This window comes from Neltuma alba, unplaced genomic scaffold (genome assembly GCF_004799145.2).
Source record: "Neltuma alba isolate B1F8T4 unplaced genomic scaffold, ASM479914v2 tig00011524_pilon, whole genome shotgun sequence".
NCBI classification, from domain to species: Eukaryota; Viridiplantae; Streptophyta; class Magnoliopsida; order Fabales; family Fabaceae; genus Neltuma; species Neltuma alba.
The window spans coordinates 22,029-131,527 of record NW_021636190.1 but is presented as its reverse complement, the minus strand read 5'-3'; the positions used below and the strand labels follow the sequence as shown (position 1 = coordinate 131,527).

At 34.6% G+C, this 109,499-nt stretch overlaps 13 protein-coding genes across 20 annotated transcripts in view; 6 read left to right on the top strand and 7 right to left on the bottom strand.

The window, feature by feature from the left end:
* The first annotated feature begins 5,441 nt into the window (after positions 1 to 5,441).
* Positions 5,442 to 6,853, top strand: LOC114714693 (probable F-box protein At4g22030). Its single transcript, XM_028899451.1, has one exon. It carries the CDS (start codon positions 5,512 to 5,514, stop codon positions 6,748 to 6,750), a length of 1,239 nt encoding a protein of 412 aa, XP_028755284.1. The 5' UTR covers positions 5,442 to 5,511; the 3' UTR covers positions 6,751 to 6,853.
* A 2,730-nt stretch (positions 6,854 to 9,583) lies between these two features.
* LOC114714636 (uncharacterized) lies at positions 9,584 to 12,298 on the top strand. The gene is made up of 7 exons (XM_028899390.1): positions 9,584 to 9,722; positions 10,043 to 10,309; positions 10,402 to 10,521; positions 10,616 to 10,774; positions 11,154 to 11,326; positions 11,435 to 11,540; positions 11,961 to 12,298. Exons 2-7 carry the CDS (start codon positions 10,064 to 10,066, stop codon positions 11,988 to 11,990), a joined length of 834 nt encoding a protein of 277 aa, XP_028755223.1. The 5' UTR covers positions 9,584 to 9,722; positions 10,043 to 10,063; the 3' UTR covers positions 11,991 to 12,298.
* An 8,170-nt stretch (positions 12,299 to 20,468) lies between these two features.
* LOC114714649 (L-ascorbate oxidase homolog) lies at positions 20,469 to 23,814 on the bottom strand. The gene is made up of 8 exons (XM_028899410.1): positions 23,677 to 23,814; positions 23,378 to 23,487; positions 22,681 to 22,951; positions 22,470 to 22,572; positions 22,036 to 22,381; positions 20,949 to 21,317; positions 20,777 to 20,855; positions 20,469 to 20,684 (listed from the first exon to the last, which is right to left on the bottom strand). Exons 1-8 carry the CDS (start codon positions 23,812 to 23,814, stop codon positions 20,469 to 20,471), a joined length of 1,632 nt encoding a protein of 543 aa, XP_028755243.1.
* A 369-nt stretch (positions 23,815 to 24,183) lies between these two features.
* Positions 24,184 to 30,805, top strand: LOC114714621 (glucan endo-1,3-beta-glucosidase 1-like). 2 transcript variants are annotated; one of them, XM_028899368.1, is made up of 5 exons: positions 24,184 to 24,194; positions 28,008 to 28,257; positions 28,334 to 29,602; positions 30,290 to 30,317; positions 30,407 to 30,805. In XM_028899368.1, exons 2-5 carry the CDS (start codon positions 28,191 to 28,193, stop codon positions 30,573 to 30,575), a joined length of 1,533 nt encoding a protein of 510 aa, XP_028755201.1. In that variant the 5' UTR covers positions 24,184 to 24,194; positions 28,008 to 28,190; the 3' UTR covers positions 30,576 to 30,805. The 2 variants fall into 2 exon arrangements, with proteins under 2 accessions (XP_028755201.1, XP_028755200.1); XM_028899367.1 differs by lacking the exon at positions 24,184 to 24,194 and having other exon boundaries at positions 27,904 to 28,257.
* Positions 30,806 to 33,308: 2,503 nt separating this feature from the next.
* On the bottom strand, positions 33,309 to 36,039 carry LOC114714687 (5'-adenylylsulfate reductase 3, chloroplastic-like). Its single transcript, XM_028899446.1, has 5 exons — positions 35,908 to 36,039; positions 35,643 to 35,798; positions 35,387 to 35,510; positions 34,132 to 34,939; positions 33,309 to 34,016 (listed from the first exon to the last, which is right to left on the bottom strand). The coding sequence occupies exons 1-5, from the start codon at positions 35,990 to 35,992 to the stop codon at positions 33,786 to 33,788; spliced, it is 1,404 nt and encodes a 467-aa protein (XP_028755279.1). The 5' UTR covers positions 35,993 to 36,039; the 3' UTR covers positions 33,309 to 33,785.
* Positions 36,040 to 41,796: 5,757 nt separating this feature from the next.
* Positions 41,797 to 46,416, bottom strand: LOC114714648 (arogenate dehydratase/prephenate dehydratase 1, chloroplastic-like). Its single transcript, XM_028899408.1, has 10 exons — positions 45,959 to 46,416; positions 44,310 to 44,377; positions 44,127 to 44,219; positions 43,835 to 44,035; positions 43,383 to 43,463; positions 43,196 to 43,291; positions 42,206 to 42,283; positions 42,045 to 42,134; positions 41,882 to 41,949; positions 41,797 to 41,809 (listed from the first exon to the last, which is right to left on the bottom strand). The coding sequence occupies exons 1-10, from the start codon at positions 46,239 to 46,241 to the stop codon at positions 41,797 to 41,799; spliced, it is 1,071 nt and encodes a 356-aa protein (XP_028755241.1). The 5' UTR covers positions 46,242 to 46,416.
* An 8,358-nt stretch (positions 46,417 to 54,774) lies between these two features.
* LOC114714637 (ankyrin repeat domain-containing protein 13C-like) lies at positions 54,775 to 58,359 on the top strand. 3 transcript variants are annotated; one of them, XR_003737467.1, is made up of 3 exons: positions 54,775 to 56,253; positions 57,409 to 57,864; positions 58,092 to 58,359. XR_003737467.1 is itself a non-coding variant. In XM_028899391.1 (2 exons), exons 1-2 carry the CDS (start codon positions 54,874 to 54,876, stop codon positions 57,784 to 57,786), a joined length of 1,758 nt encoding a protein of 585 aa, XP_028755224.1. In that variant the 5' UTR covers positions 54,775 to 54,873; the 3' UTR covers positions 57,787 to 58,042. The 3 variants fall into 3 exon arrangements, 1 of the variants encoding a protein (XP_028755224.1); XR_003737466.1 differs by having other exon boundaries at positions 58,031 to 58,359; XM_028899391.1 differs by lacking the exon at positions 58,092 to 58,359 and having other exon boundaries at positions 57,409 to 58,042.
* A 4,471-nt stretch (positions 58,360 to 62,830) lies between these two features.
* LOC114714634 (autophagy-related protein 8C) lies at positions 62,831 to 65,725 on the bottom strand. The gene is made up of 6 exons (XM_028899385.1): positions 65,594 to 65,725; positions 65,399 to 65,461; positions 64,885 to 64,940; positions 64,734 to 64,786; positions 63,245 to 63,363; positions 62,831 to 63,142 (listed from the first exon to the last, which is right to left on the bottom strand). Exons 2-6 carry the CDS (start codon positions 65,433 to 65,435, stop codon positions 63,048 to 63,050), a joined length of 360 nt encoding a protein of 119 aa, XP_028755218.1. The 5' UTR covers positions 65,436 to 65,461; positions 65,594 to 65,725; the 3' UTR covers positions 62,831 to 63,047.
* Positions 65,726 to 76,529: 10,804 nt separating this feature from the next.
* Positions 76,530 to 82,368, bottom strand: LOC114714631 (probable beta-1,3-galactosyltransferase 2). 2 transcript variants are annotated; one of them, XM_028899378.1, is made up of 13 exons: positions 82,298 to 82,368; positions 82,048 to 82,196; positions 81,492 to 81,585; positions 80,884 to 80,945; positions 80,786 to 80,793; positions 80,583 to 80,702; positions 80,379 to 80,439; positions 79,156 to 79,228; positions 78,943 to 79,063; positions 78,160 to 78,247; positions 77,953 to 78,078; positions 77,597 to 77,706; positions 76,530 to 77,146 (listed from the first exon to the last, which is right to left on the bottom strand). In XM_028899378.1, the coding sequence occupies exons 2-13, from the start codon at positions 82,164 to 82,166 to the stop codon at positions 76,998 to 77,000; spliced, it is 1,131 nt and encodes a 376-aa protein (XP_028755211.1). In that variant the 5' UTR covers positions 82,167 to 82,196; positions 82,298 to 82,368; the 3' UTR covers positions 76,530 to 76,997. The 2 variants fall into 2 exon arrangements, with proteins under 2 accessions (XP_028755211.1, XP_028755212.1); XM_028899379.1 differs by having other exon boundaries at positions 82,293 to 82,310.
* A 4,497-nt stretch (positions 82,369 to 86,865) lies between these two features.
* Positions 86,866 to 88,603, bottom strand: LOC114714627 (uncharacterized). Of its 3 annotated transcripts, XM_028899374.1 has the most exons (4): positions 88,477 to 88,603; positions 88,180 to 88,291; positions 88,016 to 88,072; positions 86,866 to 87,616 (listed from the first exon to the last, which is right to left on the bottom strand). In XM_028899374.1, the coding sequence occupies exon 4, from the start codon at positions 87,609 to 87,611 to the stop codon at positions 87,081 to 87,083; it is 531 nt and encodes a 176-aa protein (XP_028755207.1). In that variant the 5' UTR covers positions 87,612 to 87,616; positions 88,016 to 88,072; positions 88,180 to 88,291; positions 88,477 to 88,603; the 3' UTR covers positions 86,866 to 87,080. The 3 variants fall into 3 exon arrangements, with proteins under 3 accessions (XP_028755207.1, XP_028755206.1, XP_028755208.1); XM_028899373.1 differs by having other exon boundaries at positions 88,180 to 88,479; XM_028899375.1 differs by lacking the exon at positions 88,180 to 88,291 and having other exon boundaries at positions 88,292 to 88,479.
* Positions 88,604 to 93,022: 4,419 nt separating this feature from the next.
* LOC114714630 (uncharacterized) lies at positions 93,023 to 94,410 on the top strand. The gene is made up of 2 exons (XM_028899377.1): positions 93,023 to 93,448; positions 94,328 to 94,410. Exons 1-2 carry the CDS (start codon positions 93,106 to 93,108, stop codon positions 94,354 to 94,356), a joined length of 372 nt encoding a protein of 123 aa, XP_028755210.1. The 5' UTR covers positions 93,023 to 93,105; the 3' UTR covers positions 94,357 to 94,410.
* A 1,535-nt stretch (positions 94,411 to 95,945) lies between these two features.
* Positions 95,946 to 104,422, bottom strand: LOC114714647 (uncharacterized). 2 transcript variants are annotated; one of them, XM_028899406.1, is made up of 9 exons: positions 104,285 to 104,422; positions 101,965 to 103,607; positions 101,506 to 101,860; positions 100,808 to 100,892; positions 100,535 to 100,591; positions 99,196 to 99,255; positions 98,877 to 99,098; positions 96,945 to 98,453; positions 95,946 to 96,778 (listed from the first exon to the last, which is right to left on the bottom strand). In XM_028899406.1, the coding sequence occupies exons 2-9, from the start codon at positions 103,499 to 103,501 to the stop codon at positions 96,242 to 96,244; spliced, it is 4,362 nt and encodes a 1,453-aa protein (XP_028755239.1). In that variant the 5' UTR covers positions 103,502 to 103,607; positions 104,285 to 104,422; the 3' UTR covers positions 95,946 to 96,241. The 2 variants fall into 2 exon arrangements, with proteins under 2 accessions (XP_028755239.1, XP_028755240.1); XM_028899407.1 differs by lacking the exon at positions 104,285 to 104,422 and adding an exon at positions 103,891 to 104,198.
* Positions 104,423 to 109,421: 4,999 nt separating this feature from the next.
* The window catches only part of LOC114714628 (transcription factor CPC-like), a 1,640-nt gene continuing 1,562 nt past the window's right edge, over positions 109,422 to 109,499 (top strand). The window contains exon 1 of the mRNA XM_028899376.1: positions 109,422 to 109,499. This exon is cut by the window's right edge and continues 55 nt beyond it. The gene's annotated coding sequence lies outside the window, so the exon portion shown is untranslated.

The window sequence follows — 109,499 nt, the reverse complement described above, 5'->3', positions numbered from 1 at the left end:
ATTCTGTGAGACTTTATAGGAATTTTCTGTTTTTTTTCCTATTTGTTACTTAAAGTTGAGGATATTCCATTTTTTATTATTTATGGTTATTTCAAAATACAATGAAAAATAATTTTGTATTGAAAGATTTTAGAACCAATTTATTTCATTAAAAATTTATATATAACTCAACATTTGAATTTTGAAACTAAATATTTTTAATTTCGAATTCAATTCAATATATTTGATAATATTACAAACTTAGATGATATAGAGATATAAATGAAACCGGATACAGGTTGGGGGACATCATTCCAGCTTGACTATAAGAATGAAAACTACAAATTTGTCATATATGCTCCTAACAAACACGGATTAAAAACCATTATTCTAAAAATATAATTAATGAATGACAGATCTATGATGTTGAGCGTGGGCCACCATATGTTAAGTATGAGATATAAATTAAAGAGCAGACCAAGCAAATCAGGGCTTGGACGTCTATATGGCTGGTACTTGGTACACCATGTGATTTTATTTAATAAAATAAACAATTTTTTGTCATTGGATTTATTCATAAAGTCTTCTCACAAAATGCAAGTAGTTATTATAATAATAATTCGAACCCTATGTACTCGATTTTATGGACCAAGTTATATGAAATTCTCCACGTTTTTTCAGGGCATCTAAAATAAAACAAATTCACGTTAAAGAATTAACAAATATATATATATATATATGAGATATGTTTAGAAATACCCCTACATCACCCATGTCGTTCATATATGATATATGAAAGTGATCATAATTATTCAATATTCCCTTCGAAATGTTAATGTCGTCAGTTTTTTTAAAAAAATAATTTCCACACGGTATCACTCATCACTGTGCATAAAACAACTAATTTGTCTTCCAAATTTTCCTGCCTGTTTAAGATAAGTCAGTTTTTCCTTTTTATTGAAGATGATCGATAATGTTAAGTTTCAAAGATCACAAAACATGTTTTTAACTTTGCTATGCAAAAACCAATAAAAAATCGGTGAAATTGGTGAAATTCATAACCAAAGTCTCTTGCAATAACCCATTTATCACTTCTTTTTTTTTTTGGCCCTTGCTCTTGTGACTAGTTTACTTAAAATTTGTAAAGGCTTAATGAAATTGAAGACTCAGCTTAATAATGAATATTCATATCAAAAGAACATACTCCCTCCGTTCCTTATTATAAGAGACATTTGATGCTTATACCATGTTTCTAAATATAAGAGACACTTAAAAGTTGTCTCTACTTTTTTATGTTGATTTCCTATTTTACCCATATTTATTGTCTCCAACTCACACTCTCTCTCCTTCCCACTTCTCTTTCTTTTAAGAATTTACTATTGTTCTCTCTCATGCTCTCTCTCCTTATTAATGAGGGCATTTTTGGGAAAAAAATTATACTTTTTACACATCAATTGTTCTTAACTAATTTTAACTGTTTTTTTGATCAACGTAATTCGGTTATTCGTCTCTTATAATAAGAAACGGAGGGAGTAATATATAGTAAAAAAAAAAAAGATGATATATATTCCTAATTCAACTAATTAGTCTGATCCGATTTTCTGAGCACTTATCCAATCATATGTTTGTGTGTGTGTGTATGTGTGTGTGATGAATGCAATCATCGTTATATACAACCACTCAATTTTAGGATGAATTCAATCATTTTTTCCCCTTTCATTCATTATTTCTTTTTTCAATTTTTGGGGTTGGGGGGCCGCTTCCTTAGTAAACACTTGAAAAAATGACCAGAAATGGTGACCACAAATCTACAGTTTGTGGGGCCCGCATAAATGCCAGGCGAGAAGATTCCCAGGCGCTTCGAAAGGTTGACTGAGTGGTGGGACGCTGGACGCTGGACGCTGGGACTGGTATAGCTGTCTCAATTCCACACTACTTAAAGAAACATCAGCCATTACGTAATCTGCATATGTGGACTCACTTTCATTAGGAGTATTTGGATTGGATTTTAAAAGTAATTTTACTGCGTATAAAATAAATATATAAAAGAATTTATTTTAATTTATAAAAAAAAATTTCAAGTATCCAAACACCCATCTAGTAACTTATCCTTCTTCTGCTTTATACAGGTATTCCCATATCCCTCGTTTCGACTGTAACGCCATTGGTTTGGATGGAAGTTTTGAGCTTAAGTGCGTGGTCAGCATATTTGTGTGTCTTTAATTGTATTAAATGAAAAAAAAGAAAAGATGTTCGGATACCCTACTTCTCATCACATCCTAGAGAAGCAAGACCGGAGGTACGTAGATGTATTTTTGAGATACCAGTTACAACAAATTATGCTAAAATGAAATTAGTTTTTCTTTTAACTGAGTGAAAAATTATTATGAGCATTCGGGGAAAAAGGTTCGGAGTTGAGTGTTTTTTTTTTTTTTTGGGTCAGAAGTTATGAGCGATTGATACTGTTTGAAATAGAAGATGCATGATTCATGATTGATCATTTGCATATGAAAACAGTCGGTACGTGGATTGCCGCTGGAGGAAGTGCACTGGAATTGATGAAATAGAGAGATTGTGGGTGAGTAGCAGCTTTTAGGTTGTTTGGTTAGGTTTTTTTTAATCAAAAATTGGTTACGGTGGAATGCTCAAATTTTGAGTTTTTGGAGTTGCCAACATAAAAAAAAAATCAGGATAAAAATATTTAAATGGGTTTTATATATCTTGATACAATAATTTGATAATTTTGAGTAATATTTACTTATTTTTTATTTATTGTTTTTATTGAATTTATCAAAGTATATACATATGATATACTATCTCAAGTCTTTAATATAAGATCCAACAAACTAGTTTAAAAATATTATGAAAGCTAGATAAGTTACTTAATTATATCTTATGTTACATGATTTTTTTTTAAAATATAAGTTAGATAAATTAGTTTGGAGAAAAACAATACCCTTCCAGTCATACGAACTTATTTTTTTTATTATTTATTCAAATAAGTTTCAATCTGTAACACTGATTTTTATAAAAGTTGATCTAAATATAAATCATATTATACTAACTGATTTTTATTCTAATTTATGTTTGTAAAAATCAAATGAAATAAAAGCTAGTTTTGCCACATGTAATTGAAACATTGTATAAACATACAAGTTCCTCATTTCATTGATCACCTAGGAGAGATGGAACCGAGATGAAATGGGGTTTATTCATCACTGTCTTCTTGCATGCTTTCATAATTTGTCATATGACCATCTCAATCATTTTTTTTGTCTTTTTTTTTAAGAATTACTATACGATTCTAAAGGAAAAAACAATTGCTAAAAAGTTTTAATAACAAATGAAAAGTTATCATTTATTACATTAAAACTTGTCATTACATTTTACTATGTTATCATTTAGATGTTTTAGTAATTATATTCATTCATAGGAATTTTCTCTTTGCCCCCCTATTTGTTACTTGAAGCTGAAAATATTCCCTTTTTTAATTGATGGTTGTTTCAAAATACAATGACAAATAATTTTGTATTGAAAGATTTTAGCATCAATTTATTTCATTAAAAATTGATATATAACTCAACATTTAAATTTTGAAACTAAGTATTTTTAATTACGAATTCAATTCAATATATTTGATAATTTTACAAACTTAGATAATATAGAGATATAAATGAAATCGGGCGGAGGGTGGGGATGTCATTCTAGCTTGACTATAAGAATGAAAACCACAAATTTGTGTTTGGCCAAAAAAACGAAAACACTACAAATCTGTCCTGTATACTCCTACCAAACACTGACTAAAAACTATTATGCTAAAAATATAATTAATGAATGACAGATCTATGATGTTGAGCGTGGGCCACTATATATTAAATATGAGATATATATTAAAGAGCAGACCCAGTAAATCAGGTCTTGGTCATCTATATGGTAGGTACTGGGTACACTGTGTGATTTTATTTAATAAAATAAAGACTTTTTTGTCATTGGATTTATTCATAAAATCTTCTCACAGAATGCAAATAATTATTAAAGAGACTGGTCACTCTCAATCCGTGGACTTCATTATCAGTGGACTTAAATGAAAAAGTTTAATTAATTAAAAAAGCTACGATAATGAATTCGATGATTGAGCACTGCATGTGATCAAATGGTATCTGTATTTATTGCACAGTTCAATACAGCATTGATCTTTGTACGTCGGAGCCAATCGAAGAAACAGAAATTCTTTAAAACCAATTCACCTTATGTTTAGAATCAATGTTTTAAGAATACAATCCCACGTTTCGGTTAAGACATTGATCCAAAGTTTAATGATTAAATGCTATCCATAATGGGATCGGTTTTAATTAGATTAATATAAATTAAAGAATATGTATGAACAATAAAAATATTTTAGACAATATTTATCTATATCCTTGTCAATAATTGTCATGCATGCTAAGGCTATAGACAAATCACACCGAGTCATATAATTATTTATTAGCTGTTACAAATAATTAAAATCATCAAATATGTTGGGTTAATTATCCAACCAAACTAACATAAGCTCTCGTGACTCATTAAATAAAAGGACCAATCAAGAGATTAAAAAAAAAACAACAAAAAATTGGTTTTGGCTCATTGAATTTTTTTAAAAAAAATAATAAGAAAAAAAAATCTGGTTTCGAGCGATTCTCCGTTGTCTAACTTTTTAATCACTTCTGAGAGGTCCTTGATTTGGTTGGGTTCTGACAACACTAATTAAAATGGTGTTTGAGCATTATTAACACTAGCAATTAGACAGAACTCTAGATAGTTTACAATTACTTGTGTCTGCTTAACTTCATGGTATCAAATCAGAGAAATGTATTGGATGAAGTGCAGACAAATACAGCGAATGCTAGATGGCCAGCTGCAATAATCCATCAAAACAAAACAAAACCCTGGCCTTATTTTCTTTTTCTTTTTTTGGCCAGAAACACTGGCATTTTTTTTTGGCCAAACACAGTCATAATAAATCATAATTAATCACTTGTTGATTCCGGGAACGATTGTTTTAATTGAATTTCATAAATTGGAATGTGTACTTGTATATGATGATAATGCCCATATGCCTTAAATGGTATATTTCCCCATATGATAAAAATCTTGTTAATTTTTAACTGTTTGTTACTAACAGAAAAAATAATTTAAAAAAAGTTATGTATGGCACCCCAGTTATGAATATTAACTGTCATTTTTTTTTACCAGCAATTTTAACTGTTAAAAATACTGAACCTAGTTTGCCTAAATTTACATGGGAGTAAGTGAGGATGCCTTGGACGCGCAATAGAGTCAACGGTAAGAGCCAGTCAATAGTCTATTTTCTAATTCTAATTTTCGTTTGCCAATGAGCCGGTCAATATGGTCCTAATCTGACCCCTTCTCATTCTTCATCAGTTCATCGTCTTCCTTCCCTCTATATATATGACCCAGAAGTGCCCTCCCCATCCATAGAAAACACTAACCACAACCAGGTTCAAGTGCAACAAACCAATCCTGAAATTAATGGCTTCCCTGAACACTTCGTCTTTTCTTTCTTCTTCGAAAAGAGTAGTACCTGTCAACGCCTCCATAAATGTCCCCAAATTCCCAGAAATTCCTTTCTCATCATCATCAAAGCTCCCGAGCAGGATGCTCTTCGAAGAACTCAACGGCTTCTCCCATTCAATACTTCCCTCTCAAAACACCAACCTCACCGTCTCCCAATCTCACGACGACCTGATTAGATCAGAACTCTATGTGATCCTCGAAGCAGTGGCCGATCGAGTAGAGATGCATCACAACATCGGCGAGCAGCGCGACAACTGGAACACCCTCCTCCTCAACTCCATCAACATGATCACCCTCGCTGCGTCCACCATGGCCGGAGTCGCCGGGGTCGCTGCTTCCAACGGAGCAGCTCTTCTCGCTTTTAAGCTCTCCTCCGGCCTCCTCTTCTCCGCCGCCACTGGGATGCTTGTCATAATGAACAAGCTTCAGCCGTCGCAGCTGGCTGAGGAGCAACGTAACGCAACGAGGCTTTTTCGGCAGCTCCAGAACGAGATCGAGACCAAACTCGCGATAGGAAAAGTGAACGAAAAGGATGTCAAGGCCGCAATGGCCAAGGTCCTGGCTCTCGATAAAGCTTACCCACTTCCTCTTTTGGGAGCAATGATCGAAAAATTTCCAAACAAGTTCGAACATGCAACATGGTGGCCTTCTTCATCACCAAAGGGAACCACCTTCCAATCCAAGGAAGCTAAGAATGGATGGAACGAAGGACTAGAGATGGAGTTAAAAGAAGTTATGGAAGTAGTGAAGAAGAAAGACATAGAAGACTACGAGAGACTTGGGAACCTGGTGTTGAAGGTAAACAAGAGTCTGGCAATTGCTGGGCCTTTGCTTACTGGAGTTGCAGCAGTGGGATCTATGTTCATAAGCCCAGAATCATCGTGGTCGGCGATTGTGCCGGCGGTGGCGGGGGCCTTGTCGACGGCCATAAACGGCTTTGAGCACGGTGGCCAAGTGGGGATGGTGGCTGAGATGTACCGGAACTGTGCAGGATTCTTTGAAATGTTGGAAGATTCAGTTCAAGAGGCGATTGAAGAAGATGTGGAGAGAAGAGAGAACGGAGAACTGTTTGAGATGAAGCTGGCTTTGAAATTGGGAAGGAGCTTGTCACAACTTAGAGACCTTGCCAAGAAATCAGCTTATTCTCGGGTAGAAGGAGCTGACGTCGATGAATTCGCCAGCAAACTCTTTTAGCCATCAATAATTAATGAATAGTCCCATTCACTATTAGTCCAACATTTTTGTTTATTGATCCTACCCAACGTAGAAATTAATGCAGAGGTTTTATTTTTGTTTAGGGATGTTATGATCTTAAACATCAATCCAATTGCAATTGCAATATATCTATGACTCTGACAAATTTTCCCCCCTGCAACTGATCTTTTAATTTATTTTGTTGACCTTCAAATCCCAATCCTATCTTTTAGGAGTAATACACCATTCGACTCTGAATTTTATCTCTACTAGTTGTAATTGCTTTGAGATTAATTACTTGTACTGTGATGGCATTACGAAATTCAAAGCAAACACATGCTTTTCCACCGACAACATAGCGAGGGAAAATGACATTTCAACTTAAATAAGTAAATAAAAGGCAAAAGTCCTTTTGACAATCGGGGAAACAAAAGAGAGTTATTCGACTAATGCTGTTAAAATACAAATTGTATATCTTATAAAGTTAAGTTTAAATTTTTTTTCTATAACCTTTTTCCAATTTTTAAAAATGTCAGGAGTGTTGAGTTAATTAAAAAAATAATGTATACAAGTTGAAAATATATATTGGAAGAAAAATAATGAATAGAGATGTCAATAAAAGATCAAAGTGTTATTTTTCTTTCTTTCTTAGGCTCAAAGTGAGTTAACCATGGACAATGACCCACAAATGAGGGGGTGGTTGGTATAATTTGTACATTTATATATATGTGTGTGTGAAAACATAAGGATTCTTGTGAGCAAAATCAGGCAAAACCATATGTATTAGTATATGAGTGAATTCAAAATGATAGGCTATGATTGACCAAAGTGTTTGGTTTCACAATTGCTTCTGCCATTACTAAAATTCTACTTCATTCATTTATATACTATTCCCTCATCCATGTGTTGATGCTAGGCCTCCCAAGCTGCAATTTTAGAATGGCAAAATGTTTCAGGGCAGACTTCTTTAGATTCTGACTTTATTCTTTTTTTTTAAAAAAATCATTTTTTTTTCAAGTTTCTTTGGTCAGCACCACTTTTTATTTATCAGGGGTGTGCGCGGGCGCGTAAGAAATTATTCTGGCATTTTAACTGGGCATACAAGTCGGGGACAAAAAGAACCCAACAAATTAGCGTTCTTCCACATAACATATTATTGGCAAAGTTTGACTTTCCTGACAGTTGGTCCACATTGATTTTTCTTTTGCCTTTCTTTACAGTTCCACTCTGATCCTATCATCATCACCATCACTATTTATTTGATTTGTTAACCTTAGGGTTCCAGTTAGATTAACTTTTAGAAACTGAATTTGTACCGAATTCTTTTGAATATGTATTACTCTTCTCATAATTATGTGCTAATTAAATAGTTTTTGTAAATGAATTAGAAATTTGAAAACGAAATAGACAGAAAGGTAGGATTATTAATATCTAATCTTTAATTATTTTGATCGACTTAAGAGATGTTTGGATGAAAAACAAATCATGATTTTAAAATTTTTTTTACGAAATAAATGTATAAAAAAATTTGTTTCGTTTTGTGAAAAAGTATTTTTAGAAATGAATCTTATACAATCCAAATACCTCCTTCATCATGAAGATATGACGTGGGGATACTGTAGACACTCAGGATCTAAAACACTTGTACCTATAGCAAGGCTCACATAAATTGAAACGGAAGAAAGTATAACATATAGACAACATTCCTGTCTCAATTGTTTTCCCCATAGTGTTCAGGTGATTTTTATTCATGTTATTATTAATTACAATTAATTTCAACAAAAGCAAATTTTTCTGTCACTTTAAAATTCGAAGGTATATTTTTTTTCAGAGAATTATACTCTTTTATGAATAATTAACAAATTGTGTGTTTATACTTTATTTCAAGTTCTGTATACATAAATCAACTCGACACATTGTAAAAATGGAAGAATAATCTGTTGGCAAAAAAATAGAAGAATAATCTAATTTAACGAAAACAGTTTTTAAACAAGTCGAGTCGTGCAAGGAAATTCTGCGCTCGTTGGCCAAAAAAAAAAGGGGTCCGGTTCAGAGATTTCAAGTTGAAAAAGTAATTTTTTTTAATATAACTTTTAGAAAAATAAAATTGAATAAAAATTAGATTGGGTAACATAATTTATATTTAGATTGGCTTTTATAAAAATTAATTTGTAAAACAGAAAAGCTGTTTTGATTATGATTAATAAGTAAGTTTAATTTGTAGAATGATCAAAATAGATATGAATTTATAAAAGATAATAACTTCAAATTATTATAACAGGAAAAAGTTAAATTTAATGAATAAAATATATTTAAATTATAAATTACAGTAATGTAAAATTTTTTGAATCAAATAATATTATATAATTAATTGGATGATATATTATGTATAATTTATATAAATATAAAATTAAAAATAATATTATAAATTAAAAATATTATAAAAACTGTTAAAAATTATTTTTAGTTAAAAATATTAAAAATAAATAATTAAAAACTGATTGAGAAGGAAAAAAAAATATATAATGAGAAGCATGATCGTGCTTAAAAAATAGTTTTTGACTTCAAATTGGTCAAAAACTCTTACAAACAACAGCCTCTAAAGTTACAATTCTCTGCTCAAACCGGTCACCAAACAGAACCTCTGTGCTCTTCAGAGCGGTGGGAAGAAAAGCCGGACAAAACGATGTCGTTGTCGTGTTTGGCAGGCGACATGGAACAAGGGTCATTTCTCGCAGTCACAGCCCAGCCAGAGATTTTTATTTCCTGGGAAATTTTCGAATTTTCATATTTCAAAACTTGAAAGCGATCCTGTGTATCCTGCAGCCATTCATATAATTCGTGGTTCAGGTGAATCCCCTTGTCCATAGATTCTCCCTCAATTGCTATTGTTGATTCTTCGCTCTCTTTCAACCTCACTTCCCAATTGGTTTCAATACAATCGCTGGATGAGCTAAGCTGATTCTCAACAGGTATGCCTAATCCCATTTTCTTATCTTTCTCAGGTTTGCACTTGTAACTTTTCAATCATATATAGCTTAGTTTGTGAGCCAAATCATGTCTTTATTGTAAGATACGAACCCACGAACGCAGACCATATTATAGCTGTTTTCTTCATGAATTTCACTCATTTTAATTATAATCTTGATTGCTATCTGTGTGACCAAAAGTAAAAACCAGAATAATTCTTTGTAATGTCTGAGGTTTTGATTGTTTCTATGTCTGCTTATATATACTTCGTTCTACTCTTCTAACTCTGTTCTTCCTAAACCTTTCAAAGTTTATTTTGAAGGCAGCAATATCATGGTCAACCATGTTAACGTTGTACGCTCCCAGAGCTGTTGTAAAGTGCCATTTGTATCAGGATTCAGCGCCTGAGCAACAAGCATATCCATCGAAGACCAATAATGTTAATTTCTTAAATTGTAGCTCTAGTTTTCCTAAACCGTTCGGGAGTCCTCACAGCACTACATCTCATAGTTCTCCATTTTCCCGGAAATGTGATAAGCAGCAAAAGAGCCTTCATATATTGCATCATGTTGCTACACATAAATGGCTGGTGAGCCAGTTCTGTTCTGTGGTCTGTTGCTTGTGTTTAGTCCATAATTTACTCCTGGTGATTGATATGTTTTACCGTGACATTCATTGTAGTGTGGGTTACATGATTCCATCTCATCAGATGATGAGTTCCGGTCATCACGCAATATAGCAATCAGCCTGTTTAGGCGATACAGAACTTTTGTTGATCGTGGGGGAGGTGAAAATCTGAAAGTAAATTTAGAAGCTTACTTGATTTGCTTCCCTTATTCGGTTTTTCATCCTTTCTTTTGGTTTGAAGACCTATTTTCTCTGTTTTCACTCACAGGAGTTCATAGCTGCTGGGGTAAACGCATATGCATTAGGATGCACTGATGAAGGGATAAGAAAGGAACTGAATGATATGAAGGACTCAGGTGTCGAAATTGAAGCAATGCGGAGTTATGGGGGAAGTACAAGTTTGAAATCCAAGATTATCTCAGAGGAAGTAAGTTTTATCTCAGCTTGAATCTAGTTGTACAGCTAATTTGAAGTCATGATTATCACAAATTCTCCTATTCCCCCTTTTCTTAGTATTAGCCTTATGATGTTTTTTAGAGCTTATACAATGCTAATCTAAAGGGGAGGAATTCTGCCTTCCTATTCTCTTCTATCCTGCATAGCCATATGCAGCATTATTATTTTCTGAAAACTGACTCACCTTAATGGTTCAAATGCCTAGCCTCTTTCTGGCTTTTGACTCAAACTATATTTCTTCGCATTCTGGAAGCAAACAGGCTGCCTTGAAGAAACAGCAAGAAGTTAATTTAGTGGACATTATGTGTGCTAGATCTCACCGGTATCACTTTCTTGTTTGTTTGATGCAGCTTAATGAGTGCGTTCTCTGGCTAAGTATTGTATTCATCACCATCTTGTGTACGCCCCAACCCACTATTGTTAGATGGTCATCTACACCTCCAGTGTCAGATGAAGTGAGGCTTCAGTGGAAAGGCTTTTGTGCCCTCATAGCAAATGCATATTTTATGAAAGGAATGGCTTGGTGAGATGCCTTACTTGCTTTATATTAGACTTAGTGAAGATGCTTAAATTTACAAGACAAACCTTCCGTTGGTAAATCATAATATTGCCTGCTATGTGATCATTGAAGGCTTCCTGTAAAGACTCTTCAACTAGAGCAAATGGCTGTCATGGGGCAAGCTGAGAAGCCATCAGTTGTTGCAAGCCGAATGCGATTAGTCTTTAGCACACTCGAGGTTTGCCTTATGCTGCTACATTCTGTGGAAAATGTCTGGATTCATATCACTGTCATATATGTGGGATATGTTTACCGATCAATACGGAATATGTCAAACTCACTTAGGACCAACTTAATCCTCGTGATATTCTTTTACTAGATTGTAAAACTGAAAGGATAAAAGAAAAAGATGATCAGAGAGGATCTGGATATGGTGTATTGTTTAGAGATTAAATTTTTCAAGAATCTAATGATAAATACCTAAAAGACCACAAGTTTTGTCACTCCATGGTTGGTAGCTAGGTTTTTAACTTGACATATTTTCTCACGATTGCGTGGCGTTTGAGGAATAAACTGTCTGTTAATGGATTGTAAGGAGTTAGTTTTGCTATAAATTTTATTACGTATGTTGATTGATATGATGTTGCGGACTGTGCAGGTGGTGAGTCCACAGTGGCCAAGAGTGTAGAGCATAAGATCTAGTTATTTCCTCAAGAATTCGCGCGTTGACTTGAATTCATGTTTGGCAGATGAAGGTCATTAAGAAAGACAATAAAGTCGAGCATGTGGGGCTCAAAATATACTGTATAGTATAGTCACTCATGGTGAAACGTTAAAAGAAGGGGAAAATGAACTTGTGTTGAGAAGGTGTTGGTATGTTTGAATGTGGCACAATCAAGCAGCATTGTTGCCTGGTTGTGTGGAAGAATATTTCATTGTACATTAGCACTTATTATATATATTATATGGCATACATGATACGTTTTAAGTCTGGTATTTGCAGGATTTGACCGTGAGGAGGATAACTGTAAAAGGGTATGATATGAGATAGATAAACAACTCAAATGGTGTTCATTTTAACAACCATATCAATCAAATTTGATGGTTAGAGCTTCCGCCCAGGCAAGTCCCTTTCCCCCTTGCTTCCTGTACATCCCTGAAAGATCAAACCCTAGCCGTTGATTCTTACTCCAGTACTACCACCATTGCCATGGCCAAAACCTCCAGCAGCTCCAACCCTACCGCCGCCTTCTCGGCCTCCTCTTCCCCACCTGCTTCATATCCTACTTCATGGCCATGCCCACCAGGCCACCTCTGCCATGCCTCCTAAAGAAACTCACACGGCTTCTCCAGCTTCTATAAGAGCTACTAATGCCATTGTCATGGCCATCAAATCTCCAATCTCCAACGATCTAGGATCAGAACATCTGCATTTCTCCCACAACCGATGCCACTCAGTACAAAATGTAATTGACAATAAGAGATCACTAGCTTAGCTTTGCATAGGTGAGGATAGATATATTAGTCGGCACAATCATTGACTAATTGTCATAGTAAGGACTCACGCACCTTAATTTTTTTTTTTTTTTACCTAATATGTTAATCAAGTTGTTGTATAGATGTAACGATGCAAATGGAAACTTTTATATATCATCTGTATAATTTATTAGGGAAGATGATGGCAAACACTAGTTCGTTAGGCTGAATCCAGTACCATGATTCATTATACACAACCACCCACCCAAATAAAGATACAAAATGATGTATTCATGTGTTAATTAGGAGAAATTTTATTTTTTTTCATACATAACAACCTCATTTAATTTAGATGTGGACGAATTAGTCACAAGGGTCTACATAGATGAAGCAGAGTTTGAAGGGAAATAACAAGGATTGGAATTGAACTCAATTAAGGTTGTAGCCCCTTGATAACCCCTCCGCCATATCCCCCGCCTCCGCCTCCGCCTCCGCTGCCACCTCCACCCCATCCTCCGCCTCCGCCTCCGCCTCCGCCGCCACCTCCACCCCATCCTCCACCTACGGCACCGCCGCCACCTCCACCCCAACCTCCACCTACAGCGCTGCTGCCGCCGCCACCACCCCAACCACCACCATATCCTCCATTTCCAGATCCAAAACCGCCTCCAAAACCAAATCCTCCACCACCACCAACGTAACCGGAAAAGTGGTGAAAGAAGGTCTTGTCTTGGCCAAATCCATAATAAGGCTTGTGATTCCCAAACTTCCTTGCGGAAGTAATGGCAGGAAGGATAAGAAAAGCAAGTAAAAACAGCTTAGAATAAGTAATCATTAGTGACATTAGAGAATTCTATGACGTGTGGGTGATACATATAAGAGACGTAAGTTATATATATAGTTGTTCAGACTTCAGACGGTTGCTTTTGTGGTAAGAAGTTGAAGTGTTATGTGAAGGAAGTAAATTTTGCGGTTGGCACCTGTGATTCATATAGAATCCGCTTTCTGCTTCAAAAGCATTGCCCTTATTGTTAGGACGCTCTTGGTCGGTGAGGTCACCAAAAGATCCTTCCAAGTTCTCACATACCTTAACCACACATATTCCTTTGTCACAAATTATGACTCTGTCAGACCAAAAATCAACCTCCTGTCACCAAATCACATTTATCGACATAAAACCAAGGAATACACGCGATTGTCGCATAGTTAAAGCATGCTTTTTAAATAAAAAAAATCTTAGATTCACTGAAAAAAAATGGATGTATAAATTTGTGTTAAATTAATTTGAAACAAGCTGCTATTTGCTGAAATTTTAAATAATATGATTTTTTTTTTGCTACCAAATAATATGATTTCACACACACACACACAAGACATTAAGACAGCTAGGTAAAATTGATTTTATGATAAATAAAAGGAGAATGATAGTTAAGTCTAAAAATATGGAATTAATGACAATCAGGTCTCCATATATTTATCTGAAAACTGAGTCGCAAATAAAAAGTCAAACCACAATAATAAATGTTATGAGTCTTAATTATAAATATGATATTTTAAGTTTCAAATCTAACTTCAAATTATTGTCGCATGATTTAATCGCTTTGTATTTTGGCAGTGAATCAATGCTAATTTGCTTAAATATTGAAGACTGAAATTATTACTACATAAGTTTGTTGGCATTAAAACAAGGATCACGATCATTTGAAATTCCAACGTCTAAACTCTGACATTGGAACTTAAGGATATCTAGTTATCTACATCCTTAAACAAGCATTCTCACAAGATAACATAACTTTGCACAGATTAAATAAAGCCGTGCCACATGCTACCTTCGGTCCTTAATCTTAATATAAGATCTCGTTTCAATTTTATTTTGATCATAAATATAAGACCTCAATCTATTTTGTTTCTCATATTTATTCATTTTTTTAAAGATAGTCTTTCTAATAATGATAGTTCTAGCTCATAAATTTGATTAGTAAGTATATTTGATGACAGATAAACTTATTTATTATGAATAACTGGTTTAATTTATTTTCTTAATCTACTCAAATTAATTAACTATCTCTTATATTTAGGACCAGAGATAGTACATAGTAAGGGCTCACTAAACCAGCTACGACCTCCAAATTAAATGCCAATTAATTAATATAAAAGTTTTGAACAAAGATGTTATGGTTTGCTATAGAGTGCTCTTTCTCTCTCTCTCCTGGGCACCACATGAGCTGAAGTAATTAACATTAGTAATAACCAACGCTATGTCGTTCTCGAGGCTTTTACATATAATTAAATTTAAAGGTCAAAATAAATTGAACCCTGAAAAGCTTGTGTTGGCATGTGGGCTTGCAGGTTGAGCCAGAGTGAGCTCAAGCGAAACGTCGTCGTTTGCGTGTGGCTGAATTGAACCTTTCGAGCTCCTTGATGACGCCTCACTTGTGTCTTCAAATCTTTCAACTTCGCTTTCAGGCAAAACCTTTTCTGCAGCATCATTCATCAGCTGAAAAACATTAAAAAAAAATCTCATTATATATATAAAGCACGTTGGAGTGAATAATGTTAAATAATTAGATGTGGGAAATTAATTAATTAATTAATTGATATTACATGGGCATGATGAAGGGTCTTGAAGAGATCGTTGAAGACGATGTAGGAGTGAGTCTTCTGTAGCGACACAGTCCCACGATTCCTGGCATATATATCACAGAAAGACAACATGTTGAAAGCTGAAACTCCTTTTCTGGCTAACGGATACAAACCGAAACCGAAGTTTTCAGTTTCATATGTTTCATTTTCTCTGTAACTTTGGTTCATGTTTGAATATCATCAGAGGTATTTAATTAATTTGCCGTTACTCTTTGTTTTCCATACACATGTGCATATGCATCCGTGCGTATATGTACTTGTGCACAGAATGTGCCCACTTTAACCCCTATATATGTGTACGCTTCGTTTTAAGTATATGAATCATTCGTTAAACTCTAACAAAAAAAATTATGTAACTATATGAACCAAAGCCAACAATTTAAAATTACAATTAGGATTAAAATCAAAATTCGATCAAACTATAAAGATAAACAATGATATTAAGCTTTATTTTAATTATCGTGTAGTTCGAGAGAGCTACCACTAACTAATAAGCTGGACAATCTTCGGATTTGACTTAATAATCCTACCTATAGGGCCATATATGCAAGCTAAGTGATTAACATGCGCTCCCACTGTAAATGTGAAATAAACTTAAAAATGAGTCATATATAAATGCTCAAAATTCCAGAGGGCGTGTTCATAACTTAAAAAAACCGTATACATAATGGATTATCACATAGTATATAATACTTTCGGTCCTAATTATAAGATTTTATTTGTAAATTATAAACAAGATCTTATAATTACAACCGGAGGTAGTACTTATATGAAATTTGTGCGAATCATATCAATGTCTCACGTGCAACTGAAAAAAGATATATGTTGGCTCACTGTATCTTTAAAGAGGGACACAAGAGAAAGAAGGTTGCTAATAAACAAGGCCACAGAAATCGTACCAATGTGGTTGGATTATTGGAGGATGCTGATTCATATAATAGTGAGTTGGGTAGCTCTGTTCCAGAATCCTGATGTTGACGGATTCTTCATTCTGTTCGCCGTAGGCTGATGATGAATATAACGCTCCTCCTTCCAAACTTCTCCTCTTTGTTTCTTCCATCACACACACAGATATAAGCTTCGAAATATCATAATCATATAACTATTCTTGAAAATTCTTCCACTAAGGCCTTTTGGTGAACGAATAATAATCATATTCTTATAATTTTGAGAAACTAGGTCGCATAAAAAGATCAATCGGCACCACATTTTCATTGGAAAAATTTGTTAAAGGTAACTGCTTGAAAATTTTATTAGCTAAAGTTGCATAAATTTAAATGGTTGCAATTCTTTTTCAACTATTTGTACAACACACATATATCCTGTTTTTAAAATTTTACATCCAGTTAAACATAGATTGTCCACAGTTGAAGAAAAGTTGCACCATAGAACTTTAGCCAATAAAATTTTTCTCATCTTATTGTTGAGAAAATCATGCGAAAACTAATTAATTAGCTGACGTGGTCATATTGTTGGCTTTTCCCCTTTTCCTCATCTTATTGTCTACATTCCATGTATATCACTAAAAGCATGACATTTCCAACTTCATAACATACACCAACTTATACACATACTACATTCACGCGCGCGTGAGCACGCGTGTGTGTGCATGTGTCACATACTGCATTCACATGCACGCATATACACAAGCACACGTGCACACGCGAGCGTGTATTTGATTTCACGTTGAAAACTTCCAAAATTATCATGACTGCATATACATTGTCACATATTATATTTAGTATAGTGTTTACTTGTTTCAGTTTCAATATAATTGTATGTATTCAATATATAGAAGACTATATATAAAAAAGAAGATGGATACTTATATATACATTGAACTTGTGCCATAAGTAACTGATTGTAATAGATGTATACCTTCCATCTCATGTTTCATGCTCCTATACATCTGCACAGCAGAAAATTTAAGGTATAAACAATGTATTAGTTTGCAACACATAATTTTTTTTATTTAAAAAAAAAGAATCTTATTATTATTTTGCTCTAAGGGGAGAAGGGGGAGAGAATCATTTTCTTTTTTCTCTTTAATTTTATGAGACTTGAACCTGACTTTATTCAAACGTCACAGGTGACGGTGTCACTGGAATAACTTGTCAATAATTTTCAGTGTATATTACCTGAAGGTGGCTCTTAACATGAGAAATAGTCAGTCCCTTCACATTCATCAGATGCAAAACCAACTTTGGAGTTGCCCCTTCAAATTTCATATTCCAAATCAATACCAATTAGTGAACAAATCTGATTAAAAAGTATGGAAATGGGGTGATTCTTATGTTGCTAGGAATCAGCGAAAGGAAGAAAAGAAACAACTTAACTGTGTTCTCCACCAAGCCTCTTAACTGCATGCACAAAACATTCATGAAGCTCCGGCGTCCAGCGAAGGCGAGGCAACCTGGATCGAGCATAGGGCCTAATCGCCGGCGAATTCTGGCTTATTATCTCCGGCGATGAAGCAGCATTATTGGGACCCCAGCCACCAAGTCCCGCCTGAGATGCAACTTCTGAAGCGCTGTTATCAGTGTTAACCACACTGCTAAGAGCAGGAGGAGAAGACGAAGAAATGGAATTGTTCTGAGGAATCTTCTGCGTCTCCATTATTGTTTGCTGGATCTCTTTCTTGTGCTAGGGGAGGATGATAATGGGGTCTTTGTAGAAACAAAAGAGAATAAATACTAATAAGCACGACTCTGGGCCAAAAGGTTTGTCCTTTTGCACAGCTTTTGTTAGCTTTCAATTGGGTCAGTTATAGTCCTTTGGAGTTTCGATGGATATGAGGAAAAAACTTGGGACGCGGAATTCCAGAAACCAGAGGTTTTGTTCAAACATGCTTTCATGATTGGGTGAAAATGAAATCACTAACCTCTCTCACTCTCTCAGTTACTTTGGACATTCCCTTTGGTTCATTTCCTTATTACTTTCTGTCTCTTAAATGTGAATATCATAGTATATTTATTACTCCTATATAATATGGAATTAAGCTCACACTAATCAATGATTCTTCTGCCCAAGGAACGTAACACGTGAGAAGTAGAATATATGTATGATCTACTTTTTTAATATGCAGTCATTTATAAACTGCCTTGTAAGAAAAAGAAAATCTTTTTGTTTTTTTGTTTTTTTAGAATTTAGTCGTCTGCTAGCTGTATTGGGTGATGAGTCACCCACCTTGTTACGAAGGAGAGCCACCTAAAGAGATTTCTGTAACTCCATGTTCTTTTTGAACTAAAGGGATAAATATTGACAAGTAATAATATGAAAAGTGATATCAAATTTACTATCTTTTGGAAAACTTTTATTGGATTAGGTTACAAAGCTACCAGCCCAATAATTATATCTTGACAAAAATATTTTCTTCCACATTGTAATTTAAAAAACATATTTTATTGATAAACAAAATAAGACTTATTTTATAATTTATATTACAAAATAAGTCTTATATTTAGATTTGAAAGAGTAATTATTTTTGTTTGTTAGAACTTTATTGATATTTTCTCTTGAGTTAAAGAGGTGAAATTATCATTAGCATGCTTGGGAAATAAGTCAAGAACTGAAGCCCATGTCCTTGTCAGCGCATATCCATGTAATCTATTTTGAGCATTGGTTAAGAACTTACGCAGGACCTTAAGGATCCTAAAATTGCCAAAGATCGCCGAAATCAAACAACTGTGGCAGCCAAAATTTTGAATCCATTTCTTTTTTGGAAAAATCTTAGGTACGTCATATCATATTGTACGATTTTAAGAGAAAAGTCTAAATCATATCATGACATCAGAAAAAATATTTTATTTGTAAAATAGTACTGCAAAAAGGTGTAATAGAATATATGTTATATAAATATATGTGTGTGTGTATATGCCACGCACTTACTCCACATGTGATACTGATAGCAGGAGGAATTGTGCCTGCGTAAAGTGATTGTGTTATCAATAACGATACTATCATTTTGAAATGTCTGATGACCCTTGCGTCTTGTGATCGATGATTTTAAAAGGGGGAAAAATTATTTTCATGTGGACATATGAAGCATAATTAACTATATTAGTAGGTAATATGTGAAATATATATGGAGCTCATTTATGTAAATTACTTTATATGTATGTCATAATTTTTTTTTCCCAAATGTACGTGAGTTTAAATCCCACTATTAAAATGAGAATTTTGTTTGGAAAAAATCTGCAAATATTTTTGTAAATATTTTTTTAAAATTTGAAGACATGTTTTTAATCTTGAGCAGTTTTAAGAACTTAGAGCAAGAAATTGAAGCTATTTCTGATGATTGGTGTGAGAGAAATAAAAAATTTTCCGTATGCGGCTAGTCACTTTGCTTGGGGTTACTAGACAATTAAGAATTATTTAACAATTTATTTGGCGAACAAGAATATTTAACACTTGAGATTTATCTTAAAAACTACTGCAGTTCCATATAAAAAAAAGAATTAACTTCTCTTTCCGTTGATGTCTTTGATTTTAAAATTGTTTTATCAACAATGCCAAAATCAAAACCGTGCTGGTTATATAACGAAAGTCCAAACAGTTCAAAATATCTCGGGATACCCGTCCAGTCCACACGTTGATCAGCTTCTTTGCAAATTTGATATAATCACTTTGAATTTTGAAGTGAAATAGAAAGAATATACCACTTCTAGTTCTAATTATAAGACATCATTTAGTATATGAGATTCCGTACATTGACAGGTAATAATAAGGAGTGGATCAAGTGAAGTGTTTGATATCCTTCAGCAAAAAACTTGCGACTGGAACAATTACGTATAGCAGTATCACACCATCGGCTACAATTTTCTTAATTCAACCATAATCTGATAAAATAGCAGACATGCTGCATCGTCCAATAAAAAATTGGACTCGAACACACAAATCAATAATAAACTGGCCGGAGCTCAAGCTGAGCTCAATGAGTAACTAATGCTAAATTATAAAGGCCTAATGTCATCCGATTACAACGTAGCGAATCAAAGATTCGAATTCTTAATAAAAGGATAACTAAGTACTGTGCAGCTGTGGTTAATCAAAGTAAAGGCCTAGTGCGTCGACCTCTTGCCCTGCCACAGAGAAGTGCGTTCTTTGGGATGGGATATTCGTCCCTCCATGACTTAGACGATGTGTACACTCTCAGATACAATTGTTGTCCCAGGTACTGCCTCCCCCAATTCTCTGATCTTATGTTCCACATTCCCACGTTGTCCAGTGCCACGTAGATCGCTGTCCATGACCTCGGGTACACCTGATTATTATCATCCAATTCCCTTCTGCTATATCACACGTACACAAATCACATATTAATGGAAATTAATTAAAGCCCCCAACTTTAATTACCTGAGTGGTGCATCTCGCAACAGCGTCTCTCAGATTGTAACCCGCTCTAATCGCAGCTGTCCACTGTCCACTACCGAACCTGTATGTATATTTTCCATATTGCTCATAAAAATGTCAGACATATCGATGCAGATAAATGTACAGAAGGTGAAACATGGAAGGGCCTACGTACCCTACGACGAAGAAGGAATAGCCATCGATGTGCCATGACTGAACGGAGTTTTCCCAGTTCTGGAACACGATCTCTGCGAACTCATGGTAGTTCGCGCCCAAAACTGAAGTTTGAAGGTAGGCGTTCCCGCCGCCGGTTGGGTAGGAGGGGATGCTTCCGACGGAGAAGACGCCGGGGATGTTGAAGTAGTCGGCCAGCTTGAGAGGGGTGTCTGGTTCAACGTATGAGACGCCGTTGACGGCATACCTTTGCTTGCCGTTGATGTGAGGAGCAGAGCTTGCGAAGACGATGGTTCGAGACGGTTTGATCAGTCCATAGTGGTATGAACCCTGGGGGTTTGGTCTCGGCCCACTTGCCGTCAGGTTTTGCCTGGTTCGAGTTCGAGCCCCGCGTCAGAGGGAAGGAGACAAATCAAAGCAGACGGGCAAATTTGTGATGGAACAACATAAATTCCATTTTTATTTATTTTTAAAAATAAAATATTATCTTTATCAATATTAATAATACATATTAAAATACAAAGAGTGTCATAAAAAATCTGACTTTTCTCATGCAATGTTTCTTTCAATTTTTTTTAATATGACTATTTAAGTGGACCATATTCGAGTATTGTTGGTCCTAATTAAAAATAATTCTCTCAAAAATATTTTGAGCATTCATACAGATCCCAAGTTAAGACTTTGTGCTTTATTAGCCAGAGTCAACACCTGTTAGTTAATTATTTAATCCTTCTCCGCAAATATTATTGGGCTCCATGTGATTCCCCTTTGTTTAATTTTTTGCATATCCAAACGAGAATTAGATATTAATAGAAAGGGGTCAGGCTTAGGTAGAGGGCCCAAATACTCATCATCAGTATTTGCCTTTGGATCGAAATCATTAGCAATAGTAATTTAGTATTACATTCAGAAAATTTCTTGTGGATTCGGCTAATCAAATCGTTTTGGGACTAAGAAATTAGTTTCTAAGGGAAATGGCCAATCATGCATATCGTTTCAAAATCACAAAAATCACAAAACAATCCCAAAGAGCATAGGGCTTGAAATATTAGTAAATGCAAAAGTGATTTAAGGAGTTGGGAGAGTACCTGATAGTTCTGGCCTGAGAGAGAGAAGAAGCAATATCCAGGGTTGGTCCTGGAGGAAAAGGACCAGATGCTTTAGTATGTGAATTGCTATAGTGAAGAATGGCTGTATTTTTTAGCACCCTCCTGGTAAATCTGGTAGACACGGCTATGTAATAGTCCCGGGCAGGTTGGTCAGCCGTCACCAGAACTGAGTAGGACTGCCCTAAATGGATGTCAAGTGAAGAATACGTCTGCTGAATTGTATGAGTCCCTTCGACCTCCACGAGTTTCATATTGTGCCCTTGGATTCTCAGGTTTATGGACGTCGTCAACCCCACATTTGATATCCTGAATCTGTATGTCTTCCCTGCACATACCATGTTATAATCACCACCACATGATATATATATATAGAGAGAGAGAGAGAGTCACTTGTGGTTAACACATGAATTTACCTTGCTCAACAGTGAATGTGATTTCATTCCACCCGCGTCCGTTAATGAGCAGACCATCTGGGAAGGGAAGGTGATGGCCATTCGCTAGCATTCTTCTCAGTCTCTGCAATATATATAGCAGAGAGGGACAACGCATAAGTATCAAGTATGAAGCATGGAAGAGGACGAAGAGAGTGATAACGATGCAAAGGTGTGTGTTTGTTTGAATTACATGGTGGTCTCTCTTGAACCAATCTCCAGCGAGTATGGTGAAGTCGCCCGAAGGAGGAGGGAATGGGACAGGAATCCTAGGACGGCTCCAGATTCTGATGCTTCCGAATCCTCCGGCAGCTTTATGCATTTGCAGAGAAGGGAAGTAGAAGAAGCTTCCTATCTGATCTTTAGTTCTCATAATGTATGTGAAGTTCTTCCCTGGTGGGATTGGACAGTTCGTTCCAGAAACACCATCCTGCCAAGATTTCCTCCTGTGCTGCAACCCATTCCTGCACAATTTGCAACCCATATCTCCAGCTTCATTCAACTAAATCATTCACTTCAATGAATCTCTTTAAGTTTGCAAATTTACAACTATAGTTAAAGAGATTTAGCTTTTATATCTGATAGATGATAGTTTCTGCCTACGCTTTTTCTTCTAATAAGCTGCTAATCGAGATTATTGTATTTAATCACCACATCAACCTCCAAAATAATTAAAGAGGTCAACTTATATAAGGCCTCTGAAAATTTACGTATCCGAGGGTAAGTTCACGTGATCAACAAAAAGATGGTATCTCGTGAATATTATCAGCATTTACATTCTATTCCCCGCATCTCACTTTTGCAGAAAGCTCTGTTTCTAGAATGCCAGGGCAGAGGATCAAAAGGAAACAAAGAGAAAAACACAAGGTAAAAATAGGAATGTGATGTACCATGAAATGAGGAATGGTTCTGGGAGGTAGTTGTAGACGCGGATCACCAAGTTATCATTTGTGACCGCATCTAGTTGAGGCCCAGGGAATTGGCCATTAATCAAGATCCCCTGCAAGATTTAAGCCAAAGCAAAGAACATTGAATCCCAAATATTTGAATATTGAACCAAGAACACCTATCAATCTGTTCAGCACACACGAAAGGAAAAATAGTTCCCTTCTCCACAAAAATATAGGAAGTCTTCAGAAAGGTAGAAGAAAGGGAATGAATGAGACAGAACAATAATGCAAGTACATACCCGTTGCTTCACACCCAGAGGGTAAATGTCGCCGTACGTGATCTTCCAAGTGAGGAATCTATAAGGGTCTTCAGAGTTGACGCCATTGACAAGAAACATAGCAAGAATGAGAACTGTAACGACATTGCTAGCTCTCATTCTGATCTCAGACACTTGCCTTCTTGTCAAAGGAATGTCTGTGTGCAAAGAAAGGAGGGAACTTTAGTTGTTTGGGCAAATGGGTATGGAACAGAATGTGTGTAGAGCAAAATATGAAGCCTAATAAAAAGGCCCCGCACTCAGTCAGTCACTCCCAGTCCTATGAAAGGCTAAACCTCTAGAGGGATTATGTACCTTAAAAAACTCGAACTTTTTGTTTTGCTTATGTTGTTTCAGGGAAAGTGCGTAGTGGTTTTGTATGGGAAGAGTTGTCAGTTGGCTCTTCAGGTGAAGGAACAGTCACATGTTAATGTAAGGCGGGAACACAAGTTCAGATCCTGGGCTTGTATTATTAAATTTAACACGATATGTTGAAGCTGGTAATTTCGTCTTTTTGTATATTTTTTTGTAATTGTATAATCTACACGTTTATATCTATGATAAGAAAATTATAATGAATCAAGTTATTTAGAGGACATGAATAACATGATTTTTATTTGCCAAGCCACATCAAGACCACACTAATTAATACTTCCTTTGATTCTTAGCATAAGATTTTTTTTTTTTATTTTGGTTTTAAATATAAGATTTCAATCTACTTTGTTTTTTATATTTATCTATTTTTTTTAAGATAGTCTTTGTAATATACTACTTTCAATCCTAAATATAAGAACTAGTTGACTAATTTGAGTAAATTAATAAAATTAGTTAAGTTAATTATTTGTAATAAATATGTATTGTCTTTTCTAAAATATCATTGCTAATCAACTTTATTAGATAAAATTATCATTATTAAAAATAATATTTTGAAAAAAAGATGAATAAATATAAGAAACAAAATAGATTAAAGTTTTATATTTATAATTAAAAATAAAAATTAAATAAAATTTTATATTAAAAATAAAAGATACTCCTCCGGTCCTTATTATAAGACCCAATTTGATTTTTTATTTGGTCCTAATTATAAGACCCAATCCATTTGTTTCTTATATTTATGTATTTTTTCCAAGATAATCCTTCTAATAATGATAGTTTTAGCCAATATACTTAATTAGTAAGGATATTTTAAGAATGACAACACTTATTTATTATAAATAACCAATTTAACTTACTTCCTTAATCTCCTCAAATAAATCAATTGGGTCTTATAATTAGGACCGGAGGAGTAGTATAATAATTAAATAATCTGGGCAAGGAAGAGCACCTGTGAAAAAGGGCACACGTCTCAATGGTCACGGATCATAGGCTGTCTGGCCGAGGTTGTACCATCTTAGTGTGATCCTATTAAGCGGAGTTGATGAAAATGGTTTTCTTGTTTATTAATGTATATCGAAATTAATGAAGCAGTGTGCGGCTCACGGGCATCTGACATTTTTCACTCATAATTAGTGATAAATTATGGCCATTAACATATAATATATCTTTCAAGTTTCACTTGGTCAGTCGTGTCATTATGACCCCATTAGCGGCACTAATCGTCTTTGTCATTAGGTTCTTGTCTCTTCATGGGGGAAAAAACCCCGGAAAAAACTAATTAATTAGCTCTTTTTATTAATATAATATCCAGGTTTTAAAGTTCTAGTGATCAGAAAGCTTGTCCCAAAGTGTTTTTACTTTTTTTTTTTTAATGATTAGTCAGAAAGCAGTTTAGTTCCACTGTATCAGTTAATATTAATATTAATCAGAGAAGTTTGATTATTTATTTCATATTTTTCATTTACATTTAATTTTTAAAGTGGTCCCTATATAACTTAATTAGATGATTGGGAGAATCATGTTGAACAAGGAAAATATAAGAATATTTAGCCTAAAATGCCTTAAAATACGAAATTATTATGAAAGACCAAATCAATAAAAACACATCCAAAGTGACTCATATACCTTCATTATCACATGCCCATCCCCTCACTGCCTTGCATAGTTATTCTTGCCCATCTCTCATTCCAAAAACCAAAAGTTTTAATGTGGCTACTTACAAGGTCCTTTTTCAATTGATTCTCCTTATTTTCCAGGTGATACGAACTTGCCATTGCTAAGAAACCATTGGGTCTCTTGTAACTCATCCTACTCTTGCACTCTAGTCTTTAATGCAAAAGCCACTTAATTAATTTAAGTAAATTAAAAAGATTTAAGTAAATTACTTAATTCTAATAAATATCACATATTGACATGATCTACCTAAAATATTTATATGTAACATAAAAATTATAAGGTTAAAATGCACCTAATATCTTAAAATATTTTTTCAGATACGTCCATTAAAATATTTTGTGATATATCTAATATTTTAAAATAATTTTACCTATACGCCCAAAACCAACTTTATAAGTAGCCTCCACATACAGTGGAGGAGTAATGTATTACTCTCATTCCATATACAGACGGCTCGTCCCCTCGCCAAATCAGAGGCCACTGGGTCCACACCGTCCAGTGGTTATGGCAAAAGCCTTCTGGGCCTTCTGGGCCGAAATAGTTTGTCTGGATGAGCCATGCTTTGGGCTTGCTGGTAAGGACCCAACTTTTCTTTTCCGAGTATATAGTTATATTATTAACATTAACACCACAAATAATAAACTTTTTCTCTGAGTTTGACTTATTTAATATTCCATTCTTAATATAAGGCTTAATTGAATAATTTAAAAAAAAATAAAAAAACTTAAAAATTACTTAGCTTATGTTGCATTATCTCTTAAAAAATAGTTGTATATATCATTAGATTATATATTAGTTTATAAGTTGAGTAAATTAATTTTAAAGATTGATAAATATAATAATTTAAAGTAATTTATTGAACCTCTTTTAATCTTCTCAAAGTTGTTAACTATATCTTATATTAAGAAATGGATGTGGTATTAATAAATAAAATTGTTACATGCACATACAAGCATATCAAGACTACTTTTGTTATTATGCAGGGGGGTTTCCTTTCTAGCATATCAATATCCACTGATGTGATGCGTTTAGGACAAATAGGACTTAATATAAGTACTTTCATATAAGACGAAATAATTTTTTTTTAAATACTTATTTCATATTTAGTAAATCATGATTTACAAATTGCTTTTAAATACTTAGAATCGTGACTTAAAACAAGCACTGATATTGCTATGCAAGCCAAGCCCAACAGTGTTTTGAGGGGAACATTAGTGTCTTGTTTTTGCTTGTTCTATGCGGCTCACTTGGCAATGTTTTCTCGGTGAAGCCGACGAGGCCTGTTTTCCAGTAGGAGTCCAGAATCAGAGTATCCTCTCCTGATTGAACGGTTTGATTAAATTATTGCCAATGACCAATATGGGAACATGCCGAGGAGGAAGATACTTAGATCTTGGGAAGTTGGGAGTTGACCTTATTCATATCTTTGTGCGTTGACTGCTGATAACTGGGCATAACACTTGAAATACCAGCTAGAGATTGAATTGGAGTGAAAATAAAAGAGCTAAAAAAAAATATAAAAATTCATATGGACAGATGCCAACAGATTGAGATTACAAGTGACATCAAATTGGTCATTTCCTATGAGAGAAAATTCCGTGCTTTTTTTCCCATAAAAATTTCATGCTGTTAGACTATAAGATGATTGACAGTTGCTTGAATTTTTAATTTAAAAAGAGGGACAGACCTTGGGCAGCATAAGAAAAAAGACGTGATTTATGATGAGAAAAGTTTTTTTTTAAAAGAAAAGGTTTGAAATAAGTAGACTTTTTTTCATAACAGAAGGTTGAATGCAGCAAGGAAAGAAGCAACGTCTCTGTGAGGATCTGGGCCAGGCTGGACTGTGGAGGGAGGGTCAAGTGCCATTGGAGCACCTTCTTCAATAAATGAAAAGCCTCTACAGCAATTCATCATCTTTTTTTTAAAAAGTCGACCTTTTTCCGCCCTGTTTCTCCTCCCACTAGTAAAGCCAACCCACCCCCAACCCCACTTTTTTCTCCCTTAATTAACAATTACAATAAATTCGCGTTGTTGCTTTTTTCCCAGTAATAAATATCAACTCAAAATGAAACAGGCATAACTTGTCCTTTTTAAAATTATTGTCGACGGCTTCAAACTGGGGCTAACTCAAACAGCCACACCGCGAGAAACGCGGTTGTCCTGTAGCACACAAGCATGCCGTAAAACTGTTGCCAATTGCGATTAATTTTTTAGTGTCTTCTCCACTCTTCTTCTATCTTCCCACTGTACAGCTTAAAAAGTTCAGTGATCTAAACCACGAAAAAACCCACCTACCAGGTACCTGCATATACTGTCATTCCCATTTTTGTACCCAAAAATATAAAGAAGCAGAAAGGAGAGGGAAGCTTTTTGGAAGATAATGCTTGCATCTGTAGCTGAACCAGAAGCAGAGGATGAGGAGCTCAACCTGAATCTCCTGTTCAATGGCAAACTCTAAGTTTATCTTCTCCTTCTTCTTCCTCCTCCTCCTTGTTGCCATTTCATCTGGAGGTAATTCCCGAGAAATCTTCATCCTTTTCTGTAATTTATCATTCCCTTGTTCTTAATTGCTTTCTGGGTTTCGCAGCTCGCCAAGATAACGTGCCATTTGTGGGTTTTAACATTGGTACTGACGTTTCGAATCTGCTTTCGCCGTCCGACCTCGTCGCCTTTCTTCAACTTCAGAAGATAACCCATGTTCGGCTGTACGATGCCGACCCGGACACCCTCAAAGCTTTGGCTAGAACTAATATTCGGGTCGTTGTCGGCGTACCCAACAACCAGCTCCTCGCAATCGGATCTTCCAACACCACTGCCATCTCCTGGATCAAGCGAAACATCGTCGCTTACTACCCCGCTACTCTCGTCACCGGAATTTCCGTCGGCGACGAGGTCCTGACTACCATACCCTCTTCGGCCCCCATTCTTCTTCCCGCGATTCAGTCCCTCTATGATGCCCTCGTCGCTTCGAATCTCCATAACCAGATCACGATTTCCACCCCTCACGCTGCTTCGATCATTTTGGATCCTTTTCCTCCGTCGCAAGCTTTCTTCAATCAAAGCCTCGTCTCTGTTATCCTTCCTCTGCTTCAGTTTCTTTCCAAGACCGGCTCGCCATTGATGATGAATTTGTACCCTTACTATGTGTTTATGCAGAACAGAAAGGTGGTTCCTCTGGACAATTCATTGTTTAAACCGTTGACGCCATCCAAGGAAATGGTCGACCCCAATACTCTGCTTCACTATACCAATGTTCTAGACGCCATGATTGACGCTGCTTATTTCTCCATGAAGAATTTGAATGTCACAGACGTGGTGGTTTTGGTCACAGAAACAGGGTGGCCTTCAAAGGGTGACTCCAAAGAACCTTACGCTACAAAAGACAACGCAGACACCTACAATTCCAACCTAATCAAGCATGTTTATGATCGCAGTGGGACCCCTTTACACCCAGAAACGACTTCAAGTGTGTATATATACGAATTGTTCAACGAAGATTTGAGGTCTCCACCGTTGTCGGAGGCGAATTGGGGCTTGTTTTACGGTAACACTACGCCGGCTTATCTGCTTCATGTGTCGGGAATTGGGTCTTTTCTGGCGAACGATACGACGAACCAGACATACTGTGTAGCCATGGATGGGGTTGATTCGAAGACATTGCAGGCGGCTCTGGATTGGGCGTGTGGACCTGGAAGAGCAAATTGCTCGGAGATACAACCTGGGGAAGCCTGTTATTATCCAAATAATGTGAAGAATCATGCTTCTTACGCGTTTGATAGCTATTATCAGAATCAAGGCAAGGCTGCTGGGTCCTGTGACTTCAAAGGAGTCGCCATGATCACAACCACTAACCCCGGTAAGTGATTCTTCAAGATCTCAACTTTCTTTGAATTTCGCTATCAAACTTGATCCTCAATCATAATGTCTTGTTAAAATGCTACTTGAGAGCTCATGATGAGTAATGACCCCAATACTTATTGCCAAAATCAGTTGCTCTCGTGGGACGAACATCACACCAATTGAAAGACAACATTGCTTAGTTCTAAAACTGAGCAACAAAATCGAACCTTTTCTAAAACTTGAAATTCATTTTACTTTGTGTTTGGGTTTGAAAAGGGATGTTAGTTAAAAGTTTATAGTAACTACGAAGTTTAATTTCTTCAAGCACCGACAGAATCTTGGAGAGGCACTCAAGTTTTGGTCCTACTATGATGTGAATATGGAAAATAAGAGAAGACTGATAATTGCACTGTCTTGTTGGATTACACTAGCAGAGATTCTTTACTGTGTTTTCTAGATTTCCTTCATTTAGTTGTCAGATTTTATGATATTAAATATTATTCACTTGCTGGCGGTATTGTTTCTTTCTTCCAACCCTGATACAAGTATCATATGCGTATGCCACCTTACATGAGATAATGCGTGAATCATACCAAAATGGGCTCCACAGTTTTCAAATTTCTATGTTTTCCCTTTTGTTGTTACTGATCAAGTAATGTTTTCCCCCCCTTTTTAACTGTTCTTCTGGGGACTACCATTGCAGGTCACGGGAGCTGTCTATTTCCAGGAAGGTGAGAATCAACCATACTAATATAATGAATATGTAAATGAGATAAAATCTGTGTAGAGATTGATTGCTGTGTGATTGTGTATTATGCAGTAAAACTTTGACGAACAAGACAAAGCAAGTGGTGAACTCTACACAGTTGAGCAGTGGAGGAAATAGGTTAAGAAGCTTTAGGAGTATCAGATTAAGTGCTATTAAACAAGGCTTGCACATTTTCTTGGTTTTTGTACTTCCCACTTTCTTCTTATTATTCCTTTTGTAATGTGCCAATCAGAGCGCCAAATAATTCAATTTCTTTTTTAGGGCTAGAGTTATTGAGAGTAATAATTTTTGTAGGCCGAAACATAGATTTTCTTGGGGGGTTGGAGAGTAGGGTCAGTAATATATATGTTTGTTGGGTTTTATTTAATTACCATGTGGATTTCTCTTATAGCATACCATGTAACATGAGACACGGACAATAATACGAAGGGCAGATTAACTTTCGGTTTAGATGTAGTGCTCCTCTGGTTCTTAATTAAAAATTAATTAACTGATTAAAGTAGATTAAGAATTCTAGTTAAATTAGTTAACATGAGACTTGGCTATCTTACACACCAAACATTCTTAATTTTCAAAACTACAACAATAACAATGATATTTATCAAATCTATATGATGACTCACCAGCAAACAAGCCCGTTGCACATACTTCCCACTCTGAACTTTATATTTCTGTAATCATTACATTGCAATAATAAGTAAAGTGATCGAAATGAACGGGTTTGCTTCACCTTAAATCAAATAAAGGTAAAAAGAGAAGATATTGAGATGACCGATCACTTGCTTTATTTCTTAAAAAAACTGTGCTTTTGTGTGTTGGGTAAAAAGAACGGGTGATATGCTGTTGAACCATCAATCCAAAAGAATAAAGCTTTTCCTCCCCTGAAAAGATGCTAAAAAGACATCCTCACGATAATAACCAATTGATATGCTTGGGGGTGTGATATTATTATTTATTAATATAAAATTAAATAAGTCAAACTCAAACAAATTTTTTCATTATTTGTGTTGGGACAATAATAAGTACTTGACCAGGGAAAACATTGGAACATACTTTTTCCCCGTTAATGGGGTGTACTAGTCGGTGATTTAAAAAAAAGAAAAGAAATATTAGTCTTAAGCGCCACACAACTCAAATTATTAAAAAAAGGTGGTTTAAAATTATCAAAATACTCCCATGTTTCATACGCCTCCGGTCCTTATTATAAGACCCAATTTGACTTTTTATTTGGTCCTAATTATAAGACCCAATCCATTTTCTCTCTTATATTTATGTATTTTTTTTCAAGATAATCCTTCTAATAATGATAGTTTTAGCCAATATACTTAATTAGCAAAGATATTTTAGGAATAACAACACTTATTTATTATAAATAACCAACTTAACTTACTTCCTTAATCTCCTCAAATAAGTCAATTGGGTCTTATAATTAGGACCGGAGGAGTATCATTTAATTATAAATGGTTCATGTCATAGAAATATCTAAGAATCAAACACAACCACCCACTCACCCCCCCCAAAAAAGACAAAAAGACCAAAAAAAAAAAAAGGGAAGGATCCCCGTTGCTCTCAACCACCGTAAGGACTAAGGATGATAACTTTTTTTTTTGGGGTTGTGACCATGCAAAAGAATCGTACTTGGTTCCGTATAAAAACCATTGACAATATTCGAAGTTCTTAATAAGTGGGATCATATTCGAACTAGGGTCCAAAACAAAAAAAGAAAGGATCACATTCGAACAAGTTTAGCACTAGCTGAACCGGTGAATCCAATAATTTTTTTAAATAAACCAAAACAACTAGCATTAGCTGAACGCAATGATTTTGTTTTTTTACTAGAAACTGCCAGAACGAGTCTTGGCATGGAACAATAATAGAATTGAGATTCATTGACCAGAACGATGCACGGGGATTAGATTCTTATTTTACAAAAATGGTTAATGTTCAAATATTAAAAAACTATTCACAACAAATATTTCCGATTAGCTTCCTTGCGAGCAAGAAATAAATTCTTTCTCCGTCCCCGATGTTTTTATGTTTGGAAAATGCCGAAGTGATTACCATAACCACGATGTCTCTAACGTTAATATCAAACAATAGGTCCGTTTGCACCGGCGATTAGAAAAGTAGATTTTGAAAAAATAAATTGGGTAAAAATTAAATTGGATAAGCTAAAATGTGATTGGATTGGAGTTCAGAAAACTAGTTTGTAAAAATGAAATTGATAAAAAGTTGTTTGAGTTATGATTGGGTAAAAGTAAGTTTGTTTATAAAATTATCAAAATAGCTATAAGTTTTAATAAATAATAAAACATTATTAAAAAATAATTTTTCCAAATTATTTATAAGCTCATGTTGATCTCATATATTTTCTTTTATTATTTGTTATTTATTATAAGGATATATTTGAAAATAAAAATATATTTCTAGGAGTATATTTAAAAACGAAAGTATATTTTTAACTTATTTATTACTTTCAACTAATTTTAATTGATTTTTTGTTATCTACAAATTAGTTATTTGAGGCTTATAATAAGAAACAAGAGGGTGTTTGGCTCCTTTAAAAAGTGCTTTAAAAAAATACTTTTTCTCAAATCAAGATAAACTCTTTCATATATTTACTTCGTATATTATAAAAGCATTTTTAAAATCATGATTTTAACTCTATCCAAACACCCCCAAATGAAATAATAAATTTCTTATTCTCTCTCTATGTTTCAAAAGTTATAAGTCATAAGCTATAAATTATAAATTGTTAATTTTAGCTTATAATTTATTATAGCTTTTCATACAAAAACCAAATTGTTCAATTGCTAAGCCAAACAGCACAAATTCTTCAATTGGGCTTATGCTTTTTTAAAAAATTCCTTGTTGCCCTCCCAACGCTTGGCCAAACAGGCCGAATATCTAATTAGATAATGCTGTAATTGTCTATTACCATTGGCGTATGAACAGTCATGCAATCAATCCTCAGAATTTTTAACACTCACCTTTCCTCCAGCAAGTTTGCGCATTTTGACGTTACAAAAGGCGGGGGTAAGTAGAGCCGTAGCGGTAATTCAACTTTGCGTCTATACAAAGAAATTTGGTAAACCAACTTCAGTTTGTAAGTTTCCTAGTAGAGCAAGAAGGGAGGGGCGTAACAATGACCGTTTATTTAGAAAGCAGCAATAATCTTCTCTTCACAGGATCCTTGCTACAATCGAACACTGCAAGAAAGAGAACTCCTCTAAAAATATACATAAACAGATAACCCAATTTCTTTCGCTAAATTTGAGTCAAAACTTGCCCTTCCCACATCATCACTAGTCACCAAAAATTCTGAATGGACGATCATGAATGCTATACGAGGTAAACTTGTCCATATACTTTTGCTTGAATTGAAAACCCAAACAATCAACGGTTTATTGATTGCTTGATTTATATTTCATCATCGCAGGGCATTGACGAAGGCCAACAATGAATCAACGTCTCTCTTCTCAGAAGGATATTTAATTGGCCGAGAAGAATGTTTTGGGAAGAACAGTATCGTGGGAAAGCTTCCTAGCTCCAATTGTTGTTTTGCAAAATCCTTGTGCTCTCCATCTGATCTGAACTTACCAACCTTAATCCCTGATCCTTCTAGCTTATCAGCCAAGTCAACATAAGATTCCTCCATGGCCTGTCAAAATTCGGGAAAAAAAACTATCAGATGATGAATGCTTCATTCTAATTTCTAAAACAACCCGTGTAAGATAGATTTTAATATAATGGAATGTTTTGGGAACAAAGTATACCTGGCAGAAGGGGCACCATGGTGCATAAAGCACAACAAGCCATGGCTCTTTTCGGTTCTCCAATTTGACCAGATTCTCAATTCCAGTCCTGCTCAAGTTGACCACACTCTGGGAGTTAAAAATGTCACCCACCGTGGCATTTGCATGGGCAGTGCCATTTTCATTCCCACCATGGTGGGCAGCATCTTCCTGTTTGATATTTCCTTTGTGAAGACCACACTCCTTGGCTTTGGCATCTTCCCACCACCATCTTCCCTCCCTTTCATGTTGCCCAGGTAAAACTGGCCTTGTGCATGGCTCACAACCAATTGAAACGTATCCTTGTGAATGCAATGCATTAACAGGCACATTCATGGTCCTAAGGAAGTTCCATATGTCATGACCTTTCACGTTAGCCACTGGGTTCCACTTTACCAGGCTACCGATTCCACCATCCAGACCTTCAAAAACTGGATCAACCTGAACAACAGGGATCTCGGACCTTGTTCCGGGAGATTGATCTTTCCTCTGCCCAGTGATCCATGCCCTGAGGCCCTTAAGGGCCCTCCTCAAGGGTCTTACTTTCCTCACTCGGCAGCACTCTTGGTGCCCATCCTCATAGAATGAGAAGAGTCCCTTACTTCTTACTAATGCCTGAACCTCAACGGCATCAGGGAACATGTACTCGATATGAATATTATAATGCTTCTCAACTGCATCAAAGAGCCTATAAGTTTCTGGGTTTAGTCTCCCGGTATCCAGACTGAACACCCTAAAGGGGCGACCCGTTAAATGGGCGTACTCAATTAAAGCTACGTCTTCAGCACCACTGCAAAAGCAAAGCTTATCATTACAATCTAGATAAAAGATTGGGAGGTTCTGTAATTACATGGATTTATAAGCATCTGCGGGGTTCAAACAGTAACCACATATTTGTTTGGAAACAGAAGACAAGATATGGATCTTAGGTAGATATGAAACTACTTCATGGAAAAGAGATAACTCATTCACCAAGAAAAAGTTGCGCATTTTTATCTCAATTTTGACTAAGATCAGTTGTTGTCAGTAGAATTTAGATCGCAAAAAAGAATTTTTATTAGCGTGGCTACTTCAACAAGGTAGCAAGTTTTGACTTTAACTGTCATGAAAGATAACGTATAAAGTTAATTTTCAGAAGGAATTGACATGATCAGAGCGCAGAACAAAAAACGACATTATTCATCAAGAGACGGACAATTTTTGGAAAAGTCACACTTGAAAGGATCGTAATAGCTACCTGAAAGCAATAGCTATATCGTTGCCAAATTGTTCCAAGGCCTTATCCATTATCTCAAGAGGGGAAGCATTTTCAAGGTCTGAAGCCAATTGCTCATAATCTAACTCTACTTGCTCATCTACCTCTGCAAATCACGCAGAGAAAATCGTCAGCACATTCAAATTGGTTAAAGCTGGTTTCCACAAGCAATCATCTCCCGTAAAGAATAAAATTTTCATTGAAAATTACGAATAAATTTACACCACAAGACAAGTACCAGGAGCAAAGGTAGCTGCTGCTAGGGGCACAACTGAATCCTTCCGTTGAGGTTCAGCGCATACGGGTTTCACCAGGCCGTGCCTGTGCGACAAATTCACAGCTCCGGATGAAGCATGTGGTTTATCCAAAATATGAAAGGAGCCAAATTGCGAGGCTGAAAATGAAAATTAACGCATTAGAACCCAACATTACGCATCTAACCTATAAAAACTTACAACACTAAGGAGCGATTGATTCCGAAAATGACGAAAAATGATTCAAACCTTTAAGGTCAGAGGAAGAACTGAAACGCGGGAAACTGGAATTAGAAACCGCGGTTGAAGAAGAAGAGGTAACAGCAAGCGCCATGATTAGAGACCTTTGGAATCTAAAGCAACTAATTGCAATTAGTGTTCTTGGCAATGAGCGGCAAGGGCGGGCGTCTATAAAAAGGAGGAGGAGAGCAAACTCGGCCAAGAGGAAATTTGAGGTTCATTGAACCTGGACGCAATTTTGGGATAGATGCTTGCGCTCACGTGGCGATGGGGCATTGGTTGAGAGGAAACCCATGGCTCATGGCTTCCGTCAGGTCAGGTCAGGCGGCGAGGTTTGAGGCTGCAAGAGCCGCTCTCTCGTTTCCCGGATTCTTCTACGGTGCTGCACCCTCCTTTATTAATCAGATGTTGATTGATTGATGATTGATGATAATTTTTTAATGTTAGAGAGAATTATTAAGAATGATTTCTTTTTGGGAATAAGATGAAGAGTTAAATAATATTATACGTGACTACAATTTGAAAAACCCTCCCTCATGTTCTTAACCTGATGAGTGAAGTATTCTATTTTATTTTAAATATAATATTTTAATTTATTTTTTGTTAAATAAAATTTATCATATTTATCATATTTATTATTTTAAACTAATTTATTTAACTTATAAATGGACATAAAATTTAATGTTATATATTATCTTCCATTCTTAATATAAGAGCTATTTTGACTTTTAATTTAGTTTTAAATATAATACATAATCAATTTTGTCTCTTATATATATATTTTTTAAGGTAGCCTTTAGAGTTGTTGCATATGTTAAAAGTTTTGTGGTAGTGCTATCTAATATGTTTGATTAGTAAAGATATTTTAGAAAAGACAATACTTATTTATTATAAATAACTAACTTAACTAACTTTCTTAATCTGTTCAAATTAGTCAGTCAACTCTTATATTAAAGTTTCGAGATAATATTATTTTAGAAATGTTACATTTATTAATCTATTCAAATTAATTAAATAGTTGTAATATTAAAAATTAAATGTTAGTAGTATAACATTACTACATTAGCCAAGAGAGGAGGTAATTTTATGATAACAATAAATGAGAGTTAATTGTTATGTTGGAGATCAAGAGTGACGAGAAATAATGATGGTTTTACCCCGATCCTAAATATAATAGCTAATTGACTAATTTGAATAGATTAAAAAATAAGTTAAATTAGTTGTTTATAATAAATAGGAATCAAATTTATTAACTAAAACTATCATTATTAAAAAAATTATTTTTTTTAAAAAAATTGAGGTATTATATTTAAAATAAAAATAAAAATTAGTATATTAAAAAGTGATGGCAGTATTGGCCAAGTGTGGTTGTGTTGCAATCCATTTCATATATTTTTTTGACTTTCTCCGTCCTTTTTGTTGGAAGCTTATGATCATCTTGTGGTTCAAAGAAGCACGGGTCGCCGACACCGACGGCCTCAAATTCTACGCTTTCCTTATTTCGCGTAATTCAAACTGATAGTTCATTTTTTTGGTGAAAATTGATAGCTAAGTTTTCCTCGTAGAGTAAAATGAATATGTTTTAATATAAACAAGAGTTGGCGATAAATACGTATATTCAAGAACAAAATGGACAGAATTTAAAATGGAAGGAAGACGTGTGATGATCATTGAAAATCACTGGCCAAAAAAATCATTTGAAAATAAATGACAAAATAATTTGGCAAAATGACCTAATTTTGATAAATTTATTATTGAATAATATTTTTCCTAAGCACTGGCGACGGCGGCTGATGGTAAAAGTTTTTTTTTTTAATGCAACGGTAGTTAGATTATTTCAAAAAAGTTAATTTCACAAAAATTTTATAAGCTTTATTAGAATTAGGCTATTTGGCGAGATCATTTTGTCATTTACTCATATATTTTTCTCCCCATCTAGAAGGAGAATAACCGCGAACAAGAATGAGGATAAAGAAAAAGCTTTTTTGTTGTTTTTTTAAATGTAGATAATCTCATTTAAAATATTATTAGATACTAAATATAAGGGTTTTTCATTTAGACAAAAAAGAGTTAACCTTTGGAAAAACCCTCAGGTGAAAAAGTACTAAAAAAAAAAGAAGAAGAAAGAAAAAAACCCTTGAGGAGCCCAAAGGGCGGACAAAGACACTTGCACAAGCGACAAAATTCCTTTTTTTTTGGTGATGAAAGCGACAAAATTCTTAGATCCCCCAAAAACTCAACTCGCGCACAAGAGAACATGCCAGTAACTGCGATTCCATTCTCCCTTGTTGCTTTCAACTTTCCACTTGTTTTCCAAATATGCTATCTCTGGTTTTTAATACGAGATTCTGTTTGATTTTCATTTTGATCATAAATATAAGATTTCAATTTATTTTATTTTTTATATTTATTTATTTATTTTTTAAGGTAGTCCTTCTAATAATTATAATTCTAACCAATATAGTTGATTATTAAAGATATTTAAAAAAAAACAACATATATTTATTATAAATAATTAACTTAACTTCTTTCCTTAATCTCCACAAATTAGTCAATTGGGTTTTATAATTAGGATCGGTAGTATAAAATTCTTCTACTATTATATCTTCACCTGAATATGTTTGATTGGCTTATTCATTATATCATATCAATACCAAATTATTGCCTTTAAGATTCCTAACACATTAACACCTATTAAGTTGTAGGGATATTTTAATTGTTGATATTTACTTACCCCATTCTTAATATCAGAACTAAATAAAAAGTTTATAAATATTAAAAAAATTAGTTAAACTGATTATTTGTAACAAATATATTAAAACTATTCTCTTGAATTATGTGGATCGAAACAGCATCTTGATTGATATTCCCCTTATGCGCACAACCAACAGGTATACTTTACACACACAAAAATATAAATTTAAGATGCAAAGTAAATTGAGATCCTATTGTTTAGAATTAAGGTGAATTCCTTATCCGGCTCCTATATTTAGAATCATAGGTAGTATTAATCTTTTTTCTTGCACCACCGTGACCTTTCGTTTAAAAAAAAAAAATAATTCCTTACATAGTAATTTGAAATTAATAACTTTTGATTTAGCATATAAGATTTACAATAAACAATTACAAATAGTGTGACTTGTTTTCAAGCATCCCCTTCTCAAATTACTAATGTAACAAGAAAAGTGATCAAGATTCAAACGTTAGGAGTTCCAACTAAGCGTTATTTTTTACTACCTCCGGTCATAATTATAAGACCCAGTTGACTTATTTGAGGAGATTAAAGAAGTAAGTTAAGTTAGTTATTTGTAATAAATAAGTGTTGTCATTCCTAAAATATTCTTGCTAATTAAGTGTATTGGCTAGAACTATCATTATTAAAAGGACTATCTTTGAAAAAAATACATAAATATGAGAGAAAAAATGGATTGGAGTCTTATAATTAGAACCAAACAAAAAGTCAAATGGGGTTTTATATTAAAGACCGGAGGTAGTATTAATCGTTACTTGTCATTCCAATAATTGTCTTGGCGCAAAAGTTACAATAATTGTTGGGCGAGAAGAATGGTCATGTACAACTACTAAACTACTCCTCCGGTCCTTAATATAAGACCCATTTAACTAATTTGATTAGATTAAGAAAGTTAGGTAAGTTAGTTAATTATAAGAAAATTGACACATTTTTCCTAAAACACCATAATCATCTTTCTTAATACCCCTCTCTCTCTTTTACTTAATTATAGTTGATGGAGTATCTATAGGGGTAATTTAGAGAAAATTGATAAATATGAGAAATGGGTCTTATATTTAAGACAAAAACCAACTTAAAAATTGAGTCCTATATTAAGGGCCGGAGGAGTACCATAATATTTGGTGGCACAAAAATAAACTATTAAACATTTACCATTACATATTAAATGAATCAGATTCCTTAGAACAAATACGGGTCATAAGAAAAAGAAAGAACCCAATAAGGAGGAATTTAAAAAAAAAAAAAAAGGTTCCCGAGACAAACATTGAGAGCGAAACAACTGTTCCAAAGATTCCATTTTAGTTGATCCCATAAAAAGAAAAATCTGTTTTACACACATCCCTCGGATTCTAAATATAAAACTGTATATAAGAGTTTTATATTTATGACCGAAAAAATACATTGATTGATTATTAGGAGAATCGCAAAAGAAGCTTAAGATTATTAAATCTCAAATTAGGTCTGGTCATAATAACACGTTTTTGAAAAAATTCTTTATTTGGGATTTAGTTTGTGGGTTCTCCCTTGATTATTTGATTAATATAATTAAATGCTGTTATAAAAAAATTACCATGATGAACATTCATGTTGGTCACTTGCGTTTTTTTCTTCTTGTTTCCATTTTTTTTACGCTGAGAGTTAAAATATCAAGTACATGGAAATTAAAATTCCCCGATTGCAACCATTCTTTATTGAAAATATATGTATTATCCTACAAATGAAGTTTGGTTTAGCGACTGAAGCCAAGTTCTTATAGGAATTTAAAAATCTAAATCAATGCTCTAAATTAAAAGCCATATGTATAAACTTTCTACCTTCTCTATCAGCTTTTACGCCTTGTATTACAACTATGATGATGCCCCGAAGACAAAGCAGAAAGCAGCTCCACAAGGGACTATGAAGAAACTGGAAAACTCTGTAAGGGTATTGGTTCCACTTCACTCTGATTCAGAAACATCTGATGGTAATGGCTTTTGCCCAGATCAGTAAAATTTACAGCATATACTTCTTCTACTCCTTGTTCAGGCATTCAGCCTCAATCATACTGTATCCATAGGATAACAACCAAGAACACGAAGAAAACTTGCAAATTCCTGAAATAAAAAAAATACGACCATTTAAGTTACAGATTAAGTTAATATAGTCACATTTCAAGACTGACAGGAACTAATTGCAGTTAAAAGTTACCACTTAAATCATTCAATGATTATGTTTTCTTTTTTACATAGATGGAGCACAAGAATTTAACATAGCAAAAAAGTTACAGCTTTGCAGAGCTTTTTCAGCTGTCATGCTGATTGCTGATTCCTGATTCCTCAGCAACAACTTACCACATGCTTTTGGTTCAAGCATGAAGCAGGAGTTTTAATCTGTCAGTTTCTGTGATTGTGAATCTCTGGTTTAACCATAAACTTCGTCAAATTGAACGCTACAACCTTGGAAGATAAGAGGCAGACAAATTTATTCTCTACGTTATATGTTGGTCAAGGACATCCAGCACTTGCACCATTAATACCCGAAAATGGGAGGACATACAGGAGTAAATATAGATAATTCTTGATCAATTAAAAGTCAAATATCCTCACCCAGGTTTAAGAGGGGTGATAGGATTGCAAAGAGTAGACCACAAAGTAAATTTCATGGACAAGCTGAAAAGTTTTGGCAATTGGAATGGAATGTAGAAAAATGACAAGATTTGACATAAATGATACAAGTCCCTACATGAAACCAAAAATGAATTCTGAGCCTCCAGGATATAAAAGGCTGACCTGTAATTGTCCTAAAGCAAATTGTGCACGAGGTTCTGCCATAGAAGCTTCAAAGTCGATGTAGAAGAGGTAGTCAAAGTACCTGCCACCAAAAAAGTTGAATCATATACCAGAATCATTAGATCATATTCATAAAGTAAGACCAATGCCCAGTCTCTTAACACTTATTTCTTTCATATTTCTGAACCAAGTAGTTAGAAATATAATTTTTCCACCCAAGAGTAAACCCTTGTTATCGTTACAATCTAGTATTTGAGTAAATAAAGTGACCTAATGATCTACAAATCATGAACTCCCTCAAATTCCTTCCATCTCAAGTTATATAGTCCACCTCATCCTCCCATTTTGTCTTCATAAAGGCTGGTCGGTTATGCATCACTAATCACTGCATCTGAACTCAAAATCTAAATACTTAATTCTACTGTCAAAAATCAAAATTATGGGGCAAAAATCTACTACTAACCTGGCTCTCCCTTGATTTGAATCATCAACCACCCTCAATGGACGTTGCAGCTGTGGACGACTCTCTATCTGAAATTACACCAGGAACATGTGTAACTGGAGTGAATGAGCGTTTCAAAACTGAAGCTCAAAATAGGAAAACCAGTTTCTTTTATATGGCTGACCTTTGATAAATTAATGTCCCTCAAAGCAAAAACTGCCAAAGCTTTGAAAAGGACACCGGGACCTTCTTCCAGACTGAAAACAATACTAGTCTGAAGGGGGAAAAGTCATGAATTCATCAGAAGTTCATATAAATGCACATATCAAAAACTAATTCTCTTACCTTATGACGTCTGTCAGTTCCTGGAATTACAGGCTCCCTTGCAAGGATCAGAAAACGTGAAATATTATCATCATCATCCTAGATAGACGGCAAATTGTCAGCACTCAGTTCAATTTTTGACCTCGCTATTACTACACATGCTTTTAATAAAAATTAGGAAAAACACAACTTCTAGTCCTTAAAGTTTTAGCCAATTAGCAATTTAGCCTTTGTGTTTTAATTGGTATTAATCTGATCCCTATGGCAGTATGGCTTCAAAATATCAAATAAATGGTCCTCATGCTTTATAAGTCACAACTCAAAAATATACTTTCCGATTTATGATACATGCCACAATTTGATTATTCTGGTTGAGATATTTAAGTATTCCACAAACAATCAGCAAATTTTATATCAAGATGATTCCGAAATTGAAAAATTCAATGGAGAAAAAGGATCAGCAAAGAAAAAAGGGAGGCAAAATTAAGAAGAAATTGGGCTTGCTTTTCCCTGGTGCTTCAGTTCTTGAGAATATAAGCTTCCATTATGACAGGGAAAAAACGGAAGGATGATTAGGTATTCGCAAAACGGCACCAAAAAAATTGAAATAGAACGTTAAAGTAGTTCCATAATTAAAATGTAAATGCTATGCCAAAGGATGAATGCCATGTTATCAACTTCCTTGCAGAACCCAATCCAATAGTGGGAAAATTATAATGTCTTGTTCATTCCAGATGGGCAAGTGTGATGATAGCTCGTTTTAAGAGATCACAAACAGCATGTAGAAAACAATTAAATAATTAAATGGCATCCAGTTAAATTATAAGCTAGAAACACAAACGATAGTTTTGAATATTTTCCATGAAGAGCCAACTGCCAAATCAAGTTCAAATGATATGGCATCTAATACACTTGTATGCAAAAAAAGCATGTTCTAATGTAAGAAAAGCATCCCTTCAGACCATACATTCTGGGAGCCTGCTCTTCCAAAACCTGTAAATAAAGTCTAACCTGGACATTTTCTGCAAGAATGTTTAGGCCATAAAGTTTGGCAGCTCTGGCACTTGCAATAGCTCCAGTGTCTCTAATTCCATTGGAGGCCACTGTCTGTTCAAGCATCCTAAGTGTTAGGTCATATTGTTCGATAATACGGGTAATTTTTGCTTTCAATGGCCCATAAAAAATTTTGGTATTGTACCCGAGCAGCCCCAGCTGTATCAGGTGAACCAACTTTGATAACATGTAAGTTGTTAAGCATCACCTCGCATTGAGCCAGAGCCTGCATGCCAGGGAAAAAATGCCTAAAAATTGAAATACCTATACTCGAGTATTTTGTTATCAACAGCAAAGGTAATCTCTTTTCACAATAAAATTGGCTGTTTAAAAGTCTGTGAACCATAGACCTTGTTTAGAAATGAAACACTGAGATTGGCAAGTATTTCAATTGAAAAATTACTATCACGCAGAAGAACAATGAAGAAAACCTAATTGATCTAATCCAATAAACTGTACTACTTGATATAGCTGGGATCTTAAAGCATGAAACTAGGTGCCCCTATAGTGTGATCAAAATAGGAAGCATTATGCATGGTCAAGTCCCACTCTATCAAATGGAAAAGAAAGGGGGATATAGTGAAAATAACAGCTAACCTGAGGATGACTCACAACACGTTTGAGCTCCTCCGTTTTCACACCAGGCAAGCCTAAGAGGCAGTGATTAACTTGCAACTGCACCTCTCCAACAATGTGCAGCCTATGGCGAAGAAGCAAATCATAATTACGGTGGATGCTTCCACCAACAGAATTCTCAATGGGTAGAACAGCTTTATCCACTATCCATAACTCAACTGCCTGCAGAAAGGAATATAATATCAATACAACAACAGTGATTAGTGAGGGTATCAATTAGAGAGATAGAGAAATAAGGAACAAGTATGAAAACCTTGAATGCAACTTCAAATTCATCACATGGAACAGTCTCACATTTTGGATATGCCTTCAAAGCTGCATCCTCACTATATGCCCCAGGAAGGCCCTAAATGAAGCATTTGCCAAGTTAGCAATGGTTGCAATAATGACATGGATCTTCTAATTGAAAAGGAATTAGCGAGCATAATATACATACCTGATATGCAACACGCACCTTTGATCCATCACTTGGAGAAGAAGAAACGTCATTAGCTGTCAATGGCTCTGCAAATAGAGTAATTCCATGATCATTCACAAGGTAAGCCACAACAAGGAAATTGTTCAAATCACTTATTGGTAGCACAGCATGTGTATACTGTATTCATTATTATACAATCATTTTGTTACTGTGCATGCATGCATGACTGCATGGTGATTAGTGAATTTAGATAATTAGGGCATAAAACTGTAGACTCACATGATTTCTAAACCTATTCATTTAACTTCAAAAATCAAGCTTGACGAAACCTGGCATAATCCAAATTACATATTACATGGAGAATACAATTGTAGTTAGCCAAAGTATCCCATAATCGATTGGTTGCATGGGCTCAAAGATTATAAAATTGAAATTTGCCACTGTGATCAAATTCATAACTTAAAACAACAATGAGCTGAGTTGATCCTATTGCATCTTGTCAAGAACTTTGACAGCAACTATGAGGAAAATCCAGATAGCATAACCATTATGACTCAGATTACCAAAATGAATCCACAAGCAATGTAAATGGTTAAACATGAACAAAATTTAGTGTTGTGCAACACACTAAATGTTTCGGATAAAGAATTTGTGTTTGGTTGTGGCATGTATCTTTGTCTATCATATACAAGAAGAAAAAATAGCATCACAACAAAGCTTTCTTTTTGGTTTAGTTTTCGCTTCCAAATACTTGATTCAACAGACGATGAAGGAACGTAGCAGAACAACAAAGAATAAGTGGGAGAGAGAGCACAAAGTTCAGAACATGAGGCATTAGGCCCTCCCCCACCCACCCGGTTGGGGAAAAACAAAAACAGATTTTCAATGTTCCTGTCCCTTAAAGTCCCATCTGCATGATTCAGATCTTCTTTTAGTCAGAAGGACTTTTCTTCCATCATCATATGTCAGTTATCAACAGATAAAGAGATGAGGAAAAAGTCATCAGCTGAGAGCATGCAAGAGGGTTGAAAGAAAACTACAATTAGTTATCTACGTGCAACATTATTACTCTTGCATGGGTTTTTGTCAATGATCACCTCAGTTCAAAAGATTATGCTGTTAAAAAAGGTGCAAACGAAGAATACCTCACAATACCTTAGGCTAAAACTCAATGAGGGCAAGCGATGATAGAACCCCCGGTCAGTTGCTCATAAGGCTCTAATACCATATAGTACTTCAATTAAAAGTTCAAATTGTTCGGTGGAGGGCTATAAATAGTTTTACTATAATCAAACAATTTAAACCACAGGAAAGTCCTCGAATATCCTTATAAGAGAATTTAGAGGTTAAAATAAGTTCACTAGCAAAAGGAATCAGTTCAATGCTGGTACCATGCGAGTATCCTATGGGCGAACATATTCATGTGATTAAACATGACATGCTTTGACGTCCTAAGGAATTCCTTCATTCAAGTACAAAATTATATGCAAAACGAAAACTATTTTTCACAATGGTCCCCAAATGTTAATTCCAGATATGCTGGTCAATATTCGCGGCTGTCCATGAAGAACGAGGAATCAGAAAAATCATTCTCTGCACGCCATTAAAGCTTGAAAATTGGAATTGCTAAAGCTCATTGTAGGAAACACCGAACAGATATAACTCACTAGGAAGCAGGTTTAAATCCTTGTGAAACCCCTTGGAGTCATTTTCATGAGCCCCGTCACTGGGCCCAGAAATTTTAACCACCGGCATAGTTGGTTTCTCATCTTCAACAGGAGTCGTAGCTCTCTGAGCTAAAACAGCCAAACAACAGCATTCCCATTTGCGGCATTTCCCAAAGTCACCTCTCAAATTCACAATCTGTCCAGAATTACCCGAATGGGGATTTGCAACACCCAATTGAGGAGCTTGAGAACAACTCCAGATGGAAACACCCTTCAGAGCCATGAGAAAATTCAGCCTGCGAAGCCTTACAACAAGGTCACAGGGAAGTCAGCAAAGTCTAAATCCATAAAAATGTCTGTAGTAGGTGAAGAATTAGTAGGTGAGATTCGGTAATTCTCAGCATGACATTGTCAAGGAATTGGAGAAGCAAGATAATGGTGGCGTTTGGACCCCACTTTAAGTAACGCAAGTCAGGAGGAACAAGTTTCTGGGAATTTGACAATGAGATCGAACATCGTTCCTGGGGATAAAAGAATAGAAATTTATTAGCAGGGGAGAGAAAAAATCAGGCAGATGAACAAAATGTAAGCTAGTCAGCCATACAAGTTTTCTTGAACGAGAAGAATGAAACCGAAGCTGTTTTGTACTTTGGAGTGGGAGAGACAGACACACAAACAGAACGATGGAAGGCACGAGTAATCTGAGTCGTTGAAACTAACTTGGAATGTTACTCCCTCGATCCTTTTATTTTTACAAGATGTTTTGTTGTAATAAGGGATAGAAGTTGGTCAATTTTTCATTTTTCTCCCAACCAGATTCTTTTTGCCCAGTCCTAATCAATTAATGAAGACTTATTTCTAAACTATAGTTAATGTTTTCTACAACTTCCAGGGAGTTAGGGGTAAAATGATTTGACTGTGAAAAATACGATACAATCAGGGGGGGAAAAAGGTTTTAGGAGACTTCTTATAAAATTAAATTAGACAGAAGAGATATTTAATAATAAAAAGTTGTCTTAATCTGCCAAAAAAATAATAGAAAGTTGTTTTAAAAAAATTATACAACATATGTTTTTTGTTATGATTCATACATTGATTATACCCTTCTCTAAGATTTGAATGCACAGCTTATAATTTTAAAAAAGGCATTTAGTGTTTGTTAGGCTACAAAATCTCCACATATATAGTTGTGATTTATGGGGTAGGAATGGTGTGTTATGGTTTAATCTAAATTTTGGCCCAAAAAAAGATATAACTTTCAATATATAAGTTGTTTTAGCAAAATATATACACACACACTTCTATGATCATAGTCACTTCTAACATATATATAAAAAAACTTAAACTTTATTAATTCTATTTTAAAATTTGACAACTTTTCAGTTTTATCCCTATTTAATATATATTATATATCGTATAAACAAAATCAACACTATAATAAATGAAAGGTAAAATTATACATCCATACAAAAAAAATTTTCTTAGTGTCCTATAAATAGAACAAAAAAATATCTTGTCTCTCTGCCCTATAAATAGGACCAGAGAGGTAGTATGTGATTTTCTTTCTCACGAGTAGTATCTGCAACAATTTAAATTATTCAATTGTAGGATCTTTTGAAATACTACCTCCGGTCGTAATATAAAAGTTAGTTGATTAATTTGAATAGATTAAGAAAATAAGTTAAGTTAATTATTTGTAAAAAATAAATATTATTTTTCATAAGATATCTTTGTAAGTCAAATTTATTAGCTAAAATTACTATTATTATAAAAACTATCTTAAGAAAATACTCCTCCGGTCCTTATTATAAGACCCCATTTGACTTTTTATTTGGTCTTAATTATAAGACCCCAATCCATTTTGTCTCTTATATTTATGCATTTTTTTCCAAGATAATCCTTCTAATAATGATAGTTTTAGCCAATATACTTAATTAGCAAGGATATTTTAAGAATGATAACACTTATTTATTATAAATAACCAACTTAACTTACTTACTTAATCTCCTCGAATAAGTCAATTGGGTCTTATAATTAGGACCGGAGGAGTAGATCAATATGAAAGATAAAATGAATTGAGATCTTATATTTAAAATTAAAATAAAAATCAAATAATATTTTATATGAAGGATTAGTATAATACTTTTTTCCCCCTTCTAGAGAGAGAGCACAGGTCCAAGAGTATTAATTTGGACCGCACTAATTTCGGGAAAAACGGCGAGCTATAAATGGGGCTCCTCTGTCCAGCAACTAATAACTTCCTTAGCATGGTACTTATCTGGTATTTTCAGTATATTTGTTTCATACAAATTAAAAAAACTTTAAATTTCATCGGTTCTCATTTAAAATTAGTTAAATATAATAAATAGATTAAAAATATATTTTTATTTTTAAATATACTCCTATAATAAATAAGAAAATTGATGAAAAAGAATGTGTAAAAAAATGTTATAAGAAAGAAATAATTAAGGATAATATTAGAAAAAATATATTAAATATTAAAACAAATCTAAATTAAAACTTATAAAATAAACTACATTTTCTTTTAAACTTGAAGCTTATAAATAGCATCAGAGTATTGCTATAACCCAAGTCACATATTTTTTATTGATAAAATAAAAAATATAACTTATAACTAGCACGAGCTTGACCCTTTTTGAAGCTTTTTAATCCTTAGCTTGAAATTTTTTTCCCCCTTTTCCATGTAATGCATAGATTAGGCAAAATAACTTGCTGGTGATAATCGCACTGAATACCTACTCTGAACAACAACAAAAAATAATAATAATTTCACTGAATAAAATGGGGTTGATTCCATTAAACAAAATTGATTGTTGGAACCATACACCTCAAGTTAAGTTAGAAAAGTTTTTTTTTTAAAAAAAAAAATTAAGTATGGACGAAACCATCTAAATTAGACTACACATGTCACAATGCTAAAGTAGTGTATGACTTATGAGATTCAGTTCCCCAAAAAAATGACAATAACGTGCCGTTCTCCAAATTTGCTAGTGGCGGTAGGTAAGGGATGTGACTCACCATAGAAAAAGAACAGAAATATTATATTCCTCTGTACAAAGTGTAGAAATTAATTAATTAATTTAAATAAATTAAGAATATTATTTAAATTAATTAACATGATATGTTTTTTCTGAAAACTCTAAATATTTTTTTTAATTCTCCCCCTCTTCTTATATTTGATTATTGTTAAGAAAATATCAATAGGATTAATTTAAAAAAATTAATAAATATATAAAATAGATTTTACATACAGGACCAACATCAAGTTTTAATTATGTCCTACATTAAGAACTGAAGGAGTGTAATTATCGGTGGGTGCTTTCTTTGATTAGTCTAATAATATATATTCTATGAAAGTGGGTTAAAATATTAAAATAAATACATTTTTATGTTGATGTAAAATCATATATACACCCAAAAATGCAATGATGTACTAACTTCTAAATAGATTTTAAAAAAAAAATCTACTCTATCAGAGTTGCAAATAAAATTATATGAGAAATACTATACGGCTCTTTTGAAAGGGTGGCTCTTTTCTTTATCCTGTCGTTTTGTTTGTAATCTGCTTCAAATCCTCTCGAGGTTGCTTATATTTGTTTTTTTTATATTAATGCTAAGCAATAGTAATTAATAATGATGGTCTGGAGATGGCGATCTACTTAAAAGTGTTAATGATGGGCCTAATCATGCATTTTATGCAAGGGAATGATGAAAAGTGAATTTTTACAATGGAGGGATTCAAATCAACCCAATGAACCTTTCAATATTAGAAAAGCAAAGAAGTCTAATTCAAGAAATGGACACCTCACTGGTGTCTCTCACATTAGCTTCATGATTTTAGATTGAGGGGTTCAACGAAAATGCCATATTTCCCACATTTGCTATTGGGACGTGACACGGACTTCATTTTATCCCTTTTCATATTAATAATCCTATCTTAAATTTTAATAACTTTTCAACTTTATTTATATTTAATATACACTTTATCAAAGTAAAAGGTTTACACAAAAATAAATGGATGACAAGAGTGTACATTGAAATAAAAATATTTAATTATGTGACTCATAAATATGGAAAAAAATTCTTTTTTTGTCTTATAAATAGGGCTAAAAAAATATAGGATATGATAGTTTGAAAATTACAGTATTATTCAAAACGGGAACGGCAAGTATCATTGTAAGTTTTCGTGTAGATTGGTATAGGATTTATAGCAAAGCTCACCATTTACACGTCGCAAATGATGAGTTGCCAAGATATTTGAAGTTTAAGTGTTCTGCTTTGAGATCATTTAGGATATCTAAACGGACAAAAGAGCGGGTTGAGTGTCTTGTGATGTGCGGCAAACTTAAAATAGTTGAAAGGTTCACCTACATCATCCACTTGGCAATTAAAAAGGGTCAATCACCTCAAAGCCCCTCTGAGAGGAATCAAATTACACTCATTACGTTTTTTTCTAACAAGATAAAATGACCTGTTTTATACAATCAAAACTAAATTACTCCTCCAATTCTAAATATAAAAACTAGACCAGCAGAGACAGGAGCCGAGAATGAAGAAGCATAAACCTTTTTTTAAAATAAAAAAATTTAAATGAAGTGGGTTTCGTTGAGGACCAATGATATGCTTTTAAACATAAAAAGCATTTATAGATTGCCCATCAATAAGATTCATATATTGACAGTGAAATTCAAACTTACGATGCTATAGGTTATAAACTGATTTTTTACTAACTAGACTAACTTTTTTTTTTTGGGTACAAAAATTGGTGTAGAAGTATAAGCTAATTCAACGGATCACTTGGTTATCCCAAAAAAGCAGAAAGAATTCGGAGTTCGTGACCCGCCGAAGCCCAGTATGGCTTGGGCCTCAGTTTTCGCCCATCCATTTGTTGGGCTTCATTTTCTGGGTCTTTTGAGCCCATCCACGAAGAAGCTTGCGTAGGAGACGGGTTTTTACCATGGAGCGACAGAGCCCAGTAACTCTCAAATATCAAAGAGAATCTTCAGCAAGCCCTTTTTTCCAACTAAGATGATTCATTAGAAAACGTATGAATCAGTTAAAATACCAGCTAATGCTCCACTCAAAAGCATAAAGCGAGAGTAAAAGATTCATATCTCCGAACCTGGGGACATTAGCTGTTATAATATCCACAAATGGGCCCCCTGTTAAGTCGTCAAGAAATTATGCCTCCGGTGAATTTATTTTTTCTCAGTTCATAATGTGGCTTCTCTGACGTATAAATAATCCAAGGGCATGGATCTATCTGACCTAAACATACATGTTGGGATGGAATGGTGCGTAGGCTTTTTCAGAAGGACTGTGAATGATTGAGACTGAGACTGAGATTGAGGAGAGTAAAAGAAGCTTCTGGGAGTACCTCAAAAGCAGTATCGATCAAAGTTAAAGAAAAGTTAAAATATGGGAATGTCCCACGTATATTTGTTTGGTCTCCTCCATGGATCTTTCTTACCCTCAACGATACAATTCCATTCAAACAAGTTTGAAGAGAAAGTCACAGTCTCACACCGGCTCTCTTCAAGTAAAGCTATCTGTTTATTTTGCATACCCTCGCTTTAATTTCTCCCCACTCTCCCTGCTTTGTCTTTCTCCTTCATCCTTCCTTCGAAAGCAGATTTCTTGCTCCACCTTTCTTTATACATACCCTCACCAACAAGATGCAGTCAAAATTTAAAAATAAGGAGGATTAAAAGTAAAATGGATTAATTATAGTTTGTCCTCAGTTTGATCTTGATATGTATAGGTTTAAATTATAGGTTTTGGTTTTGCAATAGGCAAAATGGTCCAGATACTCATTAAAATATATGGACTAATATTTTAGAGGGAATGAAATTTGAGAAATAAAAACTTATAACTTGACACAACATGGAACGAAAAGAAAATGAGAATAAATTATGAAGACCAAATATTTATTCACCTAATTATAATATGAAAATGATATGAATTTGGAACCCTGGAGTACATGGGGGAAAAATGGTAAAATTGTAGTCTGGTTGGTTGAATCCAAACATAGGCCGACCGAATAGTCCGGGAATCAAGTAACTGGTAATGCCAGTGAGCCTTATTTTCACCCATTTGCCCATTTCTGGGCCAATTGCAAGCAAACTCACCACCTTGATGGGCCACACTGGGTAAACCAGAGAATCCATCTGCCCGTCCACGTGTCCCTCTTCTATTTGACGCCTCACAAGTCACAAGAATGACCCTTTGAGCAAAACAAAGCAATCTTGCAGTCTCCTCCCACGTCATCCCACCATGCAACCCTTGAGGACACGCTGTGCTTTTCAAGAATGGATCGCCCTGTGCTCAGGGAAGCCATCTTATGCCGATGTGCTACAATAAATAAATAAATAAATAAATAAAACATCCTAACTATCTGGGCAGAATAAATAAAATTTTCTAAGTAATTAATCAAACTTATGTAATTAAATTTTTTATCAAAAATAATTTCAATGTTTTATGAAAAAACAACTAATTTTAGCTAAATTCATTAATTTTTATTTATAATTGATAGAAGGGAGTATGGTGTAAGAATGATGAGAGAGACGTTGGGTACGAAGATATTTTGGCAGAGGAATTAAATTAACATAAAAAAAAAAAAAGCTGGAAAGCATGTGTTATGAGTAAAAGAAGAACCGGAGGGGGGCAGGTGGCGACAAAGAATGGGGTATACCCCGTATCATTTGTTTGTGAAAATGGTAACAGTTTTCCACTGTTGTGTATAAGAGGGCCCCCATTTTGGACATCCAACTTACCCCTCTTCGTTTCTTCACTTCCTTCGTTATAAGCCTCTGCTCTGTGTAAATAATTATTGTTGTTATTATTATTATTATTTAAAAATTTAAAAATAAAAAATAAAAGCGTCTTCTCTGCTCTGCTCTTTGTTGCTCTCTCTCTCTCAAATCTGCGTTGGACCTATCAACATTCTCTTTTTCGATTTTTTCCCACTTTTGACCACATCTCCATCCTTGTTATTTCCTCGCCAACGCTGATATCACATTATCACCCCTCTATTTTAACATAATAAAAAATCAACCCCTACATTCTTTGCTTATTCCATTTCCATTCCACGTTGTGAGAGCTAAGGGCACCACTTTGAATTCTGTGGATAACAGGAATTATATTGGAAAATTTGATCCAAATATAAAGATCTCTGGGAAAACTAGAAAGGAATAGTGGATCCAGAGAAGATATTGACATTGGTTTGGTGACAAAAGGATAAACAATTTAATGTAAACCTAACCCTATCTTAGTGGGCCCCACCCAAAGAAAAAATCATAGCCCGATCTTCATTATCTAAATCTAGGGAAGAATATCTTCTTACACTAATTTTTTTTTTCCTTTTCAAAAATAATTATCACGATTCAAGTGAATTATGCTCTAGCATTCTCGGATTAAATTAGAGTAGCTCTCTTGATAATATTTTTTATATTCACAAATTTGAACCCGAGACTTCACGATTAAAGGTGCTAAACCCATGTACTAGAATCAAGCTGCTACTTTTGCTCAAAAAAAAAAAGAATCAAGCTGCTACATCCTTTCAATTTTTCATTTTCTTTTTGTTAGGCTCTTTGCCTAGTACACAAGTCACTACTAGCCTTTTTAATTTTTTGGCCTGAATGAGTCACTAGTTTCGGGGCTTGCATTTCACTTGTAATTTATTAGGCATTCCGAGTTCAACCATTCCCGATGCATATATCCTAGGTGCTTCCATTCTATATCTCCAGACTCAAAAAATAAGGTAAATTTTTAAAATGAATTTTTTTATAAGATAATATTTATTTTTGTCTAAATATTTAATGAGTTTTTTTAATTTTATCCCAATACATTTTCTTTATTTTTTAATTCATTTATTACATTTTTTACCTATTCTCTTCATTAATAAAGGTATATTAGGAAAAATAAATATATACCTGACATATTTATTGTTTTACATTGATTTTAATTAATTTCTTGATAAATGTGATAAATAAAGTTTAGTTTATATTTTGAATCAGGAGAGTAGCTTTTAATGATTAAACACTTTTTAAAAAAATATTTATTTGTTTTAACTTAATTCAAGTTTCCACGTAATGTACATTTTTCAAATATAATTTATGTCATTAATATGTGTAAGTTAATAATGTTTGTCTTGTATAAAAGAATAATGAAGAAGATTGTATTAAATAATAATAATATATGTTAATTAAATCAGAAAGCATAATGAGAAAATGGGGTTTGTGTAACTTAACTTGTGCAATTTATTTTTCTTTGTATATAATAATTTTCATTTATGCGATGTGTAACTCAATTTTCTTTTATGCAAATATAATACTTTTACATGTAAATCATCTTCTCTATGTATAAATTAATCTCTTATATTTAAATAATATTTTGTACAAACTATCTTTTTTTGTATAATTTATCTTTCTTTATGTGTAATTAATATTTTTATACAATTAATTATTTTAAAAATTATGTATCAATTAAATTTGTACCGATGAATTTATCACGTTTTTTAAAGAATAATAGGGAAAAGTCTGAATAAAATAACACTTACAGTTTCAGTCCAGAAAATAAATAAATAAGACTACTACAGTTACTTTTGATGGAATGACGTAAATAACCTCATATAAAGGTAACTGACGCGACTATTGCTTCCTCATCTGCGAGCAGAGGCTTTTGCCGTTAGGACAGCGAGTCCCATTTACAAAAAGTCGTGCCTCTTCTTCTCCTCATTCGTTCCCTCAATTCCATCTCCATGTCTCTTTCCTCTTCTCTTTCCTTTCAGTTTCAGACCAAAATACCCTTCTCCCCACTTCTCCTCCTTCCTTAACCCCTCCCTCACCACTGCTTCACAAAACCAACCACCTTATATCTCTCTCTCTCTCTCGGACATGGCCAAGTCCGCCCCCACGGCGTCCTTTCCGGCCATCAAGCCCGAACACTACGCCCACAGTCCGGTTCACTACGCCGTCGTTTTGTCCGACCACACCACCCTCTCTCGCATTATATCTTCCCTACCTCGACTCGCCGATCCCGCTCATGTCCGTACAGAGTCTGACTCCCTCTCTCAGGAGCAAGTCGCCGACAAGATCTCTGCCGTTCTCGACCGTCGTGATGTTCCTTTCAGAGAGACCCCTCTCCATCTCGCTGTCCGCCTCAACGACTCCTTCGCCGCTCGCGCTTTGGCCACCGCTGGGGCTGACGTCTCCTTGCAGAATTCGGCTGGATGGAATGCCTTGCAGGAGGCGCTATGCCGCCGGAACTCTGACATTTCTCTCATCCTGCTACGCCTTCACCACCGCTCCGCTTGGGCCAAGTGGCGGCGGCGGCTGCCTCGTTTGATTGCTGTGCTGCGCCGCATGAGGGATTTCTATATGGAGATTTCTTTTCACTTCGAGAGCTCTGTGATTCCGTTTGTAGGTAAGATCGCTCCGTCTGATACTTACAAAATCTGGAAGCGTGATGGTAATTTACGCGCCGACACGTCGTTGGCGGGCTTCGATGGTTTGAAGATTCAGCGTGCTGATCAGAGCTTCCTCTTCCTTGGTGATGGTGATCAAGCGCATGATGTTCCCTGCGGTTCTTTGCTGGTTATTAACCGCGACGATCGCAAAATCTTCGATGCCTTCGAGAATGCAGGTGCTCCGATGAGCGATTCTGACGCCGCCGGCTTCTGTTCTCAGACCAGCGTTTACCGACCTGGCATGGATGTCACGAGGGCTGAATTAGTTGGCAGAACAAATTGGAGAAGACAAGAAAAGACGGAAAGCGTGGGCGAGTGGAAGGCCAAAGTGTACGAAGTCCACAATGTAGTTTTCAGTTTCCGGTCACGAAAGGTGGCCAGCGGAGATACTGACGTGGCTGGGAGCGAGCAGGTGCTTCCATTAGAGCTAGATGAAGACGAAGACGGTTTTCTTGTGGCGGAGAATCCGAGTTTTGGTTTGTCAATGCCTGACAGGAGAAGACACAGTAGCTTCGTTCGAGAGGAGAGGGAGTGGGTCCCCATGGGGAGGAAAAGCGTGGACCTACCATCTATGGCGGCCCCACCGCCGCGAAGGTCTGCCGCAAACGTTACAGTGGCGACACCACAAACTAAGGAAAAGGAGTATGTGAGAAGTTTACGGCCGTCAGTGTGGCTAACGGATCAGTTTCCGTTGAAGACTGAGGAGCTCTTGCCGTTACTCGACATTTTAGCCAACAAGGTCAAAGCGGTGAGAAGGATGAGAGAGCTGCTCACCACCAAGTTTCCGCCAGGGACATTTCCGGTGAAGGTAAGGCCACTGTAATGGCGTATGATAAAAATGCATCATGATTGAAATTTTTTTATTTCGTACTATTTTTTTTAATTACTATTATTTTTATATTTTCTATCATCATTTTAAATTAAAATTGTGGGAGTAGAGCCCATTAGTCTCTTCGATGGGCAAGGAGCTAACTGTGCGGGCGTGCTTTACTGTCACGGGTTACCAATTAGGGTTTGCATCGCAACTTTTAAGAAGAGAATAGTCTTAAAAGGGATGATTTGAGTCCATGGAATAGGATAAATGTAAGGGAGCTATGTAGATTGGGGGCCTCTGAGCTTTATGCAGTGGTGGATGATAGTGAAAATTGAAAAGAACTCGCACGGCAGCACAGTAGGAGGGGAAGTAAAACGTTTTTGTACGCCGGGTCTTAATTACGGATTGAAATTAAGTTTTCGGAGGAAACTGAAATGCAGTTCAAGTTTTGCATCTTGAAGTTAAAAATTGAAGGAAAGGCGTTTTACTTGGCAATATCTACTCATTTGTTTCCGTCAAGTGGAAAAATTTATTGCAATCAGATCTTTTTCCAAGAATTTCTCCCAAGTTATAACTATCCCCCCAAAAAAAATGTTTTTTAAAGCTATTCTTAGGCTAATGTTCTTATTATTAGTTGTGTTTTTCACCTTACATTCTCTTTATTTCATCTGGATTTTTGGGGAGGGTGGTGGTGTTCTTTTTTACTTTTTAGGCTTGCGCACCGTGACAAAGAGACTGAAAAGCCCTCTGATTTCTGGAGAGGCTTTGGTCGAGTGTGATGTGACAATGACACGGTCCTCTCTGATCAACAAGATCTGGATCAAAGGTACTCATTGGTCGTGGGGCCCAAACCATCCGAGGTGCCTTGTTCCTTGGATAATGTCACTGGTCCCACCTAAAGTTGACCTGGCACTACCACCACGAGGAGGTAGGTCCAATGGTTCTGGTTATGAACCATGCCCACGGCCATGTCGGGTAGCTGATTATTGATTGCCTCGCATTCCCACAAACAGTTACAGATATTAATACTCTCACATGCAAATAGACAATTGAATTGATTGAATTTATGAATGTTGGTCTTGCAAAAGGTGGATTATTTATTGATTAGGTTTTGATGGCTGCTTTTTTTGATTTGTTTTGGTGTGGCAGCTGGCCATCCCCGTGGTCCCTACAGTGAGAGTTGTAATTACATTCACCAAGTTCGTTGAGCTTCAACCTGTGGAGCAATTTTACACTCCTTTCTCAAGTCCCAGACATTTGCTCAATGCTGGGAGAGATGAACATCATAAACCAGAAACCTCCAGGAACTATTCCTTCACATCATCATCTTCAACTTCTTCCTCCTCCTCATCTGTGGCATCCACATGGCTGAGACGAAATAATAGCCAGAGTAAACAGCAGCAAAGAAGCACTTCGGTGGCGTCGGACTCGGACCCCTTTGCCATTCCTGCTGGATATACATGGTCCAGCGCGGATGACAAATCACGGAAAATGAAGAAATCTAAATCTGTGAGGAAGACCAAGTAGAGGTTGAATCATAACAAAAGGGAATCTGACTTGGAAAAGAAGCGGTCAAGAGAGACGGATGGTATATTTTTTTTGTGGGTACGTGATTTTCACAATTGTTGCCCCCAGAACAATGTAGATATATCCCATCTAATTTTTTTTTTCAATCATCTGAATGGTAGAAGAATGATGTTCATAGGAGAGAGATTTCGCAGCAAATGAGTTAGTGTATTCATCCGTTCTTTACATTTTATTGTTCATACAGTTCGTTCAGAAAGTATCTCGTGTAGAATTCATATTGTTCATTTCTGGATTTGGAGCTGCAGAAAGAGAAAGGAACCTACCTGATGCATGCAACTTTATGGCACGCTTCAATTGTTCACGCCTTGATTATGGCCAAGCACATCCGACTCTTGTGTGGCGATTTTTGTTTTCTGTTCCAATTTGGTGATTAAAATTGTTGACAGATGTGCTCCGGATAGATAAGTATTCATCTCTAAAGGCATTGGGAATTGTTTAGCTGTAAAAGTAGTACTTGAATTAAATTAAAAACAAGAGTATCCTTCAATTTCCATGATAAATTTGCATACTGAATGATTAGTACTTGCCCCTTTTAGAGCCGATGAACCGGGATCTCGTCTCACAAAATTTTAGTACAATTTTCCTATATCGTCATCCGTATATGAAGAGTGATTGAAAGGATCAGGAACGCACCAGAAACCAGCAAATATGGAGATACGAGTACCCTGTCATGTTGTGGCTTTGCGGACCACAATCAATAGACAAGAATGATTTTCAAGCATAAAGTACCAGAATCATCAATTTAGGGATCTAGCAGCTTGTTCAAAGCTTCAAAAGTCAAAGCATCCTTCCAAAAATCGACTAGTGAGCGGTAGGCATTACGAGGTACTAAGAAGTACATAGTATTCCTTACACAGAAATTTATGTCTAAAGCTTAAAAAAGCAAATAAAAATTTGGGTCAAGATTAAATTAATGCCAAAGTATAGTAACGTAAATATTTTACACACATTCTTAATAAAATTTATATGTTGAAAAGACTAGATTCATTGGGTTGATGGAGTATTTGATTTCCCTTTAACTATATACATGGCCCCAAAATTGCCGTATTGTTGGAAACAACTCTTAAAATCAAAAGTTTGAATCTTGTGCATAAAATGATCATATTGAAATAACCAACTTAGTTAAACTCAACAATATTGGAATTTATCCTAAATTGTTTTGTATATTTGAATTTATTTTATCGGCATATTTCTTTTGAAGAAAAGTCTTGCATTTGACTCAACTTATGGGACCAGACTGTGTGTGGGGTGGAACAAGATTGCCAGTAATTGTAAGTGTGATTGTGTTTGGAGGAGAAAGCAGGCGATTCATTTGACTGGAAATAGCGCCCAAAGTGTGAGCTTTACTGTGAATGTAACCTTGTGGTACAACATTTGAATGAATCTGCCATTTGACCTTGAACTTTTGTGTCTGTCTCTCCATACATAAACGTAACCTTCCCTTCTTCCTTAGCATTAAAGTCATTCTCCCTCTAATCTTTATCCCTTTTTCCTGCCTTCTCTTTTGCTTTGCAATGCAATCTTGGACCCCATCTTCAATTCCCCAATCCATTAAAGCACTCTTCATTATTCACCAACAAGCATCTTATACTCCACGTTTCTTAAAGTTTTGTATTTTACATAATATTGTCAACATATCTATGACCATTTCAAAGAAAATAAATATCTGTTCTAGCATAGAAAATTGAACTAAATAAATAAATAAAACACGTTTTGGCGGATTCATGTTTTGCTATATAGCTGTAGTTTCAAATGATGAGTGATAAATAAAGTATAATTGAGAACAATGCAGGACATGGTCAATAGCAAGTGTTTAGCACACTTATTCACTTTATTACCAAGCGACCCTCCATTATTAGAAATGGACCGACATAATGCCGACATTATTGGAAATAATTCATTTAAAAATCTCTGCATAATCTTTAGGTCTTGTCAAGTCACTAATTTAGTGTGAATTTCACATATTCATTTTATTTATTTTAAAAAAAGTAATTCTAAAATGAGATGAATATATGATACTTATTGTTTAACAAATTTATAGTAGATTTGCAACCTAATAATATAAAAGCTCCTTTTAAGTGGAAGGTTGTGGATTTAATCCTGTTTATAATATTAAATCATTGATATTTGTCCTTCTAATTTAAAAAAAAGCTAATACTTGATTATTAGTGCATTTTACTTACTTATATTAATGCATCCCTTTTAGGCCTTTTTTTAGACAATGCTCTTTAGATTTAGAATTAAGGTGTAATCTTTTAATTAATTTTTAATTTTTATGTTTAGAATGTGAGAAAATATCATCATTGAATGAAAATCGCGCATGACATGAGTATTACTTTCCTCTGAAACTATAGGTGGTTTGTAAACATTACACAAAAAGTTTAATTAATGAATTGTATTATTTATGAACAAGAGCTACTATGAATTGTTCATGTTGATTAGAACTTTTCGACCACTAGTTGATATTTATTGCTTTTCATTGGAAAAAACAAGAAACTTAGAGAATCTAACCTGAATAAGTTATAAAGGTGGTTCAGATGCATACCAAGGCCGAAGGGAATCCAGTTTCACTAAATTGTGGTGTGACAGTTAACCCAGAAGGCTGGCCAAAGCATCTGTGCCTATGTTAATGAGATAAGGTTGAGAAATAGACCTTTTTTAATAATGCAAGATGCCTGATGCCTCCAATACTCAGACTTTGCTTAGTCACAAGGAAATGCCCAAATCAAGTGAGTTGGCATATCACAACACATAGTGGCCAAAAAAAAAAAGCAATGAAACAGGTCATCTAACTCATCTAACTCTCTCTCTCTCTCTCTCTCTCTCTCTCTCTATTTAGGTTCCAAGTTGATTCAGCCCTCTGTTCTGTTTTGTTCTTTCTCCTCTTGATTGCTCCATCAAGCTTCTTCTCCACTCTTCTTCAATCCAAGGTACTCTTTTTGGTTCCTCTGTCAAATCTTTTTGGTTTGGTCAATGTTTGTAAATTTGTGATCTTTTCAGGTTTTACCACATGGGATTTGAATATTATAAGTACTTCCATTTTCCGTTGAAAAGATCTATCTCTGTATCATTCTGATAATCTGAAGTTCTACCTGTCACCTCTAAACTTGTTAATTTGAAGACTCTTTGTCAAGTTGATTCGCAAGTTTAAATATTTCTGAAGTTTACTGAGATGGGTTTTGAATATTTTCAAGTTTTTCACTGTCCATTGAAAGACCCCTCCATGTAGTAAACCAGTATAAGCTAAAGTCCTTTCTTTCATTGCCTAAACTTTAAATTTGAAATCTTTTTGAAGATTTACGAGATGGGTTTTGCATATCTATAACAATATCATTCTTCAATGAGAGATCTGATCTCTTCAAGAATGAAACTGATAATAAAAGAACTTCATCCTGTTTCCACCTAAACCCATAGAAAGGTATTGAGTATTTACAAGTATCTCATCTTCCATTGTTAGATCTGTGCGAAACTGATGGTCCCAATTTGTTTCTGTCAAAACCCAAAACATGTGAAGCATCAAAAGAAATGGAGAGCGAAGCACCAAGTTGGGCAGATCAATGGGGTGCTGGAGGCATAGGGGCAATGAACGAAGAAGACACAGGATCCCAAAAAGACACAGACAAGAAGAACAAGAATTCAGACGGTAAGGGCGGTTTTGCTCCAATACAAAAGATTAAAGGCGGTGTCAAATGGATCAAAAACCAGTGTAAGAGAAAAAGTACATCCAAGTAATTAGTATTTCTATATCATCATGCTATTCTTTTAGAAACACCATCATGTGCGCTTCTAATTCTGTGCCAAAACCCAACTTGTTCAAGAATCACTGAAGATATTGTGTCTATTATTAAAATACATAATAAATAGAAAGATGAGATTCTCATGAAGATAAGTCTATATTGAACCTTCCATTATTTCATTTTTTTCCCCCATCCAACTTACCTTTAAGGGGAAAAACATAACTTGATTGCGTTTTTCCTTTTTCTTATTCCTCAATCTGTGTGTCACAAGGTGATTTGAATGATTGAAAGGGCAAAAACCGTTGCTTCCGGGTGAAAAAACCATTATGGATAAGAAGGACAAGGTTTGTGGCATAACACTTCATTATTGACGACCACACAGCATTATAATATAAACTCCTTTTCATAATTGCAACTACACTTGATTGAACCACGAAAACGAGAACTGCATACTGGATCTAAAGGCAACTGGAAAGAGATAATTATACATGCATATAGAAGAAGAAAAAAAATCTATACATAATTATAGTTGTCTGTGTGTTTTTGTGTGTGTATTTGTCTGTCTTTATGCAAATATCAGCAGAGGATTGATCGAAAAATCTTTGATCTCTTCAGAAACATGATAAAGAGCGGACGAACGAAGGAATTTGCTAGAATATCTGTTTGTCTCCAATGTACAATTTGGCAATTCAAACTCCCATTTGACCGTCATTCAACTAACTTCATCCGGTGTTGTGTCCCAATGTTACTTTTCGTGAAAGAAAAACAAAGTTCATCGTTTTATTAAAGAAATAAACATGAGGATGTCCTCCCCGCAAGGCGTCTGTCTAGTCTTGGCCAACAAGAAAGAGTAAGATGTCTAGTCAAAATATTAAATGACGTTTTTTTTAATTCCTATAATTTTAATAGTTTTCTTATAATTTGAGAAGGCATTGTAAAATCTCCCTCTAATCAATAGGAATATTTTTTTTTTTTGACCAGCAATAGGAATATTATTGGAATACGGAAATGCTCTTGAATAAATACAGCAATCTAATAAGTGGCTTACTTTCATTCAGCTAAAATACAAATTTTCTTTAAGAAAGCACGGGCCAAGTGTTGCTAATGACGCACAATCACGTGTTAATTACATAATTATTGCTTATTTTCAAGGAATTTTTTGTGAATGAATATAACAAATAAATGTAAAGAAAGTATTTTGTTGAAATAAAAGAACCTTCAGACGACACTCAAAAAGGCAAAAAGAATTCATCTGCGAAATCATAAAATAAAACTATATTAATTCACTGGATTCAATTCAAGTTAAAAGATAACGGACATGGTCAAAGTCTCGGGCAGTAAAATTACTTAAATCATAACTAATAAACACGTCATGCATTGATCGGCGACGGCGACGGCGTCGGCAGAGAATTTACACTTCATGATGTTATTTACAGAGGCCAGACACCAAAATATGATTTGTGTCTACTGAGATCCAAAGGTGTTTTCTCCACTGTAAGTCATGTAAAGGAAGCCATCCTCATCCTTATTTTCTTCATAAATAGCAGACATTAAGGAAGCTGCAACCCCATCAGAAGCAGTAAACTTAGTTCACAGACACGGCCATAAATGCCCCAAAAAAAAAAAGAAAAGGAAGGCATTAATCGGCCATGGCCACTTACCAGTTGGAGGTAGAGTGTTACTGATGAAAACAAAGATAGCCTTCTCTGCACTGAGCTTAATCCTTTTACGAACCACATAAACAAACTGACCCACTGTCAAATCAGCTGGTACAAGGTATCTACATTCATCAAGAGAGATGTGTTAGATTTTACATATCCCTTTAAAATAGCCTAAGCCATTTGGTAGGATTCATCTCTGGCGTTGAATACCTTCAATTAACTTTTCGCATATTAGTCTAATAATAAGGGGCAACGCACGTAGTAAGTTTATTTTTCATAGAGTCAGATCATCAATATTTACATCCTAAATCATTATTCAATCAGGGAGAGAACATACAATCGCTAGATGTCCAAAAATTACAAAAGGTATCAGAATCAGAAAAATTAGAATAGCCATTCCTCACCAGCATACAACATGCACTCTTCAGAAAATAAATTACCAGAAATCAGATTTTGCATTGATTCCAACCCTTTACTTTATGCAAGATGAACACACAAATTTGATGAAAAGATAAAGTAGTTCAGTCATACAAGCAGAAAACATTCCATTTATGTTGTCATCTGGTGTGGATTCAACTTGAGGACATTCCGATAGAGCCAGTGATTGACAAAAGATTTGGAAATCGTTTCCTAAGACTTATGGCCGACAATCTAGGAAGGGAAGTAGCATAGAGAGGACTAAAACCAGTTGTTTAGAGATTTATCCTGAGGTTTATAACCATCAAGGCTAAAATGGTGATAGATAGGTCAGGGTATGTGTACCTAGAGGCTTGGGCAGTGTTAGTAGGGGAACTGACTACTTTTTGGGTATAAGATCACCCGTGAGTTCTGACCTGTCGAAAGTCCAGAATCACTGTGTTGTGAGTCCTTTGTTCTGTTTCTTGTTGATTTGTAATTGTTATTTTGATTGCAATTTGTGTATCTAGGTGTAAAACAGTAAAAGGCTCAGGAGTTTAGCTTGATCCCGCTGTTTCTCTTGTAATATGATTTAGTTATTTAATAATAGAAATATCAAACCCAGTTTCCATCATTCTTGGCTGTCCATTTTTGGTTTTAGTCTTGCCATCAGCTATTTATAGTAGTGGGTCCTAACCAAATCCAACTTTAGCCAAAATCCGCAGACATCAGGCATCATGATATCAACCTGCTCATCAATCTCAAACTAATGCTAAACTTTTCACTAACAACACAATTCTTAAACAAAATCAGAGTCCATTATCATCATATATCACCACAACCAGCAACATCAGCCAGTACCAAGGAACCTACATCCCCATGAGATCCCCTCGCGAGTGCTCCCTTAAATGATGCATCAACTTCCAGATATTTTCACAATTCAAATCAATAAAACAATAGAAAACAGAAATATATAAATATCCGAGGAAAGCAACAAGTAAAACAATGTAGTCCTAAGAAAGCAAGAAGATATTCTCAAATATAAAATCTAATTAGAGAAACGGAATGGTACAAGTAATAGAAAAGCTCTTACTTCTTCTTATCAATGTCAGGGATGTCACTTCTTTCAGCTTTCTCCACAATCACCTGCACAGCATCCCCAGGTCAAACAATTGTGCCTCGCCCCGGGGGGGGGGGGGGGAAGGAACCAATGAGCACATAATATATACTGACTATAATCTTACAGGTATTCTATCAGGATACTTCTCTCTGATGCGAGAAGCTTCAGCCTGCCTTCTTTCTGAGATGAAAGAAACGAGAAAGTTTAATTCATTGATACTCGAAACAGAGATATTTAAAAGTAAAATATTGCATCAAAACATATAGCCTTTAAGCTTGGACCCAAGGTCATCACAGAAATAACTCCAACCAAACGTAATACCACCTGCTTGATATTCATCCCCAAAACAAAAGGGTAGTGATGGGATTCAGAGAAATTTAACACAATTGAAATCACAACCTAGTCAGTTCAACTTTTAAAGTATATCCTCTTCTTCCAAAGACCGTAACATTATTTAAGTCCAAATTACTTCTTTAATTAAAATATGAAATTAGGACGGATTGATTCCGACAATTCCGATCAGTAGAATCTTTTCTTTGGGGGAAAAAAGGAAAGAAAGGTAAATTCTACAGGAACAACATGAATGCTTTAAACTTCCGCAACCCAAATTAAAAAGAATGAGCAAAATCAGCACTAACCCAATGGATGATCAAGCTTGAAGGAACTTTTCGCCATGATGAAATTCCCAAAGGGTTTGATCTCTGCAAATTCCAAACACGATGGTACATCACAATCCCAACAAAACTTGAAAAAATCAAACCGTAAAAGAATCGTATAGAAGAAGAAGCACAGTAGAGAACATCGCGTGAAAACTTCAGCAACAATAAACATACCGGACACGAAAGGATGAATTTTTCAAAAACCAGAGAAAAAAAGGAAGAAGAGATCGTGAAACAATGGATCAGAGGGATAGAACTTCTGAGAGTATATGGGAAATAGTGAGAGAGGATTAGATTATAAGAGGGGCACTTTTGTTGGATGTTTCAAGGGAACACGGAAACTGTTTAGTATAATTTTATGCTTTTCTGAAGGATTTGGGTTCCCTCTTTCGCAAGAAAACAAACCTTCGCTGGCGTGCCTGGTTGTTGGAGTAAAAGATAACGCTTTTAGCCTTTCTTTTCTTCTTTATTTCTCTTTTATTTTCTTTTACTATTTTTCTCAAACAAGTTGTATGAGTATCATTTTACATTCTCTCTAATTTTGTGACAAACAATATGTTAAATACACAAAATTTGTTTCTCAAGATAAAATCGATCTAATGAGTATCTGGAACCACTTTTCAATCATAAATTATAAAATACTACCTCTGGTCCTAATTATAAAAATCAGTTGACTAATTTGAGGAGATTAAGAAAATAAATTGAGTTAGTTATTTGTCATAAATAGGTGTTGTCTTTTCTAAAATATCCTTGCTAATCAAGTATATTGACTAGAACTCTTATTATTAGAAAGGCTACTTTGAAAAAATGTACAAATATGATAGATAAAATGGGTTGAGCTCTTATATTTAGGACCAAAATAAAAGTCAAACAGATTTTTATATTAAGGACTGGAGGTAGTATGAGATAAGTATATGAACAAAATTTTATCTTGACTTATGTAAAACTTGCTTATAAATGTTTTTGAAGGTGACTCTAAATAGACATTTATAGTAATACTACCTCCAGTCCTTAATATAAGATCTCGTTTGACTTTTATTTTGATCCTAAATATAAGATCCTAATCCATTTTGTCTTTAATATTTATATATTTTTTTCCTAAGATAGTCCTTCTAATAATGATAGTTCTATCCAACACACTTGATTAGCAAGGATATTTTAGAAAAGACAACGCCTATTTATTACAAACAACTAGCTTAACTTATTCCTTTAATCTTCTTAAATTAGTCAACTAGCTTTTTTAATTAGAACCGTAGGTAGTATGATCCTTCTTATCATAAACATAAAAGCTAAATAACTAATATATACATATTCTTTTTTGGTGCATAAAAAATTAATTTATAAATATTTAAAAAATAATTAAGTAGATTATTTATAAAAATGTGTATTAATTTTTTTAAAAATAATAATGTAAATCCGTTTAATATATGAGTGGGCTAAATTTTTGTATTTAGGATTCCCTCCACTTGACAAATTTATTTTTCATGCTGTATGAGTGTATGAATGTTCACAATAGGTGGGAAACATGGGGTTGGTCATAATAAAAATAGCTGGCAAAAAAAAGTTCATAACAAAAATAAAGATGCTTATAATTAATTTCTTTTATTTTTGAGATTATTCAATACTATTTTAATATAATATATTTTGATGATATATGAAAAGTTATTAAACAGAATTATTTATACAAGATACAAGATCAAAGAAAAATTCTTGGACAATAAATCAAAAAAATCTAGCCCCTCTAGTTGGGCCGTGATTTGTGTTTTTGGTCTTTTCATGGCTTCATAAAGCAAGAAACAAGTGGGCTTCACTATTTGGTTCTGTCCATATTATTAGCCCTTCTGGTCGGGCCTGATTTCTTTATCCATCATTAATATAAAATAACTATATTTTCAACAACCAATGAGGATTGAGTTTAACGTAACGAATCAAAATTCGAATTCTTGCTCAGAGAAGTGTCCATATTTAGTATCTGACAGTATCTTAAATAAGATTACTTCTAATAAGAAGACACCTATATTTTAGCAAAAAAAAAAATTTACAACAAGGTGTATCAATAATAAATTATGAGCAACATATTTCACTTTAGATTCCAAGGCCACACTTCAAAAATGTCTAGGATTTCCCCCCCTTTTTTGCCACGTAGGTTTTCTTCTTCAAAAATATAATTTTCTTTACTTTTGTGCTTTAATTTAATTTTCTTCTCGATAAATATAAAACAGAAAGAAATCAACTTGAGAACAAGGGCTACGATTTTCATTTTTCCTTATCTTTTCACGATATTTCGCGCTATCTATTAGTTTACTTATTATGATGAGAAAATGACAAAAAAAAAATTTGTAAATACCAAATAAGAGAGGAAAAACCATATTGAAGGTACCTATATTTTCTCTCAATTTTTAATTTGGTACCTATGTGTTTTTTCTCTTTAAATAAACATTTAATTTTATCTTTTTAGCAACATTAGCTCTTATAACTTTATTCTATTGATATTTTTAGTCTCTACATAAGGATTAATGATATTAATAGAGTAAAATTAAAGATTTAGTTAAGAACAAAAAACACATAGGTACCAAATTGAAAATTGAAAAAAAGTATAAGTACCTCCAGTATGGTTTTCCCAATAAGAAATGTCAACCAAAATTTCTTGTTATTTGTAAATTCAGTATTGTTAAACACCAAATAAAGTATTATTATCAAATTTGATTTAAAATTTAATAATTTTTGGTTTTCTTTTGGTCATTCTCCCTGGTATAATCTCTCCACTGCCTCATTATGCATATATGATTTGAAGTTAAAGGTGATTAAATCCCTATAATATATCTGCCATATTGGATGAAGGAATAAAATGCTGATTTCATCTACATATATTATTATAATTTAGCATGCTTGAATTAAATCATATATATCTGTTTTTTATGTCATTCGGATAATGTAAATTAAATTATTTATTTAATTTATATTATATTTAATCAGGTACATGATCTTATTAAATATTTTGGCCCACCAAAAGCGGAAATCCAACTTCCAACCCAAATGGATTGGAAAAATTTTGGAATATCAAATTTAAAATACCATATTGCTACAATTATTACTTAATTCTAACACAACAAAAGGTCTTCCTTTTTCCCATCAACTAAAAGATGCAATCGGTGTAAATTTGGTCACGAAGATTTTACTATTATCTCCGGTCATAATTATAAGAGCTAGTTAACTAATTTGAAGAGATTAAAGAAAAAAGTTAAGTTAGTTATTTGTAATAAATAGGTGTTATCTTTCTTAAAATGTCCTTGCTAATCAAATGTACTACCTCTAGTCCTAATTATAAGACTCAGTTGACTAATTTGAACAGATTAAGAAAAAAGTTAAGTTAGTTATTTGTAATAAATATGTGTTGTCTTTCTAAAATATCCTTACTAATCAACTATATTAGCTAAAACTATAATTATTAGAAAGATTAGTTTGGAAAAAAATACATAAATATAAGAGACAAAGTGGATTGGGGTCTTATATTTAGGATCAAAATAAAAGTCAAACAGTGTCTTATATTAAGGACTGGAGGTAGTATTAGCTAAAGCTATCATTGTTAGAAGAACTTTCTTGGAAAAAAAAATAGATAAATTTGAGAGACAAAGTGGATTGGAATTTTATATTTAGGATCAAAATAAAAATCAAACAAGATCTCATATTAAGGACCAGAGGTTTTTTTTTTTCTCAATGTTCAAAATGAGATTAGTCTCCGCATGCGGAGAAGATTACTCCTTATTCATACCAAAATATATAGGAAAAACATTTTTTTTTTTGGTTGCAGGAAAAAAAAGTTTTTAGTTCATGAAATTATAGTCAATTCGAGTCAAGATCTTATAGTTTTTTCATTCAGGAATCAGTTGCAATGGGCGGTCCCCTTTGATTAAAATCTGATTGTCTTCAAATTATTATCTTGTTAGCAACATGTCATTACCTCGTCAATAATATGTCATCTTCAAGAACATTTACTAAACATGATTATATCTGCGAAAATTAATTCATTAATGAAAATATTAATGCCAATCTAAGCACGAAATACTACCTCCTGTCTTTAATATAAGGTCTTATTTGATTTTTATTTTGGTTTTAAATATAAGACCTCAATTCATTTTGTCTCTCATATTATGTATTTTTTTCCCAAGGTAGCCTTCTAACAAGGGAAGTTCTAGCTAATACATTTGATTAGCAAGGATATTTTAGAAAAAATAATACTTATTTATTACAAAATAAATAATTTAACTTTTTTTTAATCTTTTCTGATTAGTTAACTGGTTCTTATAATTATAATTGAATGATGTACTTATGAATGATGATGTTATGGGCCCGTCCAACAAACGCAAAAGCAATTTGATCCACTTTACAGCAATAGCTCATGCCTCAATGCCTTTATATGCTTTGACTATATCCCACCCGGCCCCCCCCCCCAAAAAAAAAAAAAAAGGCAATTTCTGCCCCTCGTCTGTGTTCCTTCCTCAATCTCCACCAACCAGGCTGCTTCCTTTTCTCACACACTCCATCTTCCCCTGTCGCTCTGTCACTCTCAAAAACTATGGGACCCAAACGCAACATCACGAATCACTCCTCCTCTGCGTCACCTTCAAGTTCCACGTCAGCGTGTCGTTCTGAGGAGGAGGAGGAGGCTTGAAGCTTGAAGAAAAGGCTCTTCATGGCTGCCAAGGAACACAAATCCAGAATCTACATTCTTAAGAGGTGCATTACCATGCCAAGGAACACAAGTTCAGAATCTACATTATTAAGAGGTGCATTGCAATGTTACTATGTTGGCAAAAGCACGACCACCACTGAACACCCACTTCCTCCTGCAATCAGTTGGCCGTTAATTTAGATGTCGGTCAAGCTCATCATGTCTACTGTGTCATGATAATATGTGTTCTTAGCTTGAGGACGATCATGTGATATCTGGGACTGGAATTAATGACCCAGGTCGGGAACTTTAATGAAGTTGGAATTGTTGGTTTCTGATGATTCATGTAGTGACTGGCTTGTAGAAGACAGTAATAATGGCGTGGGGGTTATGAGTTATTGTTACAGCTATATTTGCCCCTGAATGTGGGAACAGGGAATAACTCAGCTGAGCTTGTTTTCTAGTTTATCAGAATTTATTTCACACGAGGACAGGGACACATCGGGATTTTTGGCTATGTATTGTCTACATTTTGCTGCCAAGTTCAAATTTCCTCTGTTTTGAACTTCTTTTTGGGTCCTCTGTTTGGCAATAGAACCCCTCTTAATGTGCTATGTGCAATACATGGCCTTTCTCTTCACTTGTGGATTGTTTCTGTGTAATGTCCAATCGTTGCCACGTGTGCATTTTCAGCCACGTCATCCTAATATACATAGGGAGCAAATAAAGAATATTCTTGCAAATAATCAGAAGTGGCTAAAAAACTTCTCATTGGTCCCAAAGAAAAACACTCACAAATATCTCAGTTATAGAATGAGCTTACTAAATAATTTTGAACATTTAGGATTCATTTGAAAATTCGGATAAACCACACGGATTAAAAAGATTGATTTTTGCAAAAACAAATATTGATAGAAGAACTTTCTTTTTTGCTGGGAACAGTTGATCAAATTAAAAGAATAGCAAGTTATGAGTGATAAGTCGAAAGAGTAGAGATTGTTGGGGAAAAGAAAAACAAAAATAAATGCCGAGACAGGGAAATTTGGGTGTGATATTGAATCCCCTCAAACAAATGTGGATGGACACATGTGGGCGTTAGTGGTTACTGTGAGCCAAAGTTTATTACATATAAATATGGAAACAGAGGATGTACTTGTGGAGCAGTATAAATCAGGGAAAAAGGCAACACCTTTGTCCCTCTGTTTAATTCTGCTTCACAAATCACAATCTGTTTCCTTCAACTGGAAGACTAGCTGTCTATCTCAACTGTTAAAAGAAAAATGAAAAAAAGATGCTCTCATGAAGTGAATTTATTTGCGGTCATTCAAAGAAGACAGAGGACAACCTGTTACTGTTAGCCTAATTATTAACGCTCAAATTTATTGCTATTTGCTGCTCAGGATCGCTGTAGGTTGTAGCCATGGCATCTTTTGGTCTCATTTATTGACAGTTTTTCTCTTGGTTGCTCAAGTAGTGTGAAAATAAATTAATGTATAAAAATAAATACAATATCAATGAAAAATATAGTGCCATGAAAATAAAACTAACAAGACTGCAAGTTATAAAAACACTATGTTGAGCTCCTTTATAGTAGGGAGCTCGATGAAGCCTTTCTTACTAGTGGTGAAGTCGTATATTATTTCTATATTGACAATCCTTAATGTCATTTTGAAACTGAATACCTCTTGCAACTCAATCACCATATCTTGCAATTGTGCCAACGAGTAAAATTCCATAATAACTATTGGTCCAGCTGGTAGAAGCATGGGAATTAGTTTTCTTTCAAGATTCATAATCGTGTTAGTACTAGTTGAGAATGGGTTCTTTCACTTTTTTGTTATTATAATTGGATTAAAAATAGCTTTGAGGTCAACATTATACAAGTCTCTCAACTTGTTGTCATTTGGGAACTTCTTACCTATTCCACCTAAGACAACACGATTGATTGGTACACCTCCTTCTATTCTGTTGATGTGTTCTTTTAAGGTTGATACTGTCTCATCTTTACTTATCACTGTTGGTATCTTGACATTTATTTTCATCTTCTCATTCTCTATCAGTTGAATGCAGGATTGCTATGGAGAGATTGTCAGACAAAATTTTTCTTTCAAATACAAATTCCTACTTCCAAACTGGAATGTTTATCTTCTCCTCAATTCTTTTCTTGATGCTAAGGATCCTTTCTACCAACTCTACATCAAAGTTAAATGAGTGTTCAGAATCTAGTTTAATGGTCAGTTACATGTTACTGCAATAGAATCACTGAGAGAGGATTAGATTTCATAAAAACTTGATATTGTGCTGATACCATCCGTTACGCCTCATACCACTGTGTGATACCGTTTGTTTTGATGTAAAGTAATGGACAACCTCTCACCCGGCCCGCTGCAAGCATGACCACTTGTTGATTGAACAACACTTTCCTTTTCTTTTTTTCGGAGTATCTCATCCTCATATAACATCAATGGTATCTTCACATTTATGTTGATCTTTAGAGCCTCCTTCACTTAAATATTGCAATATCTAAAAAGAGAAACCTGTAATCCAAAAAAGTGGATTTACCGTTTAGAATTTTAATACTATATCTGGTCCTTAATATAAGATCTAGTTTGATTTTTATTTTGTTCCTAGTTATAAAATTCTGATCTACTTTATCTCTTATATTTATGTATTTTTTACAAGGTAGTCCTTCTAATAATAGTAGTTTTAGTCAATAAACTTGATTACCAAGGATATTTTAGGAAAAATATCACCTGTTTATTACAAATAACTAACCTAACTTATTTTCTCAATCTCCTCAAATTAGTTAACTAGCTCTTATAATTAGAACCGGAAGTAGTAGTTAGTATTAACTATTAGGATGGGTTTTTCCACACGCCCTTAACTTAAGGTCGATGGTTAAAAATTGTAACATTTCACCAATTTTAATATACTCCTCCAATTCTTAATATAAGACTTATTTAACTAATTTGATAGATTAAAGAAATTAGGTAAGTTAGTCAATTATAAGAAATATGACTTTTTTTTCCTTCTAAAACACTATAATCATCTTTTTTAATATTCTTCCTCCCTCTTCTACTTGGTTATGGTTGAGAAAGTATCCATAAGGGTAATTTAGGAAAAAGTAATAAATATGAGAAATAGACCTTATATTTAGGACCAAAATCAACTTAACAATTAGGTCCTATATTAAAAACCGAAGGAGTATTATGTACCATATTATTTTAAAATTTTTACATGATGCTAATAACTCTTTTGAAAATATTTTGAAGTAAAAATACATTTTAATCCTACATTTTTTTGGAATATAATTTTTTGTACTTTTTACAAGGTATTATATGATATATTTATTACATCTTTTCCTATATATTCATCATTTAATATTATTTCATTTTTCCAAAGTCACATCATTTAAATAAAGATAAAATTGAAAACTTATTTAATTTTTGGACATAGTTAAAAAAATTTTAAATCTCCCCTTAATTTTGATAATAACGTGGAAATTATTTTACAAAAAATGATTAGACTAGGTAATGCTCATTGCAGGCAAAATCTTTACGTGCAAATGCACAAAAATTTGTCAGTAGTTAGTTAAAACTTAAAAGAGTTCTTTTTCTTTTTGTTCCCCTAACAAACTCCAACCAGCCACGTTAATTAACAACACTTGCACAATCCCTTTCTCGCGATTCCAGGCTCAAGAACTGGTAGACTAGGATTGAAATCAAATTCATAATTTCCTAGGTTCTTTCTTTTATGGACCTATACGTGCCGAAAGATGCTATTTTTTATATAACTAACTCCACTTACAGAAATATCAGCCTTTGAATGAGGAAGAAAGTGGTGGCCTGTTTGGTACTACTGCTCAATCCAAGCTCAGCTTCCTCTCCAACCTTAACGCTTTTTCACCACTCTGAATTTAATTTTCCCTTCCAAATCCATGAACTACACTCCTTCAACAGAAAGCTCTTAAATGCACCAACCCAATTCCTTTTTTTGAATTTCAAATGTGGTTGCCACAATGCTTTCTTCTCTCTGCTTGAAATTCAAACACATGCTTTTCTTTTTCCCCCAATCGCTTCCATGCTTTAAAATTTAATGTGTCCACCTCCTGTTTGTTGTTGGGTCGCTGACGAATTAAATGCCACCATATTTAAAGCTCTTCCTCTTTCTGTTACTCCCCCTTCTCCCTCCCTCCCTCTCTCTTTCTCTCTCTTTGATTCATTAATTCTCAAGAATCACGCGGTGACATTATTATTACTTTTCTCAGAGAAGCTTTTAGTCCTCTCTGGTTCTTGTTATTTTCTATGTGTTCTGGGGGTAAGCTTTACTGTTGCATGTATTTGAAGTTTTTGTTTGTAAGCTGTTTTTAACTTATATGGTTGGTTCTGCAGAAATTGCAGAAGCTTGTGATGAATCTGCATAAAGTTGTGCCTGAGATATTGGTACGGTTCAATCAGAAGGCTGTGCTTTGTGATTCTAAAGCTCTGTTATTTGATTGAGCCGTGCCAATATCGCAAGCAAGCAGTTTCTGGAATATCACGAAGTCATTCTCTTTAGTTCAATATGAAGCTACATGAAGGGGTAACAATAACATCCATGGCATAAAATAACCGTCAGAAACAGTATCTGAACAAAAAGGTAATACTTGACTTCCTTTTTCTGCAGAAACCTCATCAAAGATCTTATTCATTCTCTTTGTCGACAAGCAATGAAGCATCAAAAGGTATATTTGCTCCAAGAAATACAGTACTGCAGTGATATGTAATGATCTTGCAGGTATGAAACTGTTTCTCTAAGAAAATTATCTAATGCCTGTGCCATTCTGCTCTTAAGTGTGAATAGGTTTGAAGTGGGATTAAGATAATGACATAATAAAATAAGATTGAATATGATCTCTCTCTCTCTCTCCCCTCTCTTTTTTTATTGTATTATGGTAAAGATATAAAATTAAGGTGGTAGAGAAGTTTCCTACTAACCATGGTAAGGTAGGTAATAGGGGAAGGCGGAAGTGGGATGATATATCTTTCTTTAGGATTGAGTTTGCTTCTTCTCAAAGGCGCATCTCTTTTTTGACAAAGTATTATATATGTCATATCAAACTTGGTGACCAGATCCGATCTTTCTCTTGCTTTCATGATGAAAGCACCTTCTACAGAAACAATGTGTTTGGTATTAATGCATTGATTTCAGCAATGACTCCTTGCTTAACTAATTGAGCTTTCAGTGAGAATAAGATGGGACCGCTCAATTTGGACAAATCCATAAATAATGAAGAAACAAGTGACGACCTCCAAGCTACTGTGTATTGCTTTGGTGATGGAAGTTTTCCAAAATAGAGGAGGTTTACATTTTCATCAATTTTTTTTGGACATCTTTCACGGGGTAATTTTAAATTTTGAAGAAAAATGTTTATTTCCTAGTTATTCTCCCATTTTAAAAACGTGGTTTCTCCTCTCGGAGCAGCTTGTTCCTCTGTTAAAGAACATACTGTGCTTGTTTTTCGAGTTGACCAAAGACCACTAATTTTAAATGTGCTTGCTGCCTGCGTTTCACATATAGGTGACCGAGTCAAATCTCAATTCAAACATGATCCTGAAATTCAGAGTTCTGGATCCCTATAACGATCTATTTTACTACATAAAAAAAGATAACAGACTTTAATTGAAAAATGCAATTTGCTTCATGGAGATAATTCTAATCGAGAAAGCTTACTAATATCATCACAAGTTAAAAATATCACATCATTCATTCAAATATGTACTCCCTCCGTTCCTTATTATAAGAGACAAATAACCAAATTACGTTGATTAAAAAAACAGTTAAAATTAGTTGAGGACAATTAATGTGTAAAAAGTATAATATTTTTTCCAACAATACCCCCATTAATAAGAAGAGAAAGTATGAGAAAGAACAATTAAATTATTAAAAGAAAGAGAAGTGGAAGGGAGAGAGAGTATGAGTTGGAGACAAAATAAATAAGAGTAAAATAAGAAATCAATATAAAAAAATAGAGATAACTTTTAAGTGTCTCTTATATATGAAAACATGCCACAAACATTAAATGTCTCTTATAATAAGGAACGGAAGGAGTAATGACCTATTAAATATGAGATTACATTACCCTTACTGCAGAACTTCAAAAAGGCTAAATTGCTTGGGAAAACATTCAAGACTAAAAAGTAACCTAAATATTAGATGTGGACACAGGCGTCCACAGAAATTAGACCCCTGATTTTCTGCTTTATACTTGCAGCCCGGAGGGCGGTGGGGTACACACGTAATTTGGTTGTGGAACTGCCGTTCAATCATGGAGTCACCTAGGGCGTGCTTTATATTATATCATCCCCCACTCCACCATTGTACATAATCATCACAAATCCATGGCATCAATTTCTCTCAAAAGTTAACTTCTCTTTCTTTTTTCGCAGAGCTTCTCCGTTGCACAAAGTGAACAGAGCCAATCTGTTCTTTTCTATATGGTACAGCCTTTGACGTAGAAAGAGATAGTGATAATGAGTGAACAAACAGACAACATATGAAACAAATTCAAGTTATATTAAGTTTGAAGCAAAGGAAAGAGAAAGACAATGAACATAATCAAAACTAATTATTAGGAAGCACTTTAGCCATGGCCGAGAACTACGGAATATAAAGCCCTCTCTAGCCACTTCAAAAGAATGGGGTTGTGACTAAACTCTTTCTTCTTTTTCTTCATTCTCTTTGGCCGCACCGTTCAAAAGGGTCATCTTCTTTCTCAAAATGTAGATCAGATCCCAAGCAGCAGGCCTATTTCAATCTCTGTCTGTACCAACTGCTTTAAAGACTCATGTTATGCTTTCTTTCATGTTTATAGCAACACTTCTTCTTGAGTTTAGAAGGCAGGTCTAGATTTTTTGAGTTTTTCTGTCAGAAGGTTGAACTCCATAAAGCATTTTCGTCTTCCCCGCAACGCCGGTGAACTTCCATCATCCTCTCAACAGACCTGCAGATTCCGCTGCATCTCCAATCAAATGATGCAACACATATGTTTCCTGCCTGAGCCTTCCACTCGCAATCTGCAGCAGCAAATCACACATCCAACTCTTTAAGGCATCCAACAACATCATGAGTTTTTTAATTCATAAAGGTCTATATATCGTTTTTCTGAGGATGAAATGGTGATTGCAGGTATTATTCTCTGAATATTCTGGCTAACTTTTTCAACATACCTAACATGCTCGAGTCACTGAAGGACACTAGTTTTAACTAGCCCATGGCACCAATGATGAATTCCACCTACCTAGGTTTTATTTTCAAACTAGTCAGATTATCAATGCATCAATAATAACTTCGTTCCAGAGAGTCCTACCATGACTTCACAGACAATAAAAGGAAGCTCAGATGCAAAAAGTTTATTCATTAGCCGTTTGATACACTGCTTCTGTATAAGTATTGGATCATCAATAATGTCCCGGAAAAAAGAAAAAGAACAAGAAGAGGCCATAATAGAACTGAGACCAACGTACCAGGGGGGGTGCCACAGCACAGTCTCCTATCATCAATATGATCCACATCTAAACCGATAAACCAAGATCCCAATGAAACGTCTTCATTGGCAAATTTATGCAGCACATCCCTGATATTAAAAAATTTCAAATTGTCATGAATTTGTCAAAGAGCTAGGAAATGCTAACTTAGTCTAACCACTCAATTATACATGCATCTCAACAGGGAAACAAAATATCCTCAAACATGTTAGCCTGTCCTAGATTCCACTATTTATATAATGAGAGTCTTGATCTCACTAACAAATTCTGCATGGGGGAATGATATATCAAAATGCTATTTTGTGTTCATAAGTTGGCACAGCTGTAATACTTACCGATTTTTTGATATATAAGTGGCCAAATCATTGGAAATGGCATATAACTGTCCTGTAGCGTGACGAAAGTACTTGTTTCCAACCTCACCGAACTTCCAGTATTCTGGTTCATAGTACCTCACTCCCCTGTTCCACAAAAGAGTACCCCTCAGAACTAGGAAACGATCTTTAAACAATTGAATACACATACAATACAGCTTTTCTTACTTCTGAGCAAGGACAGGACCAGATTTCATACACCCAATATACACCCAAGGTTTCATGCGGTGCCTAGCCAGAGTCAATCCAAGGGTTGCTGTGATGACAAATAGCCAATAACCACAATCAGAAAGGGAACAAAAGATAATATTGACCATTAATGATGGTTTCTTTGCCTAAATTTTCCATGCTTATGACATAGCCCATTTGCCTAATTCCATACTAGCTAACCCTGGAGAACTTGTGAAACCTATTATCGAATTTCAACATGGGAATATCCCTGAATTATTACAAGATTTCATTACTCAAAACCATTCATTCTCCTTTTAGTCCTCATTAAGCCTTATCAGACTAAGCAATTTTTCCAAAATGCAATGGTGAAGATAATGTAACACAAACATCATGAGGACGCACTGGTTCTCACAAACAAAACTTCACCAAGCAGTCATACTGCACTTTATAAAGGATAAACTCCTAATTTGAATAGAGCTTAGAATTCTCTTAGCTTAACCAATGGCAGTGTACAAACTTTTTAAAGTGCAGATGGAATTGTAGTTTTTGCATAACCAGTATCCCTTGTTAATATTATTTAGTATTTTTTTTAAAATATAAAGAACTATGCCCTCTGGTACCCCTTTTTTTTGGGTTACAAATTACTCATCATTTTTATATATTTTAAGTAATTAATTAATTTAGATTTTTTTCCCCCAAAGGTAGTTAAAGTCTTTTCCCCATGCACGCTTAAGCAAGGAGAACCATCACTTCAAGTTTTTACATAACTCAACAGTTTACCTAAGTTCACGTGGACATCATCATCAACTTTGACATAAAACTCCGCATCCCACAAGGCAACAGCAGTTGAAAAGTAAGTCTTTGTCTTTCCTGACAATTCCAGATAGCCCTCGACATGGTCCTGATAAAGCATGGATGTATTTTGTTTCATCAACAAAAATCTCATTATAATATAGGACCACATTCACTCAAGGGACTAGAAAGATCGATTACCAGCCTCAAGAAGTCGCCATGGAGCTTCTCCTCGGCTTCAATAGCTTTATCAAGAATGCCACCAGATGTGGAACTAATGACAGAAAGGGTAACAGCTAAATTTAGTTCCTGAATTGGACAACGGAAGCACACCCCAAGGAAGTATGAAACAAACCAAACAAACTAGAAATTAACTATACATCTCCAACCTATTTTCTCAAGGAAAAAATTTACGGCCCGTAGCCCTAGACAAAGATTCAGAGTGGAGCCGCCTTATTGTTTTCTGTAACTTGATGTTGGTCAAAGCCTAAAAGTTCTCATTGTTTTGCTTGATGAAGAATGTGCAATATATGATGCAAACAGACTTATGCCAATGAACAATGATGCAGGCCAATAATCTGAGAGTTTAAGGCAACAATGAAATTCTGTGAAGCATAAAGCAGAATAGATTTCCTAAATTGGTAGAGAAGTAAACTTGATTATTAAATATCACTTATAGATACAGAAACTCAGGCATACTTAATTTTGTGCTGGTAGACATCAGCACATTGAAAACTATCCTGTCAATGAATCAGCAGCCAAAATAACCCAAATTTTAAAAGAATTCGTGCAGGTGTAAAAATTCATTTATGTTATAGTGCTCAATCCATGACTTGGTTCATTTAGCTCACATCCATAACTTGGCATCGTAAATAACGTCCTGACAGTCAGCATCATAGGATAGTATTAAAAGGTTTACATTTCTTTTTAATCCTACCTCCGATCCTAAATATAAAATATAGTTTGCAGTGTAAATTGCACTACAAACTAGATCTTATCTTATATTTAGGACCAGAGGTAGCACAAGTATAACATCCACACTTCAGCTTCATCATTAGAAAAACAAGTTCTCTGGCATCTGTTAAAATGATAGTGCACAAAGTGCATCCACAGTATGAAAAGCAAATTTGAAACTTTCAGAAGTTTGCAAATGTTGTAAAATACTTCGACCAAAAGAAATGTTATAAAATACTACGAGTGTGACACACCAATCTCCACAATAAGACGCAATTGTGTTACAATTGAAAGAAACTCCACTTACATCAAAATGAGAAAAATAACAAACATGGATGGTAAGTACCAAAAGAGACCCCACAAAAAAAAAAAAAAAAGATTCAAACGTACCATCATATTTGAACTTGGTAGAAAGAAGGTAAGCATGCCACAAAATTACAACAGGTATCAAGAGACATTTTGAATCTGACCTGTGACCTATGACAAAACGTATAATTATGCCCTTCTCCTCCATCTTCTTTCTTCTATCAGCTGGTGAGATTCAATTAGAAACCCAGATCAGATACATTTGACATAAGGAATAAGCGTAAAATAATCATTAAAAGTAATTTGAATAAGGAAAAACATAAAATCTCAAAATCATTCAATCTAAAATCTCAAAATCATTCAATCACCTTGTGGCATCCACGTTTCACGAACAGAATCTCTCCGCTTCCTGCTACTAAAAGCTGTATTGATCCCTATAACCATCAAATATCTTCTTCTTGGAGTTGAATCAATAGTGTTTGAGTTTCCTGATGCAGGACAACCATTCAACATAAATTTAGGAGCTATCCTAGTAGTTTCAGTTCCAACTCCAAAGCAGATATTGTCTTACCCGGGTTCCTGCATTTCATGTATTTGAGTAGTTCAGCATTAAAGTTATTTGAGAGGCTTAAGTAAAACTCAATACAAACAAGCATCAGCCAAGCTTACTTGATAACACGTTCTGTATTTGAAACATCAACTTGACTGTGATTGGCGTGAGGCTTTACAACCTACAGATAATAGCCAAAATATTAGTAATCTCTCAAATCACATCTTTGTCAGAAGCAGAAGAAGAAAATAAAAAGTAAAATCCTCAGTCGGAAAGACGTATTGAGTTCCAAAAGTCACTATGAGTGAAAATTGCAACATTCTGGGTAATCATTGTTGAGAGCTTATAACATACGGAGAAACATCTCTCTTCCCAATCCCTCCCAAAAATAGACAAGATAGACAAAATGCTACCAGCTGATTCAAAAATAAGCACCATAGATACACTTTTGTTTCCTTTTTTCTGAGACATCCGCCACATGCCATAAATGATTGTGCAATGTCAGCATCCAATAAACTAACCAGAAAGAAAAGGTGAAAAATGTAAAAGTGATTCAAGACACCAGTTTTCATTTCCTTGGCAATAGTCTCATGAGAAGGGAACTGTGGGATTCTCACAATTTCTGATAGGACTTTTGTGGGAACTGTATACCAGGGGTGGGGCAAGAGAGTGTGACAGAGATGCAGTGGAAATATGATTTGTGTATAAGCGTGACTGATACACTTACAAGATTCATATTACAACCCTCAGAGTTTAATCTCATCTGTTCAACCTCATCAGATGTCCTTGCAGTTTCTTGATGTTCAGGCATTGACCACATCCTGATGCAAATTTGTAGTTATCACTCAGCACCATATATATAGATATATACATATATATATATATATGCTAATTCATAGACTGCAAAGGGACCCTAATGCAGTTAAGCTGCAGCTCAGTATCCCTAATTCTTAGACTGCAAAAGGCACGACTTATGTATAGTGCGCAAGCAATAATTCATGACAATTCAGCTCAAAACAAACGCATTGTCCACATTTAAAGGCAAAATAACAGTACAGAGCTAACTTGTCTAAAGCACACCAGTCAGCGAATTGTCTAAAACATCAGCCAAGCCAGTTGTCAAGTTGAATAAACACAATCTCCCTTGCTCTCATGGGAATTTACCGAACTGTCGGTATTTTCTTCTACGCCCCAGTCGCAGTATATAAAGATGCAATCATAATCATAATATACTAATTATCGAGATTGAAGCTCAAATATGGAAACCCAGAAGTCACAAGTACCAATTAGTGAAGAACATTCCGGCACAGAAGCTTCCCAGACAAAGTAAAAGAGCCCATTTCCTAGGTATGACATTCCTCATGCCCAGTTCTACGGTTCCCCCCCGGCTCTTCACGGACATTTCCCCTTCTCTTCGTCTTTGTTTACCTCACTATAAAACCCAGAAATAAAAGAAACAATGAATTCAGAGAAGGCACAATAAGACAAACAGATGGAATGGAGGTAAATGATGATAAAAGGAGTCAACTTTACAGCTCTTTTTCCCTAGACACACTTGTTCTCTGCTTCGAACAAGAGAGGAAATTCCAAAGCGCGATGACCCACCAAAATTGTGTCCTCTCCTCTTAATAGTCCAATATTACGGAACCGTCCTTTAATCAAACCGCTATTCACTCTTAAAGGAAATGCGGAGGAAAATATTAATTACAAATAACGGTAACAGTTATTGAAGAGTGGACTCCAGGCCGATCACATTTTTTGGGTTCTTGATCTGCCCGTTATGTTTCCCACATTAAAATATGTTAATACTACTACATTATTTGTTCATCTTAATATCATTAATCAAGTCTCCATCTTTTTTGTCGGCTCAGCTGGTGAAGTTCAAATATTGTTTTTAATTAATGTCCAAAAAGCAAAAAAGATTAGGAATTATCCTACCATGGTTACTGTTGGCTGAGCGTGATTTTGCTTATAACTTGCATCTTAAGTGTCGGTTGGTGCTTAAATAACTATCATTGATCAGAGTTACGCTTAGGCAGTAAAATGAACCTGGATGGCTAGAATTGAATCCAGTTCATATGGATCCCACACAAGTCTTTTCATGTGAAATGGTTTGGTTTCAGGTCAGACTCACCCAAATTGAAGCGTTTTGCTACGTATAAAATGTACAAAGCTTGAAGAAGGTGGGATGGAAATGGATCATGCTTCGCCAACAAGAAGCTAAACAAGCGATATTTGGTTATTTGCTGGATCAAAAGCATGAAGGAGTTTTAAGTTAAATTTTCGTTCTCTTTTTCTGCTTCTTTTATCCTTTTGATCCCCAAACTGTGCTTCAGTTTCTGCAAACTCAACCAACTAATGTAATTCTCGTTTCATAGAAAATAATTTCCAAGAGTTAGTTCATTTTAAAATGCGCTTCACGCGGAATCACACTTAACATAAACATTTTAAAATCCTACATAAAAAATAATTACGTTGACCTCAAAACAAATACTTTGTGTGACCTAATTATGGGGTTGGTCTTCATACTAAATGTAAGGTCTTATTATTTTTTTTTCAAATCATCCTATTAATATTCCGTCAACCATATTTAAATAGAAGAACGAGGGAGGATATTAAGAAAGATTATTGAGATATTTTAGAAAAAAACATGTGATATTTATTATAGTTGAACTTACCTAACTTTTTTAATTTAAACAAATTAGTTAAATAAATTTTACATTAAGGATTAGAGGAATATATTATTTATAAAAAAAACAGATATATTATTTTAAAAAGAATGAATCGGAAATTAATTACTTTAAAACATTATATATCATCTATGATTTATGGTTATTCAGAGGAAAAATTAATAATTGGACTTTAAAAAATTGATTTAATCACAATTAAGTTTTCAATAATTAAAAAAGAGGTTGTAATTATCAATTTAGAATTTTATATAATTGCAAACATGAACTTTAGTTAAATTTAAATGTCACGGCTTAATTTGTAATTATTTAAATTTGTATCCAGTTATCTACAGCTTATTTTTTTTGAAAATCTTGGCAGAGGCCTAGATGTCATGAAAATGATCTTTTAGCACTCAAATGTCATTCTACCAATATGATTGTTAAATACTATCTCCAGTTTTAATTATAAGAGCTAGTTGACTAATTTGAGAAAATTAAAAAAATAAGTTAAGTTAGTTATTTGTAATAAATAAGTTCTGTCTTTCCTAAAATATCCTTACTAATCAAGTGTGTTAACTAAAACAACAATTATTAAAAGGACTATCTTAGAAAAAATTGCATAAATATAAGAGACAAAGTGGATTATAATTTTATATTTAGGATCAAAATAAAAGTCAAACAAGATTTTATATTAAAGACAAGAGGTAGTATATTTGATTATCTGTCACACTTTTTTTCGTTGGGAAAAAAAACAGTTTTACTTCTTCTTTTTTTCCAAAAAAATTTAAAAAAATTAATTTTAGTACCTAGTTTCACATTAAGACAAAATGATATTCTTTAAATGAGTTAACCCATTCAATGTAAAATTATTATCAACCACCAAATATTTTGGAATTAAGATACTATCACCTATCCTAATTATAAAATCTAGGTTATATTGTACAATACAAACCAGATCTTTAATTTCAGTAGTTGTTAATACATCCGAAACCGCAATAGTACAATGTGAAGAAAGAATGGTTCTTCGCAGTACTTGTCTTTTTCTAATCATAACTAGCATCCTTACATCATCATAATTATTTTTATTTATCTTTATGAGACAAGGCAATTGATGCGCAAAAACATTATTTTAATTAAGGATTTGGGAAGCTCATCGACAATTTTGCTTCTTTTAAATTATGAACCCATGAAAGAACACGAAGGATAGCTCTTGCTTTGTGCCACCCTCTTAATATTGAAGGTTGATTAAAAAAGAAAAGGGTGGATAATAGGTTTTATGAGCATATAATGGCCAATCGTTTATGTTTTCTCCTTTAATACGTCAATTAAGATTTTTATGATATTTTATATAAATATTAATTCATATAGATCTTTTAGTATATTTTTTTTATATTTAATCGAGTTAAAGTGTATTCAACATCTCGAAATATTTTTTTGGATGCATTCAATACCTTAAAATATTTTATGATGTATTCAGTACCTTGAAATTTTTTTTAAGTACGTTTAGCATCTTAAAATATTTTTTAGTGCATCAATCACACTAAAATATTTTTTTAAATGTGTTTAGCACACAACAATAGTTTTTTGATATTTCCAGTACCAAATCAAACAAAATATTTTAGAATATATCATCACAAAATATTTTGAAATATTGAATTCACCTGGAAAAAAATACTTTGAGAATTTAACGCTGCTTGCTGGGACGTATTATCCCTCAGGCGTCTTGCATGATTAATTTAAACAGAGTTTTTGTACTTTCGTGTCCATAGACGCGGCTAACTCTCGTCAAACAAATGATTATAATTAATATTTTCATCAATAATTTAAAGGAATATGCTTTTACTTCTCCAATCTTTAATATAAAATTTATTTAATTAATTTAATTAAATTTAAAAAATTAGATAAATTAGTTAACTATAATAAATATAATATGTTATCTCTCCAAAAAAAAATATAATATATTATTTTTAAAATACTTTAATCATTTTCATTATATCCTCATTCCCTCTTATACTTGATTATGATTGAAGCCTTAAAAGAATATTAATAAGAATAATTTAAAAAAAATTAATAGATATAAAAAATAAATTTTATATTTAAAATTAACTATAATTAGATCTTATATTAAAAATGAGAAGAGTATGATTTTTAACAAAACTAATTAGCATATTATCATTGTTTCAAACAAACTGCTTTTGTGTTTTTGCCAGCATTTCAAACAAACCACTTGATTTACACGATATAATTAAGAACATTTGAATTAGCTTTTTAAAAATAATTTTATGGCGCCTGAAATAAATAACTAAAACAATACATAAAAGCACCATTTATCGAGGTTCCCAAACTCTTAAAAACAAAACAATCTTGAAACAAAAACACGAAAAAACCACAATTGATTCAGTTAGTTTTAATCGCTGTTTTTTTCTCTAACCACGAAATTCCCCTGAATTTCTCTGTTTTGGATCCTTCTCTTCTGTTGCTATACTAAACTTCTATCCTATCCTTAAACCCAGTATCATCAACTTAAAACAAACAAATTACTAGTCATAGGCATGCATCTGAATATGAAAATGAAAGTTGGGCGTAAGCCTAGAAGGCCAAATGATGATGGTCCCAGCCACCAAAGAGAAAAAAGGCAATGGAGAAGGCTGAATTTTTCTGAACCTCTCAAATGCCTGCCTCTTTGATGCTTCATCATTTTGTGATTTGTGTCGGCCGAAGGGACACCACTACTTTTCTGTATGTGTGTTAAGTGTCCATATATACTCAAAAGGATCAGATATTCTCAACTAAACGCCTTTTTCTTGTAATGACAATCTTCTTTTTCTCTCAATACTGCAGATCGCAGGAAGATTCTGCACTTTTCATATGCAACTTCCATTTTTATTCCATACTCACGATGGCAGTGGCCTCTCATTCTAATGACAAATAAGAATCTCCATAAGATCCCTTTGAAAACCTTGAGGTTTTCATTTGCTTTTTCAAAGTAGATATCAAACCCTCATATAAATTATATTTTTTTCCACTGATGGCAGGGTTGCTCAACAGCCTAACACCCTTTTAAATAATTATAATTAAGGATATGCATGAAGAGAACAACAAGCTTGTTAAACGTTAACCCAAAAACAACACAAAAAATGAAGAGAACGTTTAACGATGATGACTGGCAGTTTAGAGAAGATTAGAACCAACCAGAGGCAGAGAAAAAGATTTAAAGGGCAATAAAAAATTAACTCTTCCACATGAGGGATGGAGTTGGGCATGCCATTACAACTAAAAGCATATATTATAATTTTTTTTTCCAGTAAAACATACAAAACTTCGGACTGAAACACTCAAATATTTTCCCAATCTCCCACTTCCCAGGGAAAAAAAAACAACAAAAACAGACCTCATAAAGGGACTTCATTTTTCCCCCACTGGCAGCATCAGTTCATCATCATTCATCATCTCCCATAGTGTGTGTAAGTGCGAATAATCAAAACAAAATAGATTGCATGGCATCTAAGTCTAACGACGATGATGACGAGGAGATCAGATTGTGGTGGAGATTGCCAAAGAAGAAAGAGAATAAAATATGGAAGAAGCCGACAATGACATGATCGAACCATTACAGTGGTGGCCAAGAATCAGCTTCGCTGATACTGCTACTCTATGAAACCAGTTTTGGACAAGATAGCATTTCTCACTTTGCTAAGATCTCTCCCTTTGAGCGTCCTCCCTGCGCCTTCACACACAGAGAAAGAGGAAATCTGGTTCCTTGCAAGCTTCCTAGCAAGCCATTCATGCGGGGGAATGATACGATCTTCATCATCTCCATCTTCTTCCTCCTCATCACCACCATTTTTATCATGTTCATGTTCTTCTTCTCCATCAATTTTTGGCCCCGTCTTCACATTTTTCTGATAAATTTTAGACCAGTCAGGAATGTTCAGAGGAGCTGAAGAACCCTGAAGCGCTTCAAACTTATGGCTGGTTTGTGAGCTTGCCCTCGGAATCTTTCTTGGAGCAGCAGGTGAGTGCCATGCAGAGGAAGAACCAGAGGAATCTTTAGAAGCAACTTTCTTCACTTTGGGGCTTGACCCATCCCTCTCCTCCGCCAATCCCCACACTTCTTCTTCATCGAACTCTTCATCGCCTATATGGGTTTTACTCAGAAGATCATCCCAAGCAGCCATTTTTGCTGTAAAACCCTCAAGAGTCAGATGGGTACTTATGACATGAAACAGAGAGAAAATGTGTTGGGGGAGATTTGAGGGATGAGGGGTGACGGATGACAGGGTTTCTTGTTTCAGTATATGTAGAGATAGATGATAAATAAAGAAAATTTCCCATCATGAATGCGGATACTAAAGAGATAAAAATAGGCTTTTTATTTTTAAAAAAATAGTTTTCTCTCATTGGGAATCAAAAAGCAGAAAGGTGTGTAAGAGAATAACATCAGGAATCTACCTTGCTTTTGTTTTCAAAACCCTCCAAAGAAACAAGGGACTTCAGAAAATAAAAATTTCTGAAATTGGAACACCAAGAAACCCCCAACGCACCAACCAGCCAGGGTAAAGGACGAAGCTTTGTAAATCACCTTAATGCCTCCAGAGAGATCACAGGTTTCAAGAGACCAGGCTCAACAGAATAGTACCTGGAAAGAGACAAATTAGGAGATAGAAAAAGACAAGAGAAGCATATGAGAGCATAAAAGCAAAAAAAAGAAGAAAAAAAAAAGCTTGGTATTATTATTGTTATTACTGTAATATAACGCCTGGAAAAGAGCCTCATTTAGTAAAGAGAAGCAACAGAAAATGATGGGTCATGGTGTGAATCTCAGTTCCTTTTGATGAGCCCATTAAAAACCTGTTACCTGGAAATAAATCAAATAATGCACACAGGGCGGTTAATCGCTAGAAGCCAAAGGAGGTAGCAGAAGAAGGACAATAAGCAGGAGGTGGGGTTCAGGTCCTGCATTGAGCAAACCCAGAGATGAACAAGTCCCATCAGAGCAGTGTTTCCATAAAGAACAAGAAGAGGAAAGAGCAAAAGACAAACCCATTTTATCAAACTTCTTGTTTTTTCTTTAGATAAAAAAAGGGCGGGAGGGCCTGAAAAGGCTGCAGCCTTGATTGAGAGAGGTGGAGAAGAAGGATTGGGGCGACCGTACTACTGTTATTAGTGATTCGCAAAACCTTATCCTCTAAAACCCGCAGCACAGGATGCTCATTCGGCGGATACCAGAGAGAAAAGGCTATGAGGGGGATTTTTCTCTTGCCCTTTATCTATCTGTATGCCTATGTGAAAGTGTGAGCCCAAGGGAAGGCTTTAATAATATTGTATTGTGCATAGAAGAGGGAGCTTACAGCTTATGAATGAAGTAAAAGCCAGTTGGTTGGGTATTACTATGACATTGAGATATGGAGCGACTTGTTGCTGACGAATGACGATGTGGTTCCTCCTTTCCAACTGTTACTCTCTCCCTTTTCTTCTCTCTCAATGCTTTCCTCCTCCTTCCTGTGCTGTGGGATTATTAATACTGCACAGTTGCACAGAGAGAGAGAGAGAGAGTTGTAGCTAGAGGGAGGGGAGAGCCCGGGGCCTCAGGGATTTGTCTAAGGGTGTGTCTAACTTCGTATTACACGGCAGGATGGTCCGTTTGATTATATGGATAGGAACATATCTGGCCATACGTCTTCCTGAGATTGTAGGTCCCATGTACCTCTTATATTTCAATGAAAAAAAGGGAAAATATAAATATATATACACTAAAATACGTATCAGATACGATACATGTGTTGTGTATTTTATGATATATATAACACATTTTGATTTAGATATGTATTAGATACGATTCATGTATCGTATATTGTACGACATGTTTTAAATTCGTACGTACTATTTTATGATATATATACATATATAAAACACATTTTGATCTAGATGTGTTTTAGATACGAATATGATACATAATATGCATATCTTAAGCATTTGTATGTTTTTTCCTTTTCTGAAATGTTTCAAAAGTCAAAAGTGGGAAAGAAAGTCAAATTTTAGCTGTACGTTATTAATCTTTTTAAATCCTTTTTTTTTTTCAAAATACTTAATTAAAACTCGAATAATGCGCGTATTTTGTATTGGTGTATCATAAATAGGTTGTATTATTAAGATAAGATATCGAGGATTAAATTGAATTCTTATGAATTCATATGTCTTCTGTATTTTGGCCAACGACAAGACACGTGGTTTAGTTCTATATTATGTTGATCGCATCCTATATAACACGCATGTCTTCCCAACCTCAATACCTCAAGTAACTATCAATGTCCATTATATACGAGTCAAAAAATTAATTATTTGTTTAAATTTAATATTTAATATTAGTGCGAGATGCCAAATGTGCTAATGTTTTTGGCCTTCATGAATGCATTAAATATGTGAGCTTTTTTCATTAGGCGAAAAACAAAAAAACATAGCATCTTAAATCTTCATGCTGTACTAAGAAAGGTAAAAGAGAGTCATATTTATGACTTGAGAGTTATGTTTTTGAGTTCACGGACAAGTTTTGTAATATTAGAATGTTGGAGGATAATAACATGGCAACCAAGCCAAAGCAAAATGGGATTTATAAATCACCAAATATTCATAAATGCATGGGAGCTTTTTAACCGTGCAAAGTCACGTCCTGGGGTTCCATCCATACGGTTCTCTTCTTGATCGTGATCAGCATCAATTTTACTTCATATTAATATTAAAAAAAAAAAAAAAAGACACGGCATGTGAGACTATCACAGATTCAGATCACACCTAAGATAATTATAATCGTTACTTTTGTTGGTTCGATATATTTATTTAGATGTTACTAATATAATTCATATCATATATAAAAAGGATAAATTTAAAAAGTTATAGTAAATATTTATCATCTATCACAACTCCTTAATATAAGAGTTAGTTTGATATTTAATTTAGTTATAAATATAAGACTCAAATCCTTTTTATTTCTTATATTTATCTATTTTTTAAAATAGTATTTATAGTAGCTATACATATTCAATGTTTCATCAAATGGTAATTCAAAAATTTGAATTAATACATATGATTGATAAGGGTATTTTAGAAAAGACAACACCTAATTGATTAATTTGAATATATTAAGAAAGTTTATTAAATTAGTTGTTTATAATAAATAGGTGTTGTTTTTTCTAGAATGTCATTGCTAATCATGTGTATTGGTTAGAATTACCGTTTGATGGAATCTTTAATATATGTAACTATTACAAGATTACTTTTAAAAAATGGATAAATATAAAAAATAAAATGTATTGAAATCTTATATTTAGAATCAAATTAAAAATCAAACTAATTTTTATATTAATACTCCTTTGGTCCTTAATATAGAACCCAATTATTGAGTTTGTTTTTGTTCTAAATACAAGACTCATTTTTCATATTTATTAATTTTTCTAAATTACCCTTATAGATACTCTCTTAATCATAATCAAGTAGAAGAGAGAGGGGTATTAAGAAAGATTATTACAATATTTTAGGAAAAACGTGTCACATTTTTTATAATTAACTAACTTACATAATTTTCTTAATCTAATCAAATTAATTAAATAATCAAATTAATTAAATAGGTATCATATTAAAGATCGAAAGAGTAGTAGAAAATAGTATTAGCATTAAGGACGGCGGTAGCATGGTTCTGGGGTTAATTTGAGTTATATAATGTTGTGGACTTGGTGTGGATTGATTCATTATTGTGTCGTTTGCAGTGACTGTGCGATTGTAGTAATGGATCAATGATTCTGATCATGCAATGCGGGTTTGTCTTCTGACTTTGCGAGGAGTTTAACTTTGAATTGTTTGTTTTCTTGGGACATTTATCATGTGTGTGTTAGCATTCTTCGATTATTTAACTCACGAGTTTTGTTTTATTTAAATCGTGAATTTTATTCAACCAATTCTTTATAACTACTATTAGTAATACTAATAGAAAGTTTTTTCGTTTTCGCCGCCTAACATGCTTAGATTCCAAATTACACTCAATATTTCTTCAACAAAATCGATAATCGATTTCAAATATATAGCGCTTTAATATAACTAACTTGGAACGAATCGTCTCATATAAAAAATTTATTAAATTAGCAGAAAAAATTTAATTTTATTCTTATTATTAAAGTTATCTCTCTCCATGCTTATAAATCTTTCATGTATATCTCATTTATTTTAATAAAAATGAATAAAATTAAAATTAAAAACAAACATTAAATATAGTATACGTAATACTACCTCTGATTCTAACTATAAACAAAATTAATTAAGATTGAAAAAGGTAATATATATTAAAAAATAAGAATTATTGTTAAGTTGTGTGCGGGGTTAAGAGAGCGTTTGATTTATCTACCAAAAAACTATTTTCATGTAAATTGATATAAAATTTTTTTTAAGTGTTTGTATATTTAAAAAGTCATAACCAACATTTTTTAAAAATAAAAAAGAGGAGTAATGAGGGGATGAGGAGGAGGCAGGGGGTTGCAGGTGCAGGGGCTGCTGAGGAGGGATTGATATGACATGATGAATGTATCAGTCTTATCAGCCTGCCACTGGAACTGCAACCACACTGTGTTCGTGTCGTGTCGCTTCAATGCCCAACAAATCAAAGCACATTAGGCAATGTTCAGGCTTCCCCCCCGCCTTCTCCCAAAATGGCCCTCCCCTTCCATTTAATGCAAAACAAGACACAAACGGAAAAGGGGTTTGGTCAGCCCCTTCTCCTAATGCAGCCCTTCAAAGCTTGAACTTCCGTTTCATCGCAGGGATTCATTCCCGGTTTATGTAATAAATCATGTCTATTGCTGCATAAAACATGATAAATAAATCAAACTATTTATGCCTAAAAACTACTGTGATTTGTTGAACCTTTTTTTGGATGACATATGAATGTAAAATATTAATTCATCTGATATTAATACTACTTCCGTCCCAAATATAAGAATTAGTTGATTAATTGAATAGATGAAGGAAACAAATCAAATTAGTTATTTGTAATCAATAGATGTTATTTTTCCTATAATATCTTTGACTAATCAAGTTTGTCAGTTAAAACTATCATTATCAGAATGACTACCTTGAAAATAATAAATAAATATAAAAAATAAAATAAATTGGGATCTATATTTATGACTAAAACAAAAATCAAACGAAATCTTATATAAGAATCTAAAGTAATATAAAGTAAGAGCTCACTGAGTGATTTGTTTCAACACTGAAAACAACATATGAAGTTGCCTTATCTCATGGATTTATAATTTTCATCCTAAACAATCAATCATTGACTATACATATTAAAGAAAATTATTATCAACAAGAGTAATTGTCGAGACAAATAATTAATTTAATTAATTTTTTAATATATGTAATTTACTCACTAAACTCCTGTTTCCAATTTTAACATTCACACGTGTAAAAAAATGAGAAGCCCTAGCCTTGCCCGCGCCTTCCCACTTTGAATTCTCCGCCTCGCGCCTCCATTCACGCCCCTCTCTGCACATGAGACCGTTGTTTCCCGCCACGTCCTTCTTCTCCTTCCTCCTCCTCCTCCTCCTCCTCCTTTTATACCAACCACCTTCCCTCCCATTTCTCTCTATCCCTCTCTCCCTCTCTCTGTGTGATCCAGACACCATGAGAGGAACTACGGGAAGGAAGCCGTGTCAATCCTTGCTTCCCAACAGGGACCAGCGATGCTACTATCACAATAGGTTTCTTAAGCCTGGAGCTCTGGGCCGTCTTAGGGACTTCAAACTCAGTGCAAGATCCCGGATCTTTGATTCGCATGCTCAGATTCCTATCTCCGAACTTCTTACGTCCCACTCGTCCTCCACTTCAACATCTTCGTCCAGCGATCAGATCGATCCGGCAATGAACCAGATCAATTTTGGAGTTCCTTGCTTTGCTTTGAGGATCAATAGCCCTCGATGCCTGCTCAGAAAGAAACTCTTTGCCGTTGCTCCAGTTTTCGCAGAGAGTGAGCAGTTATAGATTCATGATGTATCAATAAGTTGATCTATATATGATTCTTGTCCTGCCTAATAAATGGCACATTTAGTTTCTGATATTCCTCTTTGCCATTTCTTAGACTCTTTTTGGTCAGTTTGACTCCCCTTGGTGTCGATTTATATTCATCATTTCGTGTAGAATTGGAGACATCTGCGATCTTAATTAAGGGATCGCACCAGTTGTTGTATTTGATTGAAAATTACTTGCAGACGGCGGGGGAAAATTTATGTTTTGAGCTGCTTCACCACTAAATGGATTATTAGTGATCGATGAGTATTTCATCTCATCTTATACTGATAGTGGAAGGCGGACTAATTTTCTTAATGAAATGGTCAAATACTATATGAAGCAGTGATCAAATTAACCAGAAGCAAAATAAACAGTCATGAACTCCTTGGATCTCATTTGGCAAGAGATTGACAAGGAATCAGTGTGATTAGATTTCTCCGTCACAATCCTAAATCCCAACAGAGTAATATTGGGTTAAGAATAGCCTAGTAGGATCATAAATTTGATCACAAGTGTCTAACAGATTTTACTTGTAATAAAATTCATCAGTTAAGTTTGAGTTGAAAATCAGAATATCAGTAATCCTTCACAATTAAATTAAATTACAAATAACTTTCAAACACATAGCTTCCTCCTGAAGGGGCCGAACATAGTGATTCTGGACATTTAGATTCCAAATGCTGTTGACTGTATGAACTCAAGTTTGCTGTGTTAGTGCTGAAAACTCATACCGTACACTGTTATTATTATTATTATTTCTGCTACACGCTTTTCTAAACTCATCGCTGGTTCATTTCGTCTGAACATTGCCTGTCATAATCTTCAATGGTTCTTTCAGGTATACAGCGTCTTTCGGTCATCTCGTGAGCAAGAGCAGCATATTATGTTCCCTTCTACTCCGTCTTCTTTAATGAACCTGCAGTTCTGTGTAGTCTGCTTCTCCAGGTGAGTTTGGATGTGACACACGGCAAACTAAATTCCTCATTGCCAGCTCAGAATCGGTACAGCTTGACTTAGCTGCTGTTTATTCAAGATTTTTCCATTTAAATCTGAATTAAAACTTCGAAATAGTTAATATTACGATAATGTAGAAGCGACACTGGATTCTGCATAACACATTAGACTGGTCGAAATGTTCAGGATCACAGGAATTGGTGAAAATCAAGTCTTATCCAATTGACATGAGGATCAAGTTCTAGTAAAGCTTACACAGATTTTTTAAAGGGAAAATTACACTCAGGTCTCACAGAGCACAATTAATATAAAAAAGGTCCCTCAAAATCACGAAATGATTCTGAAGTCCTCAGGGACCTGTGTGCAATTAATTCTAATTGTGAAATTACGTAGTTACCCCTGTTAATTTGAACCTATTTACAACCTCAACAGTGGCTGTTAACAACCTGAGAAGAGGTGGTTAACAACCTCAACAACGCCCCTGGCATTCCGTAGAGCGAGTTGTCATGAGCACTGCCGAGGTTGTCAATCACGTTTTCTCGGGTTGTTAACAGCCACTGTTGAGATTGTAAACGAATTGTTGCAATAAAATTAACAAGGGTAAGTAGGTAATTTCACAATTAAAATTAATTACACACAGATCCCTGGGGACTTCAGAATCATTTCACGATTTTGTGGGATCTTTTTGATATTAATTGTGCTCTGTGGGACTGAGTGTAATTTCCCTTCTTTAAATTCCGTGAATTTAACATCGTAGCAGAATTAACGTTACAATTGTGTATCAAAATACAAAATCAAGCGAAAAGAATTAACGTTGCAACTTCTGTACACAGGAAAAGGGCACCGAGTCTTAGAAATTAGCTGTGTGATATTTTTCATAATCTAGACACGTTCGCACTCGCATTTCATGGAATTCAAAGGATGTGAATAGAACAGTCATCTATGAATTCTATCATATATTTTTGTCTGATCTGCATCGTTTATTATGCGCCTTATGCAGAAAGGTTTTGAAGAAAACTTTAAATGGCCGCACTTTAACAGAAGATTCCTTTGTTTTTTTTTTTCCTCCGGTAAATTATGTATGACTCTGCTTTATCACTAATATCGTTTTGTTTTGTTTCAAACAGAAGATTCGCTGATTAAATTCCAAATTAAAAAAAATAGAATCCAGGAACAGCTTGGGCCATTCATTAATTACTTAACCGGGCCAAGGGGAAGACCCATTATGTAATGCAGGCACAGCCCAAATTCCAATGGATTAGTTGCATATTCAGGTTCAACCCAGAGACCAGTGCTGCTGAGACTTTTTTCTTGGGGGGAAAAAAACTGCTTTGACAATTAGAATAAATTCTTGAGGACACTACATGTTAACCTTAGCTGTACGTATCAAACACGAGCCACCCGCAGAAAATTTTTCACTGTCAATTACCGGTCAGACGAGCATTATTCCAACGATATAGTTTAAAATTGAAGTAACGATTGTAAGAAATACAATCAATCAATTTACCCACAAACAAGGGGTTACTATAAAACAAATTTCTGTACATGATCGGTCAACATGAGCAAAGCCCAAGTTAAACATCCCCGGTTTCTCAATTCATATTTACAAAGAGAAGGAATATTGCCGAGTGTCTATTCGGGGACTGGGGAGTGCCAAAAAAAAGAAAGTACGAAGCACCATTTTCATTCATTCGCAAGCAGAACTTGAGCTCTGATGACTTGCAATCGTCACAACTACAAATGATAATTAATTCCTAAATTATCAATATGGACAAATCGAAAGAACCTATGTTAGTCATCATGGTGCATCATTCGATCTATGATTATCACCATGGCTGGAACTTTCAACGGTTAATCCTACATTCAAGCTTGATCTTGATTTACCGGAATGCTTCCTGGGTTTTTTTGGTGTGGCAAAGGCAACAGGTCCCAGGTTCAGCTGCTGTACCATGTCAATAGCATGTCCGTCCTCGGCAACTGCTTTGTTGCAAGATTTTGACTTGCAAAATCTCCTAGTGCGAGACAACTCAACGTTTTGAGAACTTGGAGCTTTACGGGCTGTACCCACTTCTTCTTGCATGGTTCCACCGATTCTGCCCACTTCATGCATGGTCGTTGAGGCCACGGCATTATCTGCTGAACACGAGTCCAAGCTCAACCATGCAGTACTACTTTTGTCCCCCTTTTCTTCACTAGACAGAGCCATTTTTGATGCACGTATATCATCTCTGACAGGGCTATCATCGGCTTGAGTGTTGCAATTGGACGGGGGTTCAGATGAGCTTTCCATAAAAGAACTCTCTGTAACTTTCTCTACTGCAGAATATAGGATTTCCTATCAAAACAAAGTAATAAAGAAAATCAGTTAACTGAGAACATGTGAATCAGCAATTCACCTCGTACAAAATATGATATTCTTTAAAGTGATATGAACCTGACAAGAAAATCACAACAGGGGAAAAAAAAAAAACGCTAGCAACCAACTAAAAGGACACAAATACCTTATCATGTGCCTCAATAAGTTGTTCGCAGCCAGAACTATTTTCTCCTTCAGAGTCAGCCATCTCCTCACACTCAAACTCCACGTGTTCTTCTATATCTTCCTCAGAGTCACTTAATTCTTCCTGTTCCATCACAATCTCAGGATGAGAATTATCACCAAGATCATCAATGTCACATCTGCTGATATTATCACTGGGAGAAACCAACAGCTGGGGATGAGCCCATGAAACGAGCTTGCTACTGCTAACTGTAGGGCTTTTTTCACCCTCCTGACTTGAGGGAACACCAGTCTCTAAAGGTTTTGCTGCAGTTCCACAATTTGTTGCATTTATTGTGCATCCCAGTGGGTCATTTGCTTCCAAGGGTCTGATTTCAATAGATTTATCCTTTCCAGATGCATGACTTAGGTGAATATCCAAGTCAAGCTCATTGGACTTTCCATTTATACTAGAAGATGTATTTGTATTTGTAGCTGGCATACCACTCGGAGCCAGTGACTCAGTCTGAACGGTATCAAAACTTGTTTGCAATTGCGAATCATTTGATTTCTGCAGAAGCGGATGGAAATCAAAGCCATTGGACCTTGAAGTACAACCTTTTGATTTTGAAGATTTATTAGAACCATCATCATGGTTTTGCTGGTGAGGCCGATGGAAGAGACTTAGATTTAATTGTGGTTGAGTTCCTGAAAAGAAACTAAAGGAGCTAGAAGTGCCTGAATTAAATTTCAATGGATAATAAGCCATGTTTTCAGTGGCTTGAAACAATAAAGGATGCATTTCGAGATCACTACTAGGGCCTTTTTCTGCAAAAGATCTAACCCCCACAGTGCCAGATCTTTCATGTTGAGAACCAGTAGCATTATCATATGCTGTAAGCCTTGTACTCACAACTGGATGAACACTTCCGCATTTTTCAGCAGGTGAAATTGGAGCAGAATGATCTTTCCTATGAGTAGCACCACCTCCAGAAGGGTAAATCTTAGATGTTCCACACTGGTATCCTTTAAAGGCTGTCTGAGAAACTACACGAACAGATGGAGGGAGATTTACTGGGGGCAAGTCTGGTGCTAATTTCACCAAGTGGGAGCTATTTACTTTCCGAGAACGATATGGCCGATAGTGGTATTTGGAGTTAGACATTGTCATATCAAAAACTGGGTTTCTAGGTTTGATGGCACTAGGAACACCATGTAGACCACTACTTAAGTCAGATGAAATTTGAAATTGTGGAAGCTTAGATACAAAAGGAAATGCATCCCTACCACCAATCTTGGGTCCAGCTTTCCCGCCTGCACTGTTTTGATTTTGTTGAATGTTGTTTTGAGAAGCCTCTTGTGCCATAGCATCATTGACAGGGTTTACTTCTGTGTCTTCTGCAGGAGAGCGTTCAGGACACATAGCAATGGCTCTCTCTGGCCTCCAATCGGCCAAAAATGCCTGATGGACATAAGCAACGTCTGAATCATCCATCCAACTTTCTGTGCCAGCAAGTTCGTCCTCACAAACCTGCAATAAAGTGCAACAGGTTATGATAGTAAATTTATTATCAGTCAGCATTAAACCTTCAATGCCATAGCCTCAGCCCTATTGCATAGGTTCATGAACTTAGCAGCAGAGTTAAGAGCTTGGTTTGCAAATTTAGGTACACAAGTTAAAAACACCTTTATGTGCAAATAAACCAATCAGGCCACAAATCAATGGTATGCCCACACATTTACCAGCACGAAAAACAATTTCTGTGACTTATAGCTTCCTATGCAGTTGCATTTGCATGTGAGCTGCGTTTGAATGGCAAATTCAAGACAGCATTTTGAAACATTTTCAGCCTGAATATTAGTCGTCATAAGCCCTTCAGGCAGTCACCTCGATGCTACATGTGAGGCACCATGACAAATTCATGGTAAATACGGGCAAGGCCTAAAAACAAACCTCTTTATCAGATACAGTTTGCCAACTCTCCAAAGTAGCAGCTTTCAACTTTCTTCTTTTTGACTCGTACAATCTTCGCTTCTCCTTTTTGGCTGCATCTAGCTTATATGACTTTTGAGTCCCAAGAGCAATACGCCACTGACGTGGAAGCAAGGATGGATCTCTATGTGGGACAAGATATTGCCATACTGACATCCAGTCAAATTTATAAACCTTAAGTCCCTGTGTGTTTTAGGTCATGTATCAGCAAGGCATAATGCCTGTCTATCAAAGAAGATATCCATAGATTTTAAACCATATACATTGTTCAATAAACTACCTCATGAATACGCGCTATCTCCTCTGCAGTTAATGGAGAAGTTTTCATTCGTCTGACCGCCTGCATGAAAAAGGCAAGCAACAATATCAAGATTTATATTAACTAACTTATTGAGTTACTGTGGTTACACGCATGCTATACAGCGTCAATACGAAGTCTGCTAGAGTGCAATAGCTTTAAACTAAAGCTTCCTGTCCTTTTCATTAACTGATGTAAAATCCCTGTAAGGATAGTTCCTTATCCATAAACAATGTACTTTTTCCCCCTTCCATCATGAACTATTCTTTCATTTTCTCTTTCGAAAAGAAAAATTTATCTATGTTCTGATATTGCTCAACACCATAATTTCTTACGACTAGCATATTAGACAACCTAATATAGTCAGCAACTTACCTAATCAGATAACTTTTCAATAACAATGACCCTTTTTTTTATCTATCTAATCCTATCCATTAAAAGGGGCTTTGCAGAGTTCAATGGGCCCTTCTCCTTTTCGCTTTGGAAATATGTGGTTGAGAAACCCTTGTTCATGATGAAAATCGAAAGCCTTGAAGGAGAAAGTCAACTTTCAGATTATGAAAGAGGAAATTCTTGCGGAATTGGATTCTTCAGATTAGTTGGAATACAAGATACAATATCATTTGCAATATTTTGAAATTTGGACCAATCATTAAACCAGTTAAGACAATGGTTCATGGTTCAATTGAACCAGTTGTATTTTAAATTTATTATATCTAAACATAACAAAAGAAATTAAAAATAGTATAATTATAAATTAAATTTCAATTAAGTACTTAAATTGGATTATATTCTTCTATGCATTCGTCAAGAAATAAAACGAAACAAAGAGAATAGTATAAATAGGCTCTCATAATAAAGGGAGAAGAAGTATCATTAAAAAGAGGGTGCTCGAGAATGACGTATTGTCTAGTATATTGCTCTTGATAAGCAATTTGGAAACCCCAAGCTCCCAGTAAAGTAATTTGTTTTTTTGACAGCAATCCTCAATAGGATAAATAGTAATGACAAGCCTGTCTGATGGCTCCATAGAGTTCTCCCCCATTGTGAACCATGTGAAAATCTGAGTGAGAAAATTTGCGCTGTTCATTTTGTCACTGTCCAGCAGTGAGTTACCTTTGGAATAAACTCTTTGCTCTTATTGGGGAGAAAGAGTGCGCGCGCGCGTGTGTGAGAGAGAGAGAGAGAGGGGACCACAGCTACAAAAAGACGTTTTGCAATACTTCGGATTCTCATCAACAAAATTTGCTCTATCTATCACTATAAACAAGCATACATTCATCATTGTAATTAATCATATAATTTAAGCACTTGAATTCACCTTTATTGGATTATCTGGAGCTTTTGAAGAGCAGCGGTTTTTCTGCCTGACAAAAATCTGCAAGTAAATGACCCCATATCCTAGATCAGTCACAAAGTTTTTACCACCACAATGAAGCTGCTCGTCCAAACATAACATTTAAACCAAAAGCTGAGAAAAACTAAAACAAAAACAAAAGCACAAATTTGCATTTCATCACAGAATGTCTACAAAACTTCAGAACAAAATCACCGTGGCATGATAAGTGTAAAACGTACTGCACCGTATAATCACCTGATGCTTAGACTTGCAGGGTAGAAAACGTTGTTGAATGGCTTTCCAATCTGTATTATATTCTAATAACCCTAAGGCCAGTAATCTGTAATCATAGAAAAGAAATGTCAACTGCATGAGCTTCTTGTAAATGATGAGGATAAAAAGCAGCGATAACAAGAGAAATGCAGAAAATCAAAGTCAACTAAAAAACCAAAGAGGAATAATGTATAAATTAAAAGGACAGAAACACACTTGGTCATCTTACACCTCAGTAGGACCAGAATAGGCTATCATACATTCTGAAGCTAAATAAGACAGCAACATCCTTAATTGTTTCTCCAAGGAAAAAGGAATTTCATTACGAGCTAATAGGTCTGGCCAAGGAGAACAAGGAAAGGCAAGAACAGTTTGAAAGGTAAAGAAAGTATACCAACAAAATAAAAAGAAAGAAAGGAAAATTAGCAAAGAAAAGATGACAAAGAACAAATGCAGTTAAAGATATTTTTTACGGTGATTCATCATAGCAAGTTTTTCTTCTTGCATATACAAATATGTTTAAATATGCGCTAATAAATAACCAAAAAAGGGGGGGGGGAACTGCTTTACCATCAAGTTCAAGGCCAGAAAGTCAAGAACTTCAAGCAGATAAGATCAAGAATCATAACCAGAAAGGCACTAAATACAGATGGTTCAGAAAGAGAAGATCTGCAACTCACTCATCCTCTGAATCAGTGAACAGTACCCTGTTTACAACTGCTGGTGGGGGTGGCTTATGTGGAAATAATACTGGATTGAACATAGGCAGAAATCTTTGAGTTAACTTAGCAATTTCCTTAGGTACTGAAGCAATTGATTGCTTCATTGTACTTTCAACAAGCATGGCAGCCAATGTTTTCTTAGGCTGCTGCTGACCAGGTGAAGTTGGGACCACATTGCCAGCTGCAGAGGTATTTCCACTTGAAACTTCATTAGGAGCATTGGATAATGATGAAAAACAAGGAAAGAGAGGCTCCTTCTCAGCATGCATCTCACATCCAGATTTCAAGTAACGGTTCCGACACTCTTGGATGGCTGCAAAATTTCAATCCAATGCCTAGATATGTAAAGGCCACTCTTCTTAACCATAATATAACGGCAAAGCACATAAAACACTTGACATCTTTAATATGACTTACCATAATTAACATCATCTACAAATCTTCCAACAAAATTAAGGGAAGCAACATCAAGAATAGATATTATAGGGCCTCTAACAAAAGATGATGGTAGAGAACCCTCGATGTCTTGAGAAGAAATTGACCAGCTTGAATTATATCCACATCTTCCTTCGGAAGAACACTGATTTGATTGGGAAAGATACATTCTCTGTGCATCATATGAACAAGAAGATTCTGTGTCGTACTGCCCTCCATTAGAGACAGATGAGAAGACATTTGATGGATAAAAGCAAATACTAGGGTATGGCACACTTTTTGAAGATACTACTTTGTTGCGTTTGTTAAGCAACTCAAAAAGCAAATCTTGAACCTGAGAAGCAATGTGTTGCCGCGAAGGATCAAAAACTGACAAAGAAAATACCTGAATAAGAAGCTGCACATGCTCATGAATCAACACGTGTAACTGACCAATCTGTTGAGGAGTAAACCCATTTACAAGACCATTTCCTGAAGCACAAGACTGAAAGCTCAAAGTAACATCAGGCATCAAAACTTTCCCTGAAGCAGGTGTCCCATTGGACATATTTGGCAAAATGGGCCGCAATGGCTTCTTAGCCAGTCCTAAAGTCTTCTTCTCACATTGAGAAGAAACCTTTTGGCGCCGATTTTGCCTAGTCTCAGGTCGTCGTGCAGCTCCTTCATACTCTTTTCGAGTCTTCACAGCTGCATTTTCTTCAATATCACTCTCTAGTAATTCTTCAAGCTCGATCTCAAAGTCTGCATCATTATCCTCATCTTCATCATCAACATTTTCATTTCCATGAGGGGATAGACCTTCATCATCTCCACCCTGTAACACAGCTGCGAGAAATTTCCTATATTCTTCTTCATCATCAACATTTTGAAGGTCATCATCATCATCACTCTCTTGAAGGAAAGTCTCAAGTTCATCAAGAGTGAAACTTGCAAGCGAATACCGGGCTCTGGTGCGAGTACAGATGGCATCACTATCATCTGTTTCTACTACTAGATTTTGGGGTTTTGTTGCATTATTTAATTCTCCTGTCTTCAATGCATAATCATCAGTCTTACTACTTAAGCCATTGTCCTTCTCTTGATTAGTTTCTGACTCAGAATTCATAGCTGATTTTCTCTTTTTAGAACTGAAAATAGCATTCTTTTGCAATTCTTGTTCACATGTTCCATCCTCAGAAAGTGATGAATGCACTGCAATTTCCTCCTCACCATGTTCACGATCTTCTATGGCACAGATTGACTCCTTAGTGGTTAGTTTTGATGAATTCATATTCACAGGGAAACTGCTGTCAGCAACATCACCATCCACACCATCAACCTCAGAGATCAAACTTGAAGATGCTTCTTGTGATGGGGTTTCCTTTACAAAAGGATTGAAATCTGCATCCTCCTCCTCTTCTTCCTCATCTTGTGCCTCCTCAGTTTTCAAAATTCTTTCATGGCTATCAGTAGAATGCAACATAATGCGATCCTTGGCACAGCCAACATTCGTTGGCTGTGCATTTGAACAAGAGGGCATCTCACACAAACAATATATGACTGTTCTTTATGCTCGAGCCTCAGAGGATTCAAAAGTGCTGCTTGTAGGAAAAATATTCACACAGAGGTTGAAATCACTATAGAGCCTGGAGAAAGCAGAAACCAGGAATAAGTAAAAGTCTCAGGAAAAGTGCTGTTACTTGTTATATTTCACTTGTTATTCCTAGAGCGTGAGTGTGATCATTACATGCTTAAACAGAGACAAACGGTTGCTTGGTAAGAAAAATATAATCATAAATATAATAATCACAGGATTAAAGGAATATAGGAATGGCAAGTAACAATTCAGAAGCACAATATGCAATGTAGCAGATCCCTTCACATGTTTTCAAACCAAGACAGCTTTGCAGGCACAAATCGATTCATTACCAGCATACACCAAAATTAGAGGATTTCAAAAGCCCCTTCCACAGCCCAAAAGTAACTAACACCACACTCCCGTTGTTAAACCCGTCAATATCGGCATCAGAACATGACTTTCCAAGGCAAAATGTGGTAAATTCACCCAAGTCCTGGAAAAATTTGTCAGTTCCAGAGTGACGACATAAATCCTAATACTCCCTTTGAATCATATTAAGGCATTGATCATAATTGAGTTCAAGGGTTTGAAGGGAGGGAATTGCGGTTTGCACAATTGCCAATACAGCCCAAGAAATAAACCCTAAAAATCTAAAGCAACAACCTCAACAACATCATGAAGCGAGTGTGAATTACACAGAGAAGCAGAGAGCGAATAAAATAGAGATCAATAATGCGCATTTACCAGCGATGAGTTGCCAAGCTACACCGGACCGAATTTCTGCTCCGAAAGACTGCCGTCAAGGAGCTAAAGGTTGAAGAAGCAATACGTTGTCGTTTGCTTGCTTGCTTTGCTTGTTCTCCGATTTGCGTCTTGCGGTCTTGTTCCTGCCAAACGGAAATTTTCCCTCGTTCTCCGTGGGTGCGTTTTGTCTCACGCGCGCTCCTTAAAACGACGCAGGTGTATCCCAGTTCCAGCAAACCACAAGAGTTCGCGTAACAAAAGATCGGAACGATTCACTTACTAAAACGACGTCGTTGCAAGGATGAGCAATCGAACCCACTCCTGGTGGAGTTAAAATCGTGACCGTAGGAAACGGATCTTATACTCTTACTATGTTTGTATGGGGTTTTCGGAGGGGAGGAGGGAACCCTTGTTTGGCTGGTATAATTTTTTAGGAGGGGAGGGGACTCTTCCACCCTCGTTTGGTTAAGATGTTTTTAAAGGAGGGAGATTCTAGCCTCCCCTCCAAAAGTGGGGTTTTTGGAGGGGAGGTGAGAAGATATTTTAATTATATGCCCTTTTAATTTGTTAACCTCTATCAGTCATAAAATTTCTACATAAGAGAGTTCTTTGAGCATCTATATAAGAGGTTATTAAGATAATTATTTCCAAAATTAGTGAGCATTTGTAAACTTTTTTCTCTTCTTCTAATTCTAAGAGGCCGTTGATATTTTATTTCACCTTCAAGGTCTTTTCTATGATTGAAATCTATCACTGTGACTTTTGTCTTGATATTCTATAGTGTATGATATTGTAAACAAATAGTGAATTGTCTTATTTATAGTAATCTTAACAAAATAAAAAGTGAAAAAAATCATTTAAATTTTATGAGGCTAAATAGCAATTTTTTTATTAGAACAAAATAAGGTTATTAAAGTTGTCCCTCCCCTCCCCTCCAATCAATAAACAGGAGATCTTAAAATATCCCTTCCTCCCTCTTCCCTTGATTAAAATCCCTCCCCTCCCCTTCCCTCGTCGAGCCAAACATAGCGTTAGATTTGTTTGATATGAACATAACAAAAGAGATAGGGATTGAGATTAAAAGTGTAAAATTATATTAAAAAATATTTAGTATGACTAATGGTATGATACTTAGAATTACACAAATCTATATATCTAAGATTGAGAATACATAAGAGGCGTGTGTTCTCCTGTCTATTTATGAGATTGTTAATCTCATGTGATAAGAAATTATTCTGTTAAAATCATTTTAATGTTTTTGTTTAATTTCATTCTTATTTTTATTTTTAATACTTCCTACTAAACGTAATCTGGTGAAATGTTCAGTGGTTACTACGAACAACTAACAACTGACTAGGGGGGGGTAAGGCAATTTGGTTTGGAGGGCGTGAGACGAGTTGCTCTCTTCGTTTGGTTGGCAATGAAAAATTATTTGTTCGTAAACTACCCTAAACCCAAAAGGGCAAAAAATGCCTTGTATTCTTCTCCCTTGTGATATTTTATTAAACTTTATCATATAATAAGATTCAACCATACTACCTCTTCTTAATATAAAATCTTATTTAATTTTGATTTGGTCTTAAATATAAGACTCCAATCCATTTGTCTCTCATATTTATATGTTTTTTTTCCAAAGTAATCCTTTTAACAATAATATGTCTACATAACAAACCTGATTAACATGATATTTAAAAAAAAAAATACATATCATTACAAATAACTAATTTAACTAAATTCTTTAATTCTTCAAATTAGTAACTAAGTCTTCTAATTAGGAATAGGAGGTAGTATTTGCATGTACCTATAATTTTTTAAAATTTTTAATTTGGTATTTATGTATTTTTCCCCCTAATTAAGCATTCCAATTTTACTCCATCAACACTGTTAACTTCCGCAACGGTGTTATGTTAGATTGTTAGTCTCTATAAAAAAAACTAAGTATGCTAACAGAGCAAAATTGTAGTGTTTAATTAGGAGGAAAAAACACACATGTACCAAATTAAAAATTTATAAAAGCTATAAGTGCTTGCAAAATGGTTTTACCCAAGATTTAACACAATTAATTTCTATGTTAGGGAATGAAAGGAAGTATCATGCAAAGGATTTTTCTTTTATTTTTGGCCAAATTTTAACTACTATTTTCTGTTCTAATTATAAGACTTTGTTTTAAACTACAAATAAAATCTTACAATTAGGACGGAAATAGCATAATGAAATTTAATATTACCTCCAGTCTTATTTATAGCTGGTTGACTAATTTGAGGAGATTAAGGAAAGAAGTTAAATTAGTTATTTGTAATAAATATGTGTTATTTTTTCTAAAATATTTTATTAATCAAGTGTATTGGCTAGAACTATTATTGTTAGAAGGACTATCTTAAAAAAAAAAACATAAATATAAGAAAAAATAAAGATCTTATATTTAAGACTAAAATAAAAAAACAAGATATTATATTAAACACGAAGGTAGTATAAAAAAATTGTTGAAAACAAAACTCTATCATGAGATTATGATTTGAAAAGGGAAAAAGTTAAGAACACCGTAAAAAGATAATCACGAAAAGGAGTCCGCCCCCTGAGCGTGCTGGACGATGAGCAAAAACAGCGAGGGGTAATCAGGTGGGTTTACCAGTTTATGTGAATAAGGTCATATCAAAGAAGGTCCCGACAAGAGTAAATGATGAATTATATGTCATTTACGAGGCCCGCGAGAATCGACGTGATTATTATCATGATCTCGTGGATTACAAAAAAATCATACCATATGACTGTGATGATCTCAAATATCATCTATATCTCGTGGATTTTTATTTTTATTTTTTTGGCTCAGATCATTTAGCGCAATCAATAGTAAACACTTTCTTATGAGGTTATATATTCATTCAATTTTTTATGAATATGTTGGCGTGCGAGTTGTTTTGTTGTGAAAGAGGGCAAAAAAAAAGTGTGATTTTTTTTGTATTAATTGAAAGTTTTTATACTATCTTATTAATTAGATTTTAACTGAATTCTTCGATTTGTATTTTATTATTATTATTTTTTTAATAAATAAGCTCGGAGGGAGTATAAATATAAATCAAATAAATTATACCTTTTTTTGTGCAAAGGCTCCGATGAGAATGTGTAAGAAAAGAATCCAGCCAGTGAATAAAATACAAGCCGTACCTTTTAGTTTTTTTTATTTTAAAAAGTTAATATAATTTTTAGTCTCTGAAATTTGTTGTTGTTTTGATTTTGATTCTTTAAATTTTAAATCATAAGTTTTATTTTTTTAAAATGTAAAATAGTCTAGGTTTTTTATATCAAGTTATTTAGGTCAAGTATGTTAAGTTAACCAATCACATTATATTAGCTGTATTAATTTTACATGTCATTATTTAACCCTAAAACAACTCTTAAATACTGTTAAAACAAATCTTTAAAAAATATATTTTTCTTTTAAAATAAAAGACAGACCTTTAAGTTTAGGACGATCGTGAAAAAAAGACTGCGATCATGAAAGAGAGCATATGGCGGCCAAGGATGACAAAAGTAAGAAGTTGCAGCGGCAATTAAGACACAAATTCATGAATATCCAATTGATGGCAATGCAATCAACACAGGAGAGGATGCGCAATCTGGCCACTAGGCTACGAATTGCTTTTTGACTTTGAGCATTTATCCATCATAGTCAGATTCCTTTATTGGGACCTGCCTTCTCCAAACAGTTATCCACTGTAATTTAGTTTGATTTCATACCTTGATTGGTGTGTTTGGATGAAACCAAACCATGGTTTGGAAAAGTGATTCTGGAGAATAGATTCTGGGGAGAATAGATTCTGTGAAGAATAGATTTTGTAAAAAAGTGATTCTGAGAAGTGAGAGTGTTTGGATAGTTGTTATCAGAAGCACTTTTTATATATACAAATTACTAAAAAAAGACATAAGTTAATATGATAATTACAGAAAAAATAGATTTTATGATATATTTTAATTTGAAGGAATAAAATGTTAATAATATATTTTTTACCAACATAATTAATAATATATAAGATAATATAATTAATAAATAATTAATGTGTATATATATTTATAAAATATAAGATTAAATATGTTTATAAAAAAATATGTTTATAAAAAAAATAACAAGATATATATCCTATAGGCTCTCACACTCTCCCTTTTTTCTTCAAAAACAAAAATTTTGCTTTTTTCAAAACCATGGTTTTGACCCAAAACCATGGTTTTGGTTTTTAGAGGGGTGTTTGGGTGATTGACACCCCAAACCATGGTTTGGGGTGTCACCCAAACACACCCTGAATCAGCCATGAATCTTCATTGTTAATCTTTTTATACCATTGAAATAGAATTTTTAAGAAAAGAAAAAAGGAGGAGGAAGCACCATTCCCTTTTTGCATTTTCTAATAAGGAGAAATAAAGTGTGTATGAATCAATGACTATAGTTGCTTGGAGATGTAGGAAATTTGATGGTGTTTAGAAGAAATTTTTTTTATTTTCACTAAATGGAAAAAAAGATATTTTTTTCAATTTTAGTTTAACGATGTTTAAGAATTATTTTGAGGTTAAATGATGATGTGTAAAATTAATTCAACTGGCATACTTTGATTAGCTAACTTGATATACTTGACCTGAGTAGCTCTTATAATTAGGACTCGAGGTATTACAATGAGTTAAACACCCTCACCCACAAGTATATTAAGACTCGAGCTCATCATCTCATATAAGCATGATGGATAATGCTGCTATTGGAAGAATTTGCTAATGAGAAAACGTATTTCTTAAAGGAAAAATTACTATAAAATCTCAATAAAATAATATAATTACTAAAAAAGTTCTAATGACAATAATGTCATTTCTAATTACAAGTTTTAGTATAAGAAATGCATATATATAAAATCTCAGATGTTATTAGGATTTTTTTCCCTAGTTATTTTATTTATTTGGGTTTTCATAGTAATTCTCCCTAATTCTCCCTTTAAGTATATATGTACTCTTGCTTTTAGTAAAAATGTTTGTTATTATTTGTTCTTCTGGTAACTGTTAATGATTCTTTTTATAGTACTATAAATATGGGCAAGCCAGATAGCAAAGCAGCCACCTGTCAAAAGTGAAAACCACCAGTCTTCTGTATATTCAACGCCTCAACCCCCAAAAACCCTCTTCCTTTCTGTTTATAACACCACCCGATTGCTCTTTCTCGTACTGGGATCTCGTT

What these genes read in the sequence shown, in the direction of transcription:
- LOC114714630 (XM_028899377.1), top strand. Translation starts at nt 93,106, where the DNA reads ATGAGAGGAACTACGGGAAGGAAGCCGTGTCAATCCTTGCTTCCCAAC. An exon ending in TGCTCCAGTTTTCGCAGAGA is followed by an intron (nt 93,449 to 94,327) that starts GTGAGCAGTTAT and finishes TGGTTCTTTCAG; the next exon opens with GTATACAGCGTCTTTCGGTC.
- LOC114714647 (XM_028899406.1), bottom strand. Translation starts at nt 103,501, where the DNA reads ATGCCCTCTTGTTCAAATGCACAGCCAACGAATGTTGGCTGTGCCAAG. An exon ending in TGTAGATGATGTTAATTATG is followed by an intron (nt 101,861 to 101,964) that starts GTAAGTCATATT and finishes GAAATTTTGCAG; the next exon opens with CCATCCAAGAGTGTCGGAAC. An exon ending in AGATAGCGCGTATTCATGAG is followed by an intron (nt 99,099 to 99,195) that starts GTAGTTTATTGA and finishes TAAAACACACAG; the next exon opens with GGACTTAAGGTTTATAAATT.
- LOC114714634 (XM_028899385.1), bottom strand. Translation starts at nt 65,435, where the DNA reads ATGGCGAAAAGTTCCTTCAAGCTTGATCATCCATTGG. An exon ending in CAAGCTTGATCATCCATTGG is followed by an intron (nt 64,941 to 65,398) that starts GTTAGTGCTGAT and finishes CTTTCATCTCAG; the next exon opens with AAAGAAGGCAGGCTGAAGCT. An exon ending in TAACACTCTACCTCCAACTG is followed by an intron (nt 63,143 to 63,244) that starts GTAAGTGGCCAT and finishes ATGGGGTTGCAG; the next exon opens with CTTCCTTAATGTCTGCTATT.
- LOC114714631 (XM_028899378.1), bottom strand. Translation starts at nt 82,166, where the DNA reads ATGTCCGTGAAGAGCCGGGGGGGAACCGTAGAACTGGGCATGAGGAAT. An exon ending in GGAATGTTCTTCACTAATTG is followed by an intron (nt 81,586 to 82,047) that starts GTACTTGTGACT and finishes AATTTGCATCAG; the next exon opens with GATGTGGTCAATGCCTGAAC. An exon ending in AGGGTTGTAATATGAATCTT is followed by an intron (nt 80,946 to 81,491) that starts GTAAGTGTATCA and finishes TATTATCTGTAG; the next exon opens with GTTGTAAAGCCTCACGCCAA.
- LOC114714637 (XM_028899391.1), top strand. Translation starts at nt 54,874, where the DNA reads ATGGCCAAGTCCGCCCCCACGGCGTCCTTTCCGGCCATCAAGCCCGAA. An exon ending in CAGGGACATTTCCGGTGAAG is followed by an intron (nt 56,254 to 57,408) that starts GTAAGGCCACTG and finishes TTGGTGTGGCAG; the next exon opens with CTGGCCATCCCCGTGGTCCC.
- LOC114714636 (XM_028899390.1), top strand. Translation starts at nt 10,064, where the DNA reads ATGTTAACGTTGTACGCTCCCAGAGCTGTTGTAAAGTGCCATTTGTAT. An exon ending in CCAAGATTATCTCAGAGGAA is followed by an intron (nt 10,775 to 11,153) that starts GTAAGTTTTATC and finishes TGTTTGATGCAG; the next exon opens with CTTAATGAGTGCGTTCTCTG. An exon ending in TTTATGAAAGGAATGGCTTG is followed by an intron (nt 11,327 to 11,434) that starts GTGAGATGCCTT and finishes TGATCATTGAAG; the next exon opens with GCTTCCTGTAAAGACTCTTC.
- LOC114714627 (XM_028899374.1), bottom strand. Translation starts at nt 87,611, where the DNA reads ATGGCTGCTTGGGATGATCTTCTGAGTAAAACCCATATAGGCGATGAA.
- LOC114714621 (XM_028899368.1), top strand. Translation starts at nt 28,191, where the DNA reads ATGGCAAACTCTAAGTTTATCTTCTCCTTCTTCTTCCTCCTCCTCCTT. An exon ending in GATCACAACCACTAACCCCG is followed by an intron (nt 29,603 to 30,289) that starts GTAAGTGATTCT and finishes CTACCATTGCAG; the next exon opens with GTCACGGGAGCTGTCTATTT. An exon ending in AGCTGTCTATTTCCAGGAAG is followed by an intron (nt 30,318 to 30,406) that starts GTGAGAATCAAC and finishes TGTATTATGCAG; the next exon opens with TAAAACTTTGACGAACAAGA.
- LOC114714693 (XM_028899451.1), top strand. Translation starts at nt 5,512, where the DNA reads ATGGCTTCCCTGAACACTTCGTCTTTTCTTTCTTCTTCGAAAAGAGTA.
- LOC114714648 (XM_028899408.1), bottom strand. Translation starts at nt 46,241, where the DNA reads ATGGCTCTGAAGGGTGTTTCCATCTGGAGTTGTTCTCAAGCTCCTCAA. An exon ending in GGATTTAAACCTGCTTCCTA is followed by an intron (nt 44,378 to 45,958) that starts GTGAGTTATATC and finishes CTCTATTTGCAG; the next exon opens with AGCCATTGACAGCTAATGAC. An exon ending in AGGTGCGTGTTGCATATCAG is followed by an intron (nt 44,220 to 44,309) that starts GTATGTATATTA and finishes TGCTTCATTTAG; the next exon opens with GGCCTTCCTGGGGCATATAG.
- LOC114714649 (XM_028899410.1), bottom strand. Translation starts at nt 23,814, where the DNA reads ATGAGAGCTAGCAATGTCGTTACAGTTCTCATTCTTGCTATGTTTCTT. An exon ending in GAACCATTCCTCATTTCATG is followed by an intron (nt 22,952 to 23,377) that starts GTACATCACATT and finishes CAAATTGTGCAG; the next exon opens with GAATGGGTTGCAGCACAGGA. An exon ending in CACATTCACTGTTGAGCAAG is followed by an intron (nt 22,382 to 22,469) that starts GTAAATTCATGT and finishes TGGTATGTGCAG; the next exon opens with GGAAGACATACAGATTCAGG.
- LOC114714687 (XM_028899446.1), bottom strand. Translation starts at nt 35,992, where the DNA reads ATGGCGCTTGCTGTTACCTCTTCTTCTTCAACCGCGGTTTCTAATTCC. An exon ending in TTCTTCCTCTGACCTTAAAG is followed by an intron (nt 35,799 to 35,907) that starts GTTTGAATCATT and finishes TTTCATTTTCAG; the next exon opens with CCTCGCAATTTGGCTCCTTT. An exon ending in CATGGTGCCCCTTCTGCCAG is followed by an intron (nt 34,017 to 34,131) that starts GTATACTTTGTT and finishes GAATTTTGACAG; the next exon opens with GCCATGGAGGAATCTTATGT.